The sequence below is a fragment of the Poecilia mexicana genome, unplaced genomic scaffold (genome assembly GCF_051168715.1).
Source record: "Poecilia mexicana isolate PSO_F unplaced genomic scaffold, ASM5116871v1 scaffold_22, whole genome shotgun sequence".
Lineage (NCBI taxonomy): Eukaryota > Metazoa > Chordata > Actinopteri > Cyprinodontiformes > Poeciliidae > Poecilia > Poecilia mexicana.
The window spans coordinates 10,449,788-10,592,385 of record NW_028263391.1 but is presented as its reverse complement, the minus strand read 5'-3'; the positions used below and the strand labels follow the sequence as shown (position 1 = coordinate 10,592,385).

Below are 142,598 nucleotides of genomic sequence, written 5' to 3'. Positions count from 1 at the left end.
GATTTCTCAGGTTGAATCTTAACCTGGCTAATCGCAAAAAGAAAGAGGAGTTACAAATGATGATAAAGTTCTGTACTGCTTTAAGATTGTAATTTACTTCTTCCTCTGGCAATGGCAGAGGAAGAAGTAAGCAAAGTTTCATTTACAATTTACAATGACTACAATTTTACATGTGTCACAGTCAAACGTTTGTAAGTGACTAAAATCAAATCCAAACACAGTCGATGCCTCCAGCAAGTAATCGTTTCTCAACAGCTGAGAGTCCACACCCTCTGCTCAAAGAAAGGAATATTAAAAGAAGCTTGTTAAAAAAGGTTAAAAAAATGTCAAAGATCAACTCATCATGCCCACAAACGAAAGAGTTCAGGAGAAGACAGAGCAGCATCCAGCAACTTCCATGATCCATTCACATGCATTCATGGCTGCTCAATACACACATCCATAAACTTCAAAAGAAAGCAGAAATTATAGCCTTACAACCTAACTGGGACACTGGCTCACTTTTCTCCCTGGCCCTACTTCATCTGGATTAAAAACACCCACAAATAGAAAACCAGCAAAACACACAAAAATAGTAGAGCTGTTCCTCTTTCTATCCATTCATTTAAAATTTTGTGGAAGTTATGTCAAATGAAAGAAACATTGAGGCGAGAATGCCTCACCTTTACCCTGTGAAGCATTCCCGTATAAGCTTATTCACGTAATGTTGTTAAATATCAAAATACCCTCATGCAGCCTCACATCTGACACCCTGAGTTTTTCCCTCTGGGATTATTCGCGGTGTGCAGTGCCAATCCCGATAGCAGCGAACGAGGGATCAAAACGTTAACATCTGCATCTTTAAACCCCCGTCACTCCGCTACAAACCACCATTATCTCGTTTCGGTTCTTAAGATTTGATAGCGATAGTTTCACCGTGGTTCCCTTCAGATACGAGGCAAATGTGGGCATCAAATTTCCAGGGATCGTCATAATATATTACATTCTCCCCGCAGGCGATGTTTAACCAAACCATTCCAGGGATTCCTGGGCTCTTATTATCTCTTCGGACCACCATCCAAGACAAAATAGCAGGCAGTGTTTAGCCGTAAAATGAACATCCAAGTGTTCAAAGTTTCACAAAATGTTTTTTGACATGTGAAGCTGAAACCTTTAACAACTGAAGAGGATGGTATGTTTTTTAGTGCGGGGCGAGCTTATAAAGTACATCTGCTTTCTTTGTTTGGAGAGAAATGTTCTCTCTCATCTTTCTCTTCCGCTATAAATCAGAAACCACAATGGCTCACTGAATAAAAGTCAGGGACGGCCCCGGCTCTGTAGTACGTCTTCCGAGCAAAAGTAAAGTCTCTGTTTATGCCTTCATACATTTGTTTGTGCTGTTTGCCTGTCAGCCACATCAATTCATCATCTGAAACGTCTTTATTTTTAAGGCTCTTTTCGTGTTTGTTTCAGGAAGTTTAAATGATTAAGCGCGATTCCCTCGTAGCGTTTTAGTGAGCCAGTTGGGGGATTTCATTAATTTCCACTCTGTAATTAACCATCTCGGACCTTGAACAAGTCTGATTGGTATTAAATCTGTGGAAAAATGGGGCAAGCTGTTAACTTGGTTGTTTTTTTTTTTGTTGTTTTTTTTTCCCCCGTCCCCAAACAAATGTGAGGCTGTTTTCAAAATCATTTCTCTTACAACCATAAATGAGTCTGTTCCAAAAACACACACACACTCTCCCGTACACAAAGGGCCAGCTGGGTGAGGCCCACCCTGCAGCCTGATCTTGTTAGTGGGTGCAGTGAAGAGCACATCCACACCTCAAAGGAAAGAAAGAAAAGATGGAGTGGGGGAAAAAAAGAAGAGAGAGAGAGAGAGAGAGAGAGAGAGAGAGAGAGAGCATTGCTCTGGATTCGACCCCTTGTTTTTTGGGGGGTTTTTCTCACGTAACGCTGGTGCGTGAAGTGAAAGAGTGCGGTTGTTTTTTGTTGCATGCTGGGATGCATTCATGTGGTGTAAGGCTGTCTGATTGGATGATTTCTTAATTAAGCCAGAACAATAAAAGCCATGCATTTAGTCTTTCAAATGATGCACTCTTGAAACACGCTTTCTTTAAGGGAAAAATAAAGCACGCTAAATTTTATGTGTCCCTCGACCCTCCGGTCGATGTCATAATAAAAAGTCTAGAAGTGAGAACTATCAAAGAAAGTTTATTGTTTAAATGCAGTAACATCAATGCTATAAACCTGCATGACAAAACTTATTCTGTGCAGACAGAAGTGATGCATTGCCTGTACAGAAACTCCAATACTTCTGATTTTATCCACTTGTTGCCTCTGCAGCTGGAATCCATCTCTTTTCTCTTTTATTTCCCGTACCTTTTCTTTTATTCAGATTATTTAAAAACTGAACCTAGGCATAAAAATATAAAACCGCAAGTCCTTAAAAAGGCCTGTAGTTTGGTCACAAGGGAAGCATACACTCCTTACTCACATGCTGCTTTTACAGTGTTCCATTACAAGACACCCTAAATCTCTCTTTGTTGTTTTGTGTTTTTAGGACAGGGAATGCGAAAACCTTCACCCAACGAGTCACTAATGTTGATCCATCCAGTGACTCACCATTGGCCCAATATCCCCCGTCTCTTCGCCAGATAGATTTGTGATTACGAACAACCTGGAGCAGCTTTAAAGTGAGACTTATCTAGTTTGTGATGCTATAATTTTGTGGCAGAACCTAGTGGTAAGTGTGGTGTCGTCTATAATTAATAAATTCAGGAATATGTTTATTTACCTCAAGACTTGATTTACAAAAATCTGTTTGTTTGTTTTTTTTTGTTTTGTTTTTTTTGTTTTGTTTTCACTTGAACTCTCAAACATGTGCTGGAAGTTATGTGTTGATGACAACCAGAGTCTGAAAAGTGACTCAAGCGGTCATAATTAATGTCACACGGTTAAAATACGAAAGCAGATGTTAAAGAAATATGGTCATCATTTTGAAAAGAATGCAGAAAAATGTGGCTGTTGGTCGGAGGACGTCAACGTATTTCGCATCTTCATGACATCTCTGTGTCTGCATGTGATGCTCACAAAAACATTTCACCTCCTATGCAGGTCTGCACGACAAATCAATGCAAGCACTTACTTTGCATAACCAACATGCCTCCGCATGACCACCAGCTCTTTGAAACAAAGATATAAGGTATGTCCCATTCCGTAGCCTTTTAGAGATTAAATCTTTTTTAAGATTTATTTACACACACAAAAAAAATCTTTGATATGAATAACATTGTTCTGCTAAAAATAAGATTCTCAGTGGTATAACTCAAAGATGGGCACTCAAATCTGAGCCTTGGATAAAACTCACACTTAACTCGTGCAAACAAAACAAGTCGGCTTGGACTTTTATGCACATAGCAGAAACCTGACTTAAAAGTTTGGGACTCAAGTCTCATGAACATATCTGATGTAATCAAAAGTGAAAAGCTATTTAGTAATACTGCTTCAAATTTGTCTCACAAGTTGGAGCTCAGGACTTGGAAAGATGTCAAATACTGGGATTTGATTTGTTCATTGATGGGGTGCCATTCAACAACTGCAAAACAAGCCAAGAATGACATATTTTTGTCTAAAAAAAAAAACACTAATAGAAGTAGTAATAAGCATTTTATACTTGCAACTTTTGCTTTGTGTTATATGTGTATGAGTCAATCTTTGACTGGGAAAGTTGGGTGAACTTATTGAGTTTGGGACGAGAAAAACCTGACTTTGGAGTACAAAGAGAACACACTCCAAGACACAGACTGCAGCCCTGACAGGGATGCACGTGTTCTCCTATCAAAGGCTTCCTTTGATTAATTAGCCAGGGTCACTTGTATTATAGTGGCTATTAATGGCTGCAAATGTCTGGCTATTTCAAGACAATCTGTTTCTTGTTAGCTGTTCATGATGTTACTTTTTTTTAGGTCTCCTCTGGGCTGTTTCAATCACTTTGGAGAACTTGTTTGGAACTGTAAAACCTTAAAAATAAAAGTCAACCAAATATAGAACCAAGTTGGAACACATTAAGCCCTCCCCAGCAATGCCTTAATGACTCTAATGTAATGTTGTTTTATGTTGTTATATATATATATATATATATATATATATATATATATATATATATATATATATATATATATATTATTTGCAGTAACCACAAGAAGACGCTGTCAGGAAAAGTCCTGTTTTCGGTTTCCGAACAAAACAATTGCTGCTTTTGTTTCTCTGGAGAGGGCAGTTTCGAGGCACATATGTAAGAGCAATTTAGTGAAATCTGATTTAGATTAGTCTGTACTAATGCATAAAGGTTACTGCAGAACACAACGGAGCCACATATTGCCATGGAGGGGGTTCAAAAATGTTGGTGGTACTGTGCTACACATACATATACATATATATATAGGTGTGTGTGGGTGTGCGTGTGTGTGTGTATACGTGTGCGTGTAGGTGTACGTGTGTGCGTGTGTGTGTGAGCATGTGTCGGGGTGAGCTGGGGCAGAGCTCACAGCTGGGAGGGTGGTGTGCTAACACTGCCAAAGCCTCAGCACATGACTCCCACCACTTGTCAAAATCACCATGTGTGCAATAATGTGATTACAGTCTGGTTACTATTATGATTTAAAACAACAGCTTGTATGGAATAGAAGAAACAAGATACCCCACAGAATGTGTCTGCACGTCGGTGTTGAAAGGCAGGACAGGGTCTGGAACTCAGGGGGAGTGTGCTGGATTTGTACCCTTCCATCAATGCCCCACAAATGGACACTGGGTTGGGGCTTCAGGGTGACTCTCTGGCTCTTGTCATGGATTTACAGGTCGGAGGAACACTTTATGTAATTTTCTCCCCCTCTGCAGCCCCTTACACCACCAACAGCCCCCCTCCCTTTCCTTTCATTTCGGATTACACAATCGCTGCACTACACACAAGGGGTTGTCATCACAGGTGCAGCCAAGACTGACCAGGATGAAAGACTGCTTCTCGCTCAAGATGTTTTCCTTTTAGTTTACTTCTTTTTTTTTTTACAAACAACTGTTTTACATTTATTTCTTTTTCCTGCCTCTTTACTAAAAAGTAATTTTACCCAGCTCTAGTATGGCTTTTCTTAAGAGAAAAGTTTCCAGATATGCCTCTTGATGTTGCCTGGCCCTTGGCTAACCCTCCGCTGATCCTTGGGGGACGTTCAGGAAGCCAGTGGAGAAAAGGTGTGAGATCAACAATGCCAAAATCTGCGCATATAAGCCTGTTTGTAATTACGCTGTGTGGTTTTACACGCTGGGAATGATGAGTTTCCTTTTTGATGGTACAGTTTTGGCCGGGTGACCAGATGGAAAAGGGAGAGGGGAGGGATGGGAGAAGAAGGGAGGGAGCGAGGGTGGAGTGTAAACTGCAAACAGGCATCCCAGCATGTACGAAGCTGGACCTTATCCACATGATGCTAGTCGGGCATGAAGGCTGCTCTAACGATTCCCTCCTGGGCATCTGGAAGACGGGGAAAGAAAGAATGAGCGAGGTCCAGAACCACAATGCCACCCATCTCGGAGCTCAGTGAAAGAAAACAAATGCAAGCGGTCACAGTGAAGGGATTTCCGGTTTGAGCCTCCCTGGAATCTCAGAGGCTTGGAAGACTTGTCGAAGAACCTTAAAGCATCAGGCCTGCTATGAACCTGACCTAGCATAATGCTTGATACCGATAATAAAAATAACTGTAGTTAAATACAAGGACACGAAGATAAAGTGACTTTTTTTTTAATTCTATGTAATAACTTAAAAAAAAAAAAAAGTGCATCAACGTCCTCCCTTGCTGAGATTAGACATGGGAGATACAGTAAACTCTAAGACTTTGTGATGGGTTGTCAAAAGGTTGTACTTTTGACAACCTTTTGCACATCTCAAAAGGTTGTCAAAAGCACAACTACTAAGCAAATGTCGTTGCATGTTTTGCTGTTCACTACTTTTCTCATATTTGGACCAGAAATTTGAAGTCTTCACTACAGCCTCAAAGGGTTGTGCTACAGTGCTTATTTTTTAAGCTGTAACCTGAGGAGAAAAGAAAATAGCGAAAAAGACAAAGTTCTTCTCTTAAAACATTTAGTTTTAACATCTTCCTAATTACTGGAAAACCAGCTGTCCTCCAGTGTTTTAGGATTTGTACTGCTTTAGTTAAGCAGCTACGCAGGTGCACTGTGCATGTTCTGTGACAAAGCAGGGACTTTACACAGACAGTTGCGATTTTATAGTCATTCGTATTGACTGCCTACATTTCTCATGACGAATTCCATCATTTCCCACAATCTGGGAAAGTTTGATGAGCTACTACTATCATGTTTGATGAGCTACTTGGGTGCCTATCCCCGTTTCTCCTCCGTCAGAGCAGCAGCCGCACACCTGTCAGCGCTGCGCAAATTAGCAGCCTGGCTCATGTGCGTCCTTGCGACTGTTCACGTCGCCTCTAAATCTTACCAGCTTGGTGTCGCATGCAAACCGGTTTGATGCGAACATCGTTTCCCACCGAGCAGCTTACTGTGTGACACTGAGCGCGCAGCCATAAAAGTTGACCTTTGCACAGCGGTGTCTAACAAACGTCCGGTTTGGGCCCACATTGAGTCAGCGTCGAGTGTGCACAGACCTCAACGGGATGAAGTACGTCTGAGTCATGAATGTCATGAATTTGTGGTTTCCCGTAATATTTATGCTGGGTCTGTTCACAGCCTCTCCCGTCACTAATTACTGGTTGTTTCTACCTGTGCACATGCCTTTACCTTCACTGGATCTTCAGTTACTCAGTTAGAGATTTTCTGTCATTATTCCGTCTCACAATCTGTAAACGTCCTTGTTCCTAATAATTCAAGAGCCTGGACTGCCTCTTGCCTGTTCCCTCGTTGCACAGTGAGTGATTCTCTCTTTGGCTCTGAAATTCCTCTTCTGTCTCACGATCCTGATAACTGCCTTATGGACATTAAATTTATTTTGCTTCTCTGGCCTGCCCTGTTGATGACCTGGACAGTTCCCTTGGCTAATCCTTTCTGGATTGTGGATTTGTGTTCACCTGTCTCTGTCAGGATTTAAGTTGTTCAATGAACATTTGGCGGAGTACACATGTTTTGGAGAACTCGCCCTGTGTGATGTCTTCACCCTGGGATATTCTCTTACAAGGAATCCATCTCTTCATAGTCCCGCATGTGTAACAATCCCCACTAAGTGGGCAATCTTTTTTTCCCCAAACATCCTGCTAAGGCGGAGTTCCCATCACGATTGCATTACATGTCTTTGTGGTGTTTGTTCCTGAATTCCACCTTGATCGGGTAAAACTCCCATTTCTAGTTTCCACGGCATTATCCTTTCTTTGTCCGTGTTTTGCACCAGTTTGTTAATCCTGTCGTGGTTCCAGAGGAGAAACAGCTGATCACCTGCACATTTTTGGGGGGGAAAATAAATTCTTACCATTCCTTGGTTGTGGTCTGTATTTTGGTTTTGAATCATACCAGAACCTTTTCTCTTAATGCTTATCTGGTTCTATGCAGCTGTCTCTGTCCAGATGTTCTGTTTTTCCACCACCAGAATCTCCTGTGCAAATTAAGACTGAGCAGGTGAGCCAAGTGGGTTCTTTCTACTTTCTGACCTGAAACTGGCTAATAAATCAAATAACTTCATGAACTATGCAAAGATTTTTAATATGCACACTTTTTGCAATTAAGTCATCTTAAAAAGGAGATAGATAACAATCTGGACCAGTGAAGGAAACACCTGCTGACAAAAATTCTGATCGTGATCATCGGATCAAAATGTCAATAAGATTTAGATTAACATTCAGTTTAAGGTTGAAGATACTAAAAAAAGGTAGCAGAATCCCCTCTGAGTTTTGAGGTATGAATTCACTCTAACCCGGGAAGCATGGCCTGAGCTCTTTCATCAAATCTGCTCCACAACAGATGTTGTCGAGCAGACAAACATCAGACTCCTAATGCAAAAAGTTACAAAGAAACTCCCAACTGACGTTTTAGCAGGGAACGAACCAACTGCGAGTCATGTGTAAGGTCGTGTGTGCAATGGATTTTGGCCCAACAGGTTTTATGACCTCTTCTGAGTCTTGTGATGAAACATCTGTTGGGATTCGTGGACGGATTCCAGCGGAGAAGAACGGGGAGTTTACATGTCTCATGTGTGCTAGGTGTGGCCCAAGCTGTTTAGCTCTCTCTCGCTCTCTCTTTGCATTATGTTTTCAGAAAGACTGGTGCATGTCCTGTAAGCACTGCGGCCTCATCAGTGTGTGACGATGATGGCCAAAGTGGTTGCCTTCTGCGCAGTAGAGCTAGACATTTATATGCTCCAAGGATGCTATATGAGATGAGGCAGCTGTTCATTGGATTGTGTGTATTTACAAAAAAAAAAGAAGACAAGAGAATGACGGGTTATTGCGTGAGCAGGTTGCTTTGGTGCTACTCATAACCCGTGAGACCACTTTGCTCCACACACATCGTGTGTGACGCGTGAGGTCACAGCTAGCTGCAGCCCGATGGGAGTTGAAGCATCTGTCTGTTCTGACAAATAGCAAGCACCTGCAAAGAGCACAGAACCTACTAAGACTGGAAGACTGAAATGAGGGAGGAAAGAGACAAAGTGCCCAACTCAGAAAATTGGCAACCAGAGACCTCACCTGCTACTAGGTAAATCCAATAAAGTACCACCTCCATGAAAACCTCCCCTGTTGCGCCTCTTTGGAATCTCACTGGACTTTTACTGTCCTACATAAAACACACGTTTATACTCGAGGCATAGCGAGACCAGCTTTATGTGGGATGTTTTTCTTGCTAATACGTAGTCCCTCAGGGAGAATCCGACTCATTGGAAAACCACAGACTCTGCTTTTTGAGGTCTTCAAATGGACCAGCACTTGCAAAAGTTGGCCCGGGCCGTTTTCTGAGTCTGAGGGGAGAAGACTGGTGGGAAGAGAGAAAAAATGAGTGATGGTGAAGAGAAAGTGGGGAATGGAGGAAGGGAGCGCTTGGGATGGCAGGAGAGAGAGGTCGAGGATTGTTTTACAAACAGAATTCCTTTAATTAATCACCCTGTTTGAACAGCTGGCCTTCTCAAGACAGGTCGTAACGGGATCCCTACGTGGAAGTGCGGATTACAGACATGGATTTGGCAGAAAAATATTAGCTGTCAAGTGTTGCAAGGCAAGAGGTGCAAAAGAAGGCCCCCGCTTCCTGGTGGTGAGAGAGCCACAGACAGGAGTGGGGGTGTGGGGTGGGGGTGGGGGGGTTGCTTAACATGGTTCCCCAAGGAACGAGGTTGCTCAGAGCGATGCTTGGGCGTGCAGAAAGAGGCCAGGGGGCAGCCACCAAGACCAGCACTCATACCACATGACTGAGACCATTGCAGCCACCTGGGAACTGGGTTCAGCCTTAGGGGTCAGGCTGTGATAGCGACTGGAAATTTGGAGACCCCCGTGTAAGCATTTATTTACAGGCTGGACATAAACAACCGAGAGCAGCTGTCAGGAGAGAATGCAATGTCCTCGTGGTACGTGTTTATTATCAGTGGCCCAGCAGAGGGCTTGACATCATGGTTAAGAATGTGGCTATGAAAAAGTTGGCTACCGGCACTTTGTAAATAAACACGTTTTGTATGTGGGTCAGATTGTGGACAGGACATTGGCATTCTGGAGGAAGGTTGGGAATTACATGTCTTCACAAATATTCAGCAGAGAAGGATTTCTATTTGTGTCTGTGGGGTCGAGTTTGTCTTTTTGCTTAAGGGCTTCATCATGACAGAAAAATGTAAGCACCATTTTAGAGAGTAACCAAAATATTTTAACTGAACTGCAGTCCAGAGATTCTTTAAGCTGAATGAAGAAAAACAACACGGTAGATAAGACTCCCATGTCTCTATGTCTGACTTTTTTTTTTTTTTTTTGAAGGATGAAGGGGGGTCCTCCAAAGAAGATGTTTTACCTTCAGTAGAAAGCAATCAGAGAAAACCCAGATGAAGCATCATTGGAGTTTCAATCTATTATTTACATTAAGACCTGTTCAAGTAACAGACATGACTAATATATTAGCACCTCTGCAAGAGACAACAAACCTTATGACTGTTTCACTCAACTGAAAAATATTTCTGTTGCTACGGACTGCATGAAGTGTCTTGACGCTGACTGATCCTGTGGAGAGATAGTAGGAAGACACCCACCTAGGTAGTATAATACAGTTTGGCAGCAAGTCGCAATTCAGAACTTTCTGAATGCAACAGATGTTAATGCAAACGCAGGTGTGGTACCAATGTTTTTGTTGGGGTAGAGTAATACAATCAGCTTTCAAAGTTTTTCAGAGATTCAGCCAAAATCCCCTGCATGGGAGTTTTTCTTGATCAGCCACCCAAAACCTCTGCAGTTACTTTTATTTGAAGAAATAAAGCCCTACAACAAACTGGCAGATTGTGGAGTATTGAAGTTTGAAATGATCTGACAAAAAGTATTTTCTTCTTAAGGTAAGTATGTTCACAGACAAAGCCAAGGCCCACAATATGGATAAACAACGGACCAGTTTTGTGCTCCGTTGTAAAGACAAAATTAACAGTAATTTCAGTTTATTTCAAATTCGGACTCCTCTGTTTCCTGTTGAGTCCTATGTAGTTGAAAACTGGCATCATTCTACAGTCACTGTTTGCTCCCAACTTAGCAAAACACTGATGTGAGATGCTCAGCCATACAGTTCATACATAATTACAAAGATAAGGAAATATTTAATTGAAGAAGGTCTCAACTCTCAGTTTTGATTGCTTTGATCCTTTTAGCCTTTTGCTCTACATTTTGGCTTTTTAGATTTTAAATAAGAAGAAAATTTTGCATGGCTAGTAATGTTTTGTTTTTTTTTTCTCTCTGATGCAACTCTGAAGTTGTACATATGTGTTTTTGTTTTGTTGTTTTTCCACTGCTAGTGAAAGGTATTGTGATTCAAGAAACCAGACACTGAACAGATTGCTGCAATGAAAATTTGAAAATTGACAATTCGAGGAGCATAGAGGAAAGTTGGAGGCATTCAGCTGAAGCTACGGAAAGCAATTAATGTGTTGGATCCAACAGTGAATGAGTTCGACGGGGGACTAGTGTGAGTTCACAGGTTCTCAGTTGTCGCAGTCCAAGGTATTACTGGTGTTGTCATAGTGGTAGAAGTTGGACAGCAAACAGATACATATGAGTACGCTCAGAAAACCAGCAGAGAACCCTTCTGAAGGTTGGGGGAGTTTCAGGTCAGCTCTATGGTGAAGAAGCAGATCATAGAAGACCGACATGACATTCTGGAGTAAATACATGGGGATTTCCAAGTAACTGATTCTAGAATACAACGAATAAGCAAAAATGGGCATATAAGCAAGTGGTGGTGAATTAACAGAACTAATAATTACAATCTGGCAACTTGAGTGAGTCTGGCCAAGGTTCCTGAGCAGTGAAAGAACATGAAGGACAATTCAGGAAGGACAGACATGGAGCTCAAACGTAGCCCATTCAGGAACATTTTAAGCCTCTACCACAGCGGAAAAAATCTCTCCTGGATCCAACATCTGATTTAGATTTTAAAAATAGATCCTTTCCACATTAAACCATGCAGCGTTTTATGAGCAGGGGGACTTATTTGTTTTTCTCCTAAAGAGTTTGCTTGGATTCAGTTCGGTGCTTTTCTATTGCACCAATTCACAACAAATGTCGTCTCAAGGCACTTCACAGAAAAAAATCAATTCAATCATAGATTTCAGTTGGTCCGGCTTATCAAAGAGTCCAGCGTAGTCAATTATGCAGATAATCGCTGTCATAGGTCTCTGATAATGAATCTCAGAGTAAAAATGCCACCTATGCGTTTCTCCTTATTGGAAACAATCCTCACGTTTAATTCAGCACGTGGAAATTGCGCCATGTTTAGAGAATTACCTCTGTGATGATAGAGCCACAGTTGCTACAATAGCCCCCAGGCTGTGACTCCAGACTACTATCATTTGCTTTGTTTGGGTCCACTGAAAACAAGTAAAGGCAAGCTAAGACAGACAAAGACTCCTGTTTGTGGCATGATTGCCTAGACTCTTCAAAGAAAAGGCTCCAGAGACAAACAGCAAGGAAAATAAGAGTCATCATTGGAAATCTATTATGTTTGACTTGACATTATAGCGCTTTAGGGACATATGTCATTGTAACCGTTGTCCAGCCTGGTACGAGCAGATCATTTTAACAGAAAATAATTAGTTTGTCTTCGAACTTATCCGGAAGACAGATAAAGTAAATGTTTGGTCAGATGTTTATTTGAATTAACCTTAAATCCAAACTGCCAAATCCATTTTTCTTCTACTTATTCCTCTCTCTGCGTCTCTGCTGAAGTCTTAATATTCCATTTTATCCTGATGCCAGAGAAACAGAAAAGGGAGTAATGTTGCCTCAGGTGGCTGATTGTCAGAACACTTACTCACATTGTATTTGCATGCAGGGTGAGGAGGAAACCAATGTTCTCAGACCACACACGCACACAACACACCATACACACATAACCTTGATGTATTACTTTAGTTGTGTAAACAGCAATATTACTCTCAGACCTTCCACCCACCTCCACTGGGCTTTCATTCATCGCCGTGATGTCAATTGGGATACTAAAAGTGGGCACAACTTGCAAGTTAGATTTACCACAACATGAGTCCAAAACTATACGGCCTAATGTAACCGAATGAACTTTTTAGGCATTTAGTGCTACAGTATTTTCATAATTCAGTAATTGAATCCAGGAAAATTCACAGACAGCTGATGAATGTCTGCGCTATCACTTGTTCTAAAAGAAACATTTTGAACCAGCTGTCTAACTTATGAAAGCCTCATAAAAATGTAACCCCAGAGTTTTGTGGTGACTTTCCGATTTTCCCTGTCTATCCAAATAGGGAGGCAGCAGCTTGGTCCGTGAACCATGACCACTTCAAAGCACACAGAGGAGGCTGGAGGGTTTGGGGGGAAATGATGTATAGCAAACTGGACCACCAGGTCTATGGCTATTTTGAGCCAGCTTTCTGTGTGAGAAGAAATTTCCCACAGCGCATACGGGCAGCCCAGTACAAAAACAGAGTGATAATTAACATACCGACAGCACAGACGAAATGGTTTCTGCAACAAGGTGATTCGTTTTATGCAGACGCTGCCGACTGTCTGAGATCAGGTCATGGAGGTAGCTGCGCATTGCCGGGCAAGAAGGAAAATATTGTCCCTCGAGTGAGTCCCGGGCCTGCTCCCGGTTCTCCTCCCAGAGGGAAAACGTTGTGAGGGGAGGCGTACAATACGACCCAGTGCCAGAACCATCTCAGCTGGAAACTGTCTTCAGATGTATGCATCCAGAATCTAGTTCTGTCTGTCATGATCAATATTCTCATCAGAAAACATCTTGATCATTTGCTTGAACCAGTGAATCTCAGTCTTGTCAGAGGAGCTTCTCTCTCTGTCTTCAACGATAAGCCCAGCCTATCTTCACAAGGAGCTCGTTTTACCAATCTTATGTATTACTTTGTTATCACCAATTACTACTTTATACTATTTTATCTAATGTTCATGAATGTTCAACCTCAATTTCAGGTGGAGCACTGAGGCTACCATCCTGGCTGAAGAACAGAGGTTCCTTTTTTTTTTTTTTTTTCAGGCCAAAGGAGTTTGGATCTTCACTCTATATGTTTTGTGGGTTTTAGAGATTGCTTGCATCTGTACACAATGTCCAGCTTATTCTGGTGACTCCACCACGGCCACCCCTGATCAGGAACTTGTCTTGGATCATGTTTGTGTAAAATTTTGTTTTAAGAAATGAAGGTGTCTGGTTGGGGAAATATGTGCTTTCCTTCTTCACCCCCTGGCTGTGAAGCTTTTCTTATCCAAGTGTTAAGTAGTTCAGATGCAAGTCAAGCCCTCTCAGTCTGACGCTGTGCTCCTGAAACGGAAAGAAAATGGGAGTCCCGATCGTGGCTCAGCCTCAACCTCAATGTCAGATTGAGGCCTCAGTTACAGTAACGAGGGAATTTCTCTGGTCTGGACTGAGACAAAAAGCCAAGTCTTAGATTTAGCAGTCCATCTGCTATGTGACCCTTACCTCTCATCACACCATATGGCTCACGACTAAAAGAACAAGCTATAATCATGCTTTAAAGCTGCTTCCCCTCCACATCAAAACGAGTTGGTTGAGGTGGTTCACTTTCAATTTGAGGGTTTTTTTTTTTTTTTTTTTTTCTCAAGCAAGTCACTCTGGGGGAAAACCCTGGGTTGATTCAGAACTCAATGCTTTTTGCCTGGGATCCCGTTGGGACAGATCTGAATGAGCTGGGAAGCATCACTGGAGACATATTGAGAGGGATCTCTCATCCCCCAACCCAATCGCAGATAAGCAGAATAATGATGGAAAACAACAGAAAACATAACTATGATATCACAGTAGACTTTAAGTCAGGTTTAAGATTTTGCTGGAAACAAATTACATTTCTGTTTTGGAAAGTAACTCAGTGTCACACTATTGTGCTTTAGTGCAAACTGGTACATTTCTTGCCATCTTCTGTTTCCGAAGCTCCTTCGTCTCCAAATTCTGGTGCAACAGGAGCAACTTTTCAATAATATCACATTCATGAGTGCCTGTATGATCTCATCTTGGAAGCGCCTATACGTCCTGTCAGGCCTTTATGTTTGTAGGACGCTTTTTCGGCTAAAATAGTTTCCATTTTCATCTTGAGCAAAAATGAGTTTTTCTTTACACACTTATTTTTGAGTGTGTCCAATCTTATTGATTATCTTGACAGAGCTCTGGAACAGGGGGAGATATAAAAGCGCCTAAGTAAAATGGAACTCAAACAAGGTGTAATGGAAGAAATAAAACAAGAGGTGAAGTATATGAGAAAGGTTATAAAGATCAACATTGCATCAGCGGCTCATCTGGGAGTTTTGAGTCGCTCCCACGTCTCCCTGCTCCCTCCCTTGGTCATCTCTCCATCGGTGTTGGGAGAAAGGAAACGGACGAAGGATTTACTGTTGGGTCCTGACTTGTACACATTCCTGGTGTTGTTTTTCTCCCCTCGGCCCCTCAGCCATACCAAAGGCCTCTAAAACAACAGGCTGTCAGGTTGTGACAGCTGGCTTCAAACGGCTTCTACAGCAGCCCAGGTTCCCAGACTGCGAAGCTGCGTGCGCATCGGATGTGGATGCGATCGTGGCGCTAAGTGTTTGTTTGGTCTGTACATGCAGACGTATAAGCACTCGTGTCAATGTGTGCATGTGCGTGTGTGTGTGTGTGTGTTTGTGCATCTATGTCTCGGAGATGAGTGGGAGCTGAGTTGTTGAGACTTAAAATTTAACCCTCTTTGGTGTGTATATGTGTGTGTGTGAGCGTGTGACACACCTCCTCTTATTCCCAGCGATGAGCCCAGGTGGCAGAGTGGCTTTGAAGTGCTGAGAGCCCTCTTATGATTGCCCTGGCCTTCCAGGTGTGTGTGGGCTGACCCACCTGTCTCAGCGAGAGAAGGCCCTTTTTGTCTGGGGTTTGTCAACCAGGAGCGCACCATTGATCCCCGTGACCCCCACCCCCTACCCCTCCACACTCATTTTAGAGCACTACCACACCTTCAAGGTTTTCCCCAGGTTCAGATGTGGAAGATGAGAAAAACCCAGAGCGTCCCAGGGATGGAGGGTTCCTGAGGAAGGTCAGAGTGGTTCAGGAGGAGTGGGTGGGGATTAGAGTGCCTTTGGGTGAGCATGGGGCGGTACTTACTGCTAATGAGACCTTGGTTTGGCCTCCCCAGATGCCCACCATCCAAATGAGGTCACAGCTCAAGAGTAGTTTGGAAACTCAACCTATAAATTGCATTGTTGCATTCTACTGATCCACGTTAGAGCCTGATTCCTGGTTAAAAGTATTGGAACTAAACACGTCTTCTTTGAGCTGTGTTTTCACATCTGTCAACACTGGTTTTTCAAGCCCACAAATTATCAATTGACCGGTCGGCCTAAATAGTTTTTGAGCTACACCATTTCAGGAATGCACTGACTGTATGTTAGGGTCGTCCTGCTAAAATGTTAATGTCCACCTTTATCCCATATAATTATTTCCAGGACTGCTCTGTATGTGACAGACTAATGAGTTTAGTAAAATATGAGAATAAACAGCTTCATATGTTGTTGACAAATACTCAAGACTCGACACTTGTATTTTATCTGTTAGACTTTGTCAAAATTTGCTTTCACTTTCTCAAAAATTTTTAATTCTTTTCTAACCAAAATGTAGTTGGTGACGAATTTAAAAACAGTCTAGGTGTAATATGATTTTTTTTTTTTTTATGTTGGTTGTATGTGTCTTGTAAATTAGAAATACCTTTAAAACCTTTTCAACTATAGGCTTGTAATAAAAATTATTTATTTGACATATTTTGTGGATAGACTGATAGAAGATTTGCATAATTGTAAAGTTTCAAGAAAGTGATATCTGGTTTTGGCTATTGCTTTTCTAAAAATTCATATTCACACAGTGTGACATGTGTTTTTGTTCAGCTTGTCTAACTATGACACCAAGATACAGTTTTTTTTTTTCAGTACAGACAGGTAAGCTGATTACAATTAAAGGCAAGATGAATGGAGCCGCACACCGGACAGTCCTGGGAATAAAAAAAGGATGCAGGGTGGAGGTTGATAACCACATTTTAGCAGGATACAAAATAGTCTGAGCTATCTAAAAAAAACTTTCAGTCTCCTGAAGTGCAAAGCTGGTAGAGCTGCTGCAATTGTGGTGAAAGGTGGTTTTGCAAAAATCTTGGCTCAGGAGGGATAAAAATTGACATCAAACTTTTCAAATGAAAGAAAATGTTTGAAGCTTGAATCCTTTTGCTTAAATCATCAGCCGTGTGTTACTTTGTTACAGGCAGATTAAATACACTGAAGAATCATATGACTGTGATGTGACAAAATGTGAAAAAGTTCCAGGGTTATCAATATTTTTCTAAGGCTCTGTATTTAAGTTTGCTACTAGATCAGACCAAAAACAAGCTGAAGAGAATTTATAAACACTTAAGTTTACACAGGCACTTAAATCTTTTCAAGTAATCTTTTTTTTTGTTGTTGTTTTGCATCCATTAAATATAAATCGTTAGCTATAATCGTCTGTATTATAACTGCTGAATTTGCAGCATTCAACACTACATACAAAATATTCTGGGAATTAGAAAAAAATGTACAAGAATTTGTGTGTAATAGTCTTTTAATTATAAACTAAATAATTTTAATGTAATCATATGGATGTGATTTTAAAGTGTCTGTGCTACTGTTTATACTGCTGAGAGAAGGTAGTGCTTTTTCTCACTATTCACTTTTGCCACTGGGGCAGCATAAGTGAACCTTTGGTGCTTTCAGGTTGGTCTCGTACTGCCCATTAAGCTGTGAGAGATTTTATGGCCGTATTGCAAGGTCTGCTCTCACAACAGAAAATCATATATAACGTTGCTTCGGCGTCCACAGAAAGGTCAAATTCCCAGATCGGCCACAGATCAGCGTGCCTGGAGCTCCGTGGGATATCGTGTCTTGCTCTCTGACACTTTTTCGAGACATCTGAAAGTTCAGAAGGGAGTTTACTCTTAAATGCTTTTGCAGTAATTGTACTCTGAAATATGTTTAGAGCACAGAAGCCCACTTTGGAAACAAAAAACGTGGAATTTAAAAACAATCTTTCAGCCCTGTCTCTCGTCCAAACATTACTTTTGGTTCTATGCTGCTGAAGTCACAATGGGATACATCACAGAGTCACGGCCTGTAAATGTTAGCTTTAGTTTCTTTTACATCAACAGTTTACCCATCTCTAATTGAAACATGGCCCCCTTCCTACTCCTTCTATCTAAACACAAAGACCTGCACACCCATGCATCCATGCACTCCTTCCTATACACATCCACATCCAGTGGGATTGTGGGAACATCTGGAGGAACTCATGTGATACACAGACAAACGTTTCCTGGAGAGTACTGAAAGAACCATCAGAGATGCTTCAAACGGCCCGCCACTGCTAACACAAACACGCGGACACGGGGGCACACACCTCTTGGCTGCCGAGGTAAAGACTAGACTAGATGAGCCGAGAGAACAAAGACCATCTCTTTGCACTCTGCGACATTAAGGTTAACTCTCCAAGGACAAAGGATTCCTTTCTTTCCAACCAGAGAGTCTTTTATGTGTCCTCAATAGTTAGGACAGCCTGTGAAAACCTGTTCAATACAGCATTAAGTTAAGAAAAGCTCCTTTACAACTTCATGTAATATGTAATAAAGAATGCTGTATTTGCTGAGAAGCTAACTGGAACATCCCCACATTTATTCCCACTTACAGTAACTACAACCCCAGACAGGCATGTCATATCAGATGCTCTGGTTATAACATCGCTAATAAGTATTTTAAAGAAGCTCTGGCCCTTTGAAACCAGACATTACATTTGATGTTCTCTTCGCTGCTGAAGTGAAAATGAAAGTGAACTATCTGAGGCCTTCACAGAAAGATAGTGAGTCTTACAAAGGCTTAAACTGATCTCAGAATAGTTTAAAATCAGCCATTTACGATATACAACATAGGCTTAAGGTAGAGGACATAAAAACTGCAAGACCTTTCTGGCTCCAGGGAAGTTCAGCCGAGAGCAGAGCATAATGCTAAAATAAATAAACCTCCAAAACCACAAGACGTCACCAGTGGAACTGCAGCAGATTGCTGCTACAACTGATATGAAAGTGCATGCCTGTACAATCAGAAAGAGACTCCACAAGGTAAACTTTCCAGATAAACCTTTGTTCTCTAAGTGAAAACACAAAGGCCGGACTTCTGGAATAATTTTTTTTTTATAGACACATTAGGCTGAAACTGTATCTGGATGCTAGAAAGGCATGTTTGTTGCAAACCAAATACATTTTGGGACCCCATAACAATTGTGAAGCCAAGAGAAGAAAACGGTATGGTGGTTTGGGGATACCTTACTGCATTAGGACCTGGTCAACTTATAGAGCCCAACGTAATTTCTGTCAGATGATGACTTCTGGAAATTTGAGAGCAAACAAAAATTAAGCTGAATCAGTACCAGAATCACAACCTATAACAGATTAGTCCAGAATTCAGAGATCGAAAGTCCTGGCACCAGGACATGTTAGGCTGCAGGCTGGTGACTGATTCATCTGACATCTGACTTGATTCTTGGACATTCAGTAGAAGAGAGAGGCAGCGCTTTCCGTCTCTTCACTACCTGGTGAGTGGACCTGGTCAGACCCGGCAGGTCCAGAGGTGTCGTACGGGTCTGATGGGATCTTGAGTCTCCTGTCAGACTGAACTTCAACTCCTTTTGAAGATAAAATTTCTTGAAAGAGTCTACTCTCAAATCATTCAGAAAGCAGAAAAATAGACGTTTGTTTTACATGGAAATCAGACTCGGTCAACATCAGAAGACATCAGCGAATGAACGGTTGTAGTTCCGATTGGTGCCTTACTGTGTTTCAAATTAGACTCAGTAAAGTTCAATATTAGACTCTTAAGTTTAACTTTCTGCATTCACATACCGTAAATTTGCGTGCAATTCTCTCTTTTCATCCTCAAATGGTTTTAAAGGCATTTCTTAAATCACCTAAATTCACCCGATCGAAGCCATTTATGTCAACAACTAAACTTTTCTTTTTTCACAACCTTTTCCGTGGTTTCTGTCTCTCCGCCAGAGAAACAAAAAAATACAGCTTATCATCATCACCCCCTCTCACCTGAGACTTCACCTCTTGTCTCCCCTCTCAGTCCACTTCCTGACACCCCCTCGCTCCGCCAGTTCGGCCCTTTCACCCCGTCTCTCCCCTGCCACGGCCCGTCTCTTCACACTACACCTCCCGCCCCTACCTCACCCTCCTCTCTTCGCTACCTCCTAGTGAGCGCATTTCCTTACTTCTTCCCGACCAACAAAGGGGGGAAAAAAGCTTTTACTCATTAGTGGATGACCCTTGGCCCCGGGCCACATTTTAAGAGGCTCTACTTGACTCCTGACATGGCCGTCAGCAATCAAAACATGTGCATTCAGCGCATATAGACCTGGATGAAGCCGGGGTGTTTTGATGCTTGCCTTGCTTTGTGTGTGTGTGTGTGTGTGTGTGTGTGTGTGTGTGTGTGACAGGAGTCTGACAGTAGACAGACAGTTTCACTAACTGCTTCACAAGCTGCCCCCCCTCACCCCCACATTGCCATCGCCTGGATGTTGGCACTAGGTACCCACAACGGAGACGGATTGCACTCTCCATCTTCCAGCTCGCTGCAGGAGCCTCAAACGCTTTATCACCAAATCGTGTGTTTACGCTTCGCGAAAGGTGAAGGGTTTAGGCGTAGCATGTCAGAGTCGGCGTGTAATGGCATTGATGCTTTTCAAATTGCTAGCAGAAGTTGGATGCGGTGAGCTTGTTTAAGATCTCGCGTGTTTGTTTTTCTAATTTTGCTGCGAGAATGCAAACACGCTCACGCTGTTTATCTCGCTGCTTCCACCTTGTTAACATTCTGCTAGACCTCGAAAGAGTCAAATATTGATGGTTTTATCCAGCAGCGTAGACGTTTTTTTGGTAAATAAAGGCGAGCCCAGGAAGAGCAGGGGGGCGGGGGGGAATGTGGAAATGTGCATTATCCCGAGGCTCAGCCCTGCCCAGGTCAGCCTTTTAATGAGGAAGCTGACAGCATATTCCCTAAGGCCAGGCGCAGCTACTGTAGTAATAGCCCCTCGCTGATGACAGATTCATGCGCTCACCTTGTTTGATGTGGTTCTCTCCTTCTGCTTCACCCTCTGCTTCTTTGTTTTGGGATACTTTTATTTTTTTCACCAAAATCACGCTAAGGAACAGCTACCGAGCAATTAAGGCGCTCTGCCCAGTTTTACTGATTCATAATGTGACTGGTATACCTTCAGGTGTCCCTGATGACTGTTCAGTCATGTCTGCTCCTAATATTGCATGTCTTAATATGCTGTCAAAGTAGCAATTGCTCAATTAGTGTCTAGATAACAGGGATGAGTCAGTTTTTTGTTGCAACAGTGTTTGATTGTGAACACCTTGACGGTTCAAATCTAGCACCAAAGTGTAGGCTTATGCTTCTGGGTATATTTTTCATGCTTCTGTCGAAATATTTACAGTTATTTTCAACATCAACAACTTAATGATGTTAAATTGTTGGAGGGTAAAATATCTCATGGAATGGGAGCAGCCCAACATTCCCACTGCTATGTTCGACTTTCTTAAGATTTTAGTGTAAACAGGTGCTCCTAACTATTATCCTGTAACAATTGGGATTTTGGATCTTATATCTCTCAGAGATGAAAACATATCTGAACAGATCATATCATGTCATCACCGTGTCTATAACGTTTTTAAAACGATTCAATTTATGGGGAAGACAGACTGCCAGGCAGGAAGTTGGGAATCGAGAGTTAGAGGTCAGGATTGAAGTAGAACCGTTAAAGTACCAAAAGCCAGACTGATCAGGAGGAGGATGTTGGTAGGAATCCCATCTGGATGTCTTTCTGTAGCCGTCAAACACCCAATCCTTGTGTTTGGACAGGGTCTGCTTCCAGCCGCCACGTCAATGTTTAACGTGAACGCTTACAACACCCAAGCACTGAGCTGCAGAGGTGACATGTGGCCTCCAGACTCTTTCGGCCTCCAACCTCCGACGCCCCTGCAGTTCTCCTGGAAACGGTGTGTCCCACGGCATGAGCTGACATGTTTGGCTGTCTCTCCTGTGAACATGGCAGCACGCCCCCCCCCCTCCCTCCCCCTCCACCTCCCTCTTCCCCAAGCCTCCTCCACCACACCCGCTTATTCGTGAAGACATCCCGTCTGCCTCGAATGGTAACTCAGAACTGGTGAGACAACAGACTCTAAAGTTGTTTTTTTTCGGTGACCTTTTAAAGGTATTTTTACAGCCCTATATCTAGCTCCTATTGAAAAGTCTGTCAAAGAGGGGAAATGTTTTTTTTTGTTTGAAGCGGGAAACAGCTAATCCTGTTTGAATAGGCCACCCTCTAGTGTTTAAAGTTATCATAACTAGTTGAGGTGGTTTGAGAGACATCTTTACACACACAATGGTGGATTAACCATTCTTTATTTAGCGCCACAAAACAACTAGAACCACGCAACTTTCCACCCTACAATTGCCTGAATCAAATCAAGACTTTCTAACTTTAAACCAGAATTGGTTTTATAATGTTGCAAATAATTTCTGTTTGCAAGTATGTGTCATTCTTGTATGACCAAATTTTTTTTTTCAGATGCACTTCTTTTGTTTCCATATAGTGCCTTGAGAAAGTGTTTATACTGCTATATTTATTTCACATTTCATCAAATTGTAACCACAAACATCAAGTTTTATTTGATTACCATGCGACAGAACACAAAAAAAATATGCATGTTTTTTTTTTGTTTTTTTTTTTAAATGAGCACAAGAAAATTTGAAAGTTGTGGGGAAAATGTCCAATGCTACAATTGCAGCATTGTTGGACTAGTGTCGGTCTAGGTTTGTTGTCTCCTTTGCTCTCAATAAGGCTGACAAGAAGCAGAGTTGGAAAAGAGAAGCACTTTCTTCCAAAGAAAACTTCTATGCTGGAATCAAACTTATCAAAACCCTGTGAGAGAACATGTTACCTTCTAAAGGAACCAAACTGAAGCTCCTGGACCGCAATACCAAAAGACGCTTTAAACAGCCCATCATCAAGAAGACCACAAATGGAAGTAGCAACAAATGCTGTTTGGTTACTTTTCCTCCCTTGGTACTGTGGGATTCATGTGTGTGCATCAAAACTGAAAATAAAAACAGGAATTGTATTTATTTAGCTGCAAATAAATACAATAGATTTAGGTGTAAGTAAAATCATATACCTAAATCGAGACAAGAATAGCTTTCCTACAGAGTTCAGATCAAAATCTGACCAAAAATCTCTGCGGTCACCTGAAGAGAGCTGTGAACAGGAGAAATCCTGCACTTTAATTTTTAAATATGTCACATTTAGATGACATGCAGATTCGGAATATGTCACCAATCCAGAATAGACGCTCTAATAAACTCCAACCAGAGAAGGCTGAATGCGCCTTCATGTCTGAAGCATTTAAAATGCATGCAGCTAGAACAAATGTGCTGACGAATAAATGTAAAAGAGGAAAGTTTTAATTCTCCCTCCTGTGTGTGTTTGGATTGGTCCATATCCAGGGCTGGATCTTTAACAGCTGTATTGGACAATCCCAGCCCCAACTCTCCAACCAGCTGTTGACAGCATTATTGTAGTCAGGTCCCTGAATGGATAAGGTCAGTTTAGTAAAAATATCATTCAGTGTGGGATGTCTGAAGACTGAGTAAGTCTTTTCACCTGCTCGGCTCACCACGGCATTTGGAATCGGAGGACGTCTTCGCAGTCCTTCATTTGTCTCGCTAAACAAAGAAAACATTGGAGAGAGTTATTGCTGGGAATGGATCAGAGTCATGCAATCTTGAGTTTTTGCAATGCATACCTTTCGCCAAATAAGTCACACAACATTAATAAGCTATCAGCATGTGAATGCACATGGTTTGTCTCAGCAAACTTTGTTTTTTCTAGCTCACACTATTCCTGGTTGCAGAATATGAAAATTGAAAGTTTTTTTTTTTTCTCAAATCCACACATTTCATGTCTAAAAAGAGGAGTTTGAGTGAGGCAGAAGGGAAAAGCAAGGAAGACGGTGTTTGGTCAGGCGAAAGAGTAATGGAGCTTGACTATAAACCTAGTGCTTGTACATAAATTGACATGTGCAATTAGGGAGATGTACACAGTCCCCCTGGTCTGTTTAAGATCTGGAATAGTTTCCTAACAGTTTCAAGATGCCCTGTTTTGGCTTCAATTTCAAATCTAAATCAGGTTTGACCTTTGTGAATAATAGTGCTGGTGAAGTTCCGTCTGTTCTCTTTGGCCAGCGTCCAACTCCGCGCTGCATGTGACGCCGAACCCAGAACACAGTTTCTGGCATTACCGAAATCTTGATGGAGCAGGAAAACGAAATTCTGACCTTAACTTGAGTCCTGAGTGCTCCGCTTCACAAGGTGTTCATAAATAGATTTAGTTTTCTGTTTATGTGGTTCTCGCGGATGCAAAGGGCACTAAAACTGTTAGAGCTGAGGGTTTGATTCAGTCTGGAACCTCTCAAAGTCAAAGGCTTAGAAAAAAAACAAAAAAAACAACTCTTTCTCTTTATCCCCCTTTTTTATCCAAGTTTGTGGCTGAAGCTTTTTATAAAACCCACTCCTTTCTTTCTTTCTTTTTTGCGCCTCCTCAAGCTTTAATGGCACTGGTTACTAAAAAAGTTGTAGAGTGAACCGAGAAAGAAGTATCTCATGGGTTAAAGACAGCTGCCAACATCTGTGACTGTGGTTAGCTTTTAATTGTGAGGCCCAGCAAGTGAGCGAGCAGCATGGTGTGGAACGGTGGGGGCTGCATATTTTAGTCGAGTGTTCACAGAGCGGCTTTCTGGACGGACCATGTGGACTCAATGATGGCGTCCAGGGGCGTGCTTCTGCTTCTATGAAATATTAAATTTTGCTTGGACCCTGTGTGTGTGGGTGTGCATGTGTGTGTGTGGAGAGACCACCTGCAAGCGAGCGTGGCGTGCAGCGAGCCCGGTGATCACATATCCCCCAGCAACGTGCATGCACAAATATCCAGTTGTGTGCAAGAGGGAGAAACAAACTCGCCCAAATCCCCCCATCGCTTGATGGTGTTGTAGTGCCTGCACATGCTTACGCTAATGGATGGAAACACATGCAACCAAAAACAATGTGAACATGGTATTAATCAGACTGAGGAATGGTGGAAAAAAAAAAAAGAAAAAAGTTGTTTTTCCAACTGCAACAAATGGAAGTGCTCCCAATGTGGAAGTATGAGAAGTATTTTAAGAGCCTGTTTTGTTTATTTATGATTCCTCTTCAACTTCGGATTTCTGCTCGGATATGCGGAACAGCGGCAAAAAGCAGTGAACTTCTACTGATAAAAAAAAGAGAAGAAAACAAACACCACTACTTGGCGTGTTCGCAATCCGAAAAAGAAACCAAAGCCTCCTTCGACGGGTGCTTGTCAGCCGCTGTCCCCTGCAGGGCCTCGGCCATTTGCGCATCGATCAGTACGTTCTCAGTTTTTCCTCTTTCTCTACTGAGATGTCCCAGCTGGTCCAGATGCGTAGCTGTTTGGCTGCAGTGCTGAACAAAAAAACATGAAAAAGAAAAACAGATAGTGCATGCATTTTCAACATGAACGATGGGAGTCCTTTTTAAAATTAGCTTTATTTGAAAGATTACATTCCTAATCTTTTGACATTTAAAGTGACCACCACGGGTATGTGAATAGTTTTTGGAGAATTTGCTGCAGAAAATATTAATTCCCCAATCTTTGTTTACAGGTAAAATACACTGGGAAGCAGGTCAGAGAGGGGAGAATGGATCCTTAGTGAGGAAAACCTGTAGCATTTTGTTATTCCAAGCATGTTTGACAGGTTTTCTAGTTTAAAGGCAGTTTACTTTTTAACTAGATTAACTAAGGTATCATCAAAGTCTGGTTTGGGTCTTGTTGGTTTGTGGTTAAAAGATTTCTTAAACCTTCAGGTCTGCCAGCCGCTAGGGAAACGTATATCCATGTAATAACAGTGAAGAATTTAATTTTCACATAGGGCCGTATTGGTTTTGGTAGCTTTTTTGATTATTTAGTGAAAGTATCCTGGGAGCATGCTGCTGAATATTATATAAATTCTAATAATAATAAAATACTTCCTTTTAGGTGGCATGATTGAGTAGTTAATAATGTTGGTATTTTTGGGTGTAATAATCGTATCTAACCAAGCTGAAATTGTAACTCCCTTTGATTACGAGATAAGCACAGTTGTTGATCAGTTGGCCAAGAATTACTTTTTGGTTGATTTTCAATTCAATTCACTTTATTTATGTAGTGCCTACAACAATTGTCTTTAGGCACTTTACAAAAACGCCATTTCAGTTTAATCACATTCCATTTGATCATATCAAATAGTACATTAATTCAATACTCAAGTTAGTTTAAACTGTGTGGACGCGTGTTGACAGTAGACAATCACTTGTGTTTTTTTGTTGACTTCACTTCAATCCATCGTGCATGCGTGTAGCGACAGTGGAGAGGAAAAACTTACCTTTCGCAGGAAGGAGGAAACCTCCAGCAAAATCTGGATATGTATGAGCGGCCATCTTCCATGACCAAATGGAGATTTAAGAAAACATAGCAGAAAAACAGAAGCACTGATATAGGAGTGCTTTCTATGTTAGTGAAAAGTTAAAAGAAGGAGAGGGAGGCCGCTTAGTTGTTGGCAGCCAATTCCCTGCTGTAGGAAGGTGCTACAGCCTCTCGTAAGGAGAGAAGAAAAAAAAACTAAGAAGGGATAAATAACAAATAATGCAAATTGGAGAGTAGAAGAAGAAGAAAGCGATTCGTAAAATATTCTCTGTTTTGCTTATATATTTAATGCCAGCTTGCATTTGTTCTAAGGGGTTGCTGTTGTATCGCTGTAAAGTTTATCGTTCTGAAAGCTTTCAATGAAGATACCGATTTATTAAATTAAGCTATTTCGAGGGGGGATGGGTTTAAAAAAAAAGAACCAGTTGTGGACAAAACTCCTTTGTTTTCTGTCATCTCCAGCGTATGTGATCTTTTCCTCAGCTGTGGTTCATCGACGTCTTAGACACTACTGCCATCTTGTGGTCAGTTTTCGTCAGCAAAAGTTTAAAGTTGACAGATTTGAAAATGTCATTGATTGAATCATATCCCCCTTCGCAACAAAGCAGCAGTATGAGTGCATGTCAGTGTCAAACAAAATGGACTTAAGGAATACTAAAAAGAAATAATAAATTATCATCTTTACAGTTATTAGGATGCTGCTCAGGAGTGATGTTTGCTTTCAGTTCCCTTGAAAGTTACATTTCTGATGAGCCTGTTTGATAATTACAGTGGTGTTCTTCTTTGACCAGTTGAACTTAATACTTTTACCTCTGTCTGTTGTGACTTTTGGGATAATCTTGATGTTTTTATTTTTGTTTCATTGCTTTTCATCCAGGAGTTTCACTATTATGGCATATCAGTTAAGATTTAGTGATCAGGTTTTTCTCATATGTAGATGCTCAGAGGTGTGTTAACAATGAGACTCTTTAATATAATTACATTAAATCTACATGAGCTTCAAATAACCAGAAAAACATTCATTAACCATGATAGTAAAACAAAAATAAACACATAATGTAAAAACCAAATAACTTTGAATTCAAGCTACCGATTAAGATGAAGTCAATAAATAACCTAAATTATAAAAAGTCAACTAAAAGCCAAATAAAAAAAGAAGCCTAAAGTTCATTATTCATGTCAGGTTTTATTGTAGCACTTTTCATGCATGTTGAAATAAGCAACAAGCTACATTTTGTGAAATACCATCAAAATCATAATAATCATCATCAAACATACATCAAATCGCATACAGTAATATGTTCCAGTTACTATTAACCAAAGTCAACTCTAATCAAATGGGTTTTTAGCCTTGAGCCAAAGGTACTAAGTGCTTCAACAGTTTTGTAGTTTTTTGGACATTTTTTCCAAGTTTGTTGTGCAAAGAAAAAACAAAAAAAACAAACATGAATGCCTCTTTTCTGTCTGGTTTTTACTCTGGGGATGCAAACAAGAACCAGAAGACCAGAATGGCCTGGAAGGTTAGTATGACAATCGATTTTTAATATATTTTGATCCTAAGCCATTCAGTGATTTTTTTTAAACTAACAGATGCATTTTAAAGTCTGTTCTCTGAACTGCAGGCAGCCAGTGTAAGGACTTAAACTCGGACGATACGCTCTGTTTTCCACGTTTTAGGCTTTTCTGACCCACGCTAATCGAGTCACTGGATTATCTTCCTTGTGTAAATATTGAATATCTCTGATTTAAAATGGTGCGGTATTATGTAATATTGACTTTTTGAGTTTTACAACATGTTATGATTCATAACTCAAAAAAGTCGACCATAACCTATGATGTCATACCCTCTTCAAAAACACACCTGGAGTGCCGGTTTGGTTCTTTCATGCATAACTGGGAAATCCTTGAATCTTCATTTGAGGGTACCTAAACACTTGCTTTAAAGCACTAGTTAAACTGGTTGACTTTTAGGTTTCACTAGTCAACAAGTGAGCAAATTTAAGGATGACAAATAAGCTAGTAGGCAGAATTTGAATCAAACTGTTAATGTTTATAGTGCTAACTATAACACAGCAGTCAAAATATTTGACCTGGCCATCAACTAGAGTAGAAAAAGGCATAGGCTACAAGTTGTGACTTTGGAGCTACTAATGCTGAATTTTGGCTATCGAGTAGAAATAGCAAACAGCCACTGGCATACCAAGTATATTGACTAAGGGCAAGCTATAGCTAATGGGCCATGGGGAACAGGGTCGTCAATAGCTTTCAGACACAAGGTGGCAGTAGAGGCATCCCTACGATTTTCACTGTCTGCTCTAAAAACTGCAACGCACTTTCCTAAAAGTACAGCAATGAGCAGACTAAAGGGCAATTTTGAAAATGCGCATGTCAGTAATGCTCTTTATGTCACAACCGTAACCTGAGTATGTCTGAGCAACGAGGGAAAGAAAATTAAAAAAAAATTCCTCCATAAGCTTTTACGACATTTAACAGGTTGCAAAGGCAGCCTGTGATGTGTGTGTGCTTGATTTGTGCATGCACACTGAACAGCTGAATATAGACATTGATTTGCCCTTGAAGCATATATTTGTGAATGAATCCGTCTCCTGCTCATTTGGATGAATGTCACGCATCACCTAACGGGCAAATCAGCGTGTTTTTGTCATTCAAAAGGGGATGGGGAGGTAAGACTTTCATTTTGTTGCCTTGGAGACTACAAATCAATTGCACGTTGCAGCTTCTTGCCTTCCATTCCCAATGAGCAGGCTGTATCACTGCTTACGTCATCGGGGCCGAGGGCGGGGATCTGAGGATTGGGGGCGGGGAGGTGCGTGAGTCACAAGCGCTCTGATTGGCCGACGCTGTTAATGAGCTGCCATTGAGGATTTTGGGGCTTGTGGGGAGGGGAGGTGTGTCTCCGGCTGACCGAGCGCACCGCCTCTCGGATAAATACTGAACACAGCTGGTTTCTCCGATCAGACGCATCAATTGACGGAACCGTGTTCGTTGTTCAGGCCGTCCGACTCGCTCCACAGTTACTTTCGCTTTTTTTTCTTTTTTGCCGGAGAGTCATTTTCCGCTTAGGCACTCAAAAAAGTAAAAAATAGTTTGGAGAGAATTAATCAGATTTCACTGAACCGACAGCAGGTGTGAATTCATGTCTGTATTTTCACCGCAGATATACTGGTAAGTACTCGCACCTCTTCTAATGGCACCTGTTTGTCTCGCTCGTCTGGGCTTTTTTTTATTATAATTTTTTTATGCCACTCTGTAGTTCTTGTATTTGAATAAGTGAAACTACTCGGATATGAAACATTGCACTGGTCGGGGGAAACGACGAAAGAGGTGCTTGAGGTTGACTTTGTTTGGTGATTTCCCTCTGAATCCGCCACCTTTGTTGCTCTACACCCACTCTTGTTTCCTTTGAGATTTTCTGCGGGGTGTTGCCCCTGAACTTGGAAAATTTCAGGGCAACACGGATCAAGGTGTAAACAAATTAAAGTATTACACTCCCCCCCCCCCCCCCCCACACACACACACACGCACACACAACGCCTCAACCATCCTCTAAACTTTTCAGCTATTTGCCAGCTTGATTAAAGACGATCCCATAGGTGCCTTTTCAGAGACGTCACATTCGTTTAGCTTTTGCCATTTCGTTGTATTTTGTGCACAAAAGTTCACCTTGCCTTTCCTGTTTCGCCCTTTGTCTTCAAGTAGCTGCAGGTGCATTGAAATCCGGAGGCAGAGTGTTCATTAACACCATTTTTTGTTGCAGGAAAGTTGATTTGAACATCCCTCCCCCCCTCCTGTCAGGAGGATGTGCAAGTTGCTTTGAAATCATTTTGCAAGCACCATTAAAACCTCAGTAGGCTTCTGCCTGTCTCTATCAGGAAGTCGAGAATCTAGCTCTTTACTGTAACCACACTCACTTTTTTTTTTCCAATCTTTGCTTGCTTGCACTTGGCACATGCTTGTCTTGTCATTTTATCTCTGTGAAAGCTCCATTCCCCAACAGCAGGAGCATTTAATCTGAGTAGCATACCTGGGATGTTTGGGTGGTTTACTTGAGTTCTGGTTGCCTAGCCTGAACACGTTTTCTGGGTAGATGGGAAGATTTTTTTCTCAATAGTTTGGTCTAACCCCCAAATTCATGATTGACACAAGGCAACATGTTTCTGAAGAATGTCCGATCCTCTCTGTTTTAAAACAGTGGAAAACGTGGTGGTTGAAGAAAAGGGTGGGGGTCTCTCCCAGCTGTACCTGCCAAGCAATGAAACGTTGTCAGTGTAAAGTACAATGCGGCCCTGGAATGTCAGCAGCTTTGCCCATGCTGCCACACAAGTCAAGATTTATAATCATAGTAGCGAGAACCACCGGGTGGCTGAGGAGGAAACGATGTCAGCGATGCAGGATTCAAATTCCTCACTTGTAGGGAGATTGGTGCTGAGACTGCTCGGGGGACGAGCTCCATTACAAACAAACAAGGTGCCACAGAGCCGCCTGGGTCTTGTTTTTTACTCAAGATGTTGGAGGAAAACTGTGATTAGGACATGAGGAGTATTTCAAAAAGTATGACCAAAATAGACGGTCTGTGAAATGGTTTCAAGAGTTGTTTCGGGAATGGGATTACAATTCAACATGTGTCCACCCACTTCCTCCTCATTTTTATGTTATTTATTTTTCTAACTTTGAAAAAAATGCTTAAAATTTTAGATGATCTGGAAAATTAAAGTTTTTTTTTTTTTTTTTTTTTTTTTTACATATTTTGGCTCAGTTTTACTACAGTGACATCCCAAAATTCAGAACATTATCAGCCAAGAGCTGTTTTTATGGACAAAGGGCATAAAATGTAGAATAATGCAGTCATTGGATGAATATCCCCTCTTTACAGTTTAACTTTGTTTTGCGTCCGATAGGATGCAACCACAAGACTGAACATGTACTCAGTGGAGGCCAGCAGGATCGATTGAATCAAAATGCAAAGACTTACTGCCATCTACCCCACCAGCCTGTTAAGCAGATCCAGTGGATAGTGGGATCTGTGTCAGAGGCCTTTTCAAATTCGCTGTGATACAGACTGCTACGAGAGATCTTTGCTATGTACAATAAAGAATTTGAATTGAGTTACAACATTTAATTTCCCTTTGGGGTCAATAAAGCATCTTTGAATTTGAATTCAAATGTGGTTCTATAATATAGAACTGCATTTAACTGCCTGCTGAGGACGCCGACGGCTCCTAATGTGTTCTCGTATTTAGTGTCCCTCTTTGGGACACGTCCTTCGTTTCTTGATGCTTGAAACGACACAACAGCATTTTGTTTCTTCCCAGGTCGACTCTTCGCTCGTGCACTCCCACTTCTTCCTCATTGTGCCCCCTTTATGTTTTATTGGCCGATGTTCTGTTATTCTTAGCCGAGCAGGATGTTTATACAATCCAAGACCAGAAATATGACTGGCAAGGCCGGAGTGTTTATCTTTCTTTCTCTTCTCTCCCTCCCTTCCCCTCTCGTCGTTGTCTCCTCAGGTCCTTGCTGTCAGTGTTCATCCCTTTGTCCTCCTCCCTTGCATGTCCGTCACTTGGGGACCAATTTGAATTCAAAGACATCTACAATTCACCCCCACACCCCTCCCCCAACTTCATAAGTCTACGAAGCTGCGATCTTTTATTTTTGGATATCCTTCTATTGTTTCAGCCTGTTGATCTGGCCTGTGCTGAAACAATTACTTGCAGAAAATCAGTCGGAAGCATTTTTTTGCTTTTAACATTTCCCAGCCTCATTGCAACCTGTTGTGAAAAAAAAAGATGGAAAAATTGAACCTGCCTTTGCTTCAGGGTTTATTGATCTCCTGAAATTGAGTGAATCGTGTCACATGATTCACCCTGATCTGGATGACGGTGTGTTAATTTATGCTCTTGATTACTGACTGCACCACAGAATATAGGTTTGATTTGTACTAAAGAAAATAAACTTGATGGGTGACTGACAGATTTATACATAAAATTAACTCAATTATACACAAACCGATTCTGCTAAGTTCTTTAAAATAAAAAAAAAAGATGTAATGAGGATTTTAATTTGGCTAATGAGAAATCTAGAATCGTACACCAACTAAAGCAAGCCTACACAATCATAGTATTGAGCTATATTTGCTAATGGCACTTAAGGTTTGCACAACACTGAGTTGCGTATGCAAACAAGCACAGATAGCCAGTTTGGAGTGAAACTGACAGATGAATCCAGAATCCATCTCCCCTGTCAGCCCTTAGCACTTCTGTGGCCTCTGACACAGAAGTGTCCTGGGCAAAGAGCCATATTTCCAATGTCAAAAACACTTTTAAAGGAGTTGCTCATAAATGATATAGCTACAGCATAACTTCACTCCGTAGTTATGGCTGGAACTAGACATGCATGGCTTTCTCGTTTGTCGCTTGAGGTGAAAGACACTCGCCACGTCAACTCTTTAAAAAAAAATAATAAAAGCTAATGTTTCTACAGAGCAAGTCTTCCTGCATTCGACAGTTGTCAGACAGTAGTCGAAGTGCATTCCTAGCCGACGACTCTACAAAAGTTTGGTTTTGGTGTTATTCTTCCAGAGGTGTGTGTGCAATATTTTTCAGTATTTGTTTATATTTAACCATGTATGCAGAGAGTATGCTTCTATAAACAAACATACTTTCATGCTCCACCTGATGCTCTTCCTGTTTGGGAAGTACCACTCCTGCTCAATATGACCTTTTGTAAAAAAAACAAAAAAAACAAATTGGAGCAGGACGCGCTCCCTAAAGACGGCGCGCCTCCATAGGCGTGTGAATAAGCCGTGGGTCACAGCAACACCTTATTTATGGCCTGTACGAAATTATGCGTCAGAAGGTTACTTCCTAGGCACAACTTGTTAATCGACATCAGTATGAAAACGTTTTTTTGTTTTTTTTTACTGAAGCTTCATTTTATTTTTATCGAAAACTTTACAAAACTTGTCTCCAACTTTGAGTCACGAGTAAAGCTCTGATATTGCACAAACGTATTTTAGGTTTTAAAATTTTATCTTCACCAGTTTCGATATTGTAAAAAAAAAAAAAATTAGGTCAAGTGAAGCCCACGCATCCTGTACCAAAGAAGTCCCCTGAAATACTATTATGTTTGCATACATGCAAGCATCTTGTCAGGTTCCATTTACTTTGGCCCAAGTAGCCTTAGACACACAAACCACAACCCTGTGGCCACTGACTGACCACCAGGCTTTAAATAGAGACCGTGAGAAGGCCACTCAGCATCTTGTCTCAGGGCTCAAGTCTGGTCTTAAAGTATCTTTTTTTTTTTCTACTTTTATCATAAAACACTAGAAAGCTCTAGGCATGAGTTTTAGGAAAAAAAAAAAAAAAAACTGTATTTTGAAATAGAAAGTTTGTCCAAGCCTTGAGCGCATGAGGTTCCTCCTAATTCAAACACCGCAGCACGCCCCCAGCACACTCTCACAATGACTGTTCCAAGTCGCAAGAGCAAGAGCACGTCTTTCTGTATTTAGAAACGGCTACCTTTTGCATACGGCATGACGAGCGCTGCAGCTTTGCAGTGCATTAGAACAGCCAATCAGGGGCTGGATGTCTTGGTGTGTTGTGGTCAAGTTGCGCAGAGAATAAACAAAACGGTAGAAGCATACACAGGGAAGTGAATGCACTTAAAGGTTTGGGCCCAATTATTTTACGGCATTATGTGTAAGCCCAATTTTTTAGTTTTATTTTTTTTTTTATATTTATCTTTCTATGACTCAGAACAAAATTGAAACTTCAGCATTGAAAGCTGTTAATGTGTATTCTGCCTCTGTGTCTGGTTGACAGTCGGATAACTCCCGAGTCTTTTCATCTCTTTTGCACAAACGTACACTCACTAAATCTCATCTTTCGCCCCCTGCAGCCCAGTGTTTGTGCCCGTCCCAGATATGACTGAGGTGATGATGAGCAACACCCCCATGGAGGACATGAGGCTCAGCCCAAGCAAGGACAGACTCTCCTTCCAGGTAATACTCACACATGCAAACCAGACGGCGCTTCCTCCCTAAATGCCTCTGCTATGCGTTTTGAGCTTGAAATAAATTCCAGTTTGAATTCATCCAGTCATTATCATGAGCAGGATTGACATCAGAAATGCCAAGAGAGCAACAACTGAATTGTGATTTATCACCAGAGAGAATATGTGTCAAGGTTTATGAAATGTTTGTTTTTTTTTTTTTTTTTTTAATCATTTGTATTATGTGCATTAGTTTACACAAAATGGCATAAAGGAGGACAGACTGGCAACAGTCACAACAGTAGGAATATCTTCTTTATTTTGGTTATTTGTTTGCATTTTTGTTTTGGTCTGGGGAGGGAAAGCAGACATAACATTAGTCACAAATTGAATCCTGCAGAGAAAATGGAAAAACGCCAGAGGTCCGCTCATAATGGAAGCAGCCATCAGGTGGTCCTGACAAGCTGCTACCTGTGTCTTTGTCTTGCTGTCTGCTCGATGGGGTCGTCTAATGACCAATGCTAATTTTAGCCGATACAGGTCTCTCTTCTCTCTAGTCATGATCAGTGACTATTTGGATGAGGAGCAGAGCAAGCGCGACACAATCTGGGCAAATGCTTTAAAATTTGAGCTTTTACTAATTTAAAACTAAGGGAGTTGACATTTCAAACTGGCTTTAGCTTGTAACGCTACTCGCGCCAATCGTGTCTAGAAGTAATTCATGTAAATGACAAACGCTTCATGCATATGTATGAGCTTTACTCAAATATTTAGCCTTCTGTTACCTGCTGAATTCACCACAACCTTTTACGAGTTTGAAATATTCCTAAGGCAAATACTATTTGACCTCAGGTGGCAAAACGGCTCATTTTTGTAACCCAAAAGTTGCATAGAATATGACCGTACGTGACGCCTGTCAGGTACAATTCTCTGTTGCTGCGTGAAGGAGAACATTTCACGTATCTGAAGTAAATGGGTTTTCTTATGAGTAACTTCTTAAACATTTTATTTATATACTATCATCATGGTTAAAAATGGCTGCTTTGCTGCAGCAGCAACTTCTGCATGGAAGAGTGATTTTGTTGGCACAACCTAGTTTCCTTTGGGCATGGTGCTTTCATTGACTTCATAAAAATCAGATTTTTGTTTGTTTGGATTTTAAAAACAATCACTGATTTTATTTTATTTTATTTTTTTTTTTTTTAACTAAACACCAAGCTGCTTAGTGTTTAAATGTTTAAATCTTGAAGACAAAGGAGAATGAAACGGTCACTTATTGAAACTTGTTTTAAGCAAGGCGTGGCAAGTACAGCGCATCAGCAGCAAAACTATTTATAAAGCTTTAAATGGTGAAAACCTCATACAAGCGTTACATTGCAGTGGCGCAGTAAAGTCATATTTAGTGCAAGTGCGTGGCTGGAGACAAGTTCCAGATTTTTGGAAAGGTGGCTGACATTTTAAGGAGATCGCACATGATAATTCAACATTTAGAGCTGTTGATTCAGACTTTTAAAAACTGTAAGCAGCTGCATGCTCAAGATGTGTGCAGAAAGGATGTAGACTGACCCAGAGGAAGAGCCTCGCTTCCTATGACTCTTTGGTTTACACCCCAGCTGTGAGTCTGAGAGGAACGGAAGGAGAAGAGGCCAGCAGAAAAGGAGCACCAGTTTGCCTCCTCTTTGCCTTCTCCAATGTGAATTTACCATCTCGGCCATTTGCCCAGTGTCTCAGGCTTTCCTTAGAGAAGCTCTCTTTAAACCAGGCTTGGTTTCGCTAGTCATTTCCTTAATCTGACAATGACTTGAATGACATGAGCATGATGATATTCCAGATGCTCTTGCACAAGTTTATTAAAGTCAGTGTCGCCCGTGGTCCTTCAAGAGGAAATTAAATTTGATGAAAATCGGCGCTGGAGTTATCCTCTCAAAAGGCAGCAGCATGATTCAGATGCCCCAGCTCCTTCCCTTGGAAAAGAAGCCGTCTTTTATGCGTTGGCTAACTCAACCAAAGGCAAAGTCGGTCACCGTCCCGACCCTCTGCAGCTGACGCACATCAAGCGTCGACGATGCAGGACAAAAAAAAAAAAAAAAAAAAAAAAATGCAGATATTCCCTTAATTTACACATCGAGGCTCGACTCCATGTATAATTACAGCTTGCTGTGAACTTGTTTGGTAACCTAGAGTGCTGCTGATAAGAACATGCAGCCTTAAATTACCTGAGAAGAGCTGAATTGTTGAGCATATTTATAGCTTTCCGTTTGTTTTTGCTCCCAGTTTCTTAAGGAATTCAGGAAGAGTCGGACACAGCTGGATCTCTTTATCTCTTGTCTCACTCTGGCTCTCAGAATGCTTTCTTTCCACTCGGCTCTGTGCCCAGACAGCGACATTGTCCCCCTCCCCCCTTACCCCACTCCCAGCTCCCCCCTCTCATCTAACCCCTTTCCTCAAACTCAACCCCTGTGACTTGGAGTGAAATATGCAGGTCTAAAAATATTAATCTACTTTATCCAAACAGCAAAAAAAAAAAGAAAGAAAACTGCTGTTCTTGGACCAGGAGTGGCAGGCCGTCCCCTCCCCAGAGCTATTTCTCCTGTTCCTGAGAAACTTGGAGGTTGAACAGAGGATTATATAGTCTGTCAAACCAGTTCTTATGCACTTCATTTCAGCTTCAAGCTTTTCCATTTAGCTTACTAACTTTAGAAGATAGAAAGTCCTTCAGTTAAAAAAAAAAAATGTTTATTAAACTTCTGTTGAGATGCAACAATCAGATTTGTTACCAGCTTTCACTTTTTTCTTCCCGTCAAGAATCTTGCATGCTTTAATTTTATTCCCCCTTCTAATCGGAATGGTTTTGGTTCCGATTCCTTTTTGGGGCCAGTCGACTCTTTTTATGTATAACTCATTATGACCCTCTGATGAAAAGAGTGCCTGTGAGCGACCTTCTGCAAGTTGATGAGATTTACTGGCGTCGTAATCATTTCACGTACAGCAGATGGAGGTGAATATAGAAAATTTTGTTGAGTAGGTTCTAAATCTATAGTTTTCATGCAGGTTTTCCCTTGGAAAAGAAGACATCGGGTCATGTTGGCTGTCCATTCACAATGCTAATTCAGATTAATTGTAAGTGGCTCTGGTTCTAGTCTTCAAGCGTCCAATTCATACTGAAAATGGTTTCCTTCAGTAACCACTTAAGCACTGAATTATGTTTGCACCACCTGACCCTGGTAACACTTAATTATGGTGCATTTACTGGTTTTAAATAAAAATCTGATTTGAGTTTCCAGTCCAGCTAATTTCTCCATCTCTACTTTTTAGCCTTCATTGTCTTTGATGTAAAAAAAAAAAAAAAGACGACATTCTGTGTTGCACAAATGTACTCTGGGCTATTTACCAATGTGGAGACCTTTCACGCTGAGGTTGCATGGCACTGACTGACTTATTCATGCATGCAAAAACAAATTGCTCAAGTATGAGGAAAGCAAGATTACATTACCTTAAGGAATGTGGGATGGGCAAGAGCAGGTACAAATTTGTAATCGGTTCTCATCAGATGCTTAGTCAGCTCTCAGTTATTTAGCACCTCTACAGCTGCTAGTTTTGCCATGAAAGTGCTGATCGAAAATGCACACCATCTCTTAAGCGACGGTCTTGTAGCTGAAGTAGAACCGACTCGTATTTCTAAATACCAGATGTAAACTCTGCGCGAACTCCCTCTGATAAGCGATTAATGCTCCCCGTCTTTCCTTCCCAGATATTTCCGGACCCCTCGGATTTCGACCGCTGCTGTAAGCTTAAAGATCGCCTCCCGTCCATCGTGGTCGAGCCGACGGAAGGAGAGGTGGAGAGCGGAGAGCTTCGCTGGCCTCCGGAGGAGTTTCTCGTCAGCGAGGAGGAAGAAGAGGACGAAGAGGAGCAAAACGACTGCGGCATGCAAAATGGACAGCCAGCACAGAATTCCCAGCACTAGAGGCTGGGCGGGTCAGCACCATGTTCACTTTGCTCTTTGGTTCTGAGGGACAGTATTTTTTTCACACACACTGGTCACACTTCACTGGAGCACTCCAGCACATTCAACTGACACGCCCGTGTGTCTCGTGATGCTATCCCTTTAGCCATGACAAACGCGCACATCCGTCAAAACTAAAACAAAAAAATAAAATGAGAAAAAAAAAAAAATCTCACTGCTTAGTACACAGAATAACCTTCATTCTGTGTGGAAATGTCACCAAAATGGTGGACAAAGTCTCCATCCCTCGCCTACTTCCTAGCGCGTCCATCAGCACGTGTCAAGTCGAAGCTGATGCCCTGCTCAAGAGCAGCAGCAGCTTAGTGCTTTGTGAAGAAGCCCTTCCTCTACAAGAGACCCTGCTGCTCTGACTCCCAAATGGCCGGCATCATGACCCCAGAGTCTTTATACCTGTGTGCAGAGCAATTGTGGTACCTGTGGGAAGTTATTGTACAGTGCACTGTTTTTATTATTATTATTATTATTATTGCTATGATATTATTGCCACTGCTGTCTATAGATCTGTGTCCTCGATGTGAATGTCGGTTGTCTTTGAGAAGTGGATATATTGTGAAAAAAAAAAAGTTAGTTGGTTTGTTTTTTTTCTGCACAGGATTTACTTGTGTAAACTTATTTGTTGGCAAATGAAAGAAAATCGAAAGATGAAAGGTGTAACTGATTTGCTTTGCAGGCTTGATGTGCACTGAAACCAGAGTTATGCTATTAAATCTGTCATATTGGCCTCCAAGAAGCAAAGCTTGGATGACGAAGCAAAAAATGTTCATGGAGGAGTTTGATAGATCAATGTACAGAGCCAATGAAGGATGTGCAAATACATGTTCTTAGTAAGCCAAACAGATGCTTGGTGGTGTGATGACTTTACCATCTTTTCTAGTCTTCCTCTTTTTTTAAAAGCAGCCATACTTTTTTGATGCCATATGGTTCTGACTCGCATCAAAATTTGGCAATACCTGAAGCAGTACTCTTCATTCACCGTTATGACTATTTACCAGAAGGTGTTTGGAAGTTTCTGTCTGTGTGTGTGTATGTGTGTGTGGCTCTATAATTTACAAATGACTTGTTTTCCAGGAGTCATAAGTTTGCAGTTCAAACAAGGTTAGAGGAAAAGATCTCTTTTTTTTTTGTGGAGAGTTTGATGTTACTGTTGTGGAAGCATGACTAATGTGCGTCTCTTCAATCTTTCTCATGTGAGTGGCATTAGGGCTGTATACAGAACATCTTTGTCATGTCACGTCTCCTACAGGTCCCCACGTTGTTTTTGTAAGCTCAGGGAGATTAGCCGCCATCTTATCCTTGGTGTTTTTCTTTTCTTTTTTTTTTTTTCTTTTTGTATTTAGACCACTTTTCTCATTAATTATTCTAGAGATTGTAAATAAAGAAATTGAATTTCCTATACACTTTTGAGTCTTATTTGGTCTTTTTTCTGAAACTGGGTAATCCTCTGCATTCGAAGCAGTTTCCAGTAGTGCCGTGTAATTTTCCTCTTGTAAACCCCCACGCACTCAGCTTTACCCCCACTCACCTTACCTGCAGTGGTTGGAGAAAAGCAGTCTTGCTTCCTGCTTGGCATCTTTCACGTCTCTCTCCCTCTATGAAAACAGATGCATCAAGTGTGTGTATATATATGTGTGTGTATATATATATAGAAGCGAGAGCAGCCACATGCTACTTCCTGTCTTCGGCTTGCGCACACAGTCTTTCTCCTACTTGCAGCAAAATCTCATTCCTGAACTCGGAACCACTTTCAGTTTTACATCAAGCTCTGGTAGCTGTTTGACGGAGGGAAGCTTAAGCAGTCTGGGGGGGCGGGGGGGAACACTTTAAACCCTCTTGAAAGCTTTTGCAGGTACACTAAGATTAACAGTACTGGATACATCTCAAGAGGGGTTATCCTTGAAACAAATATGCATTGAGCTTGTGGAAGCAACAACTCTGGTCTGTCACAGGTGCATCTTGAAAGATTCAAATACAAGGATGCTAAAGTTCAACCTGTTACAGTTGAGGCCAGATGTTTCTGCTATGCATAAAGATGCATACGCTTTTTTTTTCTGTTCCCTGTTGGACACTTAATCTAACTAAATGGTTAATGTTTGAAGTCACTTAAGTTGATTTTTTCTTCTTGCTAAATTCCACAACATTGTAATCCATCTTCATATTCATTAGCTCAGGAGTACTGGGAAGTAAAAGTTAAGTATCTCAGAAAAAATGTTGCGTAAAAAACTGGCTAAAAAAGTTAGGATTCTGAAACTTCAGCAGACCGTTTCCTGAAAACTATCCTTTCCTCGGGGTAAGCCAGAAAATCTAAGACAAAAAAAAAGCTGGCTGTTTATTGTGAATCCATTGAAAATTTAAGTAGAAGGAAAAACTAAGGAGCAAAAAATAAATAAAAATGACAGCATCGAGAGGCTTGCGATTCAAGAGTCACAACACGAAGACACGTTCAGGACAAATGGGCTACAAATGTTACATTCATTGTGTTAGCCCATTCCTGAAGGGTCTTAATTGGTTTTCCAGCAGGCCTTGGCAGCTGCCCACACTGTGAAAGGTATTAACGCCCAGGTATTGATCGACCAGGAATCTCACCTGATCTTAAAAAATTCATGTAAAATCTACAGAGGATTTATCAGAAGGATGATAAGAGACACCAGCACCAACCAAGCAGACTTGTTGAAGGTCACTAGTAAAGCACACTGGGCTTCCTTAGCACCTAAGCAATGCCTATCCATGCTACAGCAGGCTGCAATGAAGCAAAAATAACCACAAACTGCGGAGTGCATATACTGCACAGTACATAAACCCACATTTCCGGACACTTGTATTTCTGCATAAATTGATATTGTATGGTATAATAATGTAAGAAATTGAATCAATATCAATAAATGCACCACTCACTGAATATAAATTACAAATTAATTTTTTTAAACAGAATTATCTCAAATCCAATTAATTGCTGAGCACCAGCCAGAAAGAAATTTATGGAAATAACATTCTAATCAGTCAGTCAAGGAAACTAGTCAGGTGATTTACAAGGAGACATGTTGTAATAAGAACCGTCCTGGTCACTACTGATTATCTGGCACTTGTGGAAAAGTGTGTCAGAGTTGCCGTGGAAAGTTGCTGGGAGCTGACGCCGGACACTGGCCGATGTGCCGCAGGATCTCCGATGATCTCCTGGAGGGCGAAACAGTGAGAACCATCTCTATGCTGCTTCCTTGTTCTTGGGGGGGGGGGGGACTGGGAATGGGAGAGTTATGAATATCAAGAAAAAGTAAAAAAGGAAAATGTTGAGCAACAATTTTGTGTGTCCGGCGTAAAGAAGCGACGTCTGGTTCAGGATGCTGTAATGAATAGCTTTTTGTGACTTCACTAATGAGTGTTGCTTGATCTCAGTGGAAAAAGTAATGAGATCATGGAAAAAAAAAGAAATCACAAGAAGAGGTACAGTCCTTGGAGGCGCAGTCTGAACTTGCACCATGCTACGCAATGATGTGACGTCAGTGAGAGACCTCTGAACTTCACAGTGACTTTCAGATATTGCTGGAGACGGCAATATCCTTCAGTTTTAATAAAGAGAGGTCCTGTGCTTTAGAGGTTAAGAAGATATGAAAAGAGGCCCTCCAGTAATGGACTGCAGCCTTTTGATACTTTGAACAGCTCTTATCTTCACTATTGTTTCTTCATCCAGCTTACTAAGTTATAAAGATATCTCTGTAATTAAAGGGTTGTTTTTTTGCAGTTCTACTGAGAATTGAAATAGGGAAATTGGCCCATCTTTTTTACAAATATTTTACATCTGAGAAGTTCAAGGTTTAAAAGAATCTTAGCTAGAACGCTTAAACGTGTAAACCTTAAACTTATGAAGGCTATTGTTTGTACAAGATGTTATTTCAGGGTGTTCAAATAAAGGGGGCTGAAAACAAGACACACCAGATTTCTTTGTTTTCTAGTCATCAAACTATGTAGTTTTTCCTTGACATTCCAGTTATGCTGCATTTTGTGCTGGTCTGTCACACAAAATCCTAGTAGAAAGACGTTGATGTTTGTGGTCATAAAGTGACAAAACGTAAAGAGGCTCCAGGGGAGATAACACCAACCTCAATTAAAAAACAAAACAAAAAAAACATGATTTTCATCTTTTGTAAGCTGCATATGCTTCACTCCAGTGCTCTCTACTCAGTGGATATTTTGCATTCATTGAGCATGTATGCATTCTGAAGGCACTGGAATTTCCTATTGCAATTTCCATGCTCCTAATGTCCCCGCAAACGCTTCAGCCGCTGGTTCGAGGTGTGACCACACTTCTTGGCCGCAGCACAGCGACACGAGGGAGTGACAGAGAGAGTCTGACACACCGCTGTTGGCACGAGATGCAGTATCTTTAAAAGTGTGAGAGAGCTGCGCGGCCGGCTTGCTGTGTATAAAAACTGCTGTCCTCTGAGTGAAGTCACTGATAGCTCTTCTGGCTCATTCCCGGAATTCTTTCCAGTGGAAACAATCCCATTGCTGATCCGAGTGTGTCAGCCGTGTCTGACCCACCGGCCCCCAGAATTCTCCCTAACTCCCAGCTACGGTCCACATTAACACTTCCTAACAGTGACTTCTCCGTGCCTAAAACCGACACCTAACCCTTTCGTTTCCTTTCAGAGCGCCCCCCTCTGCACTTCTCCAGGAGAAAAAATGTTTATCCTTTTTATTCTGCTTCCTCCCAACGTATCATTTTTGTTTCTCCGGTTTGCTTGTTTTCTTGTTCTTTCCATTTTTCAGCCCTCCATGACTTCCATCCCATTTTGTTGTTTCAGCAATTTTCCCATACTTACAACAGCAGTAGGAAAGTGCTTTGCATTCCCACACTGCAGGTTGTGTTTCACTGCAAACAGAGTCACTGTTCCAATAACCCTATTATTTCTGCGACCTTAAAGTGCGAGCCTCTTAGGTTTTATTCGGTACGTTGTGTGTGTTTGAACGGAGCTTGCAAACAGATGCATTTGCTTGGATGTTTTATGCACAACCGCGTCTGGTGTTACGAGTGCCGTGTGCGTAAGGGAAAGATTCTTTTCCCAGGGTTCCTCCAGTGTGAGAAGAGAGTAGAGCTCTCAGGACATGAGGATAAAACTTTTGATAGTTATTTTTAACCTGTTTGGATATGGCCAACCAAGCGTGGACACATATCTGGCACTGTCTACAAGGAAAGAGCTCAGAATAAGGTTCGCTTGGAGGCACAGGACAAAAATGGAGAAGCAGAAGGGAAGATGTTAAAGGGGGTCGAGTATCGGGGATATGTGTGCCATCGCGGGCAAAAGTATTTATGCCCATTAAACCATAGTCAGCTTTTAAAGCTACAACCACAAATATTAATGTATTTAATCAAGATTTGATGCAAAGACCCACACAATGTATCACATGATTATGAGGTGGAAGTAAATTACGATCTTTGGCAATGCATGGTGAAACATGGCGCTGGCAGCATCTTGCTGAGAAGCTTGTCTTCAGTAGCAACAGGTAAGCTGGTCAGAATTAACAGGAAGGTGGAGCTAAACATAGAGACTTCCCGAAAAAAAGAAAGACCTGTAAAACCTGAAACACTGTAGACATGGGAGGAGGTCCACCTAAAAATAGCCAAATATTGCAGTGCAATTATTGTTGGATTCACTCCTCCAAATCCACTAGGGAGCTCTATAGTTGTTTTGTGTTGATACGTGAATTAATATGTAGAAGAAGAAAACGAACGGCGGACCAGTAGTGTACTTATGCTGCCGTTAGTTTAAACTAAAAAGCCGAACCTGCCATAAAATCACATCTTACTAATGTTTATCAGTGTTGCCCAATGTGGTAAGTTATATTAATGCTGTAAAGCTGTATGAGATAAGTATTTATCTGTTCTAAGCGTGCGCTTGGTGAATTTGCCAGAGCTAATTAGCCAAATGCTAGCTGTTGTTTGCTGCACTACGATATATGAATGCTGACGTTTATCATACTACGAAGTGTTCTAAGAGTAAACTTTGCTTTATAACCGGCCAGTCGAGTCAAGCCAAGCTTCTAAATCTATGTTTAAGTTTGTGTTTTATTGAATATTGCAATGCTAAGTATTGACGTTTTGTTTGCCTTTTTTTTAAAAAGTTATTTACAGTTTAACCGGCATGTCCGTGTAAAAGCACTCGGTAATAAAATTAACTACAACAACGGCTACCTTATGTTCTTTGTAACAATTATCAAAGCATGCTGTTGGGCTAGAATGGCCTGTCAAAGACCAGGTGAGGATCCAAAGCTTGAAAAGATGGTAGTCACATGCGCTAAATAAAAAGAATGAGCAAAGATATTAGTTTCTAGATGTGCAAAGCTTCAGAAAAGGATTCCAGTAAAATGTTCTTAAGCAAAATATTGACACAGAAAATACAAAGTCATACCCTACTTTTCAGATTTAACGAGCATCTGTTAAATTTTGTGTTGGTCTATCACATATAACCCAATTGAAGTCGCTAATGTGGCGCCACGTGGAAAACCTCGAGCTATACTTTATCTCCTAATTTCGATAAGGCTCATATATCAAGGTAAAAGTGCAACTACAGTGAAAGTGAAACTCATGAATGTGTTGTCAGACTAATGTAATAAAAGTTAACTCATGTACTTTCCGGATGACACAGCAAGCCAGAAGGAAGGAAAAAAAGCATGATAAAAGGAGAAACAGCATGCCACCACAGTGAAGTGACCAAGAGACCGGTTTCGTTATGTGTTTTTCTTTTTTTCCATGAATGCTTTATTTGTCTGACATTTAAAAACCCATCAGCATCATGTGACACACACAGTTTGAGCACAAATAACCTCACAAGCGCTGATTTGAATGAGGACATTTAAAATCAATCCTCCATAGCTTTACGGGAAATTAAACATTAACATGTTCAACTCATTCTTCAAAGTACCCTCTTGTTCTGAACATCATGGAAAATATGAGCAAACTGAGAACTTTGAGCACACTTGTAGTTGTTCTCCGAAACCCTGTATAGCCAAGGTACTCACGCTGGGGGTTCAGTGGTGGACAAGAAACTTTATTAGTATCAACCATTTTCAAGGAAAATGGACCATAAAGGAAAAATAGCTGTATGAGGTGATGTTTACTTTAAAGAGAAATTACTCAAAAGACAAGTGCAGTTCAGGAAATGTTGAGCTTTCCCAGTACAAACTGGTGAAAGAACTAGAAAACAAGGATTAGCACTATAGTTTTTCCTTTAAATCCATAATTTACATCTGGGAATGGCACCAAAACCGACTTATGAGATGACGACTCCAACAAAGCTTAAAATACCGAGGAACCAACTTTACTAACAGCCCAGTGTGTTTCAGCTTGTGGCCTTTATCTGGGTCATTACAAAACACCAAACAGTTTTTAAAAAGCATTGCCTTACAAAAAGAAATGAAATGAACTTATCACACCTTCACACATATCCAGGCTGACCAATCAGCAGCAATCAAAGGCGATCGTGTGTGTTTGATCATTGAACTTAAGCATCAGTAGGTTCCAGGCTGAACCATTTCCAGTAGCAGCTCATTCCAAATGGTGCACAGTAAAGGACAGACTTTAAATAACTTTATTAATTGTTCATGTTTTATAAAGTCAATATTAGAAAATCTAATTTAAACAAAAACAGGTCTAATCAAAACATATATACTTACTCATGCTTGCAGAAAATATACTCTTTAGATTAAATATTTAATATCTAAATTATTTTTCTTGATAAAACTCACAACAATAATAATAATAAAAAAAACTTAACCATGTACCGGATGGTAATCTGAAACCATCTGGCTATGCTAATGGCTTCTCCAGTAACAGGCCAGTCATGACTGGCAATAGTGTTACACTTACATAAGGAATGCCCTCAATATGAAAGGTTGAACAGTATTGTGTGCATGAAAGATTTACTGAAGGCCAACACATAATCCTCAACAACAAAGAAAAGTTTTTCCTCTCTCCAAGGGATGCAGGAATGAAGTGACATCATTCTTTCTTTTTTTTTTTTGAGCCCTACTTTGGGAGCAGAGGAATATCAATGTGTCGTTCTGCTGTGGGAGAGGCCTATTAAGACTCCCTTTGACTTCTGCATGTGAGTTCTTGTAAAGCATGAAAGAACTTTGTTCTTGGTCTTACAGCCTTTCATAAAAGAACACAATTTCTCTGTTCTTGTGGAGTAAATGTCTGCCTCAAACATGCAAAGTTCCACAAGTTCAAACAGTTTGTTTCTGTACCCACCACTACTCAAAATAACCCATTCTTAGATTTTGGAGATTGATACTCAAAAAAAAGTCAAAATTGTATGTATATTATGCAAGTCTTACGTTGTCACCTATATACTTTATTTTACCTTCATTTGGGATAAATAACTTAAAAATGTTAGATAATGGACCGTGATTAAAGCAGAACAGCAGTGAACAACACCTTGATGGTATAGGTTATTTTGGAAAAATAACCTATAATCTAAATCATTGGTTGTCAAACCAAGAGCCCCCAGCAGATATGAACTGATGCATAATTGATGCAGATATCCTCTGGAAGATGGTCTTAGATTGGACTTAAATAGGTGTGAAACAGCCAACACCATAAAGGTTCAAAATATGTAAAAAAAAAAAAAACACCGGTCCTTCTTTTAGAAACACAACAGCCATACTGATTATCTTTTTATGCACTTTGTGTTGGTACCACAGTCTTTTTTTCTGTTTGTTCAGACAGAAAATAAGCAGAAAGAGAACAAATGTGAAAACACCTGTAAAGAGTCAGACTCTGCATCAAGGCCTAATAGTCTCTGAACGGGAAGCCCTCGCTACAGATACCCCACGCAGCGCCCCGCCTACGTTGAATTTCAGTGTCGGGGTGGGTTCGAAACATTTTGACTTTCTCACTTGGAATTTTGACTTCTTGGCAATTTTATTCCACCTAAAGCAACCAAACAATGGAAAAGAATGCTGCTTTTTCTCTTCTTTTTTTTTTTTTTCGTCTTTACTGTTTCACTGTGTAAAATGTCTGTCAGTGTAGCGATGCTTATTGATTTATTTAAGAAGGTGCGGTGCCACCTGGTTCTAAAGTCGTTAAAGTTTGTACCGCAACAAAAATCCCAGCGTCTGCTCCGTGCTGCAGCCTCGCGTCTTAATGTGCAAAGCCAGAAGCTGCTTCTCTTCCATTCGCTGTTGTTGATATAAATAGACAACTTGTGCCCCCACCACTTTAATCCTTATTGTCTAGAGACCAGGGTGGAAAAAAAGCAGGGAAAGAGAGAAGGGACTTGGGACATGGAAAAGTACAAACAAAAAAGACATGAAGATCCGAAGCTGCAGATGCACTAACATGCATGTGTTGTTACAGGTGCAAGGCATGGAGTGGAAAAAAAAAAGAAGAGGATTCAGGTTTTAACATCACCAAAAATAGAACTGCATGCTATTTGAGGAAGGAATGTTACATAAAAAGACAAAGCAAATGTTTCTATCCTTGTGTAGACTCCTTAAAGATAGTTTATGAGTAGTGGACTCCACTTTAAATAAACAAAAATACAAAGTTAAAGACAAAAAAGGATCCCAAGGCTCTCCCACACAGAGTTACCGGAATGGAACGGTATGAGGAACATAAATTCCCAAAGTCGCTGGTGGCAGAATTTCTTGTTTGTCAGATTCGGGGTGAAAACATTTTCTCCTAGCATGACTTGCACAGATAGTCCAGGATGTTTAACGTGAGCTTCTTGTAAATGGATAATATCTCGCAACTCTCAGCATTTTAGCGTAAATCCAGAGTTGCACTCCCAAGCTAAAAACCAATGTTAAGTCAGAGGGGCCAAGACCAAACAGGACATTTACTGCCTGAAAACAACTTCAGTCTTAAAAAAATCATTAAGGTTTATGCAAAAGCTACATTACAGTCATTTAAGCTATCGCCATCCTGGGGCTAGCCTTTTTCTTTTTTTACAGAGGAAGTGGAGGTCGGAGGTATTGCAACAACTTCCTTTGCAAAACATACACAAAGGACAGAAGAAGCTAAGCATTGCCAGTTAGTGTAACTATGTAGCTGAAGGTCTGACAATCATTTAATAGCAGACAATTTAATCGTTAAAACACAATATATTTAAATGAATTTATCAGAGTATTCTCAGCATGTGTTTCCTATAGGAAGTTTTTGGAGCACAGCCTCTAGCCTCCATTTTTCATGCAAATCTTCACTAACTTCTGTGCAAAAGTCGCCTGTGAATCTAGAAAAATGATTGTGCTTGCATAGATTGGTATGATGATTTTGAGACTGGGGCTTGTTTAGAAATCTACCTTGGTAACCAATGCCTTCAGCCTCCAACCTCCATTTCCTGTGTAAGTAATCCTTTTCATCTGTGTAAATATTTTCCAAGTGTAAACGTGACAATGGCTTAAAGGTTAATAAAATTTGGGATTAAACAAAATCAATGATGATATGTTCTCTAAGAAGCTTCATGTTATTCACAAAGCATGGAGAAACTAGATGTTTGGTTCTAAAAAATTAAAATTCATGCATTGGACAATTCAAAGGAAAAAATTACTTTGAATACTTCAGGATTGTGAAGTGAGGCTCTAAGTTGTTGCCAGTTAAAACTTTACCTGCAGCAAAAATGTTGGTGTCTTCATTTAAAAGACCATAAGGGCCATTAGACTGATTATCTTGCTTCCACTTCCTGTGTAAATTATTGCCGGCTTTCTAGTATCTTCACGATGGAATTGTGATGAAGTTTGAGAGGTTCTTAAAATATTGTTGACATTAACGGATCTAAAGTTCTTGAAAGAAAAAAAAAAAAAGTTGTTTCAAACCACAGAAGTCCGCTTTGGTCATAGCAACTTTCAGACACTTCATCAGCATCTGTCTCCAGGAATAATACTAAAGTCTGACTAAAAAGAGCCATGCACAACAGGAAGGATGTTAACTGGTTTTAACCTGTTAAGAGAACCGCACTTTTAACGATCGCATCCCGTTTAACTGTGACTCTGCATCACCTGTTGCATTTATTGTAATTTAGTGGCACAAGATCATTTCTGACTTGCTTTTGGGAATAACACAGGGGCTTCTTTCAGAGAAGCTGATGATGTTGCTTTTGTTTAATTCTCCTGAACGACGGTCATTAATTTTATCAACATGCTGCTCTATCCAAGGTGAGCGGGCGGCATACTGAAAAAAAAACAAAACAAAAAAAAAACAAAACGTGAGCTTGTTACAAAGCAAGGTTTTTCCGTTCCTCTTTCAAGTGATGCATTGACCCTGGAGAAGTTTACACTGATAAAACTATTCAGTTCACTCAGTCTCTCAGATAGAGTGCATGCCATGGGGAGCAGGTCATGGAAAAGTCTCGAGTTTGACTAAGTGCACTCTCTCTTTTACCCCATCTGTCAGTCCATCTCAGCCTCACTCACTCCGCCACCCTGTGCACTCGCGCAAACCACGTAGACATAACAGTGCATGTGTTCACCCTCAGATACGCTCAGACACACTGACCAGTCTGCGCACACGCATCACAGAAAGCTGAGGTAATTTGTTGCTTCACATCACCTCATAACTGAGTTTAAAAGAAACAAATGACACATGCGTGGATTTACAATGCTTTAAAAGGCTGTGCCGGAGGATTCAAGAAGCATAAAATAATGATATACCTAATGTGTTTGGATGTATTACTTACATAGGAATCTTCGGGGAGAAACTTGGTAACAAAAAAAAAAAAAAAAAAACCTCCCTAAGTCATGGAAAAATGATTAGTGAGTACAAAAATAGTTAAAGGTTAGACATACCTTTCTAGAGGGTGTTTATTTCACTGATTTCAACATTTAAAAACATTCAGATGGCTTCAAATGTCAACCTTTAAAAAAAAAAAGAAAAAACCCAGTTGGAACCGTGCATAAACTGCAACTTATTTACTCTTTAAAAGTAACTTACTTAAACCAGTGAGGGACAAAAATGTATTTTAATGGACTGTTCAGTGTGTTTTTGTGGACAGGTTTTGCTCAATTCCACCCCATATTAATAATTAAAAGCATGGTGTTTTGCTAAGTTAGTCAGATGAATAAGTGCTGGAGAGTTTTTTCCATTCTCATGCAGCCATGAGCATTTCTTGTGAATGACGATGTGACAAGATAAATGTTCCAGTCCTTATGCACAAGGATTGCTGTTTGAAACATTTGTCATGCTTTGGTATGTGGATAACGCCATTTAAAGCTAATCTACCAGTACAATTAATTACATTTCGAATACACAGTTACTATGAGGACCGGGTGCTGCATACATATTTTGCCTGTTGTCTCATCCCTTTTCAGACATCCATTTAAAGCTGTGTTGCTGATTGGACAGTTGATAAAAATACAACAATCACACTCACTGCCAACATATAAAAAACTATTCATAATAATTTTGCTCCATATACTGCCTGTGGTTGTCAGGAATCATGTGCCGAAATTGCAACAACTGATTGCATTTAAGACGAGTCATTAAAAGAATACTGACATGTAGGATTAACTAGCATTTCTTGCACTGACAACAAATATTTATATTTGTTTTGATGTAATTAGGTTATAGTCCTGTGTTGCATTGAGGATAAATTAAATTAATTTAGTTGGTAAGGAAATATTGATATATGTAATATTTTAAATAAAAAAATACATATCCTCTATATATAATTTACAAGTAAGTACTTACATGTTAAAAACGTTTAATAAAAAATAATATATACAACTAATTTATTAGAAAGATCATGATATAATTGCTTATTTAATTTTTTACTGCATATTTATATCTTGTAAAATACATTGCTCAAAGTAAGTGGGCGTGACTAACTGCCATAGATAAGGTGATTTGTTGTAGTGGGGTTGCTTTCAAATAAATTATCTCATGATAAACTGTAGCACAAGAAATTAGAAATAATTTTGAAAACACTGAGCAAAACACTTAAAAATGGCACACTATAAAAATAAGATATGGGTTTATATTTGTTTCGTTACTTAATTTAAAGTATTGCATATAAAAGTATCTATTTTGCAAATGATTTATTTTTTAGGTCATGGCCCTGATTACGCTGGACTTTGACATAGTACTTTGCACCAACAGCGCCCCCCGTTGATGGCCATGTGTCAGGACAGGTGAGGGGTAACAAGTTGAGAGGTCATCGTCTATTGATTAAGATTGCAGAAATTTCGATGCGGTTTTTGCTCCGGTCACAGAGGCTCTAATGATGCCTCACCTCAGCAGTACGAACAGCGGATGCATCAGGGAAACCTGACCGAGAGTGAAACTGCGCTCAGTAACGCTGCTTCGGGTTAGATTTGTATGCTAGCAGCTGTTAGCAACGTGCTAGCTTTTACTATGTCGCAACTAAGTTCTTGCAGCTAATTTGGGTCTGACGTGACTGGCACATCTGAATTTAAACTACGGCTGTGTATGGAAAAAAACACAAAAGGTGGGTGTAATTATATTCAACAATACGTCGTGAAAACCAAGCTGTAGCTGCAGTATTATGAACCTCGGCAAACTATAGTTTCTCTTTCGTTTGGTTTGCTAAGTTAGCATATTAGCCTAGTTTGGCATCATCTGAACCGCAGTAAAGCATTTCTAACTTTAATTAAACCCAAACGTCACGCGTTTGTAACATAAGCTGACAATTTGTATATTTAGCTAGATTTTTCTTACAAGTTTCCTGACACAGACGTATGCATAGACTATGCCTGTATGTCATTAATTGCGCTGTAATTTACCCAGAATGTAATTACTGACTTGGGTGTGCTCTATGATGAAATACCATGTGGTGGTGTTCCATCGCAAAAGTTCAGGTGCAATTTAAGCTAACCCGCAGTTTCGTCCTGGTTTCTCATGGCTCAGCCCCACCCATGGATTGTGGAAAATGTTAGTGTATTGGAAAATAAATACTCGTGATAACACGTAGCGTTGTTATTATGATATTGTCTAAACAGTGCTAATCTGTGCATCTGCTGTTTCATAATGAAAGGGAGAGAGATACAATAAAGACAGATGGAAGATCAGAGATGGCTCTTGTTTTTTACCCTACTTTAGCTTCTTACTCAACAACAGTGGCCACACTATGACCTGCAGCTGTTTTCACACATTCAAAATAGAGTTTATTTCACAACTCTTGTCCTAGACTAGTTTTACGCACGCAGAAGTAGTCTGGTAGTAAAACTTTAAGAACCTCATTCGACATAAGATCATGCTCAACAGGGAATTCAGTTGACATATATTTTTTTAAGCTTAATTGGCTATTTCAGAATATCTTAAAACACCAGCTTCAAGAAGATGGGTCAGTGCTTTAAAAAATAGAACAGAAAAATAAAGATATTTTCATATTTGACCGATTGGCCCAGAGTGACTTAGCATGAGTCTATTCAATAGAATACAGTCTGTAACATAGGGCTGGACAATAAATCAACAATTATTTATTGAATTCTGCTAGAAAATGCATCCAATAGAATGTTTAATAATTTCCCTGGACTCTAATCCAGAACCACAAAGCATTCTGGGGATGTAGATAGAGGAAAGACTGGACCTCTCACCTTGAGCTGAGCAAGGTTGGTGGCATCAACCAGCTCACTCTCTCTTTGGTTACCTCGCAATAGTCTGTTTGGTAACACATGTAGCTGCGATTTCAGGTTTTGCCAACGTGCCTCATAATCACTTAAACGTAAAATAATGAGGTGAAGTGAAGGGAGGAAGTGACAGCAAGAGAGGAAACTGTTGTTAAAAAAGGAGAGAGAATATTTCAGCTATTTAAAACAAAAAGCTAGATCGACTGATATGAAACGCTAGTATTGTGATATTTTTCAGCTATATTGCCCAGCCCCACTATCAACATAAACATGCAGTGCCTTAATGGAGTTTCTCCGCTTACAGATTTATTCAGTTTTGCCTTTACACTTAAATTCAAGCAAATCTCAAAATCAGACAAACGTAACCTGATTTAAAAGCATGCAGTTTTAAGTCATGAGTTTGTTTACTATGGGGGAAAAAAAAGGCTCGTCCAAAGAGACAAAAACAAACTCAAGTCTTATGTGAAAGAATATTCCCCTCTAAGCCAAACAACTGTTTGTGCCACCCTTTTGCCTCAAGCATTGCCTGCGAGTCCTTTACTTTACCACTGAGGAATTTTGCTCTTAATTCAGCCATGTTGATTGGTTTTTGAGCGTTAAACAGTACGTTTAAGATCACGACACGGCTCCTTCACATGCTCTTTTTCTGAAATGCCATCACTTTAATGGCACTGTAATTGTATGCACACCTTCCAGAAAGTCCTGCTTTTGTCTTGTCAGTCTACAAGAATATTTTCCGAAATGTCTTGGGAATCATCAGAATGTTGTCTAGCAAATGTGAGAGGCGCCTTAGTGTTCTTTTTGCTCCGCAGTGGTTTATGCCTGGGAACTGTCCCACGGAGGCCATTTTCATAACCACAGTTTTGTTCTTTTTAAATTAAGAGTACAGACCTTGACAGAACTGATGAGGGTTAATGAGGGTCATTCTTAACAGAAAGCGAAGCTTTACTTAGCATTGTGAAGAAAATAGAAAAGTCGTCAGAACAAGCCAGCCTGCGCTCTGCTGCTAAACTTAAGAGCTTATTAATAGACTTCACCACCAGGAAATCATAAATGCCGTCACTAACGCTAACAGTGGCCTCTGTCCACAAAGCAGGATGCGAAACTGTCCTGTGCATTTCCTGTAAAACCTTGAAAAAAAAAAAAAGTCTGTTTAGCTGTTTATGAGTAATTTTCTACCAATTTTCTTGCCCTTTTTCAATTTATTTAGAAAGATTCTGGTGGAAATTATTTAAAAAAGTACTTCCTCAAATGAATATTGACTTTATTAGTGTTCTGTGGAAAACTAGATTTTTCCACTGCTTGCCTCTTCACAAGAAATTCAACAGCCCACTCAGGTGTGTTTCTCATCAGCAGAGGTTTTGTGACATGTTCCCAGTAAATTTTTAACAGGGGGACTTTTTTTTTTTTTTTTTTACAAGTTGCGTAAAATAAAGGCTTCTTTTGAAATCATCAATTAGATAAACTTATTAGTTTGCATGTTGTTGGAAACACAGTAAGACCATTGTGTACTCTCGTGTCGATGATGCAAATCGGAAGTAGTTTTAGATGGTAGATAGATGCACAGATGAGGCTTGTGCAGGCTGCCTATTTCTGGTTTTCTTAAAATACTGACCTGCAGGCATCTTGATTTCCTTTCCGAGGATTACAAGTCAAATACATTTTATTTGTGTATTCAGTTAAACGGGTAAATGCAACAAATATTGACCATAAAATGGGGAGAAGTGGACTGCAGACGATGAACGGATTCCAAGATTATAACAAAGTCATATTTATGTGCACTAAAAATGTGGGAGTTTTCAGTTTTGATGCATTTTATGAACAGGGAAGGAACGTCCTCAGATTGCTCCACGTTAGTGAATGGTTCAGGTAGAGCACATTTAATTGACCTTAATAGAATGAGGTGCACTTAGATTTTCTGCACCACTTACTTCATTCATGTGCCTTTTTTCCATCTCACACAAACGAACGAACCACTTAAGCTCATTGTTTAGCCGAGACAAGGTTGAACTTTTGACTCGGCTCTGCTGGGATGTCTGAATTTGGCCTAAATGTAGGAATGCTGCATCTCTGCCAGAATATCCAGACTTGGACACTGAAGAGTATGTTGGGAGTTTTGTGCGGCTGTATTTGGGCAAGTGTTCTCAGGATTATTTCTATGGTGATTCAAATACATTTGTAGCCAACAAAAAATGGATGAGACTTGCAAAGCGCTCGAGTGTTTCTAGCCTCGGTTTATGAAAACAAAGGTTTCCGTGGATGCGTTACGTAAATGGTTACTTCCCTGGTGTTCGTGTGTTTTGGATTTCATAATCCTGTTGACTTCTCATATCCCTGGCTCCAGGTGTATCATTCCTAATGCTGTACAATACTTGCATTTCTTCCAGCGGCCACCCAAAGGTGTGCTTTTTTGTTTTTTTTTGGTTGGTTTTTTTGTTTGTTTTGCATTTGCCGAGAATTAAACTGTAGCGGTTGTGCTGAGCGAGGCTGTTATCCTCTCTTGTCACACCTCACATTTTCCATCATTAAGCCGAGTAGCCCTTAAACCCTTATTGCCGGCATAATCATACACACAAACATGCTTGCATTACTTAAACGTACCCTGAGTCACTGTGGTTGCTGCCATGAGAACTGCTGCGTCATGTTCCCAGAGAGGGTGTCAACAAGGGCAAGATAATGAGGGAGTGCTTTAAACCCAAGAGGTTATGCAATTATGAGAGTAATTGAGGTGGAAAGGTGTGAGCTGCAGGTTATGGAGGAGAGGGAAACACCTGGTGGGTGATACAGCTCCCAATAGCACCAGTATTGACTCGATGCGTCGGCATGGGGCTTGATTCGGTTCCGCTTCTCATGGTGTAATATGCAAACCATGATTCCATTGGTTTTTATTTAAGCTGCCGCAACAGCAAATTGATTCTCTTAACTTTCATGTCCAGGCTTTGATATTCCCGAATATAAAATTAGCGTATCTTAGTTTTCGTAAGCAATGTTTTGGTTTTGTAATGTTTTTGTCTGCTGCGTATTACACAACCAATGTAAAATCGTTTCTCAAAGCCATATTTGTGCAGCACCTGCTGTTTCTCGGCTCGTACGTCAGTTTAAAGAAACTTCCTCCTCCTAGTGGTTTAGAAGAAAATAAAATAGAGTTGCTATAATTGGACATGCCTTTGATTCAGGGATTGTGGAAGTAAAGTAGGTTTTAATTTACTAACAGCAATTTTAGGCCTTAAATTCACTCGAGTTTTCCATACTTGCACTACAAAACGACAAACCCCACGATTCAAGGCAACAGTCGGGTGTGTTGGGAGGAATTTGTCACTGGATCTCCAGCCCTACCTGTTAACCTGCGGCAGGTTTACTGTATGTTAAAGATATTAAAATCAAAACAATAACGTCGTGTTCGTCTAGGAAATAAAGAGCACTTTTAACATGGTTTGACTTAAAGACTAGGATTTAAAAAGTCGGGTTGTCAAAAATATATTGTGAACTTAGGTTAGATTGGTGTGTCCGCTCTGGTCAAAGCAGGAAAACACCAATTTAGGCAAAAAAAAAAAAATAGCCATATCTGATATTTTAAGTAGTCATGGTCAAAAAAGTCTTGAAACATAAAAACATATTTAAAGTTCAAATATTTCAGTTGAAATCTTTTTGATGAGTCGGAAATATATCCTTTCTAAAACAAGAAAAATCCCTCTCTCTTTTTTTTTTTTTTAGAAGTCGATGTTAACTGTGCCAAACTTTTAGGTACAGTTTGTATAAAAGTTTTCACAGACCACAGAGATAAGGTCGTTATAAATCAGGTACAGCGTAGACCTTCACTTATCAAAGGGAAAACTTCACGTTTGCAACATTCGCAGCAGAAGCTGTTGTCCCTCTGATGTCATTGAAACGATACGGGATGCTCAGTCATCAGATACGTACTGGACAATTGAAGGTCCCTAGTTTTGGTTTTAAATTCCTGAAGCATGACAGCTCAGCTTTCTTTCCACAGGGATCCAGTGGCGTTTGCGGCGCCTCCACCGACTAAAACGCACATGACGAACACACAGAATGCTGAAACGCGTTGCTTTCTATTTTCCTCTCAAGCGAACCACGTGAAGCTAGTTTGCTAATGCATTGCTTTACCGGAATAAGGTTCAACCAAACTTGATTTTGTGACTGTTAAGACTCCCCAATTTATCACCCATCGTCAAAAAAGGTCCCCTATTTACATTCCACGCTTGGAATGTCTGGTCTGGATTTTCCACTGTTTGTGGGAAAATATGTCCGATCTCCAGCACCGCATCCAGTTGTTATTGTAGATGAAAGTGTCAATAATCATGTTTGTTTCATGTTGCAAATGTTCCAAGTGAAGAATAAATCACATGAACTGTCAAAAGTTTGGACGTGCCGTCCGTGTATCTTGGAAGAAGTAGACTTTTCCATTTAGCCGTCTCTTTAGTGACAGTGTCCTTTTTGTTTTGTCTGTTACAGATGGCTGTGTCAGTGCGAGGCCTCTTCTTCATTATGGCACTATTTTTAGGTAGTTTCTTTGGAAGTATCGTCATGCTGGGTCCAGTCCTGCCGCTCATGCTGCTATCTCCGGCTTGGTACCGCTGGCTTACGGATCGAATCGTTGCTACCTGGCTCACCCTCCCTGTGGTATGTACCTAAGCTTGAGATACCGACAGTTTGTATTCCATCAGCCTCATGTAAAAACAAACCCTCTTGGATTCGTTTTTAAAGACAAAGCGAGTGGAACAAAGCACTGTTGAGTCTTGATAAAGTGAGAAAAGCGACTAAAAGCGAATTATTTTTCCCTCTTGCAGCTCCTCTTTCCATCTGCCCTTTTCTTTTGCTCACACTCTCTCTCTCTTCTCGGTAGTCTTTGTTGGAGTTGGTGTTTGGGGTGAAGGTGGTGATCACAGGGGACGGCTTCATTCCTGGAGAGCGCAGCGTGATCATCATGAACCACCGCACCCGTCTTGACTGGATGTTCCTCTGGTGTTGTCTGCTCAGGTACAGCTACCTTCGCCTGGAGAAGATCTGCCTCAAGGCTGCTCTCAAGGCCTTGCCCGGCTTCGGTGTGTATGCACTGGGTCCCCGGCCCTTCTCCACACACACTCGCGTACACAAACACTCTTTGGCACACTTATGCAACATGGCTTCTGCTTCACATGGCATTTCCGATAAATATAATTGCACAACTGCTTACAGTACAACATTAAGGGCTGGAGCCATCCATTGTTTCTTCAAAAAAATTTTTAAAGGCACAGAATTTTTATTTATTTATTTTTTTAATATTTAAGCTTGCATGTAGCAGTGGTTTCCTCAATTTATCATCAAATCATGAAGTAAGCATTATATAATACAAATACGGAGTACTGCAAAACTTTGACATGGAAGGTTTTTGATGGCCTAAAATAATTTTATGCAAAATTGATGAGGTGGACCTGACTCCAGGGAAATGATGAGACTGGTTCACCTTCCCGCATGACGGCTCCTGCAATGCAACCAGAGCTCTTTAGATCAAAGCATTTTTATGCTTCAGAATGTCCCAGTCAAAGTCCAGGACTTACAAATTCATCTTTAGATCATGCAACCTTTCTGATTTAATCTTCTTTACTTTAGTGTGTAGATGCACAGAGACGGGTCTTAATTTTTATTCCACTTCATATTCAAACGTTTCTTTGTGTCGCTACTAACATGATAAACTATAAGTGTCTTCTGAAAGGTACTTTTAATTACAAATGAACGATGATTCAAGAAATTTGCACAGTGTTATATGTTTAACAAGGCAAATAAAGCATAGTCATTACTCCTGAAACCACACTATATATATATTTGGAGGTCTATCTAAAGGTAAATTTACATCCAATAAGCGGCTTTTCAAGCAGATGTTTCAGATCATAAAAGCTTTAAGAGACTTTAGTTATACAAACTGGATTTCCAAATGTCGTGTGTTAAGTTTTAAGCACCAGGTGTTGGAAAGAAATGCAGATCTGTTAAAAATTAGCAACTTATCGGTTATGTGTGGAAAAAACTTTGTGTGCTTTACAGGTTGGGCAATGCAGGTGGCCTGTTTTGTTTTCATTCAGCGTCGCTGGGAGATGGACAAGGCACATTTGGAAAACATGCTGGACTACTTCTGTGACATCAGAGAGCCCCTGCAGCTGTTATTGTTCCCAGAGGGGACAGACCTCACAGGTGAGATGTAAACAGTGCAAGTTTTTTTTTTTTTTTTTTTTTTTTTTTTTGTAGGATGGCTTGCCTCCGTCGGAGTCGTCAGCCTCTGCATGAATGTTCAAAACATGCCACCGGCACTACGAGACGTGATTTGGGCCCCGACGCTGTTACGCAAGGACAATTTCGAGGTGTAAAACCGTCCCTAAATCCCTCGACGTGTCCTCGACGGTGTCATTACAACGAGAGGGTTCTGATCTCTCAGTCCAGGCAGGATTTGACTTTTTGCTTAAAGCCCCTCGACATCACAGCTAAACTAATCAAAGCCCCGAGTCGCTGTCCTTTAGGGCAGCTAAACTTCTTCACGGATCACGTCATGAAGGAGTTCTGTCCGGTTACGTCCTGAGCTTTACGTATTGTTTTACACTTGTCTCACTGCGCGCGTGTGTGTGTGTGTGTGTGTGTGTTCCTGTGCATATTTGAGTTTAAGCCTCTTAAATCTAAAGGCTTAATTTGACACATTAAACCAGAGTCTGAAGGAGTTCTGTTCTTGCATCTTAAGCAGAAGTTAAATACTCCCTTAATTCTTCATTCCAGAGGTTTACATTCAGGATATGTTTAGGAATAAAATGTCTATATGACTCCATGTGCCGCCTGTGGGACTTGTGATTTTTACTTCAAAACACCCGTACGACCCCAGACTTTAATGTACTTCAGGTGATTTCATGTGATATGCCTCAAAGTGCATAAACGAAAAGTGGAAAGAACATGACGCATTGGGATTTTTTTTTTTTTTTTCCCTGTCATGTTCTCTATTAAACCACTGAGGCTTACACAGAGCAGCTGTATTTATGCTGGGATTGAATTAGTCCCAGGCGGACTCTGTTTAACAAACAGTGGACAGCTGAAGGAGAGTAGCTGCATTTACTGGCCTACATGCCAAGCTGTGGAGGAATGTTAACTCGACACACTGTACCCAGTGTGAAATGTGGCGGTGGCAGCATCATGGTGTGGGGATCATTTTCTCCATCGGGGTGACGATACCAAGAATAAAGCCAGAGCTATAATAGAAATGTGTAGATCGAAGCAAATTTATAGTGAGAATAGTTCAGTTGTAGTAAAGGGGGAAGACTTTAACTGCATGCCACACTTCAGGTTTTCAGTTTCACTGTTGCGCAACCACTTTATGTTGGTCTTATCATATGACATCTTGTGAAAATGGCATTAAGGCTTCTAGTTGTAATGTGACAAAAAAGTGGGGAAAAAAAGTAAAAAAGAGGAAAATGTAAATTTTCTAATAACCGATTATGCTTTGATTTACCATGATGCTTATTTTAACTTCAAATCAATGAGTTTCAAAATAAATATGTAAATGTTAATGTATCTTTTAACCAGCGAAACTTAAATGTCCAATGACGTGTAACAAGATGAAGCACCTTTTGGAGATTGTTTGTTTTCATTTTTTCCATTTTGTGTGTTCCCTGCAGAGAACACGAAAGCAAAGAGCGACGCGTTCGCTGCGCAGAACAACCTTCCGAAAATGGAGTATGTGCTTCATCCCCGCTCCACCGGATTCACCTTCATCGTGGACAAACTGAGAAAAGGTCAGGGTGGTCTGCTTGCTTTCGAGATTACGCAACGTCCACATTCAACATGATGACAGTGCGCTTGCGGTCGGCCTGTGGCCAGATGACAGACGCGTGCGTTTTTAGCTGATTAATATTTGTTACAGTAAAAGCAAACAGGCCACAAAGCCCGTGATCTTCCATCAGCAAACCGATGATGACTGTACTTATTCCAGTGACGCTTCCAGAGCGGAGCTCGTACCTGTTATTATTTTAAGTCCCAGACTTGTGCTCCGTCCCACTGCCAGCCATCATAGCTCCCCTGAGATTCTCACGTTTCTGCATCAGCTAATTCTGGAAGCATTCCCCCCCCACAACCTCTCCTCCCCTATAGGGAGGTCTTTAATACCACATCTGGCCCTTCTGTCTCACCCCCCCATTCGCACTGTTTGCTGATGATGACACTAACTCTCCTAGCAGGTGTTGTGATATCATATGACTTAGCTAATTCTCCGCCTCTTGTCTTTGCGCAGCAGGCTGACGACAGGCGCGCGCTGTCTTCGTCCAGCTCTACTGTTCCCCTCCCGTCTCTATTTTTACCTAAGCTGTGCAGGACCAGGCGCTGCCAGGTGTCCCCTCATGCATCTGATCTTTAATTTAGCCTTCCCAGCTTATTATAAGGGGCACTGCAGATATGCAGTGATGTAGAGGTTGCTGTGGCTTTAAATCAGCTAGTGGGCTAATAAATCTTTATTTTAATTGAACAGGGTGGATGTGTGAAAACGCAGAGGGTTAGATTATGTATCACTAACCTTTATCAGATTAAAAAAAATAATAATAATTACCACACATTCTGTCGGGTGTTTTCTTTCTTTTTTTTTTTTTTTTTTTTTTTAATGTGTCGTGTCCAGCAGTGTGGCACTCAGAACAGTTGTCAGAGAGTCAAGGTGAGAACCGAGAGATTTACTTTCACAAGCGAAGCATTGGCCTTGAAAACTTTATTTGAAATTGCTTTGAGTTCATTTTAAATGTAATAGATGGGGGGGAAAAAATGGGAAAGGTGGGGAAGAGTTTTAAAAGGAAGTAGCAGTAGTGGAGGTAAAGAAGCATAGCGAGAGCACAAGTCAACTTCCTTGAAGTCTGCAGAAAGAGAAAACACAAAACCGCGAAACCAAAATAACAAACGTATGTAATAATAACAGTTGTAGCATCATTGGAAAGTACATGGTAACACAAGATGTATTTAGTGGCAACTGCAGTCCAAATGAGAGTGTGCCTGACAAACACCTGGATCTAAACTTCTGTTGCTTCGTGTATTAAAGAGCCAAAATGATGGAAGTTTTTAGTTTTAGTGCATTTAATTAATGGGAAAACATTCAGATTTGTCAGTATTTGGTTGGTCGATTTTAAGAGAAAAATATGCATCTCTGCCTCGCTGATTCATTTATCATAGACAGAAATAATCCTCCTGTCTCGCCATATCAACGTCTGGATCGGTAAATTTGCCCCCACTTGATTATCTCTTCCTCCTTTCTGCAGGAGACAATCTGGACGCCGTCCACGACATCACCGTGGCATACCCCAAGAACATCCCGCAGACAGAGCGTCACCTCGTCTTAGGAGAATTCCCTCGCGAGATCCACTTTCACGTCCGCCGCTATCCAGTTTCTTTGCTGCCGTCCTCGTCTACAGAGTTGGAGTCTTGGTGTCGAGAGCGCTGGGCGGAGAAGGAGAGCCGCCTGCGCGACTTCTACTCGGGCCAGCCGCGGGGCTTCGACAGGGACGGCGTCGCGCGAGTGCCGCCTTGCAAGTCGGAGCTGCGGGTGGGTCTGATCAAAGCGGCCTCGCTGGTGTACTGGAGCGGCTTCATCGCTTTCTGCTTCGCTGGCCTGTGGCTCTGGCCTTCCTTCCGGCTCTACGTCCTGGTTATGATTGCGGTGTTCACCGTCCAGCAGAAGCTCGCCGGAGGGCTGGAGCTGATTGAGATGGCTTGCCATCGATACTGGAAGGAAAAAGTGCAGGAGAGAAAGATCCAGTAGAGAGGGAGACACTGTTTTAATTGGGAGTTGAGGGGGGAAGAAGTTTTCACCAACAACCAGCCGACGGCGTTTCAAGCTGATCAGTGAGCTGATCTGAATCCCTTTGAGGAACAGAAGCTTTTCTGCCTCAGAGAGTAACAAGTGCATCTTCAGATTGCATGTCTGGCTACAGTGGAGAGATTACGATGCTGGCAAAGAATAAAAAGAGGAATGTTGAGTGTATCTATCCTTGCTGGGTTCAAGGAATTCATCACGTGTGATGTTCCACTTGACCTTCGTGCAGTCAGGGTGAGAAGAAAGTACAGTCTGTTATTTTAAGAGTTTGAACCTCTAAATGATTTCAAATTTAGCGAATTATTTAGAGGTTCCAGTTTTTGTTTTTTTCTTCATGGCAAACCCGGGAATTTAGATAGGTTGCACTTTCTTTTTACCACGACTGTATATACCTCTCTGCACAATCCTTCTTAATTAAGTTGCCCTTTGTGTTTTACCGGTTTTATGTTGTCTGTGTTTAAAACTTGGTTGTTTAGGTTGTCTGTGTGGAAATCTGTCATGAAACGGTTGGTATTTCTTATATCGCCATGCCTACGAAACCCATTTTATTGTTATGCTATGTCGCCATTGGTTTTACATAATGAATGGGAGCAGAGCCATATTATTGTCCACCTGTATTTGTGTATGTATAATGACTTGACTTTGACCATCATCCAAAAAAAAAAAAAAGCACTTGGTGGTTGAACTTTTTATTAGCTGTGCATCAAGGAAATGAATAGTTCCCAGAGATTTATTATAAAGTATATGTTTAGAATTGGGTATGCAGTGCCATGCAGGGTCTTGATCCCCCTTGAAGCTTTCCACATTAAGACCTCAATGTTTTTTATTAGGATTTTATGTGAAAGACTAACATGCATCCCAGTAGAGCACCAGGACTGCTGAAGTCCTTGGTACTCCTCTGGTTGTGAGTATACTCTGCAACATTTTGTTTTCCTCTTCCTTCCTGAGTGCACAGCTGGTCGTGGTCCGCGGGCCTCTCGGCTCCTTTACCAATTAACGCTCTCCCTGCCTGGCCCGGTTTACATGGACAGCGGGGCCCGTGCAGTTGTTCCACGCTCTTTCAATTTAAAGATGATCAGTGGAACATTACGCCATGAAATGTTTACAGCTCAGGATATGGATTTATTTCCTACCCTGTCGGCTTTCCGTGTTGGTCCCCGAGGTCCTGTTTCTTCAGTAATGTTTTCTAAAATATATTCGGAGGCCCTCGCGTAGCAGCTGGATTGAATCCAAGCTATTGGTTGCACTGGATTTGATTTTCAGGTGTCAGAGTAAATGAGGCTGAAAAAGTTCCAGTAAGAAACTGGGTTTTTTTTTTTTTTTTTTAGATATTACTTTCCATGTATATGTTTCACTTCATGTTGGTCCGTCATATAAAATCCCAACACATTACATTGTAGAACAGTACGAGGGATATTGAATGCTCTTGCAAGGCACTGTAATTACCCTATTATAATAGTTTTTGCTCCCTCAAGAGAACTTTCTCTCATTATCATTGAAGCCCTAATTGCTCAAGTTGATTTTGCACAGAAAAACCAAAGGTGAGAAACGGATGAACGATGTGGAGAACAAAACAAAAAAACAAATAACCAAACAGAACGTAGTCTTTCTCGTCAGGGAGGATCAGCTTTGTCGACCGCAGACCAAGCTGCAGCTCGCTTGTGTTCTTACAAAATCGACAGTCGTACATGCGAGCGGCTGCAAAAGCGTAGGAGTTTTTGAGTTTTTAAGCCCTCTTCCTGGGAATGAAACGATGCCTTGTTCAGGCAGGTTCTGGGGAAGGAGGAATGTCCTGTTGAGGCAACTTTACCCCTCGATCTGCAGAGCGGTCCAGAGTAACCAGACTTGGAGTGGAAAAACGGCCCTGAGGTCAGCCTAATCCAAAAAAGCCCTGTAATGCCCACCTCTGCATGTGTCCCTCTCCCCTGGACTGGCATCGATGCGCCTGCTAAACTCAATTAGCAAGTGACAGCTGAGAAAGCTACTGTATTTATGCCAAAAAAGGACTGAAACTAAAACCAGTTTGGAGCAGTGCTTCGGCCGCACTCCCCTCGTCTCAAACCTCATTGATTCTGTAATAAAGGAGTAACTCTCCTTAGGTAGCCGTATATAGTAACTTCTGTACTGTGTGTATCCACCACACAAGTGTCTTTTTTTTTTTTTTTTAAATCTGGGGGTCCTTTTACTTAAACACTAAAAATGGTTGATTCCTATCACTGTGATGCAGCTGTGTTAGCAGTTTTATTATCCATGAGTAAAGGTTTATATGGTCCTATATATATTTTTTTTTAGTTTATAACTCCTGAGCCAGCCTCAATCTCCAAACATTCTCTGTTATGTTGTCTGTTTTACAATTACTTGCAGATGCTGGACTTCTTAGGAGTCACCGTCCTCAGGTAAACAGTGTGGACACCATGAAAAGGCAGTCTCTTAAATGTATCTCAATAAATCTCTATCACCTCATTAAAAGCCTCCTGTGTTTGTTTTGTGTCCTGTTGAGTACATAAACTTGAGTTTAACTGATGCATCTCGCTAAAATGGAGCATTTGAGAAGAGGAAATTCAGTTCCGACGGCGTTTATTCAAGTGTTTATTTTTTAGGGTTATGGCTCACAGCCAACGAAAACCACAAATTCTGTTTCTCCAAAAACAAATAACTGCAGGCTCACTGAAACACCATCGGCTGCTGAAACTTCACAACCTTTCCCAAAGACTGGGAGTATCTAAATTATTATGACCTCAACTGAAGAACGATATAAAACTGGCCTTTCTGCACAAGCAGATGGACACTTCCAGGATTTCCACTTACAAATTACAATTAAAATCGGAAAATGGGGAAATGTTGTCTTTGGCAAACTATTACTCTTTTATTAATGTTGGTCCTTCAACTTTTACTCTAAAACAGATTTGGCTAAACATAGCAAACAATTTAAAAGACATAGTGACCAGTACCTAAAATAAAAAATTCTAAACTAAAATAGAAAAACATCCATCCAAAAAAATCAGAAGCATACCTATTAATATTTAAAACATAAGGGGATCCATATTGATTCATAAATCCCATCAGAAATTTTAATTTTTATGTCATAAAAATGCAGCATTTTTAGCTTATTGTAGAGAAAATTGGCATAATAAAGAACATGCATTACAGTTATTTTCTCTTTTATCTTATGACTTTTGCACTTCCATTGGAAACACATAATGTATTTCTATGTAAAAACAACAAACAAGAAAGACTGCACTGTGCAACCTTCCAGTGCTTCCTTTTCCTTTACTCTTGGTAAGATGCTTGACCATTTTTTCTGATTGAGGAGAGCAGACAACACCTTCAGGATCTCCTTAAACCTTTTTAATGCACACCGTTTTTGTTCCTTACCATTAAACACCTGTGCCTATGGAAACCCAATTTATTTTTTCAGCAATGACCTTTAGCCGCTAATATTGACCCTCCTTATGGAGGGTTTATGTGATTCTGAAGGTCATAACATTTTTGCAGAATCTCTGTTCCAGTTTTTTTTTATTTTTTTGGAAACTAAAATTTTGGCTTCTCAGTGGTTATGAGCAAAAATCTTCCAAATTAACAGCAACAAACACCTAAGTATGTACATCTATGTAAATTTACATATTACATAACATTTTGTTAAAGATGTCCCTATCCTTGTCTCTGCAAAACCACAGCTGTCTATCTTTCGATAGACTTTATATACAGAATCTAGTGGCCTTTATCTCCGTCACACAGTAGTTTCCATTATTCTTATGTTTGGAGACATTGATGACATTTTGATCAGCTGCAGGCTACACCCCCTTCCCTCCCGCCCCCCGGAGCCCTTTCAATCCCAAATGCACTGTAAAAAGCTTCTACGTCGCAGCGAATGACTCAACAAGACCTTGAACGTTCACATTACACAACACCGGGGACCACTGTTTGCCTTGTCTGCTTTACACACACACACACACACACACACACACACACACACACACACACACACGCACACACACAGTCATGCATCTACCATAGACAACCAAAAAGGTCAGGAGCTTTGAAGGTGAAGTGCAGTCACCATAGTAACTCGTGTTGACTCCCTCCGTCTCCCGGCAACGGGATGTAGGATGATGTCAATGGAAAGCATGCTATTTTCTACTGGTGACAGAATGATGTCACTCCTTTTGTGTACGCGAGGAGAGAGAGAGAAGGAGAGAGAGAGAGAGAGAGAGAGGTGGAAAAAGAAGTTTATTCTGTAATCTGCGGGGCGGAGGCGTGTCGGTAGCATTCCATAAAAACAATGAAGAAACAAAGGCTAAATAAATTCAGAACACGCTGAATCATGAGCCAATTCCTTGTTCCCCTCCTCCCTAGTTCTTCTCCAGCTTCTGGGGATAAGTTCATATTTCTTCTGAAAGGTGGAGAGAACTGATGATGCACAGACTTCCCTCATTCTGCGTCACTACTTTTATATTTTAAACATACATTACAAAGTTATTATAGAGGGTAATGGTGAGATTAACCTTTAATGAATACGTCGCAGAATTCCTTTCGCTATATACTTTCAGGGTAATAAAAAAAAAAAAAGTCTCAATCTGAGCTTCGTCGGTCCGATGATATGCAGACAAACAGGCTGGACGAGGAGCATTTTTCTTTTTTCTCAACAGATGACTTTCTCTGCAAACACCTCTGGACACTTGGAGAAAACAAAACCTACGAGTGAAACTATGACACTGGAGAGCGCACCTCTTTTTGCCTCCAGTCATAAATGGCATTAAACTGAGTCAGAAGTCTACCCGTGCTCTGAATCCATGAATACTCCCAGTTTCTGAATGATGGAAATAAAAAATAAATAAATAAATAAATAAATAAATAAAAACTTTGGTGCTACACATGTAGACACCTGCAAACAAGAATCTTAATATTTGTGTGCGCAAAGTTTAAGTCCTGGATGCTCAGTGTGAGAAGCCACTGCAGAAAAGGAGACCTGTTGTTCCCCCTCCAAGTCTCTCCCCCTCCCTTCCTCTCTCAGTAGCATCACAGCTTTATATAACTTTACGGCAATACTGCAATATTAGTGGGTGGATTGAGGAGTAAATCATCTTTTCCCATTTATAAACCAAAAGTAGTCAAAGCTTCTTTTTTGTAGGGTGACGATTTTTCACACTGAGCGCTGCAAGGTTTGGATTAACTTGGTTTTTACCTTCTGCTTCAAAAAAAAAAAAAAAAAAGGAAGCAGTATCTCCTTTCTTAAGCTCTGAATATTTACTTGATTCTGAATCATTCCTGAGAATAATCTTTTATCTCTTCCAGAGAGACATCAACAGCGTGTGTTTGAGGAGTGCAGTGAAACACGTCAGACTTTGCCAAGCGGATTAACGTCAGAGGCAGCCGCATCAGCAGCATTTCCAGCAGAGAACGTCTTGAAGGTTTTTCCCTCAGTAGTCTGCTGCCCCCTACAGGCCTACATGGTACCTGCAGTCCCATTTTCTTCCTCGTAAACACTAAACAGTCATGCAAGGAAAACGCCCCTCTTATCAATTAGTAATTGAAGCGTTTTTTATGAATAAAATAGTAGGACGCAAACTCAACAAGACCACAAATTTATTTAGAAATCACATTAGAGAAAATATGATCATAGCCACAGCAAAAAACAACAACAATCTTTTAATTCAAGAAAAATATTGTCACAAAAGCAGATATAATACAAAGCAGATAAATCAATTTGTCTGTGAATAAAATGCAAAAACTGAACAACAGAATACTATACACTATTACTATTACTACTCTGCATGCAGAAATAATCCATTGTGTGACCAACAAAACTTTTAAGGATCTATCTATTGAAGGTTTGGCCATTTTGGTAACAACTTACATACATTCATAAAAACAGAGTCAGTCACAAGTTTACACAAGCCCATGAATATTTACTTAGGGCATCAAATGGTGCCGTCTGTATTTCAGGGTGGAATGACCATACGACTTCAATGATTATTTTAATTAACACAACTTACTCTTGATTTTCTCTCTAAACTATACATACATCACCATCCACTTTTGGTTCAATGTTATTTAGTAAGTTGCACCCAAATCTCGTGCCTCTGGCACAATTTCAGTTAATAACTGATCAATCTTTGTATTAGAATTGGCTGATTTTATTTCAACTGGCTGGTTTCTCGGCATACGCCTGACTTTTTAGCATCATCCACACGTTCTCAAAAGTTTCGAGGCCTGGGTCACATATGAGAAGTTTAACTTTGCATTATTCATTACTAACCCAGTTTTAATGTGTGTGTTTGGGATCACTGTCCAAGTTTCAGCCTGTTGGCTTCTGGTGAAGTTGCAGATGTTGAAGCGAGTCACTGTCTTCATAGTTCTTTGTGACTGGTCGCCATGATGGTGGTAAACAAAGAGAAGAGTGAAAAGTCCTAGCATTATTCAGTGATACCACAATTTCATGTTCTCATTATATCTGTGAACTTTACAGCCAATTTCCTTCCAGGTTATGTTCCAACAAGACCCCAAACACACATGCAGCCTGGAATGGATAAAGCAGGACACTATCAAGGTTCTCAAAAATGAGAAACAAGTTGTCCTCAACTCTCTGAATTTAAAAGCTTAAACTTGCTCTATCATTCTCAGGTCAGTGGCTCCAAAACGTGGCTTTGAGTTGGAACTCTCGAAAGGAATTTAACCAAATAGTGAATGGGGAAGTTGTGTGGGAAGAGTGTGTATATATATCTGAGCCTAAATGTATAGTTCTGAACCTTTGTAAATCAGAAAAAAATAGCAATAATTTCAAACTCATGCACCAAATGGTTGTTAAAATCTACTGGCTAAATACGTCCAAACCTATGACATTCATGACGATGATGCAGAGCATTATGTAAACTTCTAACCAGCACTGTATCAAACTGCAACCCCAAAATAGTCTAACATTAACATCACGTCATAAAAAAAAGTTTTGTTTTTTTTCTCCATACAATTTGATTATAAAAACAGAGTCCAAAAATAAGGGCTAAGTACCCCATTAAAGCTCGGCTGGCTTTTGGTTTTTATAAAACAAGTCATCTGATGACAAAATATGCCCCAAGCTGTAGGTTATATAAAGAGTGGGTCATCATGCTGAGGGCAGCATCGGCAGAGAGCTCGTGTTTAAAACGGCAAACCCTAATATTCTGCGTTTAGCTCGGAGTCGCAGCTACTTTCAGGTAGCACTCATCATCTTCTAAACAAGAAGGATGTCACAGTGACACTTTGCTCTTCTCACGGCACACAGGCAGGCCCAGCATCCACGGTAACAACTACAACGGTACCCCTTTCACATCATGAGCAGAAGCTGCAGGTCGTGTCAATCAAACCGTATGTACACTATCGAAGCAGGAGCTGAATCACTGTTGAGCACAAAGAATATTAAAATATGACATCATTCTGTGCGGTCCTCACTGTATCGCTGGTAATGAGAACGGAGATTTTTTTTAAACGCCACTACGTCCGTTAAACCAGAAGCTAAGAAGAAAAAAAGAATGTAACCGACGGAGAATAAACAGCCATGCTGGTGTCTTAAATGCATTCGGTGTGAAGAAGTGACGGTCCCACAACACAACACAACACAACACAAAACAACACGGGAGCACAAATATCACAAAAATTAGAAGTAGAGGCTCATTTTGCGACGCTCTGCAGGGAGAATCAGCTCTCTCTGAATTCCATAAACAGAAACAGCTCAGCCACGTCCATGTTTCCTCCATAAACTCAGTTAGCGTCAAAGTGTGTCGGATGTAAACTCAGTGATCATGCTTATGCGGGTGAGTGAAGGGACACCTCGTTACAGCTGCGGTGAGGGACTTCGGGAATATTTTTTGGGGGGGCGAGGGATGCCTATCCAGCACACGATTTATTTATTTATCATTTTAAAAAAATTGAAAGAGGTCAAAGGTTAGGGAAGGAGAGGGAAGCTGAAGTCAAAACCTCACAGGTCCCCCCCCCACCCCCACCCAAGTGTGCAGGTGATGATGTGCATCGTGGAGGGAAGGCAGAAGCGGAGCGGGAGGGCGCGAGCGGGTCCGGGAACTCAGGAGTTGTCCGAGGGGACGTGCTCCTCGAAGCCTTCGCTCTCCCTCACCAGCGCCCTCTCCAGGATGACGCGGCCCTCTTTGTACCGCTGGCTGTCCTCGGTGGCAAACTCGTAGATCCAGCCCAGCTTGCTGTTGCAGTTCTTGCAGCTGACGTCCCGCACCATGTGCCTGCCGGTGAGCATCACTCTGTCCTGCACCTCGCTGTACTGGAGGTTCACCACCTGCGGAGGGGACAGAGGAGCCAAGCATTGCGGTTCTGTTGAGATGTTTACAAACACTCTTCGTTGGCATTGATATCAGGTTATAGTTACAACCTACAATCGAGAAATTGGTGTAGAAGTGAATTCCTGTCCAAGCTGTCCATCTTGCTGATTTTAGGTTAATATGAATTGTATTGTAAGGTTAATATTTGATTGTATTTCTCTATGCTCATTAGTCCATCTTCTATTTAAAACACAGACACCACTGGCAGCAAATGATCCCACATTATGACGCTGAAAATGTCATGTTTGAGAATTAGTTCTGTTTTTAGGTTTTGGTTTGGGGGATTGCATTCCCTCCTCCAAACTCTTTGTCTTTGTCTGACAAAAAAAAAAAAAAAAGAAAAGAGATTTATTTTCCTAGGTCTGCCTTCGGCTGGTCTGTGTGTGCATCTGTAAAGTTCACTCAAGCTTGAAAGATTTTTTTTTTTCTGCTTTAAAGCTGATCTTTTCTCAGTTCCTGTTGATGTTAAACAATGGTGCTCTCAGTTATTCTTGAGAATAGGGACAAAACAGGTCCTATGGATAAAGCATGAAATTTGAATAAAATATACACAAAATATATTTTTTTCAAATATCTAACTAAACTAACCTGGGTCATGTGAGCACAACAATGTATATTTTTCTTTTTTTTGCGAATATTGTTTTATTTTAAACATTGTAGTCGGTGGATGATGCCTGTAAAAGCCCTTGTCCAGGAGCAGAACTCAACACATTCTTATAGTTTAAAACAATTAAAGAAATACTAAAATTATATATTATATATAATATAATATATATATATATATAAGTATATATATAAGTATATACTTATATATAAGTATAAGTATACTTAAGTATACTTATACTTAAGTATAAGTACTTATACTTAAGTACTTATATATATAAGTACTTAAGTATAAGTAGTCATATAAATAATTATAAAAGTATCGATAAATTGAATTAAAAATAATTTTTAGATATTTTCCAACTCCGTTGAAATTTGTCCTTAGTTTTTGTCAACACCGTCAGAAATGAAAAGAATGTAAAAAAATCAGGCATTATTGGGGGGCTCCAGAACTTCTGAGGACCCCATGACGTCGTCTTTTCTCTTCCTTTGCTAGGACGGCTAGTTAGCTCCGGTTAGCTTAAGTTATTCTTTAGTTTTTTCTTCTGTTTTATTCCTAAGTTGCTCGTCACAACCATGATGTGTCAACTCCATAACTGACAATTTACAAAACTTTGATGAAATTTTGCGAAATAAAAGCTTAATTTTGGTATAATGTAAAGATTTCATGGACCTGACGAGCTACAATATGGCCTCCTTCAGAATAACATCATATAAATTGAGGTAGTTTGGCATTTCGTCAACTCCGTCAGATGTCAACTCCGTCAGAGTTTTTCTGACTCTTTCAGTGAAATTGTTGTCAAATCTCACTTAATTGTGCAACTAATTCATTTTAATGTATTTTACATGAATTGCATTACTTCACATGTACCAAGTTTTTCATTTTACTCACTAGTTTGTCACCACCTTCAGTTCTGTGTCAACTCTGTCATGCACTGTCAACTCCATCAGATGGACTTTTTCTTGTTTTTTGTTTTAAATAATATTTATTTTATTTCTTGAGAAGCATTTGTCTGTAAATTGAGTAAAAATATCATTAATGGGGTATTTTAAAAATCATTTTAGATTTATTTTTGTCAGATGGTGATGACAAAGTTTTGGGTCAGGTCGATTAAAAATGTAATTTTTTTTTAAAAATTCGCAACTGGGAGCCTGTACCTTAGCATCTTCATATTTTCTAAACATTATTTGTCATATTTGCATACATAAGGTTGAGAAATAATTAAAAAAAAATATGGGAAAATTAAAACCCATTTTGTCCCTATTCTCAAGAATCACTGATATTACAGTTTTGGATAGAGTTGAGTTTTAATGCTTCCTTGATTGTTTCTGATCACTCTACCTAATTTTCTTTCATACAAGATTAATAGTTTGGGTGAAATAGTTTAAATTTGGGTTCAATTGGGTTTTCCAACCAGTTAAGAATTACAAACACACATTAAACTGGTTTTGAGATTCTCAAATGGCTCTAACCTCCTCCCTATTGAATAAAATGTTGACTATGCTTTAAGGTCTGCCACAAATTCAACAAATTTGAATGAGTACTCCTATTTCTGAGAGGACAAGTCAAATACTCTACCAGAATTGTCCAGAAGTTTAAAAAACTGTGTATTGTTTTGCTAAAACTCGGTAGGGAACATTTGACAAAGCATTAGCATGTATGTATGTATGTATAACTTTGAGCCTAGAAATGACAGAAAATACAATATACATTCAAACTTCTGCACCTAATCTTTTTTTTAATGAAATCAATTAAGATGTATTTATATTATGAGCACAATCTGCACAAAGAGCAGTTCAAATAAACCATTAAAAGCTCCCAAATTAATCAGGAATCCATACTGCTAACAAAATGTAAACCTCTGGAGCTGTATGTGTACGAACCTTGTTGAAGAGGAAAGCTCTGCCTGTGGCTCCTGTGAAGCGTGTGGAGATGAGTTCGGACCGATTCGTCAGGATGGTGTCGCAGTTGGCGCAAGAGAAGAGGCGCGTCCCGCCAATATGATCCAGGAAGATGCGTCCCATTTTCTGATTCATAATACAATCACCAGAAATAGAGCACAAGAGAAAATATACAGGAAATAATGTGCAAATACAATAAATGATGACAGCTTTGACCCTTTTTAGCTGTCATTAGTCTACGTGATTTATCATAAATAAGTATCTTCCAGGAGATCAACTGGTGTGAAGCAAATGAATCCATAATAACTGAAAATTGGGACATATTTTGCTATTTTTAATACACTATGCTTTACCTTAAATTCCAGATAAAAATAGCACTAACAATAAAATGCATATAATAGGAAATATTTAAGGTTGACCTGTTTAGGATTTTATGTGGAAAAATCCCTAAAACAGGGTTTATTATTATTAAAAAAAAGGCAACCGAACAGTGTTATTAGCAATCCACTGAAAGCTGATCTCGTTATTTTACGGTTTTCTCTATAAATATTCTCTTATCTTTCTCCACTATTATCTGCGAAATCCCTCGCTGGATAATATGCAAATGATGCTACATAACCTCCTATTACTACAGTGGCAACTTGTGTTTTTGCAGTAAATGATACCATTTCAAGCCATATTTTCTTTATTGACTCCGCATGTAATTAATGTTTTCGGACACTTGACATTTCTTTGGTGTCAAGTCCCATTTTTAAAGATTATTTAATTTAAAGCTGAAAATGTCCTACTTCTAAATACCAACTATAAATATATTTTAAAGGTGAGCTATTTTCTTTTGTTGTGTGCGTGTTCTGTTGCATTACAATTTCCTTAAACTGAGCTCTATGTTCCTGATAAGCTCGACATGAATAAGGTTGGCCGCAAATAACAGTTCAAACATTACACGTTCTTGTTAAAATGCCTAAAATAAAGCTTCTTGAATGAGCGCTGCTGTTCAGAAGAAGACATTTCGACGAACTTACAGAAGATAAACGCGTTACTTGTTTTCCAGTGAGATTTCACGCCTCGTAGCACAGAGGCTTCCAAAACATTTTAGTCGGTGAGAAAGTCAGTGGAAGCAAACATCAGGCTAACCGCTCAGCTAACAGCGACAACAGGCTAGGAGCAGAAAAAACAACAACAAACGAATATTTCAGCTTCGCTCAGTATAACAGATTCCTACCTTTCAAAATCCGGTTTGAATGACACTGAAATGTTCGTCCCGCGATAATGTCATCAATATTTACACTATATTGTGTGCGCAAGTGTTTTGTTTCTGTCGTCGTCGTCGTGGCTTTGTTTTTCTTTTTCAGCTGTTCCTGTCTGCGTTCCGCTTTCAGCCAGTATCAACATCCGGTTAGGACCAAGCGACGGCTGCTGCCGCACCAACATGTTGTTACTTCTATCCGCCGCCAGGCGTCGCAAGAAATCCAACCACAGGGAAATTAAGACGCAGAAGCAAAACGATGACACGCCTCAGAGTGAGTTAAATACAAAAATGTATCATAATAACTCAGAGGTCAAAACAATATCACAGAGGCTTCAAAGAAGCCCTTATTTCAGCTAATTTAACAATGAAGCTCTAATATTATCTGTCTCGCGTTTAACACCAACAATTAAATTAACTACATAACAGAATACATTATTCTTTGGCGCATAAAGTTACATGAGTAACTTTATATTTTCTATCAAACAGATAGCAGGTAAATAAAAATGTATTTTTTTTCCAACTGATTGCTTAGTTCTGCTATGTCATCCTGTAATTATTAAACTAACTTACATTTGATGTAACATAACTTACAATTTGATTGTTGCAGAACCCTATCGAACACATTTCATAATCAAAAATCACATTGAAAGGTTTTCCATTTGAGTTGTGTATGTTAATAGTCCTTGTCTTTTGCATATCTGTTTTAGCAATTTAGGAGTGATAGTGAGAGGGAGACTAACACCATGTTAGGTCTTTATGCAACACATCATAATACAGCAGGCATGTTTTCTCTTCAATGAGACTCTCGTGATAGTAGAGCAATAATCAAAAGTCCATCTAAGGGCAAACCTCATAAAGTTTACTGTAATCTAATCACATCTCGAAACTTTTCAAAAATTATGCTCCATTTGATTTTATATGATTACAAATCCAAGGCGGAAGAGATGCAGCATCAGCACAAATTAAAAGTTGACTTCTGAAGGCATATGGCTGCACTGGATTTTATCTAGAGGTGTCAAAAAAAAGGAGGCTGCATATAAATGGGCCCCACACTTAGTCCTTCTCACATTTTATTCTGTTTAGATCCGCCAAATAAAATCCAAATAAAGTTTGTGCTTATAATGTGGAAAATTAAAAGAATGAAATCAATTTAACACAGCTCTACATATTGTTCAGTTGTTTAAGATCAATGTTTTATTTCAACTGTAAGGTCTTCAACCTAACTTTATTCTAACGCACAAAGTCTGTGCAGGACTCAACGTCACTGCGATAAGCAAAACGGCAATATTACATTTATTCTAGCTTTCAAATTGTCATGTTTTATTTCCCCATCTTTTCCTTGTTGTTCAAAACCTCGCCCTCTTGGGAGCCGTCGTCATCTCCACACCCTCCGCAGGTGGGGTGTACATTTACAGTGAATGAAAGCTCACAGTCATTCTTCATCTGAATCTGAGCAGGAGAGGGGAAAAAAGAGACTCAAACAGTTCTCCGTGTGAACGCCTTCTCTCTCTGCATCATGGCCGCAGCTGCCCTCCTGATTCTGGCAGTCCTTGGATTCTGCAACACATTCACAGGTAGAGAACCAAGTTTTCCTGATGAAGTGGAACATTCAATTTGTGCATAGATTCTTGCGTTTACCAAAACTTGTGAGATCAGAGATCTGGTAACTAAATAGCCAATCTGCTCTTTAAGAGCTCCAGATGTACTTCAGCACCTAGATTCTGCTTGGCTTTGACTTTTATAATCATTAAAAGTTTACAAGGTTTTTTCCCCTGTAATGTTTTACTAATGTTACATGACATGCAGCGTTGGTGGCTTGGTGTAATTTTACAGCATCTCTCTTATTTAGACATAAATATTTGAGGACTTCTACCAGCATTAGTACACAAAGAAAGTTCAGCATGTAAAAGAGCGTCATGACAAAACTACACGAGGATTTAACGTCATCTATGTTTTTTGATAACGTGAATTAAAAATTCAAAGGGGGGGTTTTCCCACAATAAATTAATAATATTTGCCCTTTGTCACATGCAGTTAGAGCTGGTGTCGATTTGCAAGAAAATGGACCTGCAAAACATGAATTAAAGGAGGTATTGCAATTTATCTTTCTCTACAAGATGCATGTATAATTTTCTATGTCCTATATTTGATGTATTGCTCAACTATTCAATTGTGTTTCTCTGCTGCAGACAGAGCGTTTCATGTCAGTACTTTGCACAGCACTGCCTGGCCCTCTGTCCTCTTCCCCATCAGGTAAAGCAGTGCAATCTTCACCGAGGAAGTTGCACTGTTGCTTGTATGAGAGATCTGTTTCTTCAAGAATTCATGACTCTTCGGGCCTCACGATGAAATTGTGACATCTCTGATTTTTGTTTTCCCTTGTCATCAGTTCATACTCTCACACCAGCTCACATCGCAGCCCTTCACACACTGGGAATGCCTCTGTCCCACAGGTACATGCAGAGTCAGCAGTAACACACAGACAGACACTTACTTTAGTCCTCAAAGATATATGGGCCTGTTACTGTCATCAAGAAATGCCAAATAGTTATGGCTGATGAACCTCTTAAACAAAACAAATTAGAGACTGGTATAAATGTTGCAGCAAAAAAGTTCCTTCTTTGCTTTAAAATGAAGATAAAGGAAATGGAGATGTGCATTTCTGGTCAGTAGACTGAAAGTAGGATGCACTCTGGCTTTTAACGTACAAGAAAAACAAATTTGGTAGTTTGGAGAGATTTGTAGTTGCAAATAAATCACCATGACGGTGTGTGTAAATAGCTTATACTGTATGACTAATGTGTGTGTAAACAGCTTACACACACTGTCATGGTGTGCAAACTTCACTGTGAATGTCCACACAATACTTCTATTAGAGTGAAGAGGTTTTAAAACCTCCATTTGTAAACAGCAAGCCGTAGATTGCAGGCTAGCAAGCAGCTAATTTCAGCTTGTTGTGTTTGTGTTTCTCTATAAAGAGCAAAACAACAAGAAGGTACAAGGATCTGCACATTAATGTTCCTTGAAAAATATTTGTAACTTTTATGCTATATTTTTGCTTTAGTGTATGTATTAAAATAAAATGATCAATAAACAAATGCCACATATAACATTTTGACTTTATGAGTCAACACTGTGACAACTGATCACAACTTTTCTGTTTGACATAAAAACAATTAGAGAACATAGACTCAGAGTCTCATTAAGAGTTAGGCATTTTGATGAAATTTTGACTATGTTTGCAGCTTCTTATGCCATGAATTTTTTTGTTTTTGTTTTTTACTTATCAGGAATGAAGCCTCCACTGTTGTCAGGAGGCTGATAGGTAAGATCAATCAAAACAACGCTTTGGATTATGTATTAGAAAGTATTTCCTTCAAGGTTGGCGGAAAGTTCACATCAAGAGCAGATCATATCTCATCAATGTTCTGATTAGGATGCACTTTAAAGAAAAAGCTATTGCATCAATAGCCATGCGGTGAATTGAGCTTATCTGTATGGATATTATAGTCAGCCATAAACACAGAACACTGACCTTCAAGCCACATAATTAGGAACACAGCATGACGACAAAAATAAAACTTCTCTGTTTGCGAAAATCTTACAATGTGCTGAAAGTGCTTTGTCATACCAAGCATTTTATTCAATGTATTCTCTGTGTTCGTACAGAGCTGTTTTCCATGTTTAATCCCAAAGTGGTCACTCAGCATGAGGGTCAGATCTCCTTCCACCACGGGTAACACGCAGAAATCAACCATCCAAGTGCTTGAATGTAAAAATTGTACTATTCCTCATGTGTGGAGGTAATGTGTTTCAGGAGTTTAATACAAGAGACAGAAGAGCTTTCCTCTTACCTTTCCAAGCAGGTATATTCGGTCTATTCATGCAAGCTGGCATTCGTTCTAAGCGTTTCATTTCTTTGTATTGAATCAAACCCATCTGGCTTTATGTCTTAGGAGGAGACGGATTGGAGCATTGTGCTGTTGTTCATCCCTGTAGATTTAACATGCGCCTGTTCAACAGATGTGAGGCTTCTTGTGTCAAATCTACAAAATTAATCTATTTTACCCTTTGGATATAGCGTGTATAAAAGACGTGTGTGTTTCTTTGCGTTGTAGGTCGTCGAAAACATTCAAACCAGAGTTCAGGAAGTGGACGCAGCTCTGAGGATGCTGCAGAAGCAGGTGTGATTTTGACGTTCCATAAAACTTTGTCATCAACCAATAGAACAGTGAAAAAAATAAAATAAAATCAGAGACAATAACTGTATGCTGTTGTGCTGGAAATGTGCTTCCAGGTGCGTCACACTATGGTTCACGTGGTGGTTTGGAGTGAACATCGTCAAGAAGACAGGTGAGTGTTGGATGAAAATCAAAGCTAAAAGTATTGTTCCTTGTCGATACGTATGGGTGCAGTATGTTGGTATTATGCAGAGCAAAAGTGCGAGAAGGTAATAAAAATGATTCATTATTAAAAGTAGCAAGAAATACAGTGTGTTTTATTGTGAATTTATGCAATAAACCGAGGTAATTCAATGTGCTTTACAAAACGAACAAAGAAACATCACATTGCACTGGCAAAATACAGTGAAATAACAAATGTTGTAACTAGAAAAAAAAAAAAAAATCCAGATTCACGTTTTAAAAATCAAAGTCAGCTCTACGCAGGTGGGTTTTTAGCCTAAGTTTTAAAGGAAGTCAGTGTTTCAGTTGTTTTGCAGTTTTCTGGAAGACTGTTCCAGATTAGATGACGTCGTGGTGGCAGCATTTGTGAGCACTGCTCACAAACGCATGCTCCCCTTTCCACCTTTCTATGTGGAAAACATTTTTTAAAAACACATAATTTCTCTTTCGCCTTACAATTATGCTCAGCTTTGTGTTCATCTACTACTCAAATCCTATAAAAACACATTTAAGTTCATACAACACAAAATGAGCGATGTGCTGTATGCCTATAAACTGTGAAGAATTGTCAGAGTTTCCTGTTTTTGCTTTGTGGCAGGTGTGCTTGTGCAAAAGAAGGCATAAACCCAGGTCTACAGAAAGCTTTCCTACTGAAAGCCCTGCAGGTACAGCACTGACTGGCACATGACTTGTAACGTGCATTCATTTTTCAGAGCTATCTTCAGACTTGCGTGCTTGATCTGCTTTCAGGACTCTGTAAGTGATCTGCTGAAAAATCCAGCCCAGTACAGCCGAGGTGAAGACTTCACCGTTGCACTGCAGTCTTCTCCAGTTATCCTCAAATCCAACTCGGATTCTGTAAGTGAATAGAAATCAACACTAACTGTGGTGTCGCAATTACCTGTGAGCTGCGAACCATATGTTTCCTGTTCTCATGTGTAATGTATATGTGATGTGTCTTTCTTTGAAGGAAATCACTGACTCCCATATAAACGAATTGGCTCTTCAGCTATGGACCGATTTGGTGAGTTCTCATCAGTGCAAGAGAAACAAGCTCAGTTTAAAGAACAGTTTGTGCAATCATGTCTGGCATGCAACAAAGCAACGTGCTGTGTAGATAACAGGACACAGTCACTAAAACCCAAAGTGAGTTTGAATAATGATTAGACTTGGCCTGACTGATTAGATAACAGACGTTAAGATTAATATTGTGAGATTAACCTCGAGTTGTGTTTCCCATACTTCTTTAAACCTGTGTGTTCGGGTAAACAGAGCATACATGAGATCACTTTGGTTAAACATACAGTCACAAAAAGTAATGACCCCTAAATTTTAACTAATGATACATTTCTTCTATCAGCTCCAGCCCTCAATACACCAGACAGAAATGAATGATCTCATTGTCATTCCCTGCCCTACACAGGTAAGGTAAACCACTGAATCCCACTTTCTAAGACTCAACTTGTTTAACACATTTAAAATTTTCCAGGAAAGGCCTTTTCTTCGAACATACATAAACACCCCCGATGAGAGAGAGCACGAGAATGTTGCTAGCAAAGCCTCTGCACCGATAGATCCTGTAAGAGCTTCTTTGATAAGACCCAAACCAGATTGCAGATGAACGATGATTCTGCTTTAGAATAACGAGGGATTCTCTCTGTTGTCAGGTCATGGGCACTGAAGTGCTTTGCACAAATCGAAATCCATCTCCCACCACACCTACATCAGGTAAAGGATGTTTTTTTTTTTTTTTTTTTTTTTTTTTTCCAAACCTTAAAATCCGGAAAGCACTTAATTTTAAGCTATTTAAACTGTTATTTACCTGTGCAGTTCACAACGTCAGACCTGCGGATATCAAGGTGGTGGCAGCTGTGGGCGACTCTCTGACTGTAAGTGATTTTCATCTTTTTTCATGTCAGCAGCTACGTTAACTGTATCCAACCACAGTCGTTATCACAAAATCAGTGCATGCAATATCCCAATCATAACTGCTTGGGTGTAGTGTTTGTTAGGGTGTAATGCCTCTGGCCACCTAGATGTCCTTTATGTCAGCAACTAATCTAGAATTTAGTGAACCAGATCAGAAAGCTCATAGAGTGAGATCGGTCAATGTGATGATGGCAAAGAAAGAGAGCATTGAGGAAATCAATATTATTTCATTAAGGATCAATATCATTATCATGGTATTCAAAAATATTATCGAACTGCCATGTTACACTAATGTTTTTCTGCCTTGTTAGCGACTTTTGAGTTGATTTTTGAGTCAAGGTAAAGGTCTGAATGAGAAACAGGGATGCTGGGATCAGAGAGCCACATATTACACCGTGATACTGAAACGTGATTTAAACTTATTGGAAAGGCAACCAAAGCAGATTCAACTGTATCTCCTTTGTTTGCATTGGTTGTTTCTGTGATGCTACACATCTGATATTATTCCAGGCAGCCAATGGCGTCGGTGCAAAAGAAGACAACCTCTTGTTGGTCACTTATCAATATCGAGGACTGTCATGGAGGTAAGCTCTGTACTTTGAGATATTAATGATCCTTATTCCTATGAACTAAGATTTAAGTAAACTAACGTCTGTTTCTGCAATTTTCAGCATCGGTGGGGATGACGACATATCCAATGTGACAACTTTACCAAGTACGTTTGTTTCCTATGTTTTATTTTCAAATAATTAACAAACATATATTTGCTATATCAAGGTTTTAGCAAATAAAAGGTGGTAGTTTGTCTTGGAAGCACTTCCAAGACAAACTACCACTTCTTCTTAGCTACAGGTTCTAGGATGTACTGTTTATGTCGTTGGTAAAAAACTGAACCTAAAACAATTTGGTAATCACAATTAATACAATATTTATCAAGAAGGCAATACTTTCCCCCAAGTCCAAACTGTTTGACATTTGTACTCAGGTTTTCTTTGTCTGAATTTAAAATTTGACTGATGACTTGAAATATTCCAGTGTCACATAAACAGTTCAATCAAGGTAACATTGTAAAACAAATAAATAAAAATAAAAAAAACACTCATAATGGCAGCTTCTATTGCTGTTCATACCCTCTGACATTTATGGTGCCTTGATGGACGACCTCAGCACACACATCAAATACACGTGTGGTAATGTAACCTGATAACATCACAGATCTTTGCCTTTAAGCTTTGCGCTGATAACAAGCTGGATTGTAGTTAATAAATTAATATTTAATAATATGTTATATAAATCAAAATCACACATGCAAACACACAAGTCTAGGTCAAACGTCAAGTGTTACTGATCAATTATTTGATTTTTATTGCAGTTACCCGTGAGCCTAAAATTTAAAGCAATGTGAAGTATTTTTTTTTTTATCTGTGTTGCATTGAAATAATTGTTTCAATAATTTATATAAGATGACATTGTCAACTCATGATATTTGTGTTTATTTCTATTTTTAATTCTTAAAACAAAAGCTGCAATTTAAGTGTCAAAAACATGTATAATCTGAATTTAATACAGTTACACATTTATTGGGAACAATGATAAATGTGTACACAATATAATTTTTTAGAATACTTTTATTGCAGTCAAATATTCCCACAATATTAAAACAAATTATGTATTTATTTTCATTTCTTCATTTCTATATTCATTTCTTTGTAAATGTATTTAATACTAAAGCAAAACTCCTGAGCCAATTTCATTTGATTGGTCTTCTAAAATATTCAGTATTGCCCCAGCATTAAACATGGATTCTCAATTAATGTCGATGTAGCTGCGTATGGTTTAAATCATTTTTCAAATCCTTGCATTTTTCTTAAGCTAAAAAATTAATTACCACAATTTTTCCAGTAATGCTACAGATGTTTATTTACTCACTTGATAATATTCTGGTTTGTACAAAAGGAGTCCCAAGTCATGGAAATGACCAAACAGAGCTTAATCATTTATCTGTAGCCATAAGCCTCTGCATAACATTTTTTTAAAATCTGTTTGAATGATTTTTTTGTAGACATCCTGAGGGAGTTTAACCCCAATGTGACTGGATTTTCAACGGGCATCGGAAACCAGGACAGTCCAGGAGCTTTTCTCAATCAGGCTGTACCCGGAGCACAGAGTGTGTCAGTATTTCCAGACATCTGAAGGCTTTTTTTTTTCTTCCCCATTGTAAATACATGTGTTGTAATATTATCTTAACTGATTATCTTATTGAAATTTGTCTCTTGTTACAGTAACATGGTGGAGCAAGTACGCACTCTAGTGGCCAAAATGAAAAATGACCCGGTATGGAAGGAATTATTTATGTTATACATCTCATTGTCATTGTGCTGTTTTGTTCACGTATTACATCACAGTCTTTATCCGTGATCTTTTTCAGCACATCGATTTCGTAAATGACTGGAAGGTGATCACCATGTTTATTGGTGGCAATGACATATGTGCTTACTGCACAGACAGTGTAAGTGCTTTCTCCTCACACATTTTAAGACTGAAGCCATACTTAGAGCGACCTGATTATTTTTAAACCACCATATTTCAATTTAAAGTTGTGTAATGAATGATTTACATTAGAATCAATATGTGTTCACTTACATTATTTTACATTGTAAGGCATGGCCATTCAATCAGTACAATACCCTTGAAATGTGAGAAAATCACAAGCTAATGTTTGAACTGAATGTTTCCCCTTCAAATTTATTTAAAGCGTGTTTTTTGTTGTTGTTGTTGTTTTTCCTACAGGTTGTCTTTTCAGCCAGAAATGTTGTCAATCGAATCCGTGAAGCGCTGGACATACTCCACCAGGAAGTATGTTCTCATCGTCTTGCACTGTACACAATGTGTCTGAAAAGTGCCAAAGTCTGTATTACAATTACTTACCGTGCAAATTTTTTTATTTCTTTTAATCATCCACCAGGTACCTCGTGCAATTGTTAACATGGTAGAGATGTTCAACATCGTACCCCTGCGCGAATTGCACAAGGACAAATCTTTGGGTTGTCCCACCTGGATGGTCAAGTTAGTGTTTTTGTCTCACCAAGGCAAAAAGTAGGACTTTAAAAACCTGTGACATGTTGCTTTTAACTGTCCTTGTGTACGTGTTTCAGTATCATTTGCCCCTGCGTGCTGACGGCCACTGATGGATCACATGAACTGCAGAAGCTCAGTGACTTCAACAGAGCGTATCAGGTACAGTTCTCTGCACAGTTTACGTCTTAATCGAGGAAATCGGTAGAAAAAGTAACCCTTTAAAGTCCTGTTTAATTTCACTTTTAAAAGTTGAAACGGACAATAATATTGTCAAAAAAAATTGTAAAATCTAACTATTGTTAGATTTTCATTATTTCATGCTTGCACTGAACCATATTTGTACCAATATACTAGTACTGCAAATGGGTTTTGTTTATCGAGATATTCCCAGTTGAGAAACTGTAATTTTGTACTTGCTTACATGTAGTGCATAATGTCCCACAATGCCAAGGAGAATTGTATTCAGTTCTCAGCATTTTAAAAAAATATTTACTCTTAGTAGCTAAAAATGAATCTTATTTCTCCTTCGTATGACAATAAAGGCTATTTCTGTTCTTAATTTGGATTGTATTGAAACAAATGCTGTCTTAGACGCTAAACCGTCTATTTGTTGTGCTTACTTTCTCCACCTGGCTGTAATTCTCAACATGTTGTCTCTTTATTATCTGCAGCATGGCATGAGAGAGCTGGTTGACTCTGGAAGGTATGACACACGAAACAACTTCACGGTGGTGCTGCAGCCCTTCTTTAGAGAGGTTGTCCTTCCCAGGCTAGAGGTGAGAGCGGGAAGATTTTACACAAAAAAAAAGTTGTTTCTTCACATTCTTTTTCTTTTTTATTCATTTTAAAATTCTTTTTACTTTCTGTGCTAGGACGGTCGGCCTGATCGCTCTTATTTCTCTCCTGACTGTTTTCATCTCAGCCAGAAAGCTCACACCCTCATGGCCCGGTCCCTTTGGAACAACATGGTAGAGTTTGTTCCAGGGCATGTCTCATATTTGTGTTCTTTACTTTCCTTTTTTTAATCTAAAACAAGTTAACGGCTCTCACAATCTCTTAGTTGGAGGCAGTTGGCAGCAAGACTTACACTCAGGACTTCCAAGCTAAAATTGATCTCAAGTGTCCAACAGAGGTAAAAAAAAATAAATAAAAAAAATCAGAAATTGCATTCTATATATTGCTCCAAACATTTGCATGTATTCATTTTCATTTTGGTTATTCATCTAGAGCAACCCATTCATTCGAACAGCAGCCAATAGCGACTACACCTTCCCAGGCCCTCCACCAACATCACCTCCCATTACTGTAGGTTATGTTTCCCCAAATTAACATAGCAAATATTTATTGTGTGACCATCATGCTAAAATATATGTATTTGTAATTTTTCTAGAACTGGGGCAGCGATTTCTCCTGCGCTTATACAACTCCGTCAAACTCTGTGCCCACTTCTGGTAAACATCCCGACGACAATCACGTGAAAGGCTATGTTTGACTCATAGAAATGTACCAATATCTGGGTTTTGTTAGCCCACAGAGTGCGCCCAGCAGATATTAAGGTGGTAGGAGCTCTTGGAGACTCTCTAACGGTAAGTACTGATTACAGAGGCCTAATTTGGTGTTAGAAATATAGAAAAAAGGACAGTCTGGCTCAACGACCACCCTTGTTTTACATCATTTGTGCAAAGGTGTCACTTGGTCTTGTGGATGATGGCTAGAACTTGAAATCTATTGTTGGGTGGTTATACAAATGCTAAAATTGGTTTTCTGATTCTGCGTCTTCAGGCTGCATTTGGTGCAAGAGCAACAAACCTGTTGGAGCTTCCTATAGAGTACAGAGGGGTGTCATGGAGGTGAGACAAAAGATTTCTGGAAAAAAAAATTCATGTAAAACTGTGTGCAATTGGCTCACTTTGTTTCTCTCTCTACCTAGTATTGGAGGTGATGACACTCTTGAGACTGTCACAACATTGCCAAGTAAGAGTCGAGAATTTTTTTCCTACGTTGTGTAATTGCACAATAGCACCACTAGAGGTCAGTCCTAGACCAAAATAAACGGAAAATTTCTCTGAACTGTTGGCTTTTTACATCAGATGTCCTGAAGAAGTTCAATCCTGGTATCAAAGGGGCTTCAAAGGGAACTGGGAAAGAGCAGACTGGTTTCAACTTGGCTGTATCTGGGGCTAAAGCAGGGTGAGCTCAAACACTGTCCAATGTTTTGGGCATTTTATGAACTCATGGAAACAGCAGCCTGACAATATATCCAATTATTTGCAGCGGGATTCCAGATCAGGTCAGGCGTCTGGTTGATGCCATGAAAAATGATGCTGTGAGTTTTTAAGTGATCTTAAACTTCTATTCAGCTTTGTTGCAATGCAACGCATTTGATTCTAATGTTTGCTCCCTCTGTCTGTCTCTTCTGGATCTTTTATTGGATGGAGCTAGACGGTGGATTTTCAGAATGACTGGAAGCTCGTGACTCTCTTCATTGGAGGCAACGACCTTTGTCAGTACTGCAATGACCGGGTGAGTCGCCTGAAGAGTTCCCTCTGAAACGCGCAGAGTCTCTGGTTAAGCCTCACTGGGTGTTGTGTGGCACTGCCTCATGATATCACTCCCCAAATGGATCTGCGCTCCAGAGCATAATGACGCTTTGTGAGGGGGGCTCTCCTCTAATAGCCTTATTGTGTCAGAGTGCGATGAGAGCAGGCATGGTTTCTTTTCAATGAGCACATTCTGTTACCTTACCCCTCCAACACGGACCTCCCGCCTCCCACGTCCATCCCAGCCTCTGTCTGCATTAAAGAAGCACAGAGGGACACAGAGACGGGCCTTGTTCCCTACAAGGCATAAACAACTCAGAAGACTTTCTTCATCTAGTTTCTATGACTCACCTTAGGCTTTATAGACTCAGCGGCCTTTCTTTTAATGACTCTCTTTTGAAGCAGGGCAGGAGAAAAGTTGCATCAATTTAAAATGAGCTCTAGGATTGGGTGCTTACTGGTTGCATGCCTCCTCTAGCTGAATAGATTTAGACTAAGCCAGTTCATGAGAGTTTAGCGAGTTTTTCTCTCGCTAAGGTAGAGATGCTAAGCAGCAATGGCGGTTTGCGATATGGGCCATAGGGGCAGTTGCCCAGGGCAGCATTAGAAAGGGGATATCCGTAAAGATAGAGATTATTTATCTGAGTTTCATCCTGAACAGGTTTTCTATTGCTTTCATGCATGTGCAGTCAATGGAGAGTTGTGTAGAGAAGTCGTCTACGGGTTCCTGCTAGTCACACAGCCTCCACATGGCGGGGATGTGCAGATTATTCTGACATGTCTGATTTTCCCTTAGTGACCTTATATCTTGTTAGACCGTTTTTTTAATGGGCTGTAGGATGACCTCATCCAGGGTGCCATCTGTTAAGAAGGCTTAACAAAACTTTTTGTTCACCATTAATTATTTATTCATTCTGCCTAAAAAACCCACAGGCCGCTCTTTCACCAGCAAACTACACCAAGTACTTGAGGACAAGCTTGGATATCCTGTACAATGAGGTAAGATGACTATGATATACCATGAAATCCTAAGTCTAACAGAAATTGTTTTCTTTACATTTTGTTTAGATCAGCACTGATCCGTAAAAGGATCAAGTCTGATTAAATTGGGTTTTCTTGGTGTTTGGTTTCAGGTTCCGAGAACTATCGTCAACGTTTTAGAGATCCTGGAAATTGAAGGCCTTCGCAGAATCAAAAAGGACGGCCTAGGGTGCACCTTGGTCCAAAAGTAGGCTAACACAATAGTCTGATCATGTCTTCATAAATCAAGGCCACTGAGTCCGAGAAGGAAAGCACTTTTTTTAAAATCAAAACCTTCTTAATGATGAGCTAGTTCTGTGAATAACTTTAAGGAGAAATCCTCTTAAGTCAGATTCAGTTTAAAATGTAAATAAAAGAGACCAAAAGATGTCTCTTTAAAAATTTTCCAGTTTGCACAGCTTTTGGAAATGCAGATTTGGCACTGAGTTATTGAAAATTATTGATGTCATCAATGTTGTTGTAGAGGTTTGTGAAGTATTTTTAATTTTAGAACCACTTTAGAGCCAGGCACATATAGAGGCACCCAAGGTACAGATGCGAAAAAAGTCTTAAATTTATATTCTTTTACAGTACCATAACAATGCAATGAAAAATTAAGAAAATTTGAAGCTTATCTAATTTAAGTTTTAATTCCAAAAATCTTTTTATATTGAATGACACTGGGAACTCTTTGAAATTAGCAGGAGATATTTTAAACACAAATTTGATGTAGGTAACAGCAAACATGAAATGGGTTGTCACTGTGTCCTTTAGCAGAATGATGGTCAAATCAACACAAAAGTCATTTTAGTTCCCTGAACTTAACCTGGTGGGAGAGCTGAAAAAGACTGAGCTCGAGAGAATATTCAGGATTCTGAAACATCCACACAGATTTTGTAAACCGTAGGTCAAAGGTTCCTCTCTGTACGGTGATTATGATTTGGTAGGAAACAATTATTTTGTACCGAGGTATTTTTCCTCAAAATGCACTCAAAATCTTTTCTTTTAGCCTATGTAACTGTAAGAGACAATTAGTTTATTTTTCAGAATATTTTTAGCATGGGTCTCGACAATTATGACCGACCTTAAATCCTTTTCAAATTAAGCAATTCATTTTCCAAAATGAGATGTTGATTCCCCCCCCCATTTGACCCACAGACAAGTGTGCCCCTGCTTCCTGTTACCTGGAGAGGATTCCCCAGAGCTGGGTGAAATGAAACGGATCAACCGGGAACTGCAGGTTTCTAGACAGAGAATAGTGTCATCTCTGGAACACGTTATGAGTAAAAGAGGTCATCAATAACATCTTTATCCACTTTTGTTAGACTGCGACTGAAAATCTGGTGTACGAAGACCGTTATAAAGGCAGAGAGGACTTTGCTGTGGTTCTCCAGCCTTTTTTCAGAAATTCCATCGTTCCTCTAGATGCTGTAAGCCGTCTGCACAACAACACTCAATTGCTGTTCCGAGATTTAGGTTTAAGATGGAAACACTCCCGTCCTATTAGAGCACAAAACACTCTCAGTGATCCTGTGCTTGCTTTCCTGCAGGATGGCGTGCCCGACACCACCTACTTCTCCCAGGACTGTTTCCACTTCAGCGAGCGAGGACATGCTGACATGGCTGCTGCTCTGTGGAACAACATGGTGAGTTTGGCAAGGCCAAAAGTACAAATCTAACTGCAGGGTTTTAGATATAGTGTTGCTAAATTACCACTTAAGCTGAGCAAAGTCCTGTTTCTGTTTTATCTCCAGCTGGAGCCAGTGGGTAAAAAGCAGACCTACAACAATTTCACCAATGCCAGAAATATCCTCAAGTGCCCCACTGAGGTAAGACATCTGCTGCAGATTGCCACTGTTGACCCATTTTTGCAATGCATTTTGCTGTACGTACAGCACAACTACAGCATATTCACACTTCTAAAGTTTTTTCCATATTTTGTTGTTGCAAACTTCCAGAACCAATATGTGCACAGTTTACTCTTAAAAATCTATACTAAATAGCTCACAATGACAACGTCAAAATAACTATTTAAAGACTTTTGTAAATTTAAAAAAAGAGAAAAAAAATATCGGGACATTGACACACACTACATGCGTATGTATTCACACACATTGCCATAATGTTCAGGTATCAATTCGAGTACATCTGATTTCCATTGGTCGACCTTGAGAACTTTATTGGTGTCCACCAGTGGTCAATTCAACAGCAAGCTCATTTCAGAGCAGAAACCAAACGCATGAAGTCAGATTAATTCAGTAAAAAAATTGTAAGCGGGACATAAATCTGTAGAAGAAGGAAGCAAAAAAACAAAAAATTACCTGGACTTAAATTAAGAATCACTTTAAAGAAACTAAAAACTCCTGAAATGACGTCAGACTTATACAGCACTAAATTCAATATCCTTCCATTTTTCAGGAGCAGCCGTATATCTTCACAAGCGTGAACAGCTTCCCCAGTTTGACCACAACCACAGCACCCACAATGGGTAGCACAGCACTGCCTTTCACCCCAGAATGTTCAGGCACTGTCCCAGCATGGCTTGCTGCTGTACTGGCAGTTGTTGGACTTCTGGTTGGCTGCGCCGTCACTGGGCTCCTCCTCTCCTACAGACACAAGAGAAGCAAGAAGAAGACCTCGGCTACAGTTGAGATGAACGCTTCTGCTCATAATGCTTACTCCAACTCTTACACTGAAACATCCAAGCAGAAAAATGAAGAAAGTCGGGGACAAAACAGTGCTTTCTGAAAGCTCAGTGCTTACAGGACCAACTAAACAGTGTTTTATGTTCAAACAAAGTAATGTAGCTCTGTCTGTTTTGACAAGAAAAAATAAGTAAATGTTTTATTTTATTTAGAGAAATCAAAATGATCAGTACTTTAAATGACTAAATCCGAGAAATGTATTTAAACTTGTTTGGCTGAACATGTCACAACAATTGTCTGTGAGGAACATTTGCACTTTTTACTTTTGCGCACACTGGTAAGGCAAATTTAAACGTTTGCCTTAGTTGTTAGTCTAACAACTAACATCGAACAGGTACTGCCACAAACCACTGAATATATGCACATGTCTGCTTGCACAAACATGTGCAAGCATGCAGACTACCTTTAGTGGTTGCACATTTCTTTCTAACTTCCTCCTATCTACACAAGGTTTTTGGACAATGTAACATGAAGTCCTGGACGTAATATCCTCCTTAAAACTTGATCAGAAATAAATGTAACATTGTGCAGTTTTGTGCCATTTTTTTCAGTTTTTTTTTTCCTTCCAAAAAATAATTTTATATTTTGCTTATACCAAAGACGGAATGAATAATTTGAGAGTATGAATTTGGATAATTTGTACCCTCTGTCCCATTTAAAAGCACTGGGAGTACCATCACATTATAAACATTGGCCTACTCGAGATGGACTACTCATACCTTGTGTGTTTATCATATCAGCAGTGCAATAGACTGGAGGCTATATAACCATGTTTTTTATGACACTCTTAAAATGATTAAAGTAGGCTGACAGCTTCTGTTATTTTCATCACATATTAAGAGAAATGGAAAATACTTTGCTTTGATTAGAATTGCAGGCCTAATATTCAGGAATAAATATTAAAATATATCAGACAAATTTTAGAAACTTCTCTGTTTCGGGAAAAGGATTCCCATGTTTCACTGTGGGGACAGTGTGTTCAGCATAAGGTGGATTATCAATTTTTGGGTTGTTTGTTTTTTCATTTGTATCTAGACCAAAAAGTTTAATTTTAGCCTTATCTGTACAGAGCCCCTTTCTCCATGTGTTTGCTGTGACCTCTCGTGATTTGTAGTCATTTTTTAAAACAACTTTAAAAAAGCTATTTATTGTGGGTGGAAAACATTAACAAATGTAATTTATTTCTATTTTTTTACCCATCAGGATAAATTGAATTCTGATTGGAATTGATTATATGTTGGTCAGATGACAGCTGTAAATAATTATTTAAATATGTATTACATTATTTTACTTTGTAATGATTTAAGGTGTACAAATAACGGTTGTAATTTATGTTTTAATAGTTATAATGGTACTTTTTTATTTTGTAGTTATTATTAAAGTCTTTTAGATTAAAATGATCCCGTAATTATTTGAACTCTGAGTTTATATTCGGAACGTTTTTATATATTGCAAACAATTAAACTGTTGTTAATCTGCTTGCCTGATATCCCTGGTTGGTCATTATTTTACTTATTTATGTCAAGTACATGTTTCCCCTCATTAGCGCCCTCCAGTGTCCGCTACAGATACCAAGCAACTGACACTTTTCAACATCAGTGTGAAGATGGCGGAGGGTGAATTGAACGTGGATAGTCTCATCTCTCGGCTTCTGGAGGGTAAATTAATCTCTTAAATTTGTATTGTTATACAGGAGTAAAGGTTCGGACTCTCTGACTCGGCTCAAAAATCTTCAGCACGTTAGTAACGGTCCCGTTTTTTTTCTTCACGTAGCGCAGGCAACTGTTAGCAGCTATTGCTAATGTCAGCCATTGGTACCGTTGTATCCCCCGGCTAGCTGCGACTAGCGTTACCGTTAGCTGCCTGGTCGTGTTTATAAACAGTCAGCGGTGAACGCCTACATGTCTCCATTGGCGCAGTTTTATGTGAGGCTTTAGATATCTGACATACATAAGTCTTGTTTTTTCCCCCAAGCATGTAAATGTATTTTGTAACTTGAGGTTTTATTAGGTTTTTAAGCCAATTTATTTTCTTAACCGTTAATGTTCATGAGGAGGGGCAGGGACGTTTCTGCTTTGCCTCGGGCAAATTGTTTGACACGGCCCTGTTACTAACAGGTGGAAGGCAGCACATTATAATAGAGAAAAAAACAACAGCATTGATTGTTAGCTTTCCTGGGGGGGGAGTTTTCAGCTGCACTTGCATTTTGCATTCATATATTTATGCTAACTCTGATACAACGGTTTCTGACCTAATTTATGCTGGGAACATATATATATATATATATATATATATATATATATATATATATATATATATATATATATATTATACACCCTAATTCTATGCAAGAAGTATTTTGAGGAGAAAACGAGCGAATATGCACTTGCTTTTAAACAATAAATTGTGTATCGATGTATTTTTACTTGTATGTATTGAGCGTGGGTCAGAACTCAATATATTAGCATCTTGATCAAAAATATGCTGGTATCACAGTAGATATCTATAATACCTAATTATGTTTGTTTTAAAACAAATGATAAAAGGTCCTGCAGCAAAAGAATGCATTTAACTACCAAAATATAGAAAAAGCTGAATATTATACTTGTTTTTCACTAACTGCTGGTAGCTCTCCATGTGTGGTGTTAAAACTACTTTAACTTAATACGGTAACATGCTCCGGTCCCACTCAATGACTGGCATGCATTCACGCTCTACTTGCCAATGATGTATTCAGCCAGTTGGATGAACTTTCACTGTCCTTAATGCCTACTCCTGATGTAGATTTTAATGACCTAAATTTTAATGCACCCTGTGATGGTATGTCAACCTGTCCAACTCTCACTCAGTGACCACTAGTGACCCTTCAAGAATAAACAAGTATAGATAATGGATATACAGAATAAATATTTATTAGTAGTTGAATGACATATCATTGAAAGGAGAAGGGATGGAGAAAACTAGTTGTTGGAGCACTTTCTTTAGAGTTTATATTATAGGAATATGAAAACGGTAACTGGGCTGTGCCTACAAAAAAGTTCTAACTTTTTATTTTCCTTTGACTAGATCAGGTCTAACAACTGAGATTTGATAAATACGTTGATATTTTACAGCCTGGAAAGTAAAAAAAAAAAATAGCATTTTTGGTACCAAATGTATAACAGTATGAACATACAACGGTTTAGGTTCGATATAAATATTTACATTATTTTTATTGTTAGTAGTCATAGTAGTGAGTGTATCACTCTCTCACGAAACATATTCATAATGTCTTATATATCACATTTATAAATTACGACACAAACTAAATATGCCATTTAAAGTTCAAAATGAAAGGTTTGTCATTCTGACTCTACAGAGGGGAACAAAACTGTTACTTCTAATGTATTGTCATCCAAGCGGTCTTGCCAAGTACAAGTAAGCTCTCTGGTACCATGGCGTTAGTCCAGAGAAATCCAACTAGCTGGTAAGAAGTTAAACAGACCAGGCCGTTCTGAAGGCCCAAACATCCAGCTGAATGTTTACATTTGTAGCATTTGTCATTAGGCAGTTGCTGGAGGAGAGGACTGCTCTTGTATGCATTTTTACCAAGGTAATTTTTAAGACGAGTAACAAATTTTACTCTTTCAATATAGAGGTTAATTCATAAAGCTGAAGGTAAAGAACAAAACAAAACTGACCTCTGAGCGAGAGTGCAGATCAAATAAAATCTAAAACACAAAAACTAATGTCTCTTATTTTTTTTCCAGGGTTTCTTTGTGTGCGTAACTTAACAGCTGGTCTGTTTTTTGTTTCACACTTGGTTTGTAGGTGGGTTTTGTGATCAAGCTGCAGTGATTCATGCTTTCATGCTCTCACACTGCCTTTACTTGTCCATATATTTGTAAAAATTCATAAGAACACCAGAACACAAATTGTGAGACATTTCAGAGTTGGATGGTTTTTTTTGGCCTATTCTTAAAATTGCTGTCAGACTGGGCTCACATCCCCTTTTGAATGTACCAGCTCCATGGAACACTACTTGACCACTAAGGCAAACTCATCCGTCCTTGGCATACTTTCCTTCTGCGTCTGTGACACTGTTGGATGGACATGGCATATTTAGGGCTCCCACAATTATAGATTCCTATTTTAGGATGTGATATATTAAAAATACTTTGTTGACCTTGTGTTCATGCTAGCTTGGTTTTAAGTTGTCCCCAAGATATTGTTTCCTCCTTTTACATTGTTTATTAATTATATTTTAAGTGTATTTAAACCCTTGCTTTCATCCTTTTGCCTTTAAAAAATGTCTCTGTTTTCTATTTGACTTTCAGCTAATATTACCAGGCACTTTAGCTGTTTCCAACTCATTGAGTAGCTGTCATCGACTTTGAGATTATTTTTCTTTTCTTTAGTCTAATAAAATATTTTATTAGTAGCAAGTAAGGTATTGTGATTTCTGATTTTCTTTTTTTGACTAGTTCAGCTATGCAATCTAATTTGTTTAAGCTTTCTTCTAATTCAAGAAGTAACCAACAAAAGTAATTCATTAAAGGAATAAAAAAAATGATATATATGTTTTGATGGAACTAATAACTTAAAATCCAAAGAAAATGAAGGGTTTCAAGACAAATGCATCAAATGTTCTTAACCTTTGAGATTTTCACTAAAATCCCAGAGAAGCAACATCGATGCCTTCGCAAACCAAACAGCGTGGGAGTTTTTAGCATTGATGCATTAAGTGAACAGATAGAAACTCAAAATTGTCATCACAATCTGAGTAGAAAAAGTGAAAACTGTCCTATTGATTGCTTCATCGCTAATTGCTATTAAAATTAATTGAAAGCAATGTCACTTTACCTATAAACACTGATTTACTAAGCGCTGCACACAAACTGCTGTGGTTTGTGAGAGTCCCAAATCCTTGTCAACACTTCTGTTCGGCTTTTGCCACTGGGTGATCTTATAAACCTAATCTCTTCTAAAAGTGCCAGTCTGCAGAGTGCCACTGCAAACAGTGAAAGCTTCAGTGTTAAAGCCGAGCAGGCTAAGCACCCGAGCTTAGCTTACTCTGTACTGATGAGGTCTGGTAATGAGCCCTAATTCTGCTTCATGTTGCGCGCTGGATTTGGGTGCAAAGTAGATGGCTAATTACACACGCACACAAAAAAAGAGAGCTAATGTTTAGCACCAGTAATACTAAAGCTTTGAAATGTTTTGGGTTATCACATTCATTATCTGTGTATGTTTTTTTTTTAATGTTTAATTTAATGTCTAACCCTTGTGACACATTCAATTACATGACTAAGCATAATGCGGCAATGAGGAAATTCCAGTGCTTTAGTTTAAATGGGATGATTATGTGGGTGTAGATTAAATTGAACAGAAATGTTTTTTCTAAGCCCGTCTGCACATACGTAGTTTACTCTCTTTTTCTCTTGAACTTGTTTTTCTATTTCATAGACCGTTACAAAAACACAAATAATAAAGAATGTTACTAAGGCTTGCTTGCCTTTCTTAGACTTTTAAGTGGGCGTCTTACTGTAAGGGAACACACAAATTCTTAGTTGTTACGCAATTACCTGCTTATGGATTCGGCACAGGTTGGATTATAAAAATTTAATTTAGGACTGAGAAATATAAGTAATGGCTTGGTATGGCTTTCTGATAAGAAAAATATGCCGGAATTAAGTACAAATAAGATCAGCGAAATGGTAAAATGTTCCTCCACCATAGTCGCCACATTTCTTTTATTTTATTATTTAAATAATCCTACTTTTCATCGCCACCTGATTCAGTGGCCGACTCCAGCCAGCGTTTTGCGACTCTCTCTTTTCTTCTCGGCGTTCTAAGACAGGTCACAGTGCCATAAAGCAGGCTTGAGCTCTCAGTGGAGCTACAGCGCCAACGCCGCCCACACTGTGGCTGAAGATGTTTGGTCCTCTCACAGCCTCAGCACCAGGTTCCTAAAGTATGGCTGTGATCACTTATGAGCTGCAGAGTCATTACACCCACTGTTCATCTGCTTACAAAACAGCTTTTTGTTATTCGGCCCGAACTGTGTTTTCTCCTTAGGTAACTTGTGCTTCCACTGCAGCCTCCTTTCCATGTTTCTGATGCTGCCCCTGCTGCTTCCTGAGAGCAGACGCATGATAGAAGTTGTCGGTCTCACTGACCGTTTTGTTTTGCTTCCGCAGTGCGGGGATGTCGTCCGGGAAAGATAGTCCAGATGACCGAGGCAGAGGTCCGTGGCCTTTGCATCAAGTCCAGGGAGATCTTCCTCAGTCAGCCAATCCTGCTGGAGCTCGAGGCACCTTTGAAGATTTGTGGTGAGTGATTTCTGTTGTTTTTAAGATTACAACTGTTGAGTGGCATTGGCCAGATCTGAAAATCTGAAAGGCCCTCTAAACAAAATAAACAGTATTTTCTGTTTCAGTGTCTGGTACAGCGCAGGATTAGACTTCGGCAGGTTCTGTTAATTTTTCAGTTTTGGTTGCTTTATACCCAACCTATTTGGGTACAAAAAAGAGTCGCCTGTAACAAAACGTCAGTTGGGAACTCCCTTTGGGAGGACCCGGCGTAGCAGATAACAAGAAGGCTCATGGATTACATCATAGTTTTTACCTTCAGTCTGCTTTAGAAAATGCTGGATTTAGAAATGTTGGCAGCATCTTGTAAATCTCAAATATCAGGGTCTACTTTCTCTAGGAAATAATGTTGAGTAACTCTAATCGTTAATTTAAAGCACTGAAGACAATTTAAAATGTTAACGTTTGGTCCTTGTTTAATATGAGGTCCTGTTTGTCTGTGTTCACTCTCTCACGTGTGGTATGTCGTCTGTGCTCCTTATGTAAATAATTAATGACCGTTCAGGGGGTAAGGCCGGAAAAAGAAAAATGCATTAAATGTTGTTTTTTTATTATCATTGTTTTACAGCTGTTAAAGAGAAATCAGAATAAGTGTTTAAATTCAAATGTTTTTTTTTTTTTTAAGGCTTTATTGACTCTTGTGGCTTTTATTTCATAGTGAATTGACAGGAAAGTGGGTAATGAGAGAAGGGGGAAGACATGCAGCAAAGGTCACCAGGCCGGAAATCGAACCTGCAACAGCTGCGTCGAGGACTAAGGCCTCCATATGTGGGTTGTTCTTAACCCCTGCGCCACCACAGAATCCCAACACTTTACAAAGTTTAAGATGATATTTTTTTGTGGTTGTACTTGAAGAACCATAAAAATGGATGAAGATGTTTGCTCCTTTCACATTACTGAGAGAGGAGCATTCTTGTTGGCAGTCAAATTTCTCTGGGTAGCTATACTCTCCAGGCTCCAACATTTTATTAAAGGGACAAAATAAATGTAATATGAATAACTAAAAAAATAAATAATTGCCTCGTATGCAAACATTTTCTTTTTTTTTCTTTGTGCTGTATGGGTTTACTTTAAGTAGTGTTTAGATTGCTCAGTTCTTCTAGCATTAAAAGCCACTGACAAATGAAGTTGCTAAATGTTTTGCTTTTATTCACAATGCAGTATTTCTTGGAACTTTGTCCTGAAATTGATTTGCTTTACGAAGCCTCCTAAGTGTTAAACAGATTACAAAACAGCAGGAGTGGTCTCCATGCAACTTATATTTCACTTTAATCAAACATTCACTTTCCGTGCGGAATTAGTTTGCAGATGCCTCTTCTTGAAATCCAAAACGACTCTGAGGCGTTTGTAGGAAGGCTCCTAGTCTAAGTGCACCCCGGAGATCCTGTTTATGCTTTGTTGTTGTTGTAAAGCCACTGCAGGTTTTGCATTATGCATTCCTCGTATGTTGGTCTGTAATTTAAATAAATAAAATGCATTAAGGTTTGTGATTGTAAAATGATAAAATGTGAAAAGTTTAAGATATATGGATATTTTTCATAAATCCTTGAACTCTAGATGCCATTAACTGAATTTAGAAAACACGTTTTGACATTGAAGTGATGGGTGCACTGAAAGGCGGACTCCCTGTGTGCAGAGTGCAGTCCACAAAGCCTGGTCGGCACAGCCTAGAGCAGCAATTTATTTATTTGAAGCATTTCAGAATTTTCTTATGTAACCAAGCTATGTATTTCAGTTTTGGAAGATATTCTCTGTGTTTAGTCTCTATTTTTAATTTGTTTTTCAGAATTATTTGTTCTTCAGGTATTTTCGCTAGGGTTGTGCTTCTTAGATAGAAATGAGACATTTAAGACGGCAACAAAAGAGGGTTAGGTTGCATTTAAATTCTAGTAGGCAGAGTAACATTATATAGCCATATATCTTCTGTTGCCAGCTGTGGTTTGGGTTTGGTTGTGTAAAACACCAATGTGCCCTTTGAAATGCACAAAAAATTGTATCCCTACCAGTTTCATGAGATCAAATAAAATACATGTTTCTGTTTTAGTTGCTTCTCTTAGATTTTAATTTGCATTTAGTGTTATCTTGTAATGAAACACTCCTACCAAAGGACTGTGGCACGTAAATTCAGTGTCCTTCTGTGTCACAATGAAGCCAGTAATTGTTGTTCTTCTGTGGTTTAGACCTCTTCAGTCATCTGTGCCTGCACCACTTAGCCAAAATTAGAGCAACCCTTAAGTTGGCGCAAGAGGATATAAAAGGAAGCAGGTCTTGGCCGAGCGATGATTCTCCCCTGCAGAGACTTGGTGCTTTGCTGGGAGCATCTACAGCTCATCTGGGATCATGAAGGTCAAGGATGGAAGCCGTTGTTGGTCTTAAACCCCGAGAGAGCAGTTAAAATTAAAGTTGGGGTTTGTCTAATTGCGAGGTGGATTATGTGTGCTTCCTTTTTTGCAAATGGCTTTAATTGTGATGGATGTTTGTCTCCACTGTGCCCCCTTTCCCACAGCCTTCTGTGTCGATCTAGTGGTCATTGTCATTATACCAAAGAGAAAGTATCTCTTTTTTTTTTTTCTGACACACTTTCATGTTTTTCAGATCAGGAAACAAATTAATCTAATTAAAAACAAAAAGCTGTTTTTTAAATGATTAATTGATTTATTAAGTCAATAAGACTATCCAGATCAACCAGGTCTAATGCAGAACAAGTGATTGCCCCGGAAGCATAACAGCTCATGCCGTCCTTTGCATCAACATGTTTCCAATAACCCACTGATTTAGAATTTCAAATGACTTTTCTTGGCAGAATTATACAAATTAAGCCACTCTGGGTAGTTTTTAAGCATGAACAGCCTGTTTAAGATGCAAATCTGAATTGGATTGATGTCTTCGCTTTGACAACTCGCACTCTTTTTTTTTTTTTTTTTTTTGTTTTTTGTTTTTTTTGTTTTACTATTTAGCAGTAGACTTGGTGGTGTTTGTTCTATGGCATAATTTAATTTGCTTAAAGTCATAAAATCATAAGGTTTTTTGTAGAGACCAGAGTTGATGGTTTCATAAATTGCAGCAAGTCATCCCAGTTGTTTGTGGAAAATATTTGCTCTCACTGGGGTTTACCGGAATACGAACATCTTAGAAATGCCTTTTTAACCCTTCTTACCCTGATGCATGTCAATGATTTTGGTTACTTTTCCCACATAGGGCCTGGATGGGAGAGAGTTGCTTTTTTCTAAACATCTTCTGAAATCTGCTTTTTATCTACTCAGGTTATGATATAATCTGTTTGCTCTGAAACAAATGTGTGTTTATAAAATCCAAAACAAAAAATATATATTTTTCTCAGCACTATGTACATCCAGTTTTGTGTGTGTGTATATATATATAAAGAGAAACAAGTGCATGTGAGTCCATGAATTAAATTTTAATAACTACTGTTTCTTTGATACTTTGTTTCAAAATCTCTGAAGGTCCTCTTGTTGTGTTTTACCAAACTATAAGCTTTTGTATTCTTGGTTAAGCTTCAATGAACAATATTCCAGTAATAAAATCCCAGCTGTACACTTTGCATCTCACCCTCTATTTAGGTGACATCCATGGGCAGTACACTGATCTCCTGAGGCTGTTTGAGTATGGTGGCTTTCCTCCAGAAGCAAACTATCTCTTCCTGGGTGATTATGTGGACAGAGGGAAGCAGTCCCTGGAAACCATCTGTCTGTTGCTGGCCTACAAGATCAAATATCCAGAGAACTTTTTCCTGCTCCGAGGAAATCATGAGTGCGCTTCCATCAATCGTATCTATGGCTTCTATGACGAATGTGAGCGAATTCATACGGGGTCTACAAATATCTTTGAAAAGCGTAAAAATATTTAGTTCCTAAGATGTGTGTTTGTGCATTTGCAGGCAAGCGCAGGTTCAACATTAAGTTGTGGAAGACCTTCACAGACTGCTTCAACTGCCTCCCCATTGCTGCTATAATTGATGAGAAGATCTTCTGCTGCCACGGAGGTGAGTGTCTACTGCAGATATGCAGTTGAATTTTTGTTTTATATGTATTCAGTACAGCCAATCAAAAGCTGATGTTTATTTTCCATGTCAGGGCTTTCACCTGATTTGCAGTCAATGGAGCAGATTCGCAGGATCATGAGGCCGACGGACGTCCCAGATACAGGTGCTGTTTCTATCGGAGTACCCTTCATGCTTGATCGAATTTTATTCACATTCCATCTTGGTGTCCATACTTTGCAACTCTTTCTATCTTTCCACCCTGACGTGCTCGTATCAGGCCTTCTGTGCGACTTGCTGTGGTCGGATCCGGATAAGGACGTGCAGGGCTGGGGAGAGAATGATCGTGGAGTCTCCTTCACCTTTGGGGCTGATGTGGTCAGTAAGTTCCTAAACCGCCATGACCTGGACCTCATCTGCAGAGCCCACCAGGTAATTAGAGATGGAATCTGAACGACCTGCATGTAAGCATCATCGTTTCACTTGAGACTCATTTCAATTGCCAGTGCTGATAAGAAAATCTTGTGCAAGCTGTATTAATGGTAGTAGATATGTGTTCCCTGGTTTCTACCTCCATTTCACCTCTTGTTCCCCAAGTACTATGCATTCAAGCACCCAGTAATGGTTAATCTGTTTTGCTTGATTGAATTGCTACAGTGCTCTCTTTAAGTCATGACAAAATGTGAAAACATTCGAAGGACACAAATACTTTTGCAAGATACGATGCATATAGTGCGATGCGTGGAGTTGATGATTGGAATATTTCTGAGGTGGTTTAGTAAGCTCTACCCTGACAGCAGTTAGTTTGTGAGAGTAGCTGAAGATCTGTTTGTTATTGATCGTTGTGGGCGTTGGAATAACACCACGTGTCTTAAAACAGGTTGTGGAGGATGGATACGAGTTCTTTGCCAAACGCCAACTGGTCACACTTTTCTCTGCTCCAAACTACTGCGGGGAGTTTGATAACGCAGGCGGCATGATGAGTGTGGATGAGTCGCTCATGTGCTCCTTCCAGGTAGTCAAACTGAAATTGGAGATGTGATGTTTTTGTTTTTTCCAAACTGATACGTTATTACAGAAATAATCACTCAAATATCAACTCTGTTTTCTTAAGATCCTGAAGCCCTCAGAGAAGAAGGCCAAGTACCAGTACGGCGGCGTAAATTCTGGTCGGCCTGTGACCCCACCCCGCACCACCCAAGCTCCCAAAAAGAGGTGAACACCCAACTGTGGCTTGTCCCCACTCCTTGTCATTTTGTCCATTCCAGATCTGCCTTCATGGCGACCCCACAACGCCCCTAGAAGAGAGAAGATACGGGGGTTGTCTGATTGTCCAAATCCTCCACTCCTCCTCCACTCAGCCAGCCTCTCGTCAACACCACTGACAGCTCTTTTCTTAATGTGTACATGTATATAAATTTGCTGTGACTCATCAGTTGGGTTGTTTTGCCTTTAAGTTTGGATTTTGTTTGGTTTTGTTTTTGAAAATATTAAAAAAAAAAGTTAACCTTAATGGTGGTTTTAATTCTAATGCTACTTGAGGTTTTCTGAGGTTCTCTGTTAGCGAATGCTTTCTTTGTATGTCAAAGAACAATGTGACCAAGTTGCAAATTTTTTTTTTTTTTTTTTTTGTCTTCATAAAACTAAAATGAAGGTTTAACATTATTTTACGTTGACCTTAAAAACGGTAAAACAACAAAAAAAAAATCCTCTTGTGTGTTTTAACTGGGACTGCGGTTCCACTGCAGGACCAAAACAAAAGTCTTTTCAACTTATCACAGCATGTGTAGTACTCTTAGTGGTTCTTGTGCACATGAACTTTTTTTTAACCATTAATAAAGAGCACCTTCATATTTGTAGAACAGACCAGTTTGAATGAACAAATTTGGCCCTTCTGATCTTGGACATCATCTACGCAAACAAAATGTATTCTCAGCGTCCGTTTGTCCATTCTGTCTCGTCTCCCTGTACCTTCGACTCCTACACAAAAAACATGCTGCTTTCTTGCTCTTGGCTTGTATTGACAGTTTTTCTCATTTTTTTTCTCCCCTCCCTTCTATAATCTTAATTTTTTCTCGAGATTTCTTGATTTGATGACAGATTGAGTTATGAATGTCATTGGGGTTGGCACACATTGTTTTCAAGGTGATGAATCAAACATTTAAAAAAAGAAGCTTCAGAAAACCATTCATAATATTGGAACTGCTTCTTCTAAGTTTGCTTAACACTAGCTTTCTTCTCCTCACCCATTCAGTCGAGGTACAAGGTGTGAAAATTAGCAGAGCTCGGTGTGGGTGGGTAGTTTTAGCTTTGCTGTGTGATTGTGTTGCCACCTGGTGTATAAATATGGCACTGCGGTGCACAAACGGTGTACGCCTCATGTATAACGGTAAGCATCCAAGTAGATGGGAGAGGGTTTTTCATGACATTGCTAGTTTTGCTTACCGTTCCGCACTAATACAGCCACACTGTCCAGCTAGCAGGTTGGTGTCCATCTTTAGTTTCTACTGTTCACAAGATGCTTTTGTAACTTCAAACAGAAAAAAAAAGTTGCTTCTTTTTTCATTCTATTAGTTTGGTATGTTTTTTTGTTCTATTTTTTTTTATTTTCATTATGGATTACTTTCAGTTTGCTTAACTTATTTCCTTGGTGTTACCAAAAGCTGTTTTGCAGTTTGTAAAAGGTTATTTCAAAGTGAATACATTCAATAAAATGGATGAAAGGAAAAGTCAGTTGTCATTTTTATTAATCTTCTTGAACATGTTCTTCAATATCTAATGGAATTCATCACTCCCAACTTTATTTTGATTTTAGAGTAATTGTTTACATAAAAAAAATATTTTTTACTTTTTTTCTAAATATTTAGCAAGCTATGTTGGAATCTTTGAGAGTTCATGTAGACCCAACTGATGCCTCTAGAGGTTAATTCATTCTTCCTTCATTGCTTCATCATCTGCCTGAATGTAAAGTCTGTACCCAGTTGCTGGCATCTGATAGGATCTCTATGCACATTGGTGTTTGTGCTGACTGTGTGTTCCAGCAAGGAGAATAATAACTGACCTTAGTGTGGGTGGCTATCAGTAAAAAGTTTGTCATTCAGGCAGTTAAGTGAACACCCATGAAAGGAGCTTTGAACCCCAATCCGATGAGTCTGCATCCAACTTGAATAAAACTGGTAAAGGGCTGCAGAAGAAATGGGGACAAAGTCTCATCTGGATTACCACAATCTAATTGAGTTGGAATTAAAAAAACAACATAAATTGTAATGGAAATTTGACCCTTGGAGGCAGTCTTGGCATTGTTTACAGAAGTCATGATGAAGGCATTTCTCCTTTAATGTGCAAAGCCGCTTCTGTTCTGAGAAATTGACTTCTGTGTCTTGTAACATTTATACCCCAGGGAAACAGAACAGAGATGTTCACAATCAAATGTCCAGCACTTACTAATTTGAAAAAGATATTTTAGGGACTCTTATTATAAATGATTTATTACTGCAACGTGGAAGAAATTAAAATGCATTTTTAGTAGCTGGATAGTGCTAACAACCACCTGGGACAGGAGCTGTGGATTATATTAAACTGACCCCAAATGAATGGGTCAAAACTTTAAGGATGCTTTTTGCTCCAATGATTATGTCCATCTTCAAACTATTTGTACATGGATGTCATGTCACAATAAACAAAAAACATGAGCACAATACAGGATCAAAATAAACGTAGAGAAACAGTGCATCATTAAAGTGTGAAATTTACAGAACTAACAGCGGCAAATAGTTTCAAATTTAGTGACAACACTAAAATTGTTGCGAGCATGGTTTGTTACAAATGCAGTTAAATGTTTCAGTACAGCTCAGTTGCACGCATTTTTTTTTTTTTTTTTTGACAGATTTTTGATGTATTACAACTTCCAGCCTGATGGGGGCGGTATGCATTCTTCTCCAGTAAGTGTGACGTAGCCCCGGCCATCACAACTATCTACAAGCATGGATGGGTCACAGTAAATGGTCGCCACGCTAGCTGAGCGTTTGTAGATCTGGGATGCATTCCAGGACAAGTGCCGAACCAGAAGTGGAGGTTTTGTGCACGTCCCCTGTGTCTTAAACAGCTGAAATAACTCAGAAAGACTAAAGCACGTTGTTACTGTAAGTTCGTACGCATTTTAAACACCTTACCTTGTTTAATCGAGGGCTAGAGCGAGTTCTTAGTTTTGCTTAGTAAAGCTAACACGTCTACCCTGCCATGGTTAGCAGCTGCTGCTGCTATTGAAGGGTCTGAAGTTCAGGGCAGTGTACATTGACTTTGGCTGAAAATATGTAAAAGTAAACAGTCTTCCTTCCTTAGGACACCGTCACCATAGTCTTGACATGTTAGCCAGCTGCCATATGCATTTGCTACATTTAACATGCTTTGTACAGTTAATTTAAGTAAACAATCAATATTTCCGTGTAATTTTTTTGTTTTGAAAATAATACATAGGATTGTCATCAGATTGATGATGGTCTTCTGGTTGTGTTGGTTATTTGTAGCTGAAACATTTCGCAGAAAAGTCTAAATCTGAAACAAAGCTGCTAAAGTTAGAGGTGCGCCAATAAGACATCTTTAGGACTCATTTAAGATTACCTTTTTAATTTGTAGGTTTTTGTAACATTTAAATAACTATAATGCTGAATGAAATTAAAGAAGTCATTATTTTTTGTTTCCCCAAAGAACCAGGCTGAACAACAACTCTTCATCCCTCCTTCAGTGGCATCGTTTCCACCACCAGGCCCTCGCTGCTGTTTCAACAATGAACTATGGGAAGCTCCCAGCAGTGAGTGAAAAATGGCTAGGTTTAGGCTCAAATCCTGCGTCACCTTAGTCTCCTTAGCATTGCTCCTGGTCATCATAACGCTGGTTTTAAAGGCTCTCGCCCCAGAGGACTCTCCTATCGACAGCCCTGGTGAGGTTAAAATAAATCTTAGACAGGCTGCTTTTCAGAACCAGAGGGACTTCAACAAAAGACCTGAAGAGACAAAAATGAGCGACCCTGTTGAGTCAGACATGGACGCAGAGCTGCAAAGCACACTGAGGAAGTTTCCTCCTCCAAACTACTATCTCCATGCCTTCTACTATGTATGGTATGGAAATCCCACATTTGATGGCAAATACATCCACTGGGATCATCCACAGCTGCCACATTGGGATGCAAAGGTTGCTCAGGAATATCCACAAGGAAGGCACAAACCCCCTGATGATATTGGGGCCAACTATTACCCCTCCTTAGGGCCGTACAGCTCCAGGGACCCCTCTGTTTTAGATGCACATATGCAGCAGCTGCGTACAGCAGCCATTGGTAAGCCAATTGTGATTCTTAGTTTTAAGATCAACAGTTATCAGTGTTTAAAAATGTTATATTTTTGAATTAGACATTTTAGATTTGGTGTTAATAGGGATGTCCCAGGTGACGTTAGGTTGAACTAATCCATCTTTTAATTATGAAGACTGTGCTCTTGATTGTCCAAAATGTTACTATGAATTCACATACATTTAGTAGAAGTTCTTCCCTTCAATAAATGTCAAAAGTAAGTAATTTTCTTTTAAACCAAGTAAAATGTAGCCTTGTCTCTTTCCCCAAATTGCAAATATTGGTGCACTCTGGATCCTTGACATCTGAAAGATATTCTTGTGGTTGATTTTGGATTTTTTTTTCCCCTTTTAGACAATAAGCATGATTTTGCAATAAAATTGTAGAATCTACTTTCCTAATAGCTCTCTGATGCAGATGTAGCAAAAACATTTGTCCGTTTTGAGAGCCGAGTCAGAGACAGAAATAAAGCAGACAAAAATGTTATATCACTGAATAGCCAAGAAGTTGAGTCCAATTTAACTAACCAAAGCTGGATCCACCTGGTTTAAATTCAGTTTCTGTATTTACCAAAATTGTTCATCAACATATACCCGTCTCTCAACCCTTACCTCAAAACCAAAGTAGTTGTCCCTGCCTAAAGAGAAAACCGTGTTTCCGGATAGACCAAACTTGGTGCAGAGATTCTCTGTGGACTAGACAAAGAAGTGGGACATTCAGAACCACAGGTCAAGAGGCCCAGTTCACTTTGCTGAAAGATGAAACAATGAGACCCAAAGTGTCTCAAGAAAGATGTTTCTTGGGCTCTGCATGTTTTAGATGTGCCTCTATTCCAGATGAGCTGATTCAAATGATTGCATGACCATCAAGTACTGCAGAAGCCTGTTAATCACCCAGAGATACAATTCAGGTGTGTGGCAGAAGGGAAACACCTAAAACATGGAGGACAGGTGGGGTGTGAGGACCAGGGTTGACAAACACTGATCTAGAGCACAGGTGTCAAACTCCAGTCCTGGAGGGCCACTGCCCTGCAACTTTTAGATGTGTCTCTGCTGCACCTTACCTGAACAGAATAATTAGGTCATTAGCAAGGCTCTGGAGAACTTATCTACACAAGAAGGAGGTAATTAAGCCATTATATTCCAGAGTTTTGTACCTGTAGCACATCTAAAACCTGCAGGACTGGAGTTTGACACTCCTGCTCTAGAATGAGCTGTTGAGTTTGGCAACATTTTCTCAGACATTCAGTGAGTAATGGATACATTTTTAAAAATGAATCACTAGCAAAATGGAGTCCTTGGAAGGAAAAAAAAGGAATAAATTAAGATTCCTGAACAGTTAACATTTAAATCTACTTCAAAAACAAAGCTGCCTTTTGCCTCAGATATTCTGTAGCTTTTCTTGTATTTGTTTATCATCAGGCGTCATTGCTGTTTCCTGGTATCCCCCTTCCACAAATGATGACAATGGCGAGCCACTTGATGAAATCATGCCTTCTTTGCTGGACGTGGCACATAAATACCACATAAAGGTGTGTATGACAAAAGCTTTGTGTTTTGTGGGAGTTTTAAATCCAATGTTGACACCTTCAATCTGTTGGAATCGGATGCAAAAAATAATACTGTCTGTTTTCAGGTTGCTTTTCATATTGAGCCCTACAAAGGAAGAGATGAGGTCAACATGTTTACCAATGTCAAATACATCATCGATAAGTAGGTGTTGTACTAGATTAGCTGTTTTTATAGTCGCCTTCTACTTTAAATGAATACATTTTTATTTACCACTGATTACATATCTCTTAGGTATGGAGAGCATCCTGCATTTTTCAAGTACCGGACAAACGCGGGCAAACTCCTTCCACTTTTTTATGTGTATGACTCCTACTTGATGAACTCAGAGCAATGGGCTAAGCTGCTGAAACACACAGACAGCAGCAGCATCAGGGACACACCGTATGACGCCATCTTCATCGCCCTTCTGGTTGAAGAGAAACATAAGCGAGAGATCCTGACCGCAGGGTTCGATGGCCTCTACACCTACTTCGCTACCAACGGTTTCACATACGGCTCCACTCAGCGCAACTGGGCCTCCATCAAAGCCTTCTGCGACGACAACGACCTCATATTCATTCCGAGTGTCGGCCCCGGATACATTGACACGAGCGTTCGACCGTGGAACTTCAAAAACACCCGAAATCGCATCAACGGCAAATACTACGAAACCTCGCTGAGTGCGGCGCTGGAGTCCAGACCCGATTTTATCTCCATCACCTCTTTCAACGAGTGGCACGAGGGGACTCAGATTGAGACGGCCGTTCCCAAAACGGGTCAAACCGTGTACCTTGACTATCTGCCGAATAAGCCCACCATCTACCTGGAGATAACTCGCAAATGGGCAGCAATATTTGGTGGAGAACGACAAAGATGGCAGGACTGATCATGGAGCCTATTTATTGAAAATGATATACTACTGAAAAACTCATTAAATTTGCAAAATGGACTACAATTTTAAAATGATTTTAAATGAGGTAAAGCCACAGTGGAGATAATGACTTATTCACTATGTTAATTTTGACTTCAGTCATGTATTATTTTTATTTTTTGCACTTAAAACTATGATTTGTGTTATTTTCTGTTTATGTTCAATTGTCAAATTATTTATTAGGAATTGAACTTGAAAAATAATTCAGATGTTCCAAGACGTTCCAGTCTTCAATGCTAATATGGGCCACATTGATCCAAACAGTAAAGTGACAGAGTGACTTTTTGTTCTGTACCTGTACTGTGAGTGTGTTCAATATTTTCCTTTTACCTTATTTGAGGTGTCTCACTGTGGCACGTTTTGGAACGGGGCTTAAGCGTTTGCACGAATCACTTGAATAAACTGATCAGATGCCGATGTGTAGAAAGTTGTCATCACCTTTCAAAACCCCACAATCAAGCACATCACACACAGTTCACAGTGTCACAGTTGTTAAAGGCAGCTTTTCTGTTTTGAACGGGTACAACACCATGAATAACAGACAATTTCACACTCCTGCTTGGCTTGTGACCTCGTTATCTGAGATGAAAAATTCTTTAGGCGGAAAAAAAAAAAAACAGAACTGAAAGCGATTTCAGTTTTATTTTGCACTTGCTAGGTGTTCTCAATATACTGGATTAAGTGCTTGTTAAAAAGGTCACAGCCAGATTTATCAAAAACAGTCGAAACCGTAGAAGTGTGCCAACCATCAGGGTTTTCCTAAAGCTGAGGGCCTTTATTCTCAGTGCTATAGAGCTCCTATTTTAACCTTAAGGATTTTTGCTGAATAGTGATTGAGCCAGCCGCTGAGAGTGACCCTATGAGTAGAGGATAGAAATTCTTATCTTTGTCTTCCATGTCTGCAAAATAACAGCAGCGCATATGTAGGAATTAAAATGCCAAATATTAAGAGCTTACATTTTTAATTTGAGGGAGAAATTTATATCTTTGTGCTGTTGGCGCTCAAAACATTTGATTTCTTTCAAATACAATCCGAGATTCCCAAACCTGACCCCCAGCATAGAGACTGCAGTCTCTGACAGACCGTTCAGCCAAAAAATAATTTAAAAAAATCATAATCTCCATCATAAATTAATGTTTTCACAGTTTAATCTGTGATCAGTAATACAAATTTTGTCAGACTGATGGAACTGTTATCTATTCAGCCAGCTGAATAAAATCTTACTGGAACTCAAAAATATGGACTTATGTAAATATATCACACCTGAAATATGAATATGGCTGAATATAATAACCACTTGGTGTTGGATCAATACCAAAATGTCCAGAATCCCACGCCCTTAGTGAGGAGGTGTGGTTGACCCTGACGCTGACCTTTAGGGGCTGTGATTGGTTCTTCTTCTCAATGAACAATTAGTGCTATCATCTGGTAAGGAGTGTAGGCAAAATGTTGCCCAAAAAACCCCCCATAACAACCTCATATCCTATCAAACAAATTACACCGTCTGAAAGCGCAGCATCAAAAAACAGTACCTGCTGTTGGCACAGTTCTATCCATTTTGCAGATAATACAGTATCTGTCCTTTGTCAGTCTTCCCATTATCTTTTTTGCTTAAGACTCAGTTAAACATGCATGCTAGGAAGTGTCTCAAGGCCTAAGATTTCTTTCTAAGAAAAATCTTAAAATTTCAGAAATGTTCCTAAAATGACGTTAAAAGGAACTACTTTTAGTCAGGTTCTCTTGTTGATAAACTAATAAGCTAATGACGCACTTGGGCCTCTGGATAGGATGAAAACTACATACTGAAGTTCAAACTGAACATGAAAAGGGAGAAAAAAGGGGGATTTAAGTGACTTTGAATATCCCATGGTCTGAAAAATACTGGTGGAAATATGCAAAAGTTGGTCAGCAATTGTGACCACAGTTTGATTGCTGTGGGATAATTTTTCCAATGTACATAATTTTCAGGAAGTGATTTATTAAATAAAGTGTGAATTAAAACCAGTAATTTTCCTTCAAATGAATACTCCTATTATGTTGTTTTATTATCTTTTAAGCCACCTGCCTCATTTACTGTCAAAAACACCAGATGTTGACTGAGATTTGTACAATTTTGGGCCTGTCTATAATAAGCTGGCAAAAATAAATTTTTAAGTGGGCCAAGTATATTTTCTGATCAGAATCATCCAAACAGTGCAAGCTTGAAAAGCTAGGGCAACATTTTATAACCCAGGACAATGATATGCTTCAGGACTCTTTTAGGGCTGAGAAATGCAGTTTACTCAGGAAAAACCTGAAGACCAATGACTTCAAGGTCATGAAATCAAGGTTTGTGAATGTATTTCCACTGCTTTCAAATTTTACAGACCCCCACTGAGTATAAGAATAAGATCTTTTGGTTCTTTAAAAAAAAATGTCATTAGATTTCTGAAAAGTTGAGTTGTCTGAAAAATACTGGTGGAAATACGCACCAGTGACAACCTCTATTAAAGGTGTGACATCCACCATTAAAGACAACAGCTTTAAAATATTTCACTGGAGCAATGTTTGAAGTTGCCACTTACTGACAGATTTGTGTTGTCCACTTCACGCACTCCAGTGCATTTTCTTTCTGATTCTGCATATTGTTTAAACATTAAGTTTTTCAAGTCACAGGAATGTGTGATCCAAAAAGAACGTCTTTCATGAGATCCTCAGCAGACGTCTGTGTGAGTCATTGTTCAGACATGAAAGCTCTTTTCAGTTTCACATTCTTAATGGACTGCGCAATCTTTTCACTCAAAATGGGTTTCGGTTGAGACGCCTTCTCCCCATGCAGTAGTTTCATTTCATCCTTACTTAGAAGTCCAGTCTCAACAGCATGCAAGTTGTCGTTTTTATGCTACAATTCATCGCCATTTGTCCGATTGTAACCAATTTTGACTTGTTAAGACCAGAACATTTCTCTCTGGGTTATTTAGGGCCATCTGGACTCAGATTTTCTTTCCTGATGCCCTTCTGTTTAAACTAAACTCTAGCTAGAAATCGTAGATTTATTGAGGATAGAGATCCATTAAGCTCCACTCACGGCACAACAGCAATGACAGATAGATGTCTGACCCAAGTGCTTAAAGAGAGGTTGGGATGATCGAACACATTTGGAGCTTGATTCTGTTTAGCAGAAGTGCATAAGTGCTTTTCAAACCGCTGCACTTTCAGTTTGGATCATTCATTTTAAAACCAGTCTCACAAGTCCTAAAGCTATAATCTGATCAGAAAGGCCCTAAATTATTTAACAAGCTTTCCCAAAGTGTAATGGGGGAAAAAATATACACATTTGTGAATGTTCTTGCATTCATTATGCGTGAAATCATACATTAAGCTAATATTTACAAGAATTCCATGCTCTGTTAAGTCGTTGAAGTTCTTTACCATTACTGTAGTCTGCATTTTGCATCATCCAAAGGCCATGCAAAAGTATTGGCTTGAATTTACAACTAACAGTATTTTAATGAGATATTATGTGGTAGACCCCCTCACACTATAGTTCATTATATTTTTGTCAATCTTTTCCAGAAAGTCCAGCCAGATCAGATCTCTGAGCTGATTAGGTCTTTTTGGAAAACTCACCTGATTAACATACCGGGCTGTTTGGCTGTCCACGCACTTTACTTATTGGTTTCAGCCAATAAGATGAAAGTTTGAAAGAAGCTCACTGTCATGTTGGGTTCCAGTTTTCTAACCCACATGCAAGAACACTCAGGAGAACAGAAATCAGTTAAATATGTTTATTTAAACAGATGAATGAGGGAAGGGTGGTGGTCAGGAATCAGGGGAGGGGAACCAGAACATCAAACTTTAATTGAGAGGAGAGTAAGTAAATGATGGGTTTAATGCACGTAGGAATCTTCAGTACAGGGAAAGGGAAAGAGGGAGCTTACGTTCTGGTTGGTGAGTGGAAGTGTAAGACCTGCTGCAAAAGCCTGGGTTCCGGAAGACTGAGGCGGCGGTGAGCTGTGGAGGGTGGACAGGTAAGTCTAGGCTGTGGAACGACAGGGGCACTGGCGGCTGACGGAGGTCCAGGACTTATGTGGATCCCAGGGCTAAGGCAGCCTACAGGTATAACCTATGGCGTCTCGAAGAGAATCCGTAGAACCAGGAAGGTCAGCAATGCATTTTTTCTGAGAGGCTGTGTTGTTCAGTGGAGCAATGGTATCTTTCCATACCTTCTGGCAGCGGCGGATGTGGCGGTGGACAGAGGTGACTGAGATCGTTTCCTCGTCAGAGGGGAGGAGCGGTGGTTGGTAGCCCAGGGAGACCTCAAATGGGGAGAAACCTGTGGCTGCAGAGATGTGACTGTTGTGGGCATACTCAACCCATGGGAGGACTTGGGTCCAGTCTCCAGGATTGGATGTGGTTAGACAACGAAGGGTGGCCTCTAGCTCCTGGTTCATTCTCTCCGTCTGGCCATTGGTTTGGGGGTGATAACCCGAGGTCAGGGCAACTTTGGCTCCAAGCGCTGAGCAGAACTGAGCAGGACGGTGGGGTGGCAGAGAGAGAGCCTTTTCTTTACTGAAAATGTTAGCCAAGTTGTGATACTCTATGGGGACAGAAGAGAGATCGGGAGGGTCTGCCTCTTGCGGTTCTGCCGTCGCTGGACTGAGTGGGACGGCAGAGTGGAGACATTAAGTGTAACACTTACTGGACCAGGACTCGATGTGGAACTCACTCCAGTTTATGTGAGGGTTGTGAGCTTGTAGTCAGCCGAAACCCAGGACTATGGCGGAACTAGCTGCTGGGAAAACAAAAAATGAGATCTGTTCTGAATGGTTGCCAGAAATTAATAGACGTACTGGTGAAGTTCTGTGGGTTATTTTAGGCAGGGCCTCTCCATTGAGAGCTGAAACACGGAGGGGAACTGATAGTGGCTCAACCTCGATCACCATCTATTGGACTAAGACAGTGTTGATAAGATTTTGCTCACAACCACGTTTTGCGAATACAGGGGACTAGCTCAGTTTTTGTCACTTGTTTTTAGGAATTGCAGCGGCTGCAGTGCGCCTCAATAAAGGTACAATAAAGCTGATAAACAGGTGAAGAACCAAACTAGACAGAATCACTTCTGATTGTTTGCCAAGCCAAACATCCAATAAAAGTTCCACCAAGCCACTACTGAGGCACTGGGGTCATGTTTCTCAACACAGGCAAAAGAAGGTTCAGTTTCCAAACTTATTGATTATTTTTCTCTTTCACCAAATAATTACAGAGATCAAACTTTCCTTTGTTCTCATGCTACCACTCTTGCTCTGGTAAAAACCATCGGCCCCAAACCCAAATGCCTGCTGGTCCTTCACCAGGCCCCTGCACTTATAGAAAGTGGACTGACCCACATTACTTCCTGTCTAAATTTAGAAAATAAATAAGAAAAATAATAAAACAAAAATAAATAAAATCAACAATTATCAACCTACAAATAATACAAAAATAGAAATTTAAGAATAAAGTAACAAAATTCAAATGGATAAAGAAAAAATAGTTCCAACAACTTCTATTCCGCCTTTTCTCGCCATGGCAACCGACAAACAACAGCTCAACGAGCAGATAGAGCAGAGATGCCCGATCAAGGGAATCAACACCAAAAAACTAACATTTCCCACACAAAAAAGTAGCAAAAACACTAAAACAGAACATCCAGTCTGTTACATTATGTTGTCAGGCTTAATGTCTATATTGTGATTATTAATAAGTTTTCGCCTGAACACCGCTGTGGTTGATTAGCTGATTTAAACAGCTGCTCTATTGATGACTTGGTGGGCGGGTTGTTTAGTGCTAACGGAACCAAAACACACCGAACTGTGCAGCACATGCTAATGTTATCAAAGTCAATACGAGGCCAGCAACAGTTAGGCTAGTATAACTGACCCACTGCTGACTTGTTCAATCTTTTCTTTAAATTAAAACTTTTTCCTCACCTGTGAAATCTGAAGCCCTTATTACCATTATCTATGGGTTAACTGCTAAGCATTGCGTCCGTTGTTCTGATTCTTTGCGTGGTTGTAGTATTTTCCTGAGTACCGATATCCCTGACTCAATGGACAGCAATGTGTGACTTACGATAAATCACTAATGTCCAGTCCGGTAATATATAACCATCAATGCTGCTGGTGCTCTGTCCTTCTCTCGCACTTCCCGCTACTTAGCAGTTAGTGTCAGGTTATATTGTGTTGCATTCAATGTTGTCGGAAAAAAGAGTTTCATTGCTCTTAATGTCCGATTTGCCATAGCTATTTATTGAATTCATTGTCGCTAGCTGGGGTGGCAAGACTCTCGTTTGGGGTGGCAACTGCCACCCCATACCACCCCAGTAGATCCGCCCCTGCTGTCAAAATGTGAGGGGAAAAAAAAGAAACATGCCTGTTTACAGAATGCGCAGTCTCTATTGAACATAATATATATTTTTTTAAATGTGCCGCAGCAGCATCTCCACATCCTCCAGCAGCACTGACTGTGAGCAGAACAAGGTAGCGCATGGGCAAGCCAGCAGGGAATTATTCCACATCGCCTCACGTCTCTGAGCATGTACGGCATCCTCTCACACCGAGCCGCGAATTTAATGTGCAGCAAATCGAGGCAGCCGCCCCCGCCTCATTTTCTCCCCCCACCCCCATTTTTTTTATTTAATCATTATTTATTTAATTCATTTGCAGCCACCATCTCCCAGTCGGTGTGCTGCAGAGGGAATGATGCGGGCAGCGTGCGTCGCCGCTTCATAGGTAGCGTCTTTCTCCTTTTTTCTTCTTCTTCCTTTTGTCGAGATCAAGACGACGAATGCGGGTTCATCCCAACCCGCTGCTGCAAATACCACAGCGGATTGCATGAATTTATTTATTTAATTTATTATTATTATTATTTTAATTCCAGGCGCATCCGCAGCTTCTCTGCGAGGTGCAAGGTGTCTTTGAACCTGAGACGGAGAAGGATCTCCGGGAGAAATCAGAGGAAGGCTCTGTTTTGACTCAAGCATGTCGAGATGGTGAGTAGCCCCTAAAAAAAAATCCTCTGGTTGATATTTTTATTTATTTGCTTCTGGTATCCAATTATTCGGCTAATTAGTAGTGATTTCTGCAGGAAGGGGTGGGGGGGAATGACAGAGATTCGCCGATCTTCGCGTCTCATTTAACTCCTCCATTTTAAAGAAAATATTTCATCCACCAGACAGTTTAGATCGTGCGCTTCCACCCTCCTAATGAATGGGACTTCTGTTTTCTTGGCCGTGTTTTGCAGCTCCAGACATTTTCAGCCTCATTCAGCATCACTCGGGCTTTTATTCTGGCGTTTGGGACTCAATTAACGGCGCCGTGTCAGTCGGTGCGTAGCACAATCCCGGTGATTTTCCGCTGTTCGTGAACTTTACACAGTCAACCATTTTAAAGAGTGTCTCGAAAGCATCACGTTTTAAAATGACCTTCACTGCTCGGTAGCTGGAGATTCATTATCCTCACGGATGGAGTGCAGAGTCAGGCTCAGGCGTCCTGTGCGGATGCTCGTAAATCGGACACCAAGACCTGGCCTGTGTTTTGATGCACATGAGTGCGTCTCAGTTTTAGTGAACCTATTTTATTTTATTTTATTTTTTTATTGAGGGTATATGTCGAATTTGAAGCAGCCCTGTAGTCATAACACGGGAGCAGTTGGAGGGAAGCCAAAGGGATCAGTTGAATCTGAAAGACTCCTCAGCAGTTCCTGGTGCAGGCATGCACATCTCTACACTGAGTTCTTAGTCAGTGTTTACATCAAGCACCCTGCACCCAAAGTTAATATCCAAAATGGCATTAAAGGAAATTAGGCATTCAAACTGTTCTTTTTTTAGAAATGCATCACATGTCTTCATGGATTCTTACAAGCAAAACGTAGGTGCATATTTGGCTTATTTTGAATCCACCCAGGATCACAATTATATACATAAAGCCTCAAATGCAATGCTAATAATATTAGGATACATTTTCCTCATCTAAAACCGCAGAGAACTTAAGTGCTTATTGTAAACTTATATTTTATTAATATTTACTATTTTGTTTCAATAGCAGTATATCATCCTCATGTTGGCTAAATACCCTGGCTGCATGAGGTAAGGACATGGATGACCAATAACTTCCTCAAACTACTCTTGGCACTCCGCAAATCCTCCTCTATCAGTCGCATTTCCTTTTTGAACCAGATTGTCGCTATTTCTCTCTCTCTTCCACTCTAAGAGTCAGATTTGACCCCAACTTATCATTTCAGCAACACATTCAAGAACTTTGTAAGACTGTGTTCTTTCGTCTGAAAATCTATTTCCGAACTCACCCCCTGCCCTTCTCCCTGAAAGATGTAGAGAAGCTGGTCTGTTTCCTCCAATAGGCTGGACTATTGGAACACACTCCTTTGTATGATTCCTGTCCTTTAGCATCCATAGACTCCAGCACATTCAGAACTCTGCTACCAGGATCCTGGTTAGGAGATGCAAATATGACCACATCGCCTTAATCTTCCACTTTCCCTACTGACTGCTGTTAAAAATGAGGATTCAATGCAAGATCTAGTTGATCGCATGCCTATGCACCAGGCTACCTGAAGAATCTCATCTAACTCCCAACAACCATGATAAACCTCAGTTCTAAAGACAACGTTTAATCCCCCAAAGCTCTAAGCTGCACACGACAGGAGGCAGAAAACTTCCAGGCAGCAGATTCATGGCTGTGAAAAGCTGTTGACAGGTCGGAAGTCCTCCTTGCCGTCTCCCTAATCTTTAGTTCCCTCCAGAGATTATGCATCAAATTCAAGTCAGGATTCTGGTTGGGCCACTACTAAATGCAATACCGGTAAAATTAAAGATCCCTTTAAACTTAAGCCTCCCAGCAGTTTGTGATTATCTCTGTAGTGTAAACGCTAACAGTTTCGTATTTTTGCAAAATTAAGTCATTAATACAATCCAGCGACAAAAACAATAATATGCAGCATCATTCTAACATTTTAACATGTTTTATTTCATCCTGCGGCAGAGGTTCAGTGAAGAAGTCTGATTTGGTCGACAGTGCTCCTTCTAGTCATTCTGACTCAAAAACTGGGTCACAATTTTTAACACACTGCTTAGCTGCAACTACCCAGAATTTGAGTTATAAAGATATCTGTGTAGATTTTATGTGTGGGTTAAATAAAGAGTCCTTGCATTCAAAGAAACAGTAAAGAAGGGTGAGAATTAATGAGAATCGCGACTTAAAACGTCTGTAATGGAACTTATATATATGCACTGTTCATAACAAGACCGATACAGTAAACCTGGAAAAGTAGGGCAAGCACTACAATGGACAGGATAATGACCTAAAAAAACCCAAAAAAAAACAGGGGCTTTTTATGGCAAAGAAACTGTGTGTCTTTAACTGGTCAAGAAAGTTGTCCTTAGAAGAAGAAACGATGAAAACAAAGAAATATTCGTTTTTGTTGATGAGCTACCTCAGCCTTTCTCAGCCTTCAAGAAAGGCTGAGGAACACACTTCAATATGCTTTGGTTGGAGCTTCATCTTTTAATCTCTGGAAAATATTTGTTTGTTTTGTTTTCATATACTTTCACAAGTATTTAGAAATAAAACTGCAGATCAAAATAGCAGATTGTTGTTCCTTTTTGTAGAAACTAGTTTTGTAGAAGCTGTTCAGCACAAACCCTCATTACAGGAAAGCTGTAAGGTACAGATGAAACCAGGCACTGACATGCACTATGTAAAAATATACATACATTTTTCTCTAGTTTGATGATAAATTGGACTAAACTTTAGATCCACTAAAATGACCAAAGTTATTTCTATTAAATGTAAGCCAGAGTAAAGAGGAAAAGATTTTTTTTTAAGATTAGGTATGAGACATCAGGAAGGAAGTTGTGGAGCTCTGTTCTACAAAGGGAACTGACCCATAATCACTGGAACATCAACCAACACATTTGATGGGTGCTGATTATTCTGATGATTGTCAAAATGTAAAGTTTGTTCCTGGTTTTACAATTGGTGACTGTATGATGTTCTTATGATGTGAAGCACTTTGAATTGCCTTGTTGCTGAAATGTGCTGCAGTGGTTTGCAGCAGTGAGGATGCACAAAGTATGTAAGAACTACTCATTTTTGATACATGCTTGTGTTTGCAAAGGACCACAGCATTTGCGATTTCTGGCATTTCGGTGTGAGGAAATCTTCTTTCACATTTTTATCTTCGTCACAGCAGTGTCCCCGAGTGCAGACGAACTGGAAAAGTTATCAGTGCTGCTCCTGTAAAACTGCTTTGTTCGTTTTTCTCAAGAGCTGATTGTGCATGTGTATTGATAGTGCAGGAGCAGAACTGGATGCTCCCAGGGATGTAACCTGAAATGCAAATCTTGCAACTACACACTGAGATAATGCATCTGGACCGTAGTGTTATTAATAACTCTGGCATCAGCGTTCTACGTGTGCAGAGAATACAGAATGTATGACCTGCGAATACATTGTAAAATAATGTCACTGCCTTGAAAATGTATGCTTATTCTTTTCTCTCTTGCTGTTTTGTTGCAGTGACAGGCTGAGTTTAAGCCCTGCAATTACATTTGTCTGACTGTTAGCATTAGGCCAGAATCCATAAACACATCTTTTTTGACAGACTTTGGCTCATGGCTTGAAGCTGAGCTTCTACTTTTCACAATTTGATTTACTTTATTGTATTTAAAAGTCATTGCTGCCGCAGTAAATCAAGTTTTTGCAGATTAAAAGAATTGTAGAAAAAAATGTAGTCCTACTGTTTGTGAAACATGATGCAACAAAACTGACCCTTACGTTTTCTTTACCTTTTATGACTAATAATTATTGCCTGTAAATGAATTTCTCTTTCACCAGAATAGAGGTAAAGGTCTTTAACTTTGAAATGATAAAATGTATTGATATAAGATGTATTAATCCCTCTCTGGATAAGTTTTCCTTTCCTGGTAAAATGTTCCCACTGCACGCTGACAGAGAGCTAATTTCAAAGACCCATAATGATAAGAAAGAGAAACTTGTTAGCCTTCATGAACATGTTGCATCAGTGACAAATAATCAGAAACAAATCCAGATGTTCAAGTTCTAGAAAAAAAAACAAATCTGTGCATATATTCTAAAAATGAACTTCCTAGAACTGAATACCAGTGTACATAGAAAGCCCTATAAAAATTTGGTTATGTGGTAAAACATGTCATTGTTTTCTACTGAAATAATATATTTGATAAAGGAAAGTCTTTATTATATGTAGAGTTTTGTTTGTGTGAGATCAGGAAAGTGAATAAAAAAAATGGAACAAGTTTGCAAAGGTCAAGAACTTCCTCGATGACAATGTTTTGTGTCTAAAAAAAAAAAAAGAAAAATCATCCCTCGAGAAACGACATGTCTTTATATCTGACATGTATCCTCTGTTTCAAGGTGTTGGACAAGCATCCGCTGAAGGGTGGTTCCCATCAGGTAGCGCTGCCTCTCTTTCCCTGTAGTATCGGGTGTGGACGATGATGACGATGATCCTGGATAGATCCAGACAGACCGAGCATCGTCCTCGACGCAGTCTCAAACAGACAAAACTTTCCAGGAGCCGGAGAATTATTATCAACTCACCCGACGCTCTGAGAGGCAGCGTGGTTTCATCTCCCTCTTCTGACGACGAACGTGAGAGAGAAGGTGAGGCAGCAACACAGTCTTCTTCTGCAGACCTGTACTCTTCTGCAAAACACAGCCAGACCACGCAATAGATGATTTCCATTTTCTGAGCTTTGCCAGAGGTTTGGCTGATCTTGTCTTCTCCGGCATTTGCATAGTTAATGGTTGTGCAAATGCGAGTAATGTGGTTTACTTCATTTTACACAAGAAATCTACTTAAAAGTGATAGGGTTGGAATGAGATTCCCAATCATGATGAAATGGATCGAGAAAGCAGAAAAATGGCGGTAGTTTTACCCTTGTTTACTTTGTTCAACAATTTGTTTAAATCCTTTTTGGCTGGCAGAGGTATTTTAAAAGTCTCTCTGTGTTTTAGGTGTTCTTAATAAATGTCAAAGATATCTTCTCAGAAGGAAGAGTTTTATTTGAGAAGCAAAATTTATTTTAGTTTCAAGTCTAAAGCTAGTAACAGGTGCAAACAGAGTACCTCTGCTGTTTACTCTGCTGAGATATTTCTCGTGAAGATTTTCTTCTGACAGTCAGAAATAATGATCTAAATCAAGCAGGAGAAGAACAACAACACAAGACAAAAGCTGTTCTCTCACACCATCCTTTTTTATTTTCTTCGTTTTCTTGTAGCGTTGATTAGAGAACCAGTGTTTTCACGACCTTAAACTCTAATGTGGAATACCCAGGCATTTGTTTCAGCGTTAACTGACTGAGTTGCATATTCCCAATCTAAACGGGAAGTCTACACTGTAAACCAATGATCATGTATTTGGGATGATTATTTGGATCAAGCTAATTTTCTAGTGTTCAGCATTTTTAAATTTACAGCCACAAAGCTGATTGAAGACACTGCAGAAATTTACAACAAATGCTGGTTGAGGTTCTTTATGTGACAAAAATGTCTTGTACTTCCTTTGTCAAGGTTAAGGCTGCATGAAAGGAGAAGAAAACATCAGACCAAGTGATTTATTTGGTTTCATAAAGCTAAAGTTGAAGTTTTCGACAAGGTTTCCAAAATGATTGTTTTGGGGCCAAAACGATAGTGAGCATCACCAACTGAACCATATGCAGTGAAAACATGCTGAAGGAAACTAAAACAAAACCAACTAAGCAAATATGACATGCAAAACAACAATCACTTGATTTTCTGCGTTACTGTTATTGGATATTACACAATAAACATGTGAGGTTGTTTTAGTCTTTTGTATCACATCTAAAAGCAGGTTACTGTCCCACACAGTAGCAATCCATGAGATTAAAACCTCAGCAAATCCAGAGACAAATTTTATGAATGATGGATCTGAAGCAAAGCTGCCGTTTTTATTCAGTGAGTATTTACTCTGATGAAATGAAATGGTTCTGCATTAGTCATGGCAACACATTTCAAAACATAAGAGGCTGAACTGGTCAAATTCATTACCGTGTACTAATACGTAGTCATAGCAGATGGATAGTGTCTTCATCTTTGTGTCATCATAAACAATATAAATTTTGAATCCTACAAGGATCTCCAAAACCATTTACCATTTATAGCAGTCAGTCGGCACAACAATGTTCCAGTTTGCGAGACCTGAGCCCATGACGGCTTAAAGTGATTTCTGTTCCAAATCTAACAGGAGCTGAACAACAACACTTGGATTAAAATAATCACTTCAGCTGGTAAAACGTTTTGGTTCCAACAAGCAATCCATATATTTTAAAGGTTTAGCTTAGCTCTACAACATAGTTTGTCATTTTTTGCATGCTTATCTGTATGTTTATCAAACTCCTACATGAGAAGCTTCAGCTTTGTATGCCTATGCAACAAATATAATGCATTTTGTACTGTCACAATGTCTGACAGAATAATATCCAAGCTCCTCTGCCTTCTACCTGTGGTACTGCCATAACAAAAAAAAAAAACAAAAGAGCCAGGAAGAGTGTTTTAGCAGTGTCAATCATGCTCATGTATGCACTGCACACACCTCTCTTGCACATCATTTCCAGTACTGATGGGTTGCTCCTACTATTAATGGCAGGGAAACAGCATAAAGTTACAGGGAAACTGTTTATCCACCATTATTGGTGGTCATGTTTACTAGCCTACATATTCATGACACATTACTCTCCTTGCTGTGGGGAAGGGGAGGAAGTGGGTGTCATGATCCGTGTTTCTGTGTATTTATTTTAAGGTTTTTCTGTGTTCAATTTCTGTCCTGTGAGTCTCTGTTTCTGTGTCTTCCCCGTTTATTGATCCCAGCTGTGTCTTGTTCCTGTGATTACCCTCCCAGTGTATTTAGTCCCACCTGTTGTCTGTGTTCCTTGTCAAATCCTCGTCGTTTGTTGTATGTCTTCTGCCTAGCTCTCCAGTCGCACTGATTAAAGTCCTGGTTAGCCTTAGCTCCCAAATTCAGTCACCTAGTTGTCAGTTGCTACTGGTTATTAGATGTGTGCTATTGTTCCTGCCGTGCTGCCTGACTGGACTGTTTTGAGCTACATTCACCATTAAATTCATCATCATCATCTTTACCTGAGTTGTCAGCGTTCATTCTCACCACCACCAACCACACCTTTTGACAGTGGGAGGGTTTTACTTACCACAGCTTTAATGGAAAAGTTGTTTTTATTAACCTTCAAACTGGTGTAATGCACGGTTGAATGAAAGGGCTATGCTCACAAAGGTTTTTGAGTATTTACACTAAACACAGTGGCAGGCCAAGATGAGCGCCAGTAACTTCACTAAATGAGAGTACCAATACAGACAGCAGTATATCAGGACAGCGGTGAAGCAACCCCTCGGCATGATTCAAAGTTCACAACCTCATTATTTCCTCCAAACATTCTTGTCTTTTTTTTTTGCCTTGTAGTCCAAGCTTTGTCTGCAAATATTATCTAAATATTCTAAATATTAGTGCATTTGGACTTGTATGTAATATTTTGTTCTGAAATTTGAACTTGACTACTTAATCCTGTTTTTTTCTCCTTCTTTTTAGTCTCTAATGTTTTACGTTATAAAATCACAATAACTCAAACACATTAATTAAATGTGAGAATTTATATTACTTCCATGGCATATGTGAACCTTTGACTGTAACTGTGTCTTTGCATGTTGGTTACACAAAATCTGTAGTTTTTTTCCCTCTATTTTTTTTAATCTGTACCTTCTCTTTATCTTTTTTCAATGTCCTTGTGAAGAAAGTATCCCTAGGAAGACCTGCTGAGTCACAACCAGTCAAACCTCTTTAGGTCATCAAGGACCTGCTTTATTCTTCTAAAGATCAGAGAAGCGTCTCTCACTGCGGACCATCAGATTTATTGAAAGAGCACAGATTCATAAAGGCCATTGTGTGGATCTCAGCATGCTGCCAACAGGTCTGTGAAGCAAAGTGATTGAAGAAGCATCACTGTTCAGAGTTACTCTATAGTATCTAATGTGTTGTGCTATGCAGGATACATTTCCAAGACAGCTTTCGTTCAATAGAGAGTGAAATGAATGAATGCAAATCTTGACATTGAAACCTTTTGATTGTGTTTTCTTTTTCTCTCTTTTATTTCTGTGCTCTTCTCAGGACAGAGCAAGCCATCTGGAACTTTTCACAAAATCCTTCGACCGCTTCTGTTCAGTATTTTTATCCTTGGATGTTTTGTGACTGCCTTCTTGATGTATTTTAAGCCGTCCACCAGCTGGTTAAATGGTCCATTAGAGTCATCTGATTCCTCAAATCATGTCAAGCATGTCTTTGCAAAGAGTGACAAAAACATGACTACGGTTCTCGTTTGGCTGTGGCCCTTTGGACAAACCTATGAAATGAACATCTGCAGCTCTGCCTTCAACATCGAGGGCTGCTTCATCACAGCGGACAAAAACTTCTACAACAAATCGGACGGGGTCGTCATCCACCACAGAGACATTGCTGGGGACCTGTCCAACTTGCCGACATCCCAGCGTCCGCCGTTCCAGAAATGGGTCTGGATGAACTTGGAGTCGCCGTCGCATTCAGCCCAGCTTTCCGGGATTAATAACTTGTTCAATCTGACTCTCAATTACCGTCAGGATTCTGATATCCAAGTGCCTTATGGGTCTATTGTAGCAGCAGATACTGTGGAGGACTTTGTACCACCGAGCAAAAACAAACTGGTCTGCTGGATCGTCAGCAACTGGAATCCTGAACATGTACGAGTGAAATATTACAACGAGTTGTACAAACACATTGAAGTTCATGCGTATGGACATGCATTTGGGGAGTACATCGCTGACAAAGATTACATCCCTACTATGGCTAGTTGTAAGTTTTATTTGTCCTTTGAGAACTCAATCCACAAGGACTACATCACAGAAAAACTCTACATCCCCCTCTCTGTGGGCACAGTGCCGGTGGTTCTTGGCACGACCAGAGAAAACTACGAGAACTTTGTTCAAGGAGACGCTTTTATCCACGTGGATGATTTCAGCTCACCCAAAGAGCTGGCTGACTACCTGCTTCTTCTGGACAAGAACGAAGAACTGTACCTTGGGTACTTTAAATGGAGACGGCACTTTAAAGTAAACAGAGCCCATTTCTGGGCAGAGCACACATGCCAGGCTTGTGCTTACCTGAGACAACACAAAGAATACAGGGCATTCAATAACCTTAACAAGTGGTACTGGGGCTGATGGTGCTTAGATGGACTATGCAGCACTCATCACCTCTCTACAAAGTGGGACTCAGCACACAGAAAAAAAACAAAAAAAAACAAAACAATTACTTGATGAGACAAACATTAAGTTGAAAATTTAGATGTAATATTTAATTCAGGCCTTTTTGAAACACCATCTCATTTGTGATTGTGAAGATGTCACCTATGCAGAGCACTGAAGTCAAATGTGAAGGTAGTTTAACACTGTCGTGCATCATTTTGGAAATCTGTAGCCGTCTTTAAACATTCTTTGACGTTTACATTTGCACTGCAAACCTAACAGATGCTTCTCTTTACATTTTGTGAAGAATGATCAATGATCGTAGTAGTAATTACTCGCAGAAGGCGTGTCATTAAGAGCTTGGTTTCTGTAGTTGGTACCCAGAAAAAAAAAATTAAGGTTAGCGTGAACAACCATAGTTTCAACATTATCCAAGTCTTGACGCGAACGATGAAAATAAGTAAGGAGTATGGAGACTATCTTACCTTCCTCTCTTTTTACCTTCTTTTTTTCTGTTTAACTTCTTGTTTCAATCTATCCTTCAACACTCCCATGTTTACTTAAATCTTTTTTTTTTATTTCTTGTATTGTAAGTCTTCTTTTTCTTTCCTTTTGCCTTTCATTCTTCCATATCTTTTGTACTTCCTTCATTTTTTGAGTCCCTCTACCCCTCTTCCTTCCTTCCATTTCTTCTTCCTTTCTTCCTTGGTTTCCTCTTCCTCTTATGTTTAAATCCAAATACTCAAAGGCAAAGAAAAGACACATTTCTAAGAGGTTACTGAAGAAAATGAACAACATTTTGCGGTAAATCCTTTGAACATTAAGCAAACCACCAAACTCAGGAATCATTTCATCCCAATTAAACTGGTAACAACAACCAAACACACAAATCTGACTCCTCTGAAGAAACACCAATGATTTAGTGTCAACATTTATCAGGACCTCCAAGAATGCCGACTACTTTCCAAACTAAATGTGACAAACTCTGAGACAGCTGTGCAAAAGCCTTCTTAATGGCATCGCCAAATTAATCACAGAACCGATGATGTCACGACAACATGAACCAACGTTTGTATTTGTTTTGTCTACTTTTAAAGAAAATGATGTCCCATCAGGTTATCCCTGTGATTATGAACGTCTTTGTTAGCCTGTCAGCCAGTTTTGTCTCAGCCGATATGAATCAGGCTGATTTCGGTAACAACTAGGCCAAAGGCAGTATAACTCCGGGAAATGCAAAGCCTTTGAGATGGCGTGACTAAACTTTTTAAAAACAAAAGACAGTCTTTAACCCACCTTGACCTCCTCAAAACCAAATGATGTGTAACGCCAAAAGTCAAGACTAATTCATAGTCCAGCAGCATGTCAAGTTATGAAAAGCCGAAATTCTCTAAATCAAATTCAGTTCAGGTATAGGACTTTTTTTGCAATATGAACTAACTTTTGAATTAAAAATTGGTGTTAAGAAGGACACTCTAAAATGATCGGCTGCAACATTCAGCTCGTTGTAGCTAACATCTCAGTTTACAGCAGCTGACAGTCAATCCGTTCCAAAGGAGCCTCCAACGACTCAACACTGAAGAGCATAAAGTCTCAGTGCCAATTAAAGGTCCGTATACACTGAGCAGAAAGTGTCACTTTTTAAATGTATTTGTTTTTTACAAACCCCACCAACTTGAAATAATTACATGATTGGTTGATTTTACTATTTGTAACTGCTCACAGGTGACTAGCATTGGAACAGTCCTCTGGATTTTCTTGATGGTTCGACCAATCACAGAACTGTTGAGGTCCTTTTATCTATGTAGCAACAGAGCCAAACGACTTCTGAAACAAACCTGGCAATTTTAACCCTTACCCTAAGTTGCTCTTACTTTTAACAATATTTAAATTGCAAAATAATCCACTTATGAATGCAGGATTTTATTTCTGATGATCAGAAGTTCTTCACAAAGTGTCCATTTATTTTTATTTCAATAATTTATTAGGTTCTTTGAGAGTACTTAGAGGGCCCTGATGGGTCATCTGTTATAATGTTGCCTATTGTGGATTATGATGCATCTGCAGGTGCAAAAGATGAAACAGCATAAAATTAAAACATGACTGAGTCGATATGCCATGCTTCTCTGCAATCTCAAAATAAAGCCTCAAACATTTATTTAGAGATAAAGTTAAATACCAATTTTTGAACAAAAGCAAAACTGAACGGAAGTTTTTCCACAACCATTTTGTTCTGAATTAAAAATATTTAATAGATCGTCCATTTTTTTTTATTTTTTTCTGTGACCCATCGGAGAGTCAGTGGTTGAAAGTGGGTTTTGCGGTGCTCTTTTTCCCTCTGTTGCATGTAGCACTACAAAACAATTAAGATCACACTGTCACAGGAATAGAATTGTCTTACTTTTAGATCTCCTTTGAAAAGCTGTAAATTGGATTCCTTCACCACCCGTCATTAATGTTTTCACATTGTGTTTTTTTTGTTGTTTTTTTTTTTTTCATTTAAGTTTTAATTCTGAGCAAAAACCATGTGAACATTTTATGCAAGTTGAACTGGCAGCTTTCTTTTGGGTCAAAGCCTGAAATATATACTTTGGTGTGAATTGAACTATTTCTTCATTAGCACTGGGACCAGCGTGTAAAGTATCAGGAGCTCAGTTTTAAACTACACTCTGGCTACTAATATCAATACTGAAACAAGTGCATACGTGACATAAACTGAAGGGTTCAACTTGATAAAACGGGGCTGTGACATGAGATTATCAATCCAACTGCATTAGCGAAAGAACAGCATAAATTGTTGTAAATATTTTTACAGTTCAGATGTCTTTATAACAGTGGTATGAAGCTGAATGAAATTCTACTGTATCCTTGCGGGCGACGTTTTGAGGAATTAAGAGGCAATACACTGAGGTAAACAGTCGGAAACACTTGAAGAAAAACACAGATCAGAGACGATGCTTGTAGTGCCAGGGAATGGGAGCGTGTGTGTGTGTGTGTTTTTCTTTTTCATTCACATGTTTATGGATCAGGTGCAAATCCTGCTGGTATCACCTCAGACAGAAAGGTGTGCCAAAAAATGCAGCACAGCTATAGCACTTTTATTTATGTGAAGTTGTGTAACTCACTGTGCTTATGGGTTGTCTTAAGTGGAGCTTTTTGAGTTTATAAGCAAGGTCTGTCCGACAGAAGCTTTTGTTTACGGTTTTATAATGTATAGTTCTTTCTCCTTTATGAACATGAAGCTTTGTTGTCCAGTGTGGTCGGTAATTTTGCACAAATGGGGTTTCCGTTGTGAATGTCGTTCGTCCCATTCATCCCTTCTTCTTTTCAGATACAACGAGCTGTAGATTGTCTGTTCGGGATCGGAAGGTAGATCAGGATTTGTCTGGTTAATTTACAGACACGGAGATAAAAAAACATCTTGTACAATGAATGGGATTAAATCTCTTATGTGTGGTTTCTACTGAAAAAAAAAATCTGCCAGTTTACTGAGACATTCAGTGAGTCAGAACAAGTTTTTTGCCAAATCATTGTATTTTGCCAAATGTGTTCTAACTGTAGATGTCTACTAGTATAATGGAGAGAATAAAGATAAGGGTAAATGAATAAACCTGAATGGCGTGACCTAATGTTATATTACAAACCAAATATTTACACACACTGTAAAATAAGACACACAAAATGACATTAATTATTTTAAACCGGTCAGGATCAGCTGGTTAGACACGACGAGGATCCGACAAGAGACAAAGACAACAGGTGGGACTAAATACACTGGGAGGGTCATCAAAGAAACGAGACACAGCTGGGAACAAACAGAAGACCGAGACTCGCAGGGGAACAGGCTAATAAACACAGAAAAACCTCAAAATAAATACACAGAAAACACAGATCACAACAGTAAGATATACCAAACCACACTGACCCACCCCATGTTATTTAGTGGAAATGGGGCATAAATTAGGTTTGTAGGCTTGCGCACACTAGCTATGTTTCCATTCAATTGCCATGTGCATTTTGAGCTAAATATTAAAATGATGCAAAAGAAATGCAAATTAGTGATCTTGTCAACCAGGCTTAACCGAGTCACAGAGATGCGAATCTATTACACGCTGACACTAAATCCACTGATCAGTTATGTGAGGTAGATGTTCAGTACATCAGAACTTATGTGGAATGTGTTTCCATTGCTCTTGTTTTTTGGAAAGCCAAAAATCACCTCAAATGAACATAAAAACTGTGAAATTGAAGGGGTTATTTCAAATGCCAAGACACAAACCCATAGTTAGTATAAAGCACAGACATGCACTTCAATACACTGAAATACTTTGGTGCACATCTCTCTGATATACTCAGCTGGCGCAGTGAAATCACTGCTGTTACCAAGAAAGAACATCAGCAGCTATTCTCTGAGGAGTTTGGGGTTGGACACAGATATCAGATATCTCAAGGCTTTCACAGTAGCTATATGGTGGAGGCTGTCCTGTCTCACTGTGTGGTATGGAGGCTGCACAACAGCAAAGAAGAAGGCTGTGCAGTGCGTGGTTAACTTGCCATCCATAGCAGATATCTACACCACCAGATGCCGGGACAGAGCCTCCTCCGTCCTCCGTGACAACACCTACAGCATCCACGAAATCTTCCTTCCACTCCCCTCTGGAAGGATCCCATCAAGAACATCAGGACTGATGGACAGATTTACCCATATAAAGGAAAAAGGTAAGAAATTATTCCTAAATGAATTAAGTTTCAACATGAGCCAGTTTACAGCAGTACAGTGGAGGAAGAGCTGACAGTCTCTTCCTGTCAGCTCTTGACTTGTCTCTTCCATCTGCGATGGAAGAGACAAGTTATTTGAATAAGCTTTACTTTCTGTTTCGTGTATTTTCCCTGTGAGCCTGTCTGGCTGAATAGAAACAGCACTTATCTTGCAATCATAAATGCCAATAAATTGATTGTTTCTGATCCTGAACTATAAAAACATAAAATATAAAAAAGAACGCCCTTTCCTGTAACACTTAAAGCAATAAAGGTCTGTATATGGGTAAATAAATCTCCTACTATAACTCCCAATGACACAACATAAACTTATTAACCTCACTATAAAGGATAGTGAGGTTACCAGTTATTTGGGTTCTTGGAAGAAGGCAAAGTAAAAACAAAACCTCAAAAATGCTCCAAATGATATTCAAATGCTAAATGTCAGTATGTCTTCAGAAAGATAAATAGAAAAGAAGACAGGTCTAATAACTCTCTTTAAACGTGTATGTTACCCCATAAACCGTAGGAATTACCTTACTTCTTCACCAGATCTGAATTCCTTCCCGAGTCACAGAAACAGGTTCTGGAGTCAAATCTGTTTACTTTCATACTGGCTACAGGTTTGTGCAACTCAACGCATTTGTTTAATGAGCAGGAAAACCAGTATTTGTAAAGAAACATGGACACCTGGTGTCTTATGAGAACGCACTGGAAACAAGCTGAAGTTTACTTTAACAGCGAAAAGGCTGCAAATATATTTTTCATTGGGTGAAGCGTCTAGACAAACAGAAAACAACTACTTTTTTGTTGTGCATTAATGTAGAACAGGTGTATTAATGCTATTATATTATATGAACAGTATGATGCCAAATTTCTTTGCAAACACTTCTACTGTGTTTTGTTTAAATAAAGTGAATAAATATTCTTCTGTATAGAAAAAAAATCCCCCCCCCCCCCCCGAAATTATAGGACTTTACAGGTGGCATTATTTAAGGCTCTGTTAAATTTTCTCTTGTCTGTTTCAAGGTGTTAACACAATGTAAATGTGAAGAAAAATTCACATCAGGTAGCTCCACCCTTCTAGTCTTGGGAGTGGACGGTGAGGAGGATGTTTAGCAGAAATCAAACAGAAATGGCATTGTCCTTCCTGTTCGTCAAAAGTCTGGTGCATTATCCAGACAACTCTCAGAGGAGCTACTTTGATCTTCCTTGACTGCCATCAAAGGTAAGACAAAAAATGGCGCAGCTTCAGAATCCTACAAAAGATTTTTGTCTTCTTTTCTTATTTCCGAAAACACAGCAGAACTGCAGTAGATGCTTATGTTTTTTCTGAGCTTGATGCTGTTGGCGTCTCCGTCATACATAGCTGCAAAAAATATCAATATTTATGTGTGTCAGTTGTGGATAACTTGCTTTCTGTGGCAAATGATTTGACTATCTTGACAAAGATGGTCAAATCGTTAATGCTGAAACATTAACAGGTATATGGGTTTACTTAATACTCGTACTTTGAATTGCCTTGTTGCTGAAAATGTGCTATATAAATAAAATTACCTTACCTTAATAAAAATGAAAAAAATACACTTAGCTGTTTTGGATTTAGTGTCTATCATAGATTGGTAAATTACAAAAGTCATATTTACGAAAGTTAACAAAAACATAAAGCGGAACAGAGTTTTAATGAGCTACATACACGGTAAAGTCAGTCCAGTTAAACCTGTTGAACAGTTGCTGTGGGTCCTTTTTGGCTTGATTAAGCAACATCTTTTGGATCAATGCCAGAGGAAAAATATTTACAAAACAGTATAGATTATTTATATACTGTAATGTCTAGGGTTTAACTTGATCATTAAAACTTCTGGCCTTGGGTTTAAAGCTGCAGTATGTGACATTCATAAAAAAATAAAAAATAATAAAAAATAAATCCATATTAAAGCTTGGTGTCAGGAGGAGGGTCTGATTAGCCCTTCTCAATGTGCTGATGGTGGAGAAACAATTTACCATTCCAGGAATACAGTTTGTCTGCTATTATCGGTGGCCGTGCTAACTAGCCTGAGCATTCATGCCAGGTTCTGTGACGACAAACCAACCATAGCGAAGCAGACAGAAAGGGGGAGGGCGCAAGAGCGCGATCAAGAGGGCGACTGTTTCTGACTAAACATTAAACAGCTGCTCTTAAATGAATAACCGTTGTGCTTTTCCCACAACTTCCTCCTGGCCTGCATGGCCCTAAAAGGTGCATTCAAATCTCGAGAGGGATTGCTGTAAAGTCAGTCGTCATGAGGTTTGGGACTTTTGCCTCAAACAGATAACTCCACATTCCCATTAAAACACGGGAATGTTTTAATGGGAAAACATTCCCTGTTGTTCTGGAGGCTGAGTCCATGTGCTCTGCTACCTGCCACACAGAAGAAGGGAATGACGAGCTCCACTTCAGCCAAAGTTTTAAAATCAAGTAACGTTTCTCCAGATGAAGTGCTCGAAAGTTGGCAAGGCCCTTTGAAGAAAGAGTTTCCGGATGCCTCAAGCCCCTCGCTTCAGCAGGAAGAAGTCTTGCATCATGTGTTCTTTCTGCACCAGTGGTTCTCTAAGCATCTTTTCAACATGCTGTCAACTCCCAGATAGCGAGACGCATGAGTCCAGGGCAGAGATGAGGATCTGATTGGAATTTTTTTTTTGATTGATTGATTGATTGATTGATTGATTGATCTACCTCCATGCTGTGTTCTGTGCTTGAAGTTGAAAATGTCTGTGTGTCTTGCCCAAATGGTCAGATGTGTAAATTGTAATCTGACCTACACCTACTGATCATTTGTCTCCATTTGTCTCTACTATGACATAGTGAGGTTTAACAAATGTATAGTAAATATTTTTTGTAAAAGTTACACACTGCAGTTTTAAGAGCTCAGAATAAAACACACATCACACATAACATCAATGTTTATAATAAGCAGCATGTAAATGTCTCTTCACTTTTTATATAAAATCTTTAGACGTGTGGTGTTTAATGTTTGTCCGTCTCATTTGTTTATGTTGCATGCTCAAGTGTTGGAGCCAATCTGAGGAAGACCTGCTAATTCAAGATTGACCAAACCTCACTGGTTCATCAAGAAAAAAAAATCTAATTGTCTTTAGGAGCAAAGCAGCATCTCTAAGTGTGGATCAGCATATTTGTTTCGTTTTACGTTGATTCATAAGGGGCTTTGCGTGGATCTCGGCATGCTACCAACAGGTCTGTAAAGTCAACAAGGAAGCGTCACTGTTCAAAATGAATCTGGAATATTAGAGTTGTTGTCCTTGGCAGGATGCACATTCAGAGAATCTGTTTTACAGTTGGCCTATGAGACATAAGATAAAATCAACAATCAGTCATTGTAGTTACAGTTAGTGACTCATGTTGAAATGTAATCATTCATCATGGCTTTTCTTGTTTCTGTGCTCTTCTCAGGACAGAGCAAGCCATCTGGAATTTTTCATAAAATCCTCAGACTGCTTCTACTCAGTATTTTTATCCTCGGATGTTTTGTGACTGCCTTTCTGATATATCATAAGTCATCCACCAGCTGGTTAAATGATCCTTTAAAGTCATCCCATTTGGCAAAGTACATCCAGGATGTGTTCAGCGCAAAAAGTAAAGACCTGATCATTGACAAAAACATGACTATAGTTCTTGTCTGGTTGTGGCCCTTTAGAAAAGCCTATGAAACAAACGTCTGTGGCTCTGCCTTCAACATCGAGGGCTGCTTCATTACAGCAGACAGAAAGTTCTACAATAAATCGGACGGGGTCATCATCCACCACAGAGACATTGCTGGGGACCTGTCCAACTTGCCGAAATCACAGAGGCCTCCGTTCCAGAAATGGGTCTGGATGAACTTGGAGTCGCCGTCAAATTCAGGCCGACTATCCAGGATTAATAACTTGTTCAATCTGACTCTCAATTACCGTCGAGATTCTGACATCCATGTGCCTTATGGGTCTATTGTAGCAGCAGATACTGTGGAGGACTTTGTACCACCGAGCAAAAACAAACTGGTCTGCTGGATCGTCAGCAACTGGAGTCCCAATCATGCGAGGTCAAAATATTACAACGAGTTGAAGAAGAATATTAAAATTCAAACATATGGACGTGCCTTTCAGAAATCTCTCTCTCAAAATGGTTATCTCAATACTATGTCTAGTTGTAAGTTTTATTTGTCCTTTGAGAACTCAGTCCACAAGGACTACATCACTGAAAAACTCTACATCCCCCTCTCTATGGGCACAGTGCCAGTGGTTCTTGGCACGACCAGAGAAAACTACGAGAACTTTGTTCCAAGAGACGCTTTTATCCACGTGGATGATTTTAAGTCACCCAAAGAGCTGGCTGACTACCTGCTTCTTCTGGACAAGAACCAAGAAATGTACCTTGGGTACTTTAAATGGAGACGGCACTTCAAAGTATACAGAATCAATTCCTGGGCAGAGCGCACGTGCCATGCTTGTGATTATTTGAAGCGACACAAAGAATACAGGGCTTTCAAAAACCTCAACAAGTGGTACTGGGGCTGATGGTATTGAGATGGGCTAGCCTGAGCTCACCACCTCTTCATAAATCAACACTCAGTAATCAAAACGTGATTATTTTTTGTACAAACTGAACATTTTTGAAGTAATACTCATTTGAAGCATGGCAAAGAAAACATCTCACTTGTCACTGTAATGATGTCAAGCAAAATAGTTTAAAGCTGTTGTGCATATCTGTAGCAGTCGTTTAGTATATTGTTTTAAGTTTACATTAGAACTGAGGATCCAACAGATACTTGTCCTTCTATTTTGTGACGAAATATGTGCTTACTTACATGTGCCTGATCCATTGTTTAAAAGTTTCGTCCTTCCCATCTTAATTTCCGTCTTCAAATTAATTCTACTTGATGTCCTCAATTTGTTTTCACTATCTTTACTTTCTCCCTCTTTCCTTATGGGGTTAGGGTTACATGTTTTATATATTTTGTGTCAGTATTTCATAAAATATTTTTGTGCAAATTAATTTTAATTAGTTGAAAGCAAATTTTGGCCTCACTCTAAATTCCTTAAAAAATAGCTATAATTTTTACACTCACAGTTCATGTGACAGCATTGCATCATTTTGTTGGTTATGGGCTTTATTCATTGTTCTTTTTATTGTTTTGCTTTTGGTAGTTTTCATTTGTCTTCTTTAGTTGAGGGAATAGGTCAGTGAGTTTGATAATAAAAGTACTTTTCAGCTTAAAAAATATTTTTACAGCATATTAATAATTTAACTGTGTCAAAACACATAAATCGTGAAGCGCAAATCGCCAGAGAATGTTTTGTCATGTCCTGGCTGCAGAATGGAAACTGACCAAGTTAAGCATGTACAAGTAAACATAACTTTCATCTTATTGTTCCTTAATACAGTTTGTTTTTATGTTATTGCACTTAATAATGATCTAATGAAAGTTAAAAAGTTAATATGAACAATTATTGTCTATTCAGTTTTTTGCGGGGGGGAAATGCCAGGACATGTTCTTACAACACAGTGGAAGACATGCATGCAATCCCACATTACAAGGAACCAAAATAAACCAGCTGACACCCCAGATACTTTATTGTTATTTTACATGTATTTTTTACATTTGTAACAAGTAGGTACCTGAACGGTGACTGTATCAGTGGCGCATTGTCATATCATTTTTTGGTAATCTGTTTTTTTTTTTATTATATTACACTTTCAGTTTCTCTGTTCATTAGTGGTGATAAACATAAATGCATCCCCAGCCTGTCTTGTTGCAGTACTTAAACATTTGAGCAACTGTAGACAGTTTTCTGCCTAAATTGATGAAACGTGTGATCATTGGTCCTTCTGTGTAATATCTTAAAAGAAATTTAATAAAAATCTTCAAACACCAATAGATTCCCAATAGATGTTGTTCTTGGCACACCTTTACTGCACCCTACTGCATCCTAGTAGTGAGTGAATGTGTAAGATTTGAGTTATTGGGCAAGCAACTTTGTGCTGTATTCAATAGACCTCAACAAGGGATGATAATGAGCTTTCTGACAGAACGCCGTTTTATCAGTGTTATGTAACCCGCAATTAGTCAATTAGTAAAGACTTTTATTGTTGCGGGCCCACTTCCTGTGTTGCCCCAAATTCTTCAACTTATTTAAAGCCCCGCCTCCAGCGCAGTTTGAACTACATCACCTGTTCCATTATGATTGTGGCTGGCTGTTTGGCATCTTGCTGACAATTCATCCTGGAAATTCACCCAAAATCTCTGAATCCACAGATTTGATCTTTTGGTGAGTTTGGTTGTGTGATAGCACTGTTTTTAGCCTGAAATTTCTGCTCGATTGCTCATTGGAGCATTGTTTTATTAGAACTGTTGGCGTTCTTACCTGGGCAAGACTGTCACAGCTGATTGTGGTCTAGTACACCCCACTCTCTTCACAAAGGTAACCTAATCGCTGGTATTGTGCGTGTTCTGGCACTGTTGTAATGAAATGTATTAAAATAGGATGTAGCTACATTCAAATTGGGTAACACTTTATTTGACTGGTATTGAATAAGACCGTCATGACACCCACATAAACATGACATAACACCTGTCATGAACATCAATAAGTCTTCATGAATATTTATGACTGTTGTCATAAAGCGTCGTTCGGTAAATTATGACACTTTTAATACAAAGTTGACATTATTCACAATGTCTTCATTATGACAACTTGACATTAACCTCGCCAAAAATGTCTTCGTTATGACAACCAACATGGCGGTCTTATTCAATACCCGTCAAATAAAGTGTTACCTTAAATTGATATTGCGCAATACATTTTTGTTTTTCTCATTTTGCTTGAGTATTTGAGTTAATTTATTTTTTAATTTATTTAATTAAATTATTTTATATTTTGAAAGTTAACTTTGATTTCAACTTTAACCTTTTTTAGTTTGAAATATGATTGATATTCTTTTTGTTTAAATTATGGTTAATTTAATCTGACTGAAATGTTTAGTTTAATTATTAGATATTTAATAATCCCGACCCCACTGAGGGACAAGGGTGAAGGAAAATGGATGGATGGATGGATGGATATTTAATAATTGCATTTGTTTGCACATAATTGTTTAAAACACTTAATGTTTTTTTTTTGGCCTTTTAGGTTGGGTTTTTTTATTTCATGATGGATCAGATCCTCAGATCCTCTTTGAAACCGATGGCGAGCTAGGAAAAGGACAAGAACTCTGATCTTTGAATATATTTATTTTGAATTAACTTGTCTCTCACTGTGTATTTGTAAGTCTTTGTTGATGTTTGTTTCCCCCAAATCACTAATATATATACATCAAAACTAAAACATTGCTTTGTGTCTTCATTCACACCTCGGGCTCCTTAAAGAACCATCTTCTGATGCTGCTTTTAGTAACCATTAATTGCCTAGCCCATAACTGTTACAGTTACATGATCAAAAACAAATCCAGTTCAAGTTTCAACCGCGGTCCACCAAGCATAAATAAAACTATAAAGGCATTTCCAATCAGGTAGGCCCATCTCTTGACTTGTATTGTCTTGGGTGTTGATTGTGATGAGGATGTTGTCAGAAAGATTCAGATGAGACACAGCCACTCTCCAAGCAGTCACCAATAGATGTGTTCCTTTCTTCTTCCTTCTCTGCAACTGGAGGTAAAGAAGGTAACATAAATATTCACTGCAGACCTGATTCTTTTTTTTTTTTTTTTTTTTTTGTAAAACAGCAAGGAAGTGCATTTGCATCTTTTACAGATGTTGCTGGGCTGGGCATCTCCACCAACAACAAAATAATAACAGGTTTTTATTAGTGTAACGAATTATATGGCACATTATTGTGCAAACTGTCTTAGGAATATGAATAGTTGTAACATTTTAATCAATGAGCCATAAAGTCTAAATTATATTAAGAAAATATGCAACTACTAAGTAACTAGGAATAAAAAATAAGAGAGCTACCATTTTTAACTAGTGCAATTCAACCACTTAGGCAGTGTGTGTGAATTTTTTATGGCTTCATAATTAGCGGTTTCAGATAAATACCAGAAACAAAGAAAATGACCCTGACAGTTTTCCAGTGTTGCTGGAAAACTGGTTTTCCAGCATTTAAAACCACATTTAATGACTCTGGCATGCTATAAAGTTGGAATTCAACAAGGTGGATCCACCCATCCTTTTGTACTTTTCATGGGTAAACGACACCTTTGAGTTAATTGGGGATGAACCTCAAACACAGTTTTCTTGCGTAACACAAGAAAACTGTGTTATTCATAGTTGGCTTGGCTGATATCTTACTGGATGTCAGTAAGTGCCACGCTCAAACAATTTTCTCCAAGTATGGACATGATGATGATGTCAAACCATCACAGCGCTAATCAGGAAAGAGCAGTGTCACCCAAATGATTGGAAAGGTACGCAGGTTGGCAAAAGAACAAAGGCCAAAGATCTTGTGAAGATGCAGGCTGAAGCTGCTAAGACAACGTGTCCTGTAACAACAATGGTTGAAAAGGACATTGGTTCTGACACAAATGGGAGAAATCAGCAATTACCCTAAACATACAGCCAAAGGGCTTGAAGGAAAGAAAGTCAATGTTTTAGAAAATGTGTATGACAGCGAGGAGACCTACCAACCTGGCTCTGTTATGCCAGTTCTGTTAGGAGGAATATGCTCCAAATCCAGCAAACAATTGTGAGAAGCTACAGGAAGGAAATCCAAAACATTTGCCCCAAGTCTTACAACTCAAAGACATTGCTAACAAATACAAAGGTAATGTCTTCAAAATCTCTGATTTTGAAGACATTAATTAACAAAAGCTCTGATATCTCATTGTTGTGGCATTTAGTAAATAGAAATAAGTTATGTCTTTCCATCTAACTTAAAGCAAGAGACGTTTGGTCTTATCTTACTTTAGACAGTGAGGGAAAAAAGTCATATGTGTCTTTGTTAGGTGTATGTAAACTTCTGGTTTCAACTGATTGTTGTTGAGAGACAAATAGAAGCTTTCAGCATCAAAAATATGATCTGAAAACTAAGTTTAAGTGTTAGTGTCAAAGTAAAAGCCTTGGTAGGTTTATAAATATAAGAAATGGAGAAGAAGACAGGATTTAAAAAAAATCCTAGTCTGATTACAATAGCCAAGCGATTAACTCAGAAATATTTCAATGAACTTTTAAAACCTTAATGTGTTTGTCAGTTAATGATCAGTCAAAAAAATAAATAAATAATACTCTCATTTTGTCGGGATGACGGCATTTGCTAAAGTGCAAGTGCAGGCCTGCATGCTCAGGGTTGCATAGCTCTTTGTACACAAAACATCGTTACGTGCCTGTTTTCATGGTGCAGAAACCACTTGTGTAAATCAAAACATCCCACAGAACATGAGAACGGCTAGAAAGCAATCTTGTCCAAACTTGATACTGAGGAACTGAAGCGATAATATTTAAATCAGGCACAGAGGGGAAAAAATATATATATATTGTTGATATTCATGATGTCAGCTTTGCAGAGTATAGAAGTCAGATTATACGGTGTTTAACACCGTCATGAACAATTATATGTTGTGAGAGCCATATCGTCAGATTGAGGGGAGCAGACTCTGACGGAAAAAAAAAAAAAAAAGATGAGACCTTGAGGTTTCTAAACTGTGCACTGATCTAAATATTATATCGTATCTGAGACTGTATGTCAAATTATGACCTTGAGGTATGTTGACTCAAATGCATCATAAAAGGGCAGAAAAGGGATATATTTACACTAATGATGAGTGTAAGTAAACGTCAAACCAGAGCTGTATCTCTGTATCCATATTAAATAAAATGTGCTTAATCTGTTATTTCTTGTTCTCTGTTTCCATGCTCACCTGAAGGTGGCATCGTTAAGAAGACCTGCAGATTTAAGATCAACGAAACCTCCGAAGACCATCAAGGACACATTTTCAAGTGACGCTAAAACCACCGGAGGGTCTCTGAGTGCTGGCCGACAGATTTGTTCGAATAACACCGATTCATAGGAGTTTGTTTGGATCTAACCATGGAGCCAACAGGTCTGTAAGCAAAGTGTTTAAAGAAGCTTTTCTTTTCTGAATTTATGTGAAAATGGGGTACATGTGCAGCTGATTTTTTTAGTTATGTTAAAAATAAATTATTTTCTGTAAGAACCTGCAGTAATCAGGAATAAATTGAGGAATATTGACAATTAATAATTTTCATGTTTTTTCTTGTTATGGTGCCCTTCTTAGGACAGAGCAAACCATCTGGATCTTTGCACAAATTCCTCAGAATGGTTCTCTTCTGTGTTTTTATTCTTGGATGTTTTGTGACTATCTTTTTGATGTACTATAAGCCATCCACCACCTGGTTAAACCATCTACTAGAGTCATCAGATTCCGCAAAGAGCATCCAGCATGTTTATACCGCAACCAGTGAAAAAAACATGACTATAGTTCTTGTCTGGCTGTGGCCCTTTGGAACACAATATGATACGAACGTCTGCAGCTCCATCTTCAACATCGAGGGCTGCTTTGTTACAGCAGACAGAAACTTCTACAACAAATCGGACGGGGTCGTCATCCATCACAGAAACATTGCTGGGGACCTGTCCAACTTGCCGAAATCACAGCGTCCCCCGTTCCAGAAATGGATCTGGATGAACATGGAGTCACCGTCGCATTCATCCCAGCTTTCCGGGATTAATAACTTGTTCAATCTGACTCTCAATTACCGTCGAGATTCCGACATCCATGTGCCTTATGGGTCTATTGTAGCAGCAGATACTGTGGAGGACTTTGTACCACCAAGCAAAAACAAACTGGTCTGCTGGATCGTCAGCAACTGGAGTCCCAATCATGCAAGATCAAAGTATTACAATGAGTTGAGAAACCATGTGAAAATTCAAGCGTATGGACGTGCTTTTAACAACTACCTCTCTGACAAAGACTACACCCCTACTATGTCTAGTTGTAAGTTTTATTTGTCCTTTGAGAACTCAGCCCACAAGGACTACATCACTGAAAAACTCTACATCCCTCTCTCTATGGGCACCGTGCCGGTGGTTCTTGGCACAACCAGAGAAAACTACGAGAACTTTGTTCCAAGAGACGCTTTTATCCACGTGGATGATTTTAAGTCACCCAAAGAGCTGGCTGACTACCTGCTTCTTCTGGACAAGAACCAAGAAATGTACCTTGGGTACTTTAAATGGAGACGGCACTTCAAAGTAAAGAGAGCCCATTTCTGGGCAGAGCACACATGCAAGGCCTGTGGTTACCTGAGACGGAAGAACGAATACAGGGTATTTAATAACCTTAACAAGTGGTACTGGGGCTGATGGACTGTGCAGCACTCATCACCTCTTCATAATGTTGTACTCAGAGAAAAGTCAAACTGATAATTTAATGGAATATTTACATGAAGAGTGCGAGTAAGCAAACATGAAAAAGAATGTAAAGTTAAACGTGAAAGCAGTTTCTTATTTTTGGGAACAATGTTTGTACTTTATTTAAATGTTATTCTTACATGCTTTTATGTCAGATTTACACGTCTAATGCAGGATATGTCTTTGTGTGAAGAAATATTGAAGCCACTTTCATAATTGTGCACATGGGTGTTATAAGGAGAGCTGGATTGTTAACTGATCAATCAATCAATGATCAGTGAATGGGATTTGGTTTGCATCGTCTCTAGATAGTCTCATTATTTGCTCAAATTTGTTTCCTCATATGTGAAAGATGTTACTGTTTGTAATATTTGCCTCAATTGAAAGTGGAGATCCCAGCGGTGAGTGGAAGTTGCTGTTAATGCAATATTGTTGTTTGGTTAGAAGATGCACTTCTTTACTTTGCACTTCTTTTCTGCAAGGGTCTGGTCCTTATCCAGTGTGATGAAGTTACGACTGGATTTCTGAAGAAATAAATTGTGCTGTATATATTTTTAATATTCAAATCTTATTGTAAGAGTTTGGAAAGCAAATGGAGCTGGGATGTAACTTTGTTGATGATGCTTTATGCAATTAAGAGGTTTTAGGTAAAAACTGAGAGACACTTAAGCAGGACAACAGATTACAAGCAATGCTAGTAGCGCCAGAGCATAAGGTAGTTTTACATTAAATTTGTAGCAGACGGCAGTCTGCTTTCATTGCCTTATTGAGGAAGTTTTGCCAAAATGAGCCACAGATTTTGGCTGGTCCAACATAAACTTTTTTACAGTTTTTACTGTATAAAAGCAAAGTGTCATCAGTGTATTTGGAAATTCCAGGGGAAATACCTTTTTTCTACGTTTTATGGGTTTTGTGTTTTTGCTAGATGTGCTCTAACTGTGGATGCGTGTGTGAATGGAAAAATGAAGTGAATAAAGGTACGGGTAAATGAGCAAACTTGAATAAATGAAGAGTCTGGTCTTTTTACAGCAAACGTTTGCGTGGAAAACTGAGTTGAAACCAGATTTTTACATACACAAGACAATTCAGTTCAAGTGAATTTATTTATGTAGTGCAGAAACACAACAAATGTCTACAGCCTTAACCAAACTCATTTTGTTTGTATACAGAAACATGAAGCCAACTGTATCGAATGATATTGTAATAATTAGAGTTGTTTGTCAAGGACGAAGCTGAAGAAGCGAGAAGGACAGTGAAAAGGTAAATGGTAAATTACTTGACAATAGACAGGAACCAGGTGCATCAGTGAGAGGAGGCAGAACAGGTAGACTGAGAGAAGAAGACTAAACAATCTCCCATGCATCATCTGAAGCGTTGACATCGGCTCTCGTTGACATAGTCGCCATCTTGTTCCCTCACAGACACCAAGACCGGGTTGAACTATTTCACACAGAGCAGGCCTAAAGCCTTGA

At 39.6% G+C, this 142,598-nt stretch overlaps 9 protein-coding genes across 11 annotated transcripts; 8 read left to right on the top strand and 1 right to left on the bottom strand.

The window, feature by feature from the left end:
* The first annotated feature begins 29,238 nt into the window (after positions 1-29,238).
* On the top strand, positions 29,239-39,711 carry lbh (LBH regulator of WNT signaling pathway). The gene is made up of 3 exons (XM_014971864.2): positions 29,239-29,460; positions 34,195-34,297; positions 38,039-39,711. The coding sequence occupies exons 1-3, from the start codon at positions 29,432-29,434 to the stop codon at positions 38,252-38,254; spliced, it is 348 nt and encodes a 115-aa protein (XP_014827350.1). The 5' UTR covers positions 29,239-29,431; the 3' UTR covers positions 38,255-39,711.
* An 11,728-nt stretch (positions 39,712-51,439) lies between these two features.
* lclat1 (lysocardiolipin acyltransferase 1) lies at positions 51,440-65,180 on the top strand. Its single transcript, XM_014971879.2, has 6 exons — positions 51,440-51,750; positions 57,365-57,532; positions 57,756-57,954; positions 58,931-59,077; positions 60,541-60,657; positions 62,158-65,180. The coding sequence occupies exons 2-6, from the start codon at positions 57,365-57,367 to the stop codon at positions 62,655-62,657; spliced, it is 1,131 nt and encodes a 376-aa protein (XP_014827365.1). The 5' UTR covers positions 51,440-51,750; the 3' UTR covers positions 62,658-65,180.
* A 3,100-nt stretch (positions 65,181-68,280) lies between these two features.
* LOC106906575 (protein yippee-like 5) lies at positions 68,281-74,931 on the bottom strand. Its single transcript, XM_014971904.2, has 3 exons — positions 74,763-74,931; positions 73,523-73,666; positions 68,281-70,992 (listed from the first exon to the last, which is right to left on the bottom strand). Exons 2-3 carry the CDS (start codon positions 73,661-73,663, stop codon positions 70,768-70,770), a joined length of 366 nt encoding a protein of 121 aa, XP_014827390.1. The 5' UTR covers positions 73,664-73,666; positions 74,763-74,931; the 3' UTR covers positions 68,281-70,767.
* A 1,323-nt stretch (positions 74,932-76,254) lies between these two features.
* plb1 (phospholipase B1) lies at positions 76,255-91,951 on the top strand. The gene is made up of 43 exons (XM_014971912.2): positions 76,255-76,363; positions 76,824-76,879; positions 76,979-77,042; positions 77,179-77,242; positions 78,080-78,114; positions 78,459-78,525; positions 78,607-78,655; positions 78,746-78,814; positions 78,908-78,973; positions 79,087-79,142; positions 79,791-79,857; positions 79,943-80,050; positions 80,163-80,216; positions 80,553-80,615; positions 80,682-80,771; positions 80,860-80,920; positions 81,023-81,081; positions 81,632-81,705; positions 81,793-81,836; positions 83,184-83,292; positions 83,404-83,455; positions 83,550-83,630; positions 83,912-83,977; positions 84,087-84,187; positions 84,277-84,358; positions 84,871-84,975; positions 85,072-85,167; positions 85,260-85,331; positions 85,427-85,504; positions 85,590-85,650; positions 85,727-85,785; positions 85,982-86,049; positions 86,130-86,173; positions 86,290-86,389; positions 86,474-86,525; positions 86,642-86,722; positions 87,673-87,738; positions 87,873-87,967; positions 88,918-88,999; positions 89,085-89,189; positions 89,310-89,405; positions 89,514-89,588; positions 90,178-91,951. The coding sequence occupies exons 1-43, from the start codon at positions 76,306-76,308 to the stop codon at positions 90,505-90,507; spliced, it is 3,360 nt and encodes a 1,119-aa protein (XP_014827398.2). The 5' UTR covers positions 76,255-76,305; the 3' UTR covers positions 90,508-91,951.
* An 84-nt stretch (positions 91,952-92,035) lies between these two features.
* LOC106906595 (serine/threonine-protein phosphatase PP1-beta catalytic subunit) lies at positions 92,036-103,543 on the top strand. The gene is made up of 8 exons (XM_014971924.2): positions 92,036-92,122; positions 96,644-96,775; positions 100,396-100,626; positions 100,713-100,817; positions 100,909-100,980; positions 101,095-101,246; positions 101,695-101,829; positions 101,929-103,543. Exons 1-8 carry the CDS (start codon positions 92,071-92,073, stop codon positions 102,031-102,033), a joined length of 984 nt encoding a protein of 327 aa, XP_014827410.1. The 5' UTR covers positions 92,036-92,070; the 3' UTR covers positions 102,034-103,543.
* A 1,027-nt stretch (positions 103,544-104,570) lies between these two features.
* Positions 104,571-109,066, top strand: manea (mannosidase, endo-alpha). Of its 2 annotated transcripts, none has more exons than XM_088002904.1 (5): positions 104,571-104,956; positions 105,559-106,146; positions 107,580-107,689; positions 107,794-107,870; positions 107,961-109,066. In XM_088002904.1, the coding sequence occupies exons 2-5, from the start codon at positions 105,636-105,638 to the stop codon at positions 108,592-108,594; spliced, it is 1,332 nt and encodes a 443-aa protein (XP_087859030.1). In that variant the 5' UTR covers positions 104,571-104,956; positions 105,559-105,635; the 3' UTR covers positions 108,595-109,066. The 2 variants fall into 2 exon arrangements, with proteins under 2 accessions (XP_087859030.1, XP_014827425.2); XM_014971939.2 differs by having other exon boundaries at positions 104,572-104,956; positions 105,522-106,146.
* Positions 109,067-115,053: 5,987 nt separating this feature from the next.
* Positions 115,054-128,572, top strand: fut9a (fucosyltransferase 9a). The gene is made up of 4 exons (XM_088002611.1): positions 115,054-115,652; positions 120,073-120,321; positions 123,483-123,659; positions 123,857-128,572. The coding sequence occupies exons 3-4, from the start codon at positions 123,647-123,649 to the stop codon at positions 124,939-124,941; spliced, it is 1,098 nt and encodes a 365-aa protein (XP_087858737.1). The 5' UTR covers positions 115,054-115,652; positions 120,073-120,321; positions 123,483-123,646; the 3' UTR covers positions 124,942-128,572.
* Positions 128,573-129,358: 786 nt separating this feature from the next.
* LOC106906618 (4-galactosyl-N-acetylglucosaminide 3-alpha-L-fucosyltransferase 9-like) lies at positions 129,359-135,633 on the top strand. 2 transcript variants are annotated; one of them, XM_088002473.1, is made up of 4 exons: positions 129,361-129,681; positions 130,750-130,948; positions 132,770-132,955; positions 133,172-135,633. In XM_088002473.1, the coding sequence occupies exons 3-4, from the start codon at positions 132,943-132,945 to the stop codon at positions 134,272-134,274; spliced, it is 1,116 nt and encodes a 371-aa protein (XP_087858599.1). In that variant the 5' UTR covers positions 129,361-129,681; positions 130,750-130,948; positions 132,770-132,942; the 3' UTR covers positions 134,275-135,633. The 2 variants fall into 2 exon arrangements, with proteins under 2 accessions (XP_087858598.1, XP_087858599.1); XM_088002472.1 differs by having other exon boundaries at positions 129,359-129,681; positions 132,770-135,633.
* A 3,985-nt stretch (positions 135,634-139,618) lies between these two features.
* Positions 139,619-142,132, top strand: LOC106906607 (4-galactosyl-N-acetylglucosaminide 3-alpha-L-fucosyltransferase 9-like). Its single transcript, XM_014971950.2, has 2 exons — positions 139,619-139,795; positions 139,991-142,132. The coding sequence occupies exons 1-2, from the start codon at positions 139,783-139,785 to the stop codon at positions 141,076-141,078; spliced, it is 1,101 nt and encodes a 366-aa protein (XP_014827436.2). The 5' UTR covers positions 139,619-139,782; the 3' UTR covers positions 141,079-142,132.
* Positions 142,133-142,598: the final 466 nt, after the last annotated feature.

Excerpts from the sequence above, each read along its gene's own strand:
- lbh (XM_014971864.2), top strand. The coding sequence starts at position 29,432 with ATGTCTGTATTTTCACCGCAGATATACTG. Across the intron at positions 29,461-34,194 it reads TTTTCACCGCAGATATACTG|CCCAGTGTTTGTGCCCGTCC; the intron begins GTAAGTACTCGC and ends CGCCCCCTGCAG. Across the intron at positions 34,298-38,038 it reads AGGACAGACTCTCCTTCCAG|ATATTTCCGGACCCCTCGGA; the intron begins GTAATACTCACA and ends TTTCCTTCCCAG.
- LOC106906618 (XM_088002472.1), top strand. The coding sequence starts at position 133,141 with ATGGCTTTTCTTGTTTCTGTGCTCTTCTCAGGACAGAGCAAGCCATCT.
- LOC106906575 (XM_014971904.2), bottom strand. The coding sequence starts at position 73,663 with ATGGGACGCATCTTCCTGGATCATATTGGCGGGACGCGCCTCTTCTCT. Across the intron at positions 70,993-73,522 it reads GAGCTTTCCTCTTCAACAAG|GTGGTGAACCTCCAGTACAG; the intron begins GTTCGTACACAT and ends TCCCCTCCGCAG.
- lclat1 (XM_014971879.2), top strand. The coding sequence starts at position 57,365 with ATGGCTGTGTCAGTGCGAGGCCTCTTCTTCATTATGGCACTATTTTTA. Across the intron at positions 57,533-57,755 it reads CCTGGCTCACCCTCCCTGTG|TCTTTGTTGGAGTTGGTGTT; the intron begins GTATGTACCTAA and ends TCTTCTCGGTAG. Across the intron at positions 60,658-62,157 it reads CGTGGACAAACTGAGAAAAG|GAGACAATCTGGACGCCGTC; the intron begins GTCAGGGTGGTC and ends TCCTTTCTGCAG.
- manea (XM_088002904.1), top strand. The coding sequence starts at position 105,636 with ATGGCTAGGTTTAGGCTCAAATCCTGCGTCACCTTAGTCTCCTTAGCA. Across the intron at positions 106,147-107,579 it reads GCTGCGTACAGCAGCCATTG|GCGTCATTGCTGTTTCCTGG; the intron begins GTAAGCCAATTG and ends GTTTATCATCAG. Across the intron at positions 107,871-107,960 it reads GTCAAATACATCATCGATAA|GTATGGAGAGCATCCTGCAT; the intron begins GTAGGTGTTGTA and ends CATATCTCTTAG.
- LOC106906595 (XM_014971924.2), top strand. The coding sequence starts at position 92,071 with ATGGCGGAGGGTGAATTGAACGTGGATAGTCTCATCTCTCGGCTTCTG. Across the intron at positions 100,627-100,712 it reads CTATGGCTTCTATGACGAAT|GCAAGCGCAGGTTCAACATT; the intron begins GTGAGCGAATTC and ends GTGCATTTGCAG. Across the intron at positions 100,981-101,094 it reads GACGGACGTCCCAGATACAG|GCCTTCTGTGCGACTTGCTG; the intron begins GTGCTGTTTCTA and ends TGCTCGTATCAG.
- plb1 (XM_014971912.2), top strand. The coding sequence starts at position 76,306 with ATGGCCGCAGCTGCCCTCCTGATTCTGGCAGTCCTTGGATTCTGCAAC. Across the intron at positions 76,364-76,823 it reads ATTCTGCAACACATTCACAG|TTAGAGCTGGTGTCGATTTG; the intron begins GTAGAGAACCAA and ends TGTCACATGCAG. Across the intron at positions 79,858-79,942 it reads TCCTACTGAAAGCCCTGCAG|GACTCTGTAAGTGATCTGCT; the intron begins GTACAGCACTGA and ends ATCTGCTTTCAG.